Below are 110,954 nucleotides of genomic sequence, written 5' to 3'. Positions count from 1 at the left end.
CCCGCTTTGAACTCCCAAAGTGACTCAAATGATTCGCGATCCCCAAACTGACTCAAATGATTCGCGATCCCGCTACGAACTCCCGAACTGATTCCAATGATTCGCGATCCCCAAAGTAGCTACTGACTCAAATGATTCGCGATCCCGCTACGAACTCCCGAACTGATTCCAATGATTTGCGATCCCCAAAGTAGCTACTGACTCAATTGATTCGCGATCCCGCTACGAACTCCCGAACTGATTCCAATGATTCGCGATCCCCGAACTGATTCAATGATTCGCGATCCCCAAAGTAGCTACTGACTCAAATGATTCGCGATCCCGCTACGAACTCCCAAACTGATTCCAATGATTCGCGATCCCCTAAGTAGCTACTGATTCAAATGATTCCCGATCCCACTACGAACTCCCGAACTGATTCCAATGATTCGGATCCCCAAAGTAGCTACTGACTCAAATGATTCGCGATCCCGCTAAGAACTCCCGAACTGATTCCAATGATTCGCGATCCCCAAAGTAGCTACTGACTCAATTGATTCGCGATCCCGCTACGAACTCCCGAACTGATTCCAATGATTCGCGATCCCCGAACTGATTCAATGATTCGCGATCCCCGAACTGACTCAAATGATTCGCGAACCCCCTACGAACTCCCGAACTTATTAAAATCAGAGCCGTTTTAAAGTGTAGAATATAGTGAAGAATTTCAGCTGCATAACTCATGTTCATGGCTCTTAAAATTTTTAATCAAAGAAGCACATGTAAACTGCTGCTCTGGAAAATGTATCTCTCACAGGATGTAATGTTTAATTAAATGTTTTGTTGAATGTAACTGGTTGCCTTGATTTTCACTGTTGACATTTTTTCTTGACTTAAACTGAGCAGCTTCTGGCATTCATTGATATTCACTTGTTGCGCATGTGTATATATTTATGTGAACGTGTCTTAAAAAAAACTTTAGGATGTTAGTAATTATGACCATAGAAGCACAAGAAAAATATATACAGCACATACTATTAGACCTTATCGGAGCAGTCCCCTTTTCCCTCCAAAATTAAACACACACAAAAATTAATTCAATTCAAGGGGTTTTATTGGCATAAACGTTAAAAGAACATTTCCAAAGCATCAAAATAAAATTTTAAATACACAGAATATATACAGTAATATTAACATTAACAGAACTGGGTGAGGATCAGCCAAACAAAAAGCCAAAAAAAAACATACCACGGCAAGACGCAGCAACAAGACACAAGAGGGACACGCTGCTTCACATGTGCTGCCCAAGCTCTGTTGAAGAAGCACAAAGAAATAGAGGACTGGTCAGCAATGTCATCCAAAGAAACTTACTGCAGCAGATGAAAGGCACATACTTGCCTTGCCATTAGAAGATGTCCTGCAGTACCATCAGCTCCGAGATGCAGAAAACTGGGACCCTAATACATCCATCTATCGTCTGGAGAAGTCTGGTCCGAAGTGGCTGGCCAATTCCTAAGAAGCAGGTTTTAAAACAACTTTTATTCACTTTTTTGATCCATTTCTAATTTTGACTACTCTATATTATATATACATTTATTTAATTATATATATATATATATATATATATATATATATATATATATATATATATATATATGTGTGTGTGTATGTGTGTGTGTATAATAAACACATTACATATAGTGTTGTGTGTGTGTGTGTGTGTGTGTTTAATAAACACATTACATATAGTGTTTATCTGTGTACCTGTGAGTGTGTGTGTGTGTGTGTGTTTGTGTGTATATATATATATATATGTGTGTATATATATTATTAGTATACATACTGTAGGTTAATATTAACAGTACACTTATGTTTAGGGAAGGTTTAGCCTATGTTTAGGGAAGGATGAAGGGGTTAACCATACTGAAATGAATCCCGTTAACGGTAATGTTATGGATCGTATTTAGGAAAAGAGAACACACTTTAAGTGTAGTAAACATAGTAATCAGTTCATACACGTTAATATTTGCCAGGAAAATGCTGTAATATAGTTGTTGCTGTAAATGTATTTTACGTTATAGGAGCCGACCGATCTTCCCTCTAAAATTAAACACAAAAACTGATTAATGCAGTGTTTCCGCCACTCCACAGAAAAAAATGCTATTATATGTATCTAATCCAAGTGTCAACGTAATAATCAATACATATTATGGGTCAATATTTACCTATAGTTGCTGCAAATGTAGTTGAAGCATGTCTGTCCCGCTTAAAACCATTCAAACTGGTTGACAGCGCGGAGTTGTTTGGAACTATTGAGAGCTACATGAACCACGTGACAGAGAGATCAAAGAGTGTTGCAACTCTTATATTTAACGGCTCTGATTAAAATGATTCGCGATCCCGCTCTGAACTCCCGAACTGATTCAAATGATCCGCGAAGCCGCTCCGAACTCCCAAACTGACTCAAATGATTTGCAATCCCCAACTGACTCAAATTATTCGCGAACCCGCTTTGAACTCCCGAACCGACTCAAATGATTCGCGAACCCCAAACTTACTCAAATGATTCGCGAACCCGCTACGAACTCCCGAACTGATTCAAATGATTCGCGATCCCGCTCCGAACTCCCGAAATGACTCAAATGATTCGCGATCCCGCTTTGAACTCCCAAACTGACTCAAATGATTCATGACTCAAATGTCATTTTCTATAATAATAAATAAATAAATTAATAAATATACTTTTTAACCACAAATGCTTGTCTGAATGAGCACTGCAGAATAAGAGTCCCGGTGTATTTTGGGCTTCTTTAATGGACCTTTTTCACATTTCCAGGTTTCTCAGCAGTAGAAGTCGTCATAGTTGGGTAAACCTCTATAGCCGTCAATTGGAGACTACCACAAATACATTTTGGCAATTCCATTTGCTCAAATACCAAAAGGAGAAACTTAACTGATATCATTAATCCGATATTATCATTAATCTGATATCAAAAAAAAAAAAAAAAGAGTGAGACTGGTAAAGGCAGACAGTAGAGATCGATGTCTAATTTACTGTCACTCCCACAAACGCTGTTAAAAAACACCCTTGCATTAGTGTTTAGTTTTTGTAATTTGCAAAGGTAAAATAATATAAAGTACAGTGTTATGAATTACACGCACTCTTAAAGTTCTTAATGCACACCTACATTTTTCAAATTAAAAGCACATGCTCCTCAGTGAGGAAAAAAATTATGTTATGAAGATACTTATCTGAAGCTTCATCTCAGGTTTTCTGCAGCACGTCCTACATTACACACCTTCACTTCATCCCCATATAAAACAATCTTCTGCCTGTTTGATCGCTTTCCTCTTATTTGTGGGCTGTTGTTTTTGAAACCTTGTTTCAGTCTCTCAGTGTTGCAGATGAAGCTGGTTTGGTGTTTTGGACTCTTTCCACGCTTCATTAAACTGCACAACCATTTCAACCATAATAATAATGTACCAAACCAGCACTTTAAAAGCATTATATAAAATTTTTACAGTCACGACCGCTTAAAATGCAGCATCGCCATCAAACAATTTTCGAACACTAAAAATAGTTTTGATTGAATTTTGATGCATTCCTTGATGCACCTTTCAAAAGTGAGAATGTTTTTTTATAATTCAGATCCTGTATTAGTTTATTGACTATAATCTCATTTGTTTAAACAGGAAGTTGTGCTTGCGAACGGTACACAACATTGGATTCGGATGATCGGCAACCTGTGTTAGAAAGGTTTAAAGTACTTCTGTTCACATAGAAAGCAAGCACTCACTACTGAAATGATCTAATAAAGTTTATTTTAAAAATGTAACACGTTCCTCTTTGACTAGGAAATTAAACTTTTGATTAATTGCTAACAGCTACATAATGGTTATTGAGTACTTCACAATATATTAAGTCTAGATGTCATGGAACATGCATACAACAATTCAGGCTGTATGAGAACCCACGGTCACCAAATACAGATGGATGGGGGGGGGGGGCACACAAAAAAAAGCTGTACAGATATTCATCAGAGCTTCAGATCAGCACGAAGCCTCTTAAAAATCTCCAGCAATGTCTCTCGAGATCACGTCACCTCGCTCGCGGCATTCGGAGCGAAGCTGCGCGAGAACACGGTGCTTTCGCAAGTCTGGCGTCTTACGGAATGGTCCTCATCCAATCAGGATAAAGGGGCGGGGTTAATCATTTAAATCACTTCCGATGCATGAGCCGAATTGTTACGGCCAGTCTCGGATCACGTTCACACTCAAAACATTGCTGGAGAATACTTAGTGTTTCTCTCTCTCTTCTCTTTTTTCCTCAAATCTCTTTCACAGAAAGAACATACATCCTGCGGCATGAAAACAAACACAGCGATCAAAGGTATAAACAACCCTGAAATTAATACACTTATAATAAAATAAAAAGACATTCAAGTACATTTAAGATTTTTGCTTGAAAATACAAAACTACATGAGAAAGCATTAAAATCAAACCTCTTTAAAAAAAACTAAATGAAAGCAGAACTGAAGTGCTGGGTCATTTTTTTTCTGTACATATACAAGAGCGCGGTGACAGCTGCATGGAAAGCATCGAGTCTATCCGCTCTGGGTCCGTTCCTCTCGTGTGGCTCAGATCGTCCTCATTCCCCAGAAATCCTGAGTCCGAGAGCGGCAGGGAGAAACCACAGCTCCACGTCTGTTTAAATAGAAATGTTTCCTCTCTTTCTTTCCTCAAAGAGTTTCTCTGAATCAAATTGAATTATTTCTAGCGTGTAATCTCTCTGGTCTGGGTTCAGTTGTGCTGAAGTGTGTTGGACTCTATAGGAGGTGCTGAATCGTACAGTGTGTCTGTGTCGTGCGTCGGCTCTCCAGCTAGTGTGCAAGGGTTCGACAGAGTCCCTGCGCCGCAGTCACAGAAAAACCTGCAGAGCCAAGCACATGAACATTAGAAGAAAAAATAACATACAAATACAGTTTTACATTTTAAAAAGTGAAGCCTAGTTTTAAATATTTTCATGAAATATAAGAATACTTTTTTTAAATGTTTATTGTTTTCATGACAATTAAATCACATTTCCCCCTTAATTCTTTATATCTATAATACAGTGTCCAGGCAAGATCATTTTTTAAATATGAAAATAAATGATATATTAAATAAATGCATATATGATGCACTATCATGATGCATGCAAAATGTCATACCAATTACTCATTCTGTACTACTTTTATTTGGAAGTAAGACACAGTCAAGATAATTAGCCAAAATCAAGGTCAGTTAGCAACTAAATTTCATAAAAAAAATATAAATACCACACCTAAAAAAAAAAAAAAAAATACAGCTAAAATATTTAAAGTAGTATCTAGTATACCTTGGAGTTCAAATAATTAAAATCAGTTTGCTTGTAAATCTCTCCTCACTTTAATAATGAAAAATTAGTTTAGTACGTGCTCCTAAATGTATGTATAAATAACATTGTGACATTTAAATGATACTTTTCTTTCTAAATTGTAATTATAATGCATAAAAATCTATAAATGCAGTAGTAACTTTTGGACGTAGATACATACAAATATACATATGCATATAAATAAATGCACATGTTTAATCAACACAAATGAATGGAAGTACAGCAAATAATATGTTAGATGTACATTTCCAAACATACTTTATAAGTCATTTTGTACTCATTGTACTTAGAAATATATATATTTATTAAGGAGAAAACAAGCTTAATTGTTGTTTTAAAGTTTTATTGGTCTTAATAATTCTTGTTTTAGTCGTAAATGCAAAGGAAAAATCACAGTAGCATTTGGAGGGAATGACTGACCTGTCGTGTCTGATGAACTCCACGTCGTGCCCCTGATGGCACTTCTTGATGCAGTTCACACAGATGGCGTTGCGGTCTGTGGTGTTACAGGTGTGACACCTGCACAGAGAAACAGAGGCGTGAGGAAACACCCGTCGAGGACACACTGAGCTCAGATGCTTCTCAGGAGGAGCGTTACCTGTAAAAATCGTGCATTGGATAGCTGGTGTAACTGGAAATCTTGTACAGGCACTGACCTCTGCTCACTGCTTTCTCTATGGCATCCTGATTGTTCATGATTTTGTTGTCTGCGGAGAAGATTAAATGAGAGTAATGTTCATCTCCAGTCCACTGGATCATGAAGTGAGGGAAATGAAGAGGTTTCCACTTCACCTTTCATCGTGACGTTGACGCCAGACGCGAGAAACAATCCACCGAAGCGGTTGTTGAAGATCTGATTGCCTTCTAATGTCGCCGTCGCATGATTCGTGATCTCGATACCTGCGACAGATGGCGCTTCATTAGTGCTCTACAATCAATATTTAATATGCATCTTATATCTGTGATTACATAAAAAAAAAATGCATTTTCAGAAATGAGTTTCGTACATTTGCCTAGTAAAGTACATTTCTAGAGGAATTATTTTTTATATATATATATATATATATATAGAAATGTACTTAACTATACAAATATAACATTACTTTTTTGTTTAAGGTAATAAATAAAATTAATTTAGAAAAAATAGTATCTTAATTCGGTTTTGTTCCCAAAACATTTTTCTTTTACTAATTTTACTAAAACTGAAAAAAGATAGATAATTTTTGTCTATATATATATATATATATATCTAAAACTATAATAGCATGTCATAGATACTAACATTATAGAAAGAGAGATAAAATGTAGATTTTTTAAGGCATCTCTTTAAGTGTTAAACTGCACTGTGCCATGCGTAATCAGTAAATAACCATATATTCCAACACAACTCTGCAGAAAAATACACAGAAAATATTTACTATATAAAGCCATAAAGAAAGGGTTGACATTCCCTTCTGTTCACTCCTGAAAGGATGATGTCAGCATGATGTACAGAATATAAAAGCGTTCTAAGGGGTGTTTATTACGGTAACAGCACTGACACACAGTCGGAGGACGAGAAGTGAAATATACAAACTTAAAAGCGTCAATTTTTCCTTAAAAGAAAATGTGCAAGATGCCTAAAATATCTAGTAAAAGCTGATCAAGTAGCGGTGCATTACTGAAATGAAAACGCATACCAGCAGCAAAGCCGTCGAATATCCTGTTCTTGCGCAGCACAGGGTGACTGTTAGTACTGATGAGGACTCCAGCCTGAGCGTTCCTGAAGATATCGTTCTCCTCCAACAGTCCTGCAACACATCAAACCACCGTCATGAAGCTGACGCACACAGAACAGCCTGCGATCAGAAGAGGAGCGTCACCTCGTCCTCCGTTGAAGATGCAGATCCCTCCGTCCCTCCCGTCGTGGATCTTGTTTCTGCGGAGCGTGGGGTTACTGTCGGTCTTGATCCAAACCCCGGCCATGGCGTTGTCAAAGATCTCGTTGTCTTCGATAAAGCCTAAACCTGAGAAGAGATCGAGAGGATGCTTATCTGTCTGACTGAAGCACAGAAACATGAGCCTTTAAATCAAGCAAGACAACGACCGAAATATTACCTGAGTTGTAAACAAGAATTCCTCCGTTCTGTCCACCCCAGATCTTATTGCGCCTAATTTTGGGATTGCTGCCAGTTCTACAAGAAGAAATCCAAAAAATATCTATTGCATGTCATTTCTTTTTTTTAAATGTCATGCAATTTCCTCCTACAAGTCTGAGGCTGCTCGATTACAGCGAAACTTGTTTTCGACTTCGGAAATACCATGCATTTACTGACCTTTTAAAATAAATAAATCATATGTTGTGGATTAATAATAATTATATAAAAATACTAAATAAAGAGAAATAATTATAATAAAAAATATATAATTAAAAATAATAATTCACAAGTTAAATACATTATAATAATCTAAAACAAAACAAAAAACTATTTAAAAGACAGACAACGTTGTATTAAATGATAAAAATACTTGTCTTTTTAAAAGTGGATTTCCTTGAACTTTGAAAATAAATGTAATATATGATGTAATAATAATAAAATTAAATATAAAATAATAAAACATTCATTCAATATAGAATAATAAATATATATATATATATATATATATATATATATATATATATATATATATATATATTATAAAATAATAAATAAAATTAATTAGTTTAAAATTAAAGACTACGTTGTATTGCTCTTCCACAACCACAGAATATTTAATGTACACACAAATAAATAAATAGACTGATTAAAAGGGTCAAAAGTGAGAGCATCATTGTGAAACTGAATGTGGCACAAGATTTGTATCTTGACCATCTTATTTCATTATCATTGACAAAATTATAATAATAAATTCAATATCCCCAGCCCTACATAATAATGCTTCAGTCTCCTAAACATGAAAATCCCGAAACACAACCCTGTATGCACACTTTGGCAACAGAATCACCGTTGACTAATACATTTTGTAGTTTAATCATCAGACTTATATACTATTATACATATCTTGATATTAAAAAAGCTTCTGTTTGTAAAATGGCACAGCTTTTTAAATATCTGAATGTACTCTCTTAACATCAGTCAAGCATTATAATATGTTATTATGATAATCAAGCATAATTTAATGATAAAACTAGGTAACCATGCATGCATGGTGCTGCTTAAGATATTGTTGGTCATTCAGTGTGTCTGTAAAAAAGGGGGAAAGACTATCAATACTGATGAGATTATAAAACTACTAATTTTACTAATGTTCGACATCATTTACTCGCCCAGAGTGAAGATTTAGTCGCACTGTAGAGGGTTGATACAGCAATGCCACTGACCTGATCTGAACTCCAGAGTACATGTGGTTATAGATGTCATTGTCTTCCAGCACACCGTGACCGTTATCATAAAAATAAACGCCCACCTGTGGACAGAAACACAGTGGATGTATCACTGCAGAGACTTTATCTGAAGAACCGCTCTGTCTCGAAGCAATCGTGGTGTTTCGTCTCATAAAATGTCTCTGCATGAGGCCATAAGTCATTATAAAGCGTGCATGTGGAATCCGGTCACACAGAGCGAGGGGAAGTGAAGCGCACGCACCTGTTTCCCGCTGTGTATCCTGTTTCTGCGCAGTACAGGTGTGCTTCCCGTGGTCACCCACACACCGGCTAACGTGTTACTGTACACCTCGTTCTCCTCGATCACTCCCTGACCCTTCTCATGCTGAAAGAGACGGGACAACCAGCTTTAGTGAACAACATCACTGACTGCAACACGGTTAGATATTAACGGGGCCTTGGGGCAGAAACGCCATCGAAATGAACAAAAATGACCCCCAAATTCAAAATATGCCTCGCACTATTAAACTACTATCAGTTAGGACTGTCACGGTTAAAATTGCACAAAAAAATAAAAACATGAATAATAATGATAATATAAAAATAAATAAATATAAAAATGTATAATAACAATAAATGCATGTATAATAATAATAATGCATGTATAATAATTATAAATGCAATAATAAATGCATGAATAAAATGTTTATAAACTAATAAATATAAGAAGAATTAAAAAAATTACATTATTTTATTGTATTGAAAAAAATATTAAAAATTAAATACAAAAATAAAAAGATCTGATCTATGTTTTAGCACACAGAAGGTTCTTAGCATGCTTTCAGTACATTATTTATTCCCAATTTGAAAAATACTTTTAGTTTTTCATTCTACTAAGATGAGCAAAGTGAAGTCTTGTTTTCTAATGCATAAAAAAAGTGCATGGTTCTAATTAATTCAACAAGCATGGCATAAGAACAAAACAGAGATATATTATGAAATATACAATATTGCATTCCCTTAACGGAAAAAAATCTTCTGCTGAACACAAAAGAAGATGTTGGGAGACCAAACAGTGGATGGTACACATTGACTTCCATACTATGAAAAAAATTAAAATAAATACTATATAAGTCAATGGCTACCGGCAGCTGTCTGGTTACCAGCATTCTTCAAAATATCTTCTTTTATGCTCAACAGATGAAAGAACCCCATACAACTTTAACGTTTGGATTTCTGACCCAGTGCTGTTCGCTCACCACATAAATGCCTCCGTGCTGTCCATCGTGGATCTTGTTGTGCCGGACGATCGGGCAGCTGTTGGTCCGGATCTGGATTCCAGCTAAAGCGTTACCGTAGATGTCGTTCCCTTCAATGAGTCCTCGGCCGTCGCCGAATATGTAAACACCGCCCTGGTTGCCATTGAATATGGCGTTACCCCTGCCATTGATCAGAAGAAGGGTTATAACAGAGCATTAACAGTGTAACTGTACAGATATGATTAGATGTGTTAGAGTTTCTCACCTGATCGTGGGGTCGCTGTTTGAGGTAATCCATACGCCCGCAAAGTTGTTTGCATAGATCTTGTTCTCGATGAACTGGCCTCGGCCCTTCTCGTGCACGTAGATGCCACCCGTCTGTCCGTGATGGATCTCGCAGCGCACCACCGTAGGGTTAGCATACGCCTTCACCTCGAAACCTGCTATCCTGTTCCTGTGGATGCTGCAGCTCTCGAAGTAACCCTGCAGGGGGAGCCAGAGAGTCACCAAACACACGCTTCGACTGCGTTCTGATCAAAGTTCACAATATAGTTCACTAAAACATTATTAGGTTTAAATAAAAACAAATCTATATATTTTTTTAATTCAGACTTCTTTTATTTCAGCTAGCTGCCAAGTTAACATTTCTAATTTTCATTATATGTAGATGTACAAAATGTAACTATAGCTAAAACTGAAATGACCATTTTTACATTAAAATACACATGATAATCACAAAAAAATTATATGCAACAATTACTTAAAACTAAAATCTAAATCTAAAAATAAAAACGAATTCAAAATATTAATTAAAACGGTTTAAAAATGTGTTATAAAAGCAAAATGAAGAGCGCAAATAAAAATAAAAAATATTCAAATTGTAAATTAAAAATGTCTTTATTACAGCTAGCTGCCAAGGCAATGTTTTCTCATTTTTAGTTTTAAAATCAATACTATATAACTAATAAAATTATAAAAAAAACACAACAAATTAATTACACAAGTAAACAAACATAAAGCTTAAAAAAAAAATTGTTAACTGAACAAAGGTGAAAAAATTTAATATTAATATCAGATGAAAAATTTAATTAACTTTAATTCAATTTTTAATAGTTTTAATGGTTATTTGCATACCATTATAGTATTTATTCATATTTTTAAACGTCTTTTATATTTTCATTTAAATTAGTAATTAATGTTATATGCTTTGTCATTTCTATTAGTTTTTTATATTTCAATTTACCTTTCATTTATTTTTATTTAAAGTAATACTTCAACTTCTTTTATTTCAGTTAGTTGTAATGGCAAAAAAAATGGCAAATGCACAACATAAGTTAAACTTAAATTAAAATGAAAACGTAATATTTAATATTTCATTTGAGCTTAATATTAAATTCTGAATATGCCCCATGTCTCAATGTTTAAAGATTAAAGGTAATAAAAACACAATTGCTGACATTATAGCGTATATCTGACGTGTCGTTGAGGTGTATAGAGACAGAGAGTGTTGTTACCATGCCGTGGTCAAACGTGAACACCCCGACGTCTCTGCCGTGATGGATGTGGTTTCGTCGGATGATGGGATTGCCGTGGTTTTTCACCCAGATCCCTGCGAGTGCATTATTGGAGATCTCGTTGTCTTCGTAAATGCCCTGCAGAGCAAGCAGAGAGAGCGACGGCTGAACACTGGGACTCCTCTGCCACAGAAACCAGACAGAGCTTCACATTACCTGTGCGTGGTCTGTGATATAGAGCCCCACGTTCTCACAGTCACTGATGTTACAGTGTTTGATGGTGGGGGACGCTCCCTGGCCGCTCACACACACTGCAGAGCCCACTGCAGGAGGATAACATTCAGCTCAACAGAACGGTTTCACACAATCAAATGCTAGTCAAAATCTCGAAGTATACATGATTTCAGCTCATGTGCACGATTAATAAGCAGCGCAGTGAAACGCAAAAACATGCTTTTTTTTTTTCCTCAAAGTCTGTTTTCATTTTTATGGATTGCATTTTATTGGATAAATTCAATTTGGTAATCAAAAAGCAGGTCTAATTAATTGAAATCATGAAACATGCAATTATTATTATTATTATTACATTTATTATTATTATTACTACATTTCAAATGGATACATTACATTTTTGTTATCAAAATGCATGTTAAAATAAATAGAAATCATTAAACAATTTAATAACAATTTAATTAAAGCTTAAAACAAACAAAAAAAATGCATCATTAGGGCCATATGAAGTTGGTTTTATTATTATTTATTATTTTACAAATGTTTTTTTTTTTGCATTTTTATTATTCTGGATAAAAAAAAAATCTGTATTACATTTTAATGATTACATTGTCAGTTTGATAATCAAAAAGCATGTCTAATTAATTGAAATCATGAAAATTATATGATTAAATTTAAAAGTTTAACAAAAATTACATTTTTGGGGCCCTATATGAAATATATTATTTTACAATATTTTTCAAAAATAATGTTTTTTGTTTGAATTAACAGATCTCATTAACTGAATTCATAAAAATAAATTTTTTTAATATGTATTTTTTTAACAACAAGGCTCCAAGAAGAAAATAATAATAATAATTATTATTAATATAGAATACTTCATTGCTTTTTATTTTTATTATTTTAGAATATCTATAATTTCTAAAACATTATCAATTTAATGAATCTTCTAAAATAAAATCAGATGAAAATTTACTTTTTTGGTCAAACAAATAGTTGCACATTAGGTTTACTGTTAAAAATTTAATGTGGACAACATTTTTTATATTTCTTAAAAAATTAAGTTTTAATCATTTTATTACTTCGCTTACTTACAATACTAATATATTTCATAGACACTAGTCCTTAACACAATCTAAATTATTGTGCAGTGCTACTTTTGATACTTCTATCCAAAATTTGCAGAATTCCATGACAATTCCGCATTATACTCTAAATTCCATTTTTATGAATGGACTGGGTTTTCTGCATCACAGAAATCACAAGAGCCTTAGGGTTAAAGGTTGGTGTAGATGCCTAACCACAAGTATGAGCAGCAGTTATGGTGACCTTTGACTTCTGGACACTCATTCTGAAGACACACATGCACAACACACTGTGGTCACCTGTGCAGGTGCTGCGGATGATGCAGTGGTCAATGATGGGGCTGCAGTTGACGGTGATCTCCAGGCAGTGATGAGCGTTGTGATGTTGAGCTGATTTGTCATCAGGATTGAACTGTAACAGAGAACATTATATGCAATTATCTGCCTAAAAAAAGAACTGTGCCTTGATTTTCCTGTGCATGAAAGAATGTATACCAGACAAGGTAAAATGAGGACAGGATTTTAGGTGAACTTTCTTTTAATGAAAAATGCATATGAAGAAACTCACCTTTATTGTCATATATCCTACAAACGCGTCCTCGGACCCCTCCATGAACACAAACGTTGAATCTCTAGTGTTCTCGATGATGACTTTATCTGCTACTTTCCCCGGCGCTGCAAAAGCATATGCACAATTAACATTTAACGTGCTCTACACTAATATGCAAAAGTTTCAGGTCTGTGAGACTTTTGGTTTTAATTAATACTTGTATTCAGCATGGATGCATTAAATTAACTACAAGTGGGCGTAAAGACATTTATAATATTCAGTATATTAGAATGATTTCTGAAGGATCATGTGACACTGAAGACTGGAGGAATGATGCTGAAAATTAAGTTTGATCACAGAAATAAATTACATTTTAAAATATATTCAAGTAGTAGACGGTTATTTTAAACTGTAAAAATATTTCACTATTTTTACTGTATTTTTGTTCAAATAAATGCAGCCTGGATGAGCATAAAATGTCCAAATAATGTCCAAATAGTGTTCAATAGTGATTCAATTAATTCAGTATAGATTCTTTAGCGATTCAATAGCGATGTAAAGAACTGTATGCTTAATACGTTCCAACAGCTTCCTATGTTCCTTTTGTTTTAGACTTTATCTTCAAACGTTCTCACCGACTAGCAAACTAAAAGTCCCTACCAAATAAAGGACCCTATCTAACAAAACATACCCATGCTCCAATAGCACAACAAATTAGATTAACCTAAACTCAAAAATGGCTCCTACAACTTTTTTCAAAAACATTTTTTAAAAATGACACCAACACCAAACCTTTGAAAGGTACTGTAGTTAAACAATGACATGGTTCAAGACTCATACTCATACCAGCTCCTATCATAGTGATGGGCGACTCGATGTAGATCCATTCGTCCGTGTAGATCCCAGAATGGACAAATATCAAACCGTCAAAGTGTGCTTCCTGAACTCCTCCCAGAGCGTCTTCAATGGTGTCATAATACTGAGGAAAGAGTGAAAAGCAGGATTCTCTAAATAAAGTCTGAGCCACATTTGAACAGCATTACATATTAAACTCGTCCTGCACAGAAATGAATGGGCTGTTACAAAAAAAAAGTGCATTAAAGCCATTAAACTGCCAAAAAAACACTTCAGACACCAAAGTTTAAACATCAAAACATCACAGAGAGTAGAAAAAGAGTTTTACGGGCAAGTTATAAGCCACTTGAAGCTGTGCAGGGATATCTGACTGAAGTTCAGAGGTGTTTGCAAGACATTTATCAAACCATAAAGTCCATCTATAGATTGCCTAGAACTTACCAGCATGTTTTCTCGTCCCTTGTATCTGGCCGGGTTGCTGTAGAAGTGTTCAGCGAAGCCGGGCTTGACGTGAGCGCCTTTATACTGGAAAACACAAAGGTCAGGGATCCGTCAGAAAGCTCACTGATGATTACTGACACATCGTGAGCTCCCCAATTATCACATTACCACACCATCTCCTTGCTTTCGGACTCACAACAGAAAACAACAGAAAAAATCCATTTGATCTGGTCTGTAAATACAAAATTCTCACTGTTTTTAGCCCAAAAAAACATTCACAAACAGTACCAGTTGCTGAAAGCTCTCCTTCCAGGGATTGGGCTGTTCATACTCTTCAGGGTTGATCTGGTAGAACTTCCCGGACTCGGGGTGCATCATGGGACGCGTGTATTCGAACACCTCCATGTAGAGTCTCTTCCTGCAGACCGGACGAGAAGAATAAAGATCAGTGACCCTTACCGAAACACTACTGTAAAGATGGCAGCAGACTGTATTACACGGAGACAATGTATTGAAACAGCTTTGTGATTTTATTTTTATTTTTTTCAATCCATCCTTTGTCAGATGTACAGATGCATTTATCAACGGTGATTGATTTGAACTTCAGAAGCAAAAAGGCTTTAGAGCTGCAAAGTCTGATTCATTTCTATGAATCCGTTCAAGCGGTCTGATTCAAAACGGTGATTCATCACTCAAATCAGTTTGAAGATGTGTGCCATTTTTATTTATTAAAATGCTGAAGCTGATACATTGTTGCAATCCATCCTTTTCAATCCTATATAGAAATGTTAAGACACATATACAGTGCTTAACATATGTGTATTAGACCCCCAGCACCCAATCTAAGGTTTGTGCCACAGTTTTTGTTTCATCAATGGTTAATCCAGCGGTATATGTAAGCTCTGTAGTCGCAGTAGTGTTTCTAGCGTCATTGTTGTAACCCATGAATTCTCCAATTTACAGTTTTACAAGAAAGGCAGAAAAATTGTGAAGCGCTTTTTATTTATCAAGTTTATTTATTTACTGTATGACTGTAGGAAGATTACATTAAAACAATGCCAGCAAGACTGCAAGCTGTTTTCAAGGCAATATAAAAAATATTATTTTTTTTGGTTATGTGTGGTGAGTTTGTTATTTGCCTAATAAATGACACAAATTGCTTTAGTTTTAAACAGGTTTTGACAGATTCCTAAAGTATGGGTTTTCTCTTTATTATGACAGGTGTTCTAATAAATTTGTTAAGCACACATGATGCTTAAAATGTATTCGACTGTAATCGGGCATCTGAAAAAAACATGCAAACCAATAACCCAGCAGTGCAAGTGAACCGCATTTAAAAGACTTTATTAATAAATCGGATTATTTCCTGGTAGTGATTTCAAAATGTAATAATTTGCGGATCTAACTTTCAGTATTTCATTTGTCATGTCGGTTGTTGTGTTAAATAAATGATTAAAAACCGAAGAAGAGCAGCATTGCAACATGTCAGGGGAAACTTTATATTATCCTCTCAAGGCGCAACATTTTGATTGTACCACTTCTACTTCACTGAACACATTTTTATAACTCTTTGGGTCAAAAAAGTGTGTTAGATTGCAGTATATTACCTCCTCCTTTACAGCAAAACATTTGCTCGACAGAAAGCAGGTTAATGCGTTTACATGCTGGGATAAATCGGCATAAGGGCTTTTTTTCATACAAAACATTGTTGAAGTAGATAACTAGATAAATACTGCTTTTATTTGCAAAACATTCTTTATAATCCTGCATTTATTTATGAAGTCTGATTTGAACTTCAGGAGCTAAAAGGCTTTTGAGCTGCTAAATTTAACTAATTTCCTCAAAGCCGATTCATTGAATTGGATATAAACTGTGATTTATCTGTATAAAGTTTTTTTTTTTACGTTCTATTAGAAATTTGTGTTTGATGCTGTAGAACACCTACTTGAAATACTGAAAAATATAAAATACTGAAATGTATTTAATTACTCTGGATAAAAGTGTCTGCTAAATGCATAATAAATGTGGTCATCTTCAAGCATGGAAAACATGCTAGATGATATTTTACGATTTAATTTTTTAGCATTTGTGGCTAAAATGGCTATTTGGTTGATTAAGAAAACAAAAAAAGCATGTATTTTAGTCTAAATAGGCCACCTAGCTTACCAGAGGATGGGGTCATTGGCCAGTTCAGTAAAGCGTTTACACACACAGGCCGCTCGACACAGGTCCTGCTCCAACAGATAGGAGAAGATCTTCAGAACCACTTCATCCGGAAGCTTCACCTGCAGGTACTGCTCCGCTGGGGTGACTGGAGCGCAAGAGAAACAGTGTTAATGAAAACCATCTGAAGCTGATAACACTACATTTCTGTTGTAACTGTATGCAGAATCAATCTGATGTCCCTTACCAGGCAGATCTTGTGATTTTCCTGACACTCTGGCACGTTTTGCCCGATGCCCAAAGTTTTCTGTTGTTGATGTGGAAGCACCCTTTGAACAAAAAGAGTTTTAATCTCGCATTAAAAACCCATTCATTTTATTTCATGCATGTAGGGCTCTATGATTTCCAATATGCAAAAAGTGTGGACAGAATCAGGAAATCCAATCAAAAAAATTAAGTTGACCCTAAAAAATAAAATAAAAAAAGTTACTTGAGGCAAACTTTAACTTAAATAATAGTTGAAAACATATTTATTTAGGTTTATTTAATTTTATAACATTTTATTTAATTTTACTTTTTTATTTGCCAAGCCAACATCACTTATTTTCTTTTTGTTTGACATGGTTTATTGTTGTTATTATTATTATATATAGTATTATAACTAAAACAAAAAAACATTAAAAGAAAAAGTTACTTAAAGTTAAAGTTACAAAATAATGCAAAATGTCACCGAATTTGGCTATTTGTTTTCTATGAATAAATCAAAAACAGGGCTGTGCAATTATTCAAATCGCAATATGGATTAACGTCTGAGAATATTAAACTGCAAAAGGACTGCGACTGAAATAAAAAATGGATGTGTCTGTGTAAAGGAGTAACAGAATAGAATCCATTAAAACAAACAAAATGAATTAAGGAAAAAATGCCCTCTGCATTTAAGCTGCTGTTTTTCTTGAAGTCTAAATGAATATTTCAGACCATTTTTACGCATACTACATATCTAAAATCTGCCTAAAGTGTTCGTCTGATGTTGAGTGGCACTGACGCACCTCCATGTTGGTCTTGGTTGGACAAGCTGTTCTCTTCGGTAACAGAGATTTTCTTCGTAGTTGGTACGGACTATTTTGAGCACCTTGACCAGATTCTTCTGCAACCATCTCGGCAGGCACTTCCTCATCTGTAGAAGAAAAGTTAAACATAGAGTTTGTGAAGAAGAAAATAAGTCTTTTAATAATTCAGCACAACTTTACATTTAACACCAACACCAAAGATCACACTGGATAAGTGATAATTCGTACATAAAAGCACATCTCAAAGAACTCGTCAGTCTGTGTGTTTTAGAGAAGAACAGCTCATGGACAGAATAATATCTGTAGACATTTTTGGGCAGAAGCCTGAACGTATGTTCTATACAGAATGCAAAATTAGGATAAGAGCCTCCCACATAAAGCATCCAAAACTCAACTGTATTAATGCGTTTTTTAATTTTTACAAATTTATTTATAAATTACTTGTATTAGTTCTTTTTAAAAACAATTAAAAAATATCTAAATAATAAATTTGTTTACCAATTGAGAACATAACATTAATTTGTGTATTCTTATTAAATTACTTTGATTATTACAAATTATTAATAAATCAAAACAATTAATGAGTAAACCAACTTAGAATATAAATGTTTTAATTTTTTTTTTAATAATTACAAATTAATAATAAATCAAAATCATTGTAAATAAAGACACATACACACACATACATATATATATATATATATATATATATATATATATATATATATATATATATATATATATATATATATATATATATAAAAGGTATAGCAAAGAAACAAACTACAAGCAATAAGCCAAAAGCTAAGTAATTTTCCAGATAAGCAAAGTGATTGATTTTTGTCTTTTGTCTACATATATTTATCTTAATTGTTATTATAACGGATGGTTTACATTCATTTTGCAAGCTTTTCAGAATTTTTAAAGAGAATACATTTTCCATTTTCTCAACCAAGCAATAAATAGCCTTGGCAACATACTTTTTGCACTTAAAAGTGTGCACACTGATGTTTGACTAACTTTCACACAATGCCAAGCATGATGATCACATACAGCCAGGGAAACAAATGGCAGAATCCCAAAGGCTCTTCCAAACGTCAAGAACAGCCTCAGCCGGTTGAGTTCAGACACCAGTAGAAGACTTAGTCATTAGAAATAATGAAACACAGCATGTTCCCTGCTAAATCAATTCCCAGGCCTCCATGCTCCAGAGCGTATTTCAACTCGTCTAAATCACCATATGGTGGATGGATGCATAATGAACATTTGCATTATTGCTCTAGCTCTCATGTTTTCCCTGTAATCAGACATCTGCAGTGTCAGTGAAAGTCAGCTCAAACAAGCGACTTCAATAATTCAGGCCAAATGAAAGATTAGGAACACTGCAGTCCTCATCCTGACACACTTCCCAGGGATAAACGCTGGGATCAGCCAAAAGGTGGAACAACTTGGACTTCCGAGTTTAACGGCATATTGAAATCTCATCAAGCACCGTATGACACACTTGTAAGGCAGTAACGAATCAGCTTGGAAGAAAAGCAACGGAGACCTGTGACCTCCTCCAAAAACACACGGCTAATCTCCTCGGCAGCTGTGGAAAACGGAGCAGGTGACGGCGAGAATCAGGGTCAAAGGAGGCAGAGGTTGAATGGGGCGGTCATGACACCCGTGCATTCCTTTAATGGCAGGCCTGAAACCCGAGAAGAAGCCAACCCAAACACAGACAGTATTTCCTCTCCAGACTCCTGGAGGTCCAGCGAAACCTCTTCAAATAGAAACGCTAGATTCATTTCAGAGGATGCTGATCGAACATAAAAGCCAAGTTCATTCAGAAACTGGTAACAGTAGACATCACACAGCGGTATTAGCCTAGTTACTAAAATAAATATGGTGAGCTAAATGTTTTTTTGGTCTGACTGGCTCAAATCAGGTACAAAAAGCATTTTAAAAAATCATTACTTGAAAAAAACTGAAATAATATATTTATTATTTCATTATATACTCAAACTTTGAGTTTATTTTAAAATATTTTATATTTTATTTCAGGTAGCTGCCAAGCAAACATCTCTTATTTTCTTTTTGTTAACATGGGTTATTAAAGTTAACTTTAAAATAATAATAATAATAATAAAAAGTTACTTTAACAAACTTTAACTTAAATAATAATTGAAATTATATATATATATATATATATATATATATATATATATATATATATATATATATATATATATATTTCTTTTTTTTATGACTATTTTTTATTTGATTTAAATTTAACTTCAGGTATTAAAAAAAAAAAGTACAAATTTAACAATAATTGAAATTATATTTATTTAGGTTTATTATTATTATTATTATACAATATTTTATTTGATTTTACTTCAGGTATTTGCCAAGCAAACATCTCCTATTTTCTTTTTGTTTATCATGGTTTATTATAGTTATTATATATAGTATTATAACTAACAAAAAACATTAAAAGAAAAAGTTACCTGAAATAAACTTTAACTGAAATAATAATTGAAATATTTATTATAGTTTATTTTATATTTTATTTCATTTCAGGTAGTTGTCAAAATAACAAACTGAAATAAAATTAATAAAAACTATATAGACATTAAATTCAAAAAAATTAAAAATGAGAAAGAAAAACTATACTATTTTGATTTAATATAGTTATCATTATAGGAAACTTTAAACATTCAAAACACTTACACTCATGAGTTTTAGCAAACAGTTATTTCTATTTATTATTAATTTTATTACAAAAACAAGACCAACAAACCAAAAATTTCAGCTTCTGAAAATGTAATAAATTGCACAAGTCATGTGGACACGATTTAATTTTTATGGTATATATACTCTTTCAGAGTCTGACATGGTCACCATTCTCATTCACTGTATGAAGAAAAACACAACATGAACATTCTGCTAAACATCTTCTTCTGTGTTCCACAGTTTTTCTGCAAGATGAGGGTGAGAAAAAGCAGATTTTTGGCTGAACTACTCCTTTAATTGCAAAAGCTTCAGTAACTGATGGGATCTCTAAAGGGCACATCTGACAATACACTTACTTGCAGCAGTACAATATATCTCCTTTTCTAGCACTGATTGTACGGCAGACAAAAACAAGGACCTCCTCAGAGATTAAAGTCAAATGAAATTGCACTAAACTGAGATTGCAATGGATGTGAAATACAGATTTCAGATGAAAATATTTGAATAGAGAACATGAAATAACACAAACAGTCATTTATAATGCTAAAACAACAATAGCAGAGCAATCAAAGAGAGTAAATGGGTCATTTTGATGCCATGTTGTCCTTTAACCAACAAAATAGTTTCAAGAAGACAGGCAGCATCACTATATGGCTCACATCCAGATGCTGAAGCCTTTTGGCCACTTCTTGTTTCCTTCACATCTCAAACTCCTCAGATGAGGTTTCCCCGAACTGAAAGTGAAACTAACTGCTCGTATGAAGATATTGAAAGCAAAGCATCTGACAGTAATCAAATCAAACGGATGATTAACATTAACGGGTGATTTCAAAGCCATACAGCAGCAAGACCACATCGTTTCCTAAAACTATGAGACAACAGAAGGAAGAACAATCCAGCGTCTAAACCTCAACAACTCTGAAAAGTCAAAAATGAGCTGCCATTGCAAAAGGCTTGTGATTAAATCTTTAAAATAAATGTTTGACTTTTTCTCCAAGTAGTGATCTGTTAAATGTCACCAGTCAAGAAAAAAAAAAGGTACTGGATTTGCTAAAAATGACGAGGCTCATAAAATCTAATATTTTTACTGGAAATCCAAATCTTGCATAGCCTGCTTTATATCAATGGGGGAAAGTCAATGTATTAGTTTTTCACTGTAAATTACATGACGCCTAGTTTTTTTACTTCCAAAAACTGTATATTTAATAGTGCAAATTGCATAAAAAATCTCATTAGTTTTTAACTAATTAACAGGCTTTTACCATTAAAATTTCAACCATTATTGCATCAGAGCATCCTAATCACATACATTTCCAGACTGGTCATCTTGTGATTTTGTCTACACTTTGATCATAACTTTTCCAATAAAGAACCAAAACTGACATCTCGACACATGACCTCTATGTATTTATTTGACATCAAAGTACCTCATGCATGCAAAACATTATACCAATATTCAAACTCCAGCTGCATTTGAGAGACGCTTTAAACTGTTGGTGAAAACTAACTTAAAACTTCAGGAACCTGATAACAGGCTAATGCAGATTTACATCACGTCACCGCAATAATGCATTTCTAATCTTGCACTGGTCGGTTCTCAGCTCTGAGTGCATTTACACAGGAAACATGCTATTAAACAATCAGCTTTCAAAACTGTTAACAGACTACGAATCGACAGTGATGTTTGTAACTCAATACAGTGAGATGAGCGTCAGGGACAAAGGTTAGTACAGAGATACAAAGCGATTTGCTCAAATGTAGCATCATTCTCATCGATAACACCAAGATAATCTAACATATCAAATCTCTAGCTTATATACACATGCAATGCATGCATATTACAGAGAGAGATTACATGCACATAACAAAGAGAGACAATTACAAGGCAGCATCCGTATGTTTTAAGACCAAATCATGTGTGAAGTCACACAACCAATCATCTGCATTGAAAGCCCTGGTTCTGGTAGAGTATAAGTGGATGCATGAGGCTATTTTCTAAATTAAAATCCACCACTGGTGACGCCGCTGATTTAAATACATGGGATTCAAGATCCCTCATAGGCATCAAATGGTGAAAGTCAAAGTCAAATCCAAATGGCCCATTTCAAATCAGCATCAATATTACCAGCAGACTGCCTCCAAACACATGCTCAGCTGTAACACGACACACTCTTTATCACACGAAGCACACCGTGGGAAGATGTGCTGCTGATTAAAAAAGAATTCTAATCTGTAGTGCGTGTAGTTTACCCATTCTGTTCGAGGATCGTCGGCGAATGAGACACATCCTGTTGCTCTGGTTGCACCGGGGGCTCTCCAGGGCTACTAGTCGAGTAACCACTACAAACACCTAGTGCAACACAACAGACAGCACGCCGTCTCCAAACAGAGATCATCCACACTCCAGATCCAGCCCCCCAAAAAAACTTTTTCATTCTGCGTAAACGTTATTGATTCAAAATTATTATATGGCAAGTGAGTTGCATATCAAGCACTGGATATACACCATCTAAAAAGATTGCTTTCATTTGTTTATCATTACTATGTAATTAAATTAATCAAATTAAGAGAATATGTGGGACATTTGAACAAAAGGTTTCTATTTTTAGTTGCAAAAACGTGTGTTATATACACACATATACACATGCACAAAACATTATTATAAAAAAAATGTCAAAATGTTAAAAGATTACATGTACGTGTATTTATGTACACACACACACACACAAATTAGATGATTTATTTGATTGAGATTAATTGGAATGCACACTGACCAAAAACATGATTTTGTAAAATGGTCAAAAACTTGCAACGCAAAGGTTATGGGTTCAGTTCTCTCAGGGAATGCATGAATTGATACAAGAAAAACCTTCAATGCATTGTAAGTCACTTCGGATTAGAGTTAGTTGTTCTTGCAAATGAACTCTTCATATATGCACACACACACAAACATTTACAAAAATACACATACAAGTAAATATTTGAATATGGAATGTTTAAAACAAAATTTGAAATGTAAATAAACTGGCAAAAAAACTAAATAATCAGTATAGATACATAAATTACAGAAAAAAAATATTAATGTGTAGAAATACAATACAAAAATACAAATTATTTAATAAAATTATATATAAATTTGACTATGTGTGTATAAATGTATTAAATATAATGTAATATATTAACATATTGTTACATATATTTATGTTAAATAATAAATATTAAAAATATACAGCATATTATCTAAAAAAAAATAAAAGCCTTGAGCTCCTAAAAAAAGTGCAGAACCCTCAGAAATTATCATATTTACATCAATTCAGAAAATTAATCAGTGCAGAAAAGGTGCAAAAAATCTGGTGCACTGGTCATGAAACTAGACATAATAAAATTCTCAGACAAAGTGAGTCAGAATTTGCTAATTAGGAATTAATCAAATTTGACTAGAATAAAATATTGTGTTGCTTTTAGCTATTTAAACCACATTTTTCCGTTTAAATCCATTCTTGCACAAGCAGGAAGGGGGAAAAAGTAACCAAGTAAATCCCACTTAACTTCTCACTTAAAAGAGCTTCTATCAAAGTGCATTTTCTTGAGAAAGTCTCACGCTGGGAATCTGCCTAACAGCATGTTAAGCTTCAGAGAAAACAATCCGTAACGTCTAAATAACAATACTTGATCGCCCCACCTTTCATTAATATTCTTTTCAGACTTCAGCCGCTAAGCTTCAAAGACATACACGACTCCCTGCAGGACACACATGAATAGATGCTGAATGGGGTTTAGATCTTATCAGCAGAACATATTTGACTTATCCTAACCCTAACTCATTGATACAAGTTTGTGTGGAAATTAAGGTTATTGATAAACGCTTTTAAATTTATGCACTTGACAGAGGCTTTTATCCAAAGTTACTTAAATTGCATTGAAGGTTTAAATTTTATATAATTTATGCATTTTTATTTGAAGCATTTTACAAATTTGTGCGTTTATCGAAAGCAACTTTCATTTAATGTGCACATTTTATCAGATAATGCATTCCCTTGGGATTTGAACCCATGACCTTGGTGTTTTACATTTACATTCCACTGAAGGATTACATTTTATCCATTCATTCATTCATTCACTGTGGGAATCGAACCAATAACCTTGGAGTTGCAAGCACCATGCACTACTGTTTAAACTACATTTACATTTATGCATTTGGCAGATACTTTAATCCAAAGTGACTTACAATGCATTGATATTATCAGTTCATGCATTCCCTGAGAGAACTGAACCCATAACCTTAGCATTGCATGCACCACGTCCTAGTGTTAGAGCTACATTAAAACTTATGCATTTGAAAAAAGCTTTTATTTAAAGTGACTAAGATTTACATTTTATCACATCATAGATTCCCAGGGAATCGAACCCATGACCTTGCTTTCTATAGAAGAAACACAAAAGCCAACCACTGGGAAACAGCAGACGCGAGAGTGCCCTCTGGCCTTTGGATATTTACTGCTGATCACCGAACCTTGCTTCACTGAAAGATATGCATGTCAATCGCAGCTTCTGTGAATCGAGATTTTGATTTATAGTGCAGCTCTAGCCCCTAGTGTGAACTTTACACCCCAATTTAAGCAAGAGCTCGTTTGCAAACCTAGCTGTCACTAAACACCACACACACCCTCTCAGTTATTGCTATCTCTCAGTCCAATTCTTGCCCATTCTTGTTTGAAAGCGTTGCCATTTTGACCCAGTTCTTTTATAAGAAAGATACATTCCAACTTATTTCCAAGCATTCCCTTGCAGTGCCCCAGCGGAGCCGTCCAAATACAGATATGTGCCAGACTCACCTTAATACACCTTGTGAGAGTCACTGTAGCATCATTGCCATTACTCACAAAACCCAAAGATGTGACACCGATGCAATAAATATCTCCATCCTGTAGTATTATCACAACAGTAAATTCAGCATTTAAATGTATCCAGGAAGTTTTCTGTGAGGCGACGCACCTGCTATGAAAAGATCTTTTGAACATTACTTCAATGTTTTGGATTATAAACTAAGGGAATTATGGAACATACTACCAGTTGTGCTGAAGATTCTGCCAATGCAGAGGAAACACTTGACGAAATGAGAAAATGTTGGATAACCTTGAGCTCCACAATGGATTTAAATAAATAAAAAAATGTTGTGATATGGATTGGTGCAATTTTAATTTTACAGCTTATAGCATTTAAGAAACACAACTGCAAATAACTCCCACATTTTTTAGAAGACACTGCCAATGCAGAATAAACACTTGATAAAATGGTAAAACTTATGTACAGTACAGAACAATACGTCCTATGAAAGGACATCCGCATCTTAACTAAAAATATAGCTTGTCCGCAACTCAACACCTGCATGAAGACTGGCGTTTAAAGCATGTTTTCAATTAAACACCTGTCTCTCACAGCCTTAATTACAGAACATTCCCATTAGGTGACAGCAGCCCTTCATTTACATACCCATAGCTGCTCTATGTGCTGAAACCGTCCTTCAATTTCAATCTCGCTCTCGTCCCATGACTACACTCTAATTAGAAGTTAAGATGTGGTTAGGACAACCAGCTCTTGAGTTTGATTGCCTGAATCTCAAACAAGCTGTCCCGCTGTTAGATTTGCATAGCAAATGACCAAACTCTTATAGCTGTTGGACTGGATGACCAAAAGGACTAGAGGTGCATTTGAAAACACTTGGCAACTGACTGGGTGGTCAATCAACCAACCTGGAAATATAGTACTGCACTTAATCCGTAACAATCATACAACCCTTCAATAACTACATCAGAGGACTTCATAACCCAACTATCAGCACCAAAGCCTTGCTGGTTAACTGAGAGGGTTAACTAGTCCTTACAACTCATCAACAAGCAAATCAACCCCCACCAACAATAAACAAGTCAATGAGGGTGTCAGGTTTACAGCATCCAACACAGCTGACTAATTAAACCAAGGAAACATAAACAGTGCTATGGTAAAACCATGTTTTTGGACATTTACTCTGGTGTCCTTAGAAGTATACTTGGGAGTATCATGTGTATACTATTTTTTTTTTTTTTTTTTTGTATGTGCAAAAGAATACCATGGTAAAACTTTGACACTTGTCCAAAAAAATCAAATTACCATGGTAAATATCCAATACAAAACCTGACAGTACTGTTGTACTTTGACATAACCCTTACAAAATTAAATATTGCAATGCTGTGATGGTATCTTATGGTAATACTAAGGTATATTTAGTAAATATCACAATATTTACAAGAAAACCATACTGCTTCCATGGGAAATGTGCAAAAATATAGCCATGGTAGATGTCTCGCTTACAAAAAGCACCATTATACTAATATGTTTTTTAGACTTGCTGTGGTAGAATGAAGGTTTCTTAGAAATGTCATAATATTGTACCATGTTACTACTGTGGTAAGTCTATCAAAGGAAAATTATTACTATGGTACAAGTCCAAAATCACGGTTGTTTGGGTGTATAATAAGGTAACGTACAGAAAAATATCATATTCACGTACCACAGTGTGTGTGTGTGTGTGTGTATATATATATATATAGAGAGAGAGAGAGAGAGAGCACTCCAGTGTACATAAAAAAAAATAACATGGTACGAACATGGTATAACCATGATTTTGTTTTATGTGTATTCACTGCAAATGGCCTAAATAAAGAGTTTATTACATAATCTAATGAATAATGGTTGTGACTTGTGCGGATTGTGCTATATTTGGTAGGCTTAGTTAGCTGTTGTGTTGCTAACAGCCGATGCTAACCAAACAACTGACCGCTGCCGTTTGTCACAAATATATCATCGTCGGTGCCACCGATTAGACTCATGACGCATTTAAAATCAAGACTAGTTAATTCTGGAATGTTCCATACTCCAAAATATCACGTCAAATGGGATTTATAGTAGACAGTAGAGCAAAGCAAACCCAGTTAAACAAAGCGCGGCCTGCGGGGAGATCAGAAGCCTCGGTGTTTCCTAGGGAATTGATATTAACACAAATAACCTCAAAATACAACATCACTACACGAATTCTGCTGGAATCTGAACATGACGTCTAAAAAAGACGGACTAATGTGAATCAAGCCCAGGTTAGTGTTTGTTAGGGGTATATTCACCTCCTTCTGCGTTGTTTCTGTCCGGCGGCACCGGGCGCGGCCTCGACACTCGCCGGGGTCTGCGGCTCGTCGCTCTGACGGAGTTCATTTGACGGGTTTCTGGTGTAAACACACACCGCTGCAGCCCCTTCCTCTGGATCCCTACACTGTGCTGAGCTCGGAGAATGTAAATAAAAGCCTCAAGTGCATTGCACTGAGAATCTGCTAGGGCTGGGCTCCGGGAAAAGGGTTTTTACTGTCCAGGCGCTCCGGACCGAGAGCTCCGATCTCGATTTACTGTTTTAGGAGGAGCCATTTACACACACACAAACACACACACACACACACACACACACACACACACACACACACATATATATATACACAACTACACATTTACACACACACACACTCCTATACATAAATACACATTTACACACACACACACACCTATACACAACTACACATTTACACACACACACTCCTATACACAAATACACATTTACACACACACACACACACACACACACTCCTATACACAACCACACACTTACACACACACACTCCTATACACAACTACAAATTTAAACACACACACACGCACAAACACACACTCCTATACACAACCACACACTTACACACACACACTCACACACACTCCTATACACAACTACACATTTACACACACACACTCACACACACTCCTTTACACAACCACTCACTTACACACTCACACACACACACTCCTATACACAACTACACAATGTAATTTGTAATTTGCAATTGGAAATTCTAGCAAACAAAGTTGTATGCATGCATATGGTGCATCTTCATACATGCATTTCTATTTTTCTAGAAATTTTAAGAAGATGAATAGGTTTTGAAGATTTGGTGCATGAAATGTAATAATTTATGATGTAATTATCTGTACACTCTATATCAGAATCACCTTTAAATGATAAGCATAAGATCCACAGGACTCAACTCTTAGATTTTACTGGAGGTTTTGAACAATATAGTGTTCTGAGTCAGAAGACAAGCGTGTTTTTGTTGGATTTTAATAAGTTGCAGCTGTTTAGAACGTCATTATTCTGACAAGACAAAGAAAACTGATGTGGCTCTTAAGCTGGGTGGTGTGTCCCAAAAGCATTTTAAGTCTAAGCAGAGGCTATTGGTGACAGTGTTTTCTACAATCTACTTATGCTTTATATAAGGAAAAAAAAAAACGGAATAAAAAAAATCAGGGTTTAAGTTGACTAAAAAAACAAAACTATGAAATAAAAATATTGTAACAATACTTGAAATAAAATAAATGTTAGGCTTACTAAAATTATTATAATCATTTCCAAGGCAAGATTTTAAACCCTAATTAATTTAACCTAATAAATAAATAAATAAATATATATATATATATATATATATATATATTTATTTATTTATATATATATATATATATATATATATATATATATATATATATATATAAATAAATATATATATATATATATATATATATATATATATATATATATATATATATATATATATATATTTATTTATATATATATAAAATTAAATGACAAAAACAACACATTTACTAAAACAATCTAAAATGTTAGCCACAGGCAGAATATTAAGGCTCATTTGCATAATATGAGTATGGTTAAGTTTCACATTGCCTTAGTTTCAGCAAAATCACGACTGAGAAACAGGACTTAAATTGGTATAAATTGGAATGAGCAAGAAGCTGCACGACTCTTCTTTGATGTCGTGAGACACATATAACACACTTATTATATAACCAGGAATCAAACAGAGGTTTAACTTAATTTACCTATGACTAATAAAAGACAGAAATGGAACTGCAACTGTGTATCTCTCTTGCTGTTTTTAAAACGTATTGTTGTTTTGATACAGTATGTCCTTATCCTTTGATAAAACCTCTTAGCATTTGATTGCAGTTGGTTAGAGGTTTATTTTGGGGCGTAAAGCCAAAAAGTGCTATTATACGATGCTGTATATAACATTTACAATGTTGTTTAGTAAGTATATGATGTAATATTATTTGCATAAGATCATACTGATCTGAAGCACGTGTTTTAAGTGCACACATTGATGATACTGCATCATTCAGAACTGAATAGACAATGCATTTACAATTCTGAATTTGAATTTCATTTGAATTGAGGTAGCAAGCAGAATAGCAATTAAAATTTCCATTTAGAATGCACATTCAACACACAAAAATAATAAAATAATGTAATGTAATAAAAAAGGTATCTTATGTGGATCAAATTGATTGTTTGATACTGAGGCAAATAATAAAATAACATAATAAACAAGATAAGTACAATTATTACTTTGGCATTTTGTATTGTTTCAACACCCCTTAGGTACTGGAGGTTTTTAAATTTTTTATGTTTCAATATATTAAAACAAAAAATTGGTATGTTGCTCTAGCGTCTGACCACTAGAGGTCAGGACAGACCAATATAATACAAAATAGCGGATAGTGACATCAAATAGTGACGCTTAGCAATTAGAAAGTAGTGTCAAAATGCGTTTCTTGAATATGGGACAGAAAATCCAACCAGTACGGAAAAATAAAAAATAAAAAAATAAAATATTAGATAAAAATAAAATAAAATTTTAAATATATTTCAAAATTATTATTTTATTTATAAAATATAACAAATATATATATATATATATATATATATATATATATATATATATATATATATATATATATATATATATATATATATATATATATATATATATATATATATATATACACATACATTTATTTTCCACCAATATATTTCTGGACATTTTTTTTATATATATAACTATGTATATGTCATATTTTATATGTATTTAAATCCAAGAAAATATGCTTACATGTGTCAAATCTGAATAAAAACTAATGGAAATGTACGCCACTGAAATGCACTTTGAAATGTATTTTAGTTTTTAGTACATCAAGGTTGAAACTAAATACATTTTCAATTTCAAAATAATGCACATGTGATCAGCTGAAACCTTCAATCAAATACAGAAAATGTGTAAAATACGAACACAACAGACAATTTTTATGTTCTTTTTTCAATTAAACGATGTGCAATGCCACTTTTTTTTAATTTAACCCTATATCTGCCATTCCTTGTACATCTTCTATTTTATATATAGAAATAAAGCTCTTTAAGATTCAGATTCTAATGTGTACCTGAGAACTGATGTGTTAGTACTGAGCTGTACACACACACACACACACACACAGGGTGCGGCAGCTATCAGTGAACTCCAGCTTGTGCGGCCAGTGACAGGAAGCCGCTTGTGTTTGTGTGTGTGAAGCAGGATGTGGCTCGTCGCTCATATCAACTGCTGAACAAATGCACAGTTCCCTATGGGTGCCGCTAAAGGAACCGAAACTGCTTGTTGTCAAGGCCAGGACTCACTGTGCATTTTTCACGACTATATAATACACCTGCTGATCTTCTGAGATTTGATTGACTGAGGTTGGTGCCAGTCCATCATTTCAACAATAGAACGTTACATTTACACTTTTTCAGACTCTTTTAAAGCGCATTTGAGAATACACTTTTATTTCGGCACGCATCAGACTCTTGAGGTTACTTATCACAGTTTTAGTGACAATAAACCAAGAATGAAACATGTCCAGAGTTGTTAGAGTTTTAACAGAAATAAAATTAGTACCTAGTGGGTTTGTACATTTACAGATACATTGCTACAGAAACATTGTTATTAACAGTGTTAACATTTCTATTTTATTTTATTCATTTACTATTAATAGTATTAATAGAATACAATGTATTCATATTTAGAATTAGATTTTATTAGAAATTTTAAGTTTTAGTAATTGCATATTTTTTTTAATCATTTTTTATATTTCTATTTAGACTGAATTATTGTTCATAATTATAAATATTAGTAGTAGTGTATTTAAGTATTTTAATTTGGTTTTAGATCTAGCCATTTATTTTGTTAATTTATATGTTTTATTCATTTATTTTATTAGTTGCCTGTTTATTAACTTACTCGTTTTTTAAGCTTTGATTTTATTTCATTCAGTAATTAACTGACATTATTCCTAATATTACACTACTAATGCTCATTTTAATATGTACACATCATCACTTTTGTTTCGCTTTCTTTTTAGTGTTTGTTTTTTCACTATTATTTTTATTCATATTAGATTCAGTGATTTGAACAAACCTCTAATGCTGAGCGTGAAACTCACGTACTGTTTGTGCTTCAGACATGAACGAGTTAAATTCATTCTGCTTACTACATTGACATTCATGCATTTAGCAGATGTTTTTATATTTATTATACAGGCCACTTAAGAAATTGGAACAAAAGCAATTCGTAAAATACAATGGTAGTATTATTAGACAACTAGGAAGCAAGCTAGAAAAGAGGAAAAATGCTGAAATTATATACATTTATAATTTATTCCCAAGATTTAAGTTGAAAATAATATGCAAATAATAAATTAATTAAATAATTAAAAAATGTTTTGTATAATTTTTCCTTCATATAATATGCAAATAACAAAATAATCAAATAATAAATTAATAAGCAGCTTTTCTACAGACAAATGTATCTCTTTTTTCAGACAATACAAAATATACAAAAATGTATAAGTTATTATAATTAAATCACAATAATTGTATATTTTTGGCATTGTAACAGCAACATTTGTGCAGGCAAATGCACCTTACGTTTTATTCAGACAACTTTTATCTGTAAAATATGAATGTAATAAAACAGATAATAAAATAATAAATTATTATAAAAAAATAATATTTATTATCATGTTTTCCCTTGATAATCTGAGACTTTCTTTATTAGTCAGTTAATCAGTACTGTAAATAATTTTGCATATTGTTGGTGCTTTTCATTTTGGCACAGTAAGCCACAACCTAGCAACCACACAGAACACCCTAGCAACAGAATAGCAACATGCTAACAACCTCTCCGAATGCTTAGCAACCTAATAACACTGCCCTAGTTTTGCAACAGTAGCGTTTGTTCAGGCTAATTCTGCTCACATTTTATTCAGACGATGTTTTATTGGAAAATGTTTTAAATGTGTAATCCGCTGTCATTGGTCAAAAGTTATTTATTCTTGGCCTTAATCATCTTTTTTCTCTGGCATGATCTAGGCCACTGCCATGGCAACAGTATCATGTTAAAAATCCCATGCCCTCGTGATGCTCTCAGTCCGGCCGTCCAGATACAGTTATGGGCTTCTGTGTGTTTCTACTCAGCTTAATCTAATGTGTTTAGCCCAAACCTGACTCTCTGGAACCCTAAATACTTGCTCTCTGTCCTTGAAGGGCCTCCACCTTCACTGTCTTACTCTGTGGACGTCTGAGACTTGATCTGAAACACCGTCTGACGCGGTTATTGACCTGTCTGCTCCGAAGGCCATCCCCTTCTTAAAACTACACATATAGAGGGATGCAAAAAATATATATATATTTATTTTAGGGCCGGGACTTTAACGCGTTAACTAAGATTAATTAGTTACAGAAAAAAAATTCCCGCATTTTTAATAACGTATTTTTGCACCGCGGAACGTTTCTCACTGGATTTGTTTCGGCGGATCGATTATACTGAAGCACCAACTAGCGTTCACATTTCTTTTACTGTCTATGGTTCACACATCACCGCACAGCACATCGAGCCTCAAGTATCACCTCAACGCAAAACATATAGCAGCTAGCGTGGACTTTACACTTTATGTTGAACTATGTATTATTTTGTTGGTGCAACAGTTTATGTTGAAGTCTTTATTGTTTTGGCCAAGGTTATTGAGAGTTGGACTTAGTATGTTATGGCCTCTGAAGCAACAGAGAGATGTTTTCTAATAGTCAGTGTTTCCAATGTTCTGAATGTAATTGACAGTATTGTGTTTTACTTAAAAAACTCTTTACAGAAGGTTCCAGCACCTATAAGCTTCCTGAATTTCTGAAATGTACTATTTCTAAATTGTTTCTAAATATGCTATTGCTACACTTCATGGCAAAAATTGCACTGGTCTGCTAGACTTGGTTGAACAAAAATAAACAATATTTTGTTGCTTATGTATTCAGTCATTATTCAATGGTATACTATAAATCCATGTGAAAAAAAATTACTTCTCACTGTTCTCAGGTCAAATATTTATATGCGATTAAAATGGGATTAATTTCGATTAATTAATTACAAAGCCTCTAATTAATTAGATTTTTTTTTTTTATCGAGTCCCGGCCCTAATTTATTTATATATATATATATATATATATATATATATATATATATATATATATATATATATATATATATATATATATATATATATGTATATATATGTATATATATGTATATATATATATATATATATATATATATATATATGTATATATATATATATATATATAACAAAATGTCATGCCAGTGGATTTTATCTTTTTTTTTTTCAGAAAAATAAGTTTCTCAAAATTGTATGTAAAAAAAATAAAATAACATAGTCGATTTAAAGATAAAAAAAGCATTTTCTGCTCACAGAGGCTGCAAATCTTTTAATCAAAAATAAAGTAAAAACAGCAATATTGTGAAATATTATTGCCATTTAGAATTACTGCTTTCTATTTGAATGTTGTAAAATGTAAAATTTATTTCTGTGATGCACAGCTGTATTTCCAGCATATTTACTGCAGTCTTCAGTGTCACATGATTCTTCAGAAATCATTCTAATATGATGATTTACTGCTCAGGAAACATTTCTGATTATTATAAATGTCGAAAACAGTTGTGCTGCTTCATATTTTCGTGGAAAATGTTTTATTTAGGACTCACTGATAAGTAGAAGTTTCAGAAGAGTAGCATTTATTCGAAATAGAAATCGTCACTTGTGTGTCATTGAATGTGATGAAGACTGATGCAAACCTGTGTGACATGCTGCACCCAAACACATTTCTGAACTTCAGTACTGACTGTCTGTTCTGTTATTTTGCTAGAGATGAAATCTGATCCGTTTTGATCAGTATAGCCCTCTTCCCATGTATCTACATCAGTTCCCATAGCAATGAGATCAGCGTCAGCACGACGCAGAGAGACTTTCTTACACCGTCTGAGATGAGCTGTTAGTGAGGAAAAACAGGACATTTTACATCTGCTCACATCTGAATTCATCACACATTATTTTTATATACATATACATAGATATATGGACACACACACACACACACACACACACGTGACCCTGGAGCACAAAAACAGTCTGAAGTCTCTGGGGTATATTTGTAGCATTAGCCAAAAAAACAGTGTATGGGTCAAAATTATAATTATTTTTCTTTTATGCCATTTTATTTATTTTATTTTTTTTACATTTTATTAGTAATATGCATTGCTAAGAATTCATTTGGACAACTTTAAAGATGATTTGTGTCAATATTTACATTCTTTTGCACCCTCAGATTCCAGATTTTCAAATAGTTGTATCTTGGCCAAATATTGTCTGATCCTAATAAACCATAAATCAGTGGAAAGATGATTTATTCAGCTTTTAGATGATCTTAAACTTAAAAATTGAAAAATTGACACTTAATACTGGTTTTGTGATCCAGGTTCACATACACACACACACACACACACATGTTTGTTTTTGTATAAAGTGTGTTCATCCCATAGGTGTAATGGTTTTTATACTGTAGAAACTGTATATTTTATCGCCCTTCACCAACCCTACACCTAACCCTCACAGGAAACTTTGTGCTTTTTTACTTTCTCAAAAAAAAAAAAATCTCATTGTGTATTATTTATAAGTGTTTTGAAAAATGGGGACATGGGTTATGTCCTCATAAGTCACCCTCTCCTTGTAATACCTGTGTCATACCCATGTCATTATACAGAGTTGTGTCCTGATATGTCACAAAAACACACCCACATATATATAAATAAATTATACTATTTTCCCTTCATAATCTGAGACTTTGTTATTTGTCATTTGGCCAATAAAGGTAATGGTAATTTGATAAATATATTTTTATCAATAAATATATAGCTTTATCTTTGGTTTAATTTTACGGGCATTATTGTTGCTTTTGCGCAGCTCTGGTTCTGTGCTGATCATCAGATCTAGCGCTTCACTTAAAATGGGCTTTATTGATACACACTCATTCAGCACAAATAACCAGCGCATTATACACACAAGTACGTACTGTACAACATTTCACAGTTTACCTTCACACCTCTCCGTCACACACTGCGAGTGTGTCATACTGCGGCCCACACACATGCAAACACTCAGGCCAGGTGCATGCTGGGAGTCAGAGCCGGTTACTGGAGGACTAAAGTTCTGCTTCTGTTTTTGAGGGAAAGGACAAATAAGGAAGTCTCAGATTATGAAAAGGACAAAATTACTGTATTTTCAAGATATTGTATGTGAGAGTAAATTAAATAAACAAAAGAGCATCACATAACTGATAAAATAATAAACATGGGTAACACTTTACAATTAGGTTTAATGTGTTTGAGTAATCAGTGTTAAGTTCAATATTTACTAATACATTATTAAAATCAAAAGTTATATCTGTTAATATTAGTTAAAGCATTGTGAACTAACATGTACATTACTATTTGTATTAACTTACATTAACAAGGATTAATAAATGCAAAAGAGATATTGTTCATTGTTAGTTCATGTTAATTAATGCATCAACTAATGTTTACAAATGAGACCTTACAATTTTATATCTAAAAATATTTTTTCTAAATATGTTAAAAAAAAAAAAAAAAAAAAAAAAAAATATATATATATATATATATATATATATATATATATATATATATATATATATATATATAATTTTTTTAATTAGTTACCTTTTAAATATATATATTTTAGAGAAATAATGTTTATAAAAATGTATGCATTTATTTATTTTTACCATCATTTGTATTTAAAGGTCGAAATATCACACACACACACACACACACATAGATAATATATTATAGTAATAGCAATATTTATAATGGTAACAAAATATATGTACACCTTTTAGTACGTCATAATTTTTATGAGACTATATTTTTGGCCTTTATAATTATTATTCTTCATGAGGGAATATATACAAGCATAATTATTTCAACACATCAATAAAATTATTCAATAAATTACTAATCAATAAATGAATTAAAATGATTATAATAATGAAAAATAATATATATATTTTAGACTTTGTTATTTTTAATTTACCCAGACCTGTTGACCAACTCATGAAAGAAATTGAATTTTTAAAGACATTGTAGATCTCCATAAAATATTTCTGTACCCACACACACACACACACACACATACACACACAAAATAATAATAATTAATTATTAAACCATCATGGAAATTTGGAGTGTCAATTTCCTGATAAAAGAGGTGTATTTAAGTCATTGTCTGCATGAATTGCATTTTTAATGTTTTCTTCTACATAAATGAATACGTCTGAACACAACGAGCATCACATAATGCCTCGTTTACCTCCAGTTCCAGCGAATCAACAAGCACGTCTGTTAGGTGCTTAAAGACAGAAAAGAGGACTAATGCACCAAACATCCCGCCACCCGGGCCTGTCCCGTCACAGACACCACCCAGGAGAAAGGGCAGATGGCTCATTACCATAAATATGACAGTGAAAGCGAGTGCGGCCCGCCACAAGGACACTACACCCCCTAAAACACATGTAGAAGGAGCGGTTGCTAGGAGCACGAGCCCCCTCCGTCCAGCAGGAGTGTTAGCGGGCCCTCGCTGCTCTTCTCGGGGACAGATGGCCGATGGGCCCCAAGGCTGGGTGTGGTCAGACACACTTTCACCGGAGTAAGATGTTACTGCTCACAGATCACACTTTCAGAACTTCTGAAGAGAAGTGTCTCGGAGTATTTATCTGCTTTGTCTCAGAAATAAAAATGCTGGCATTACAGTAAGAACCAAGAACACTATATACCCAAATAATATATATATATTGTTTGCAATATAATTATTGCTACTATTCTTGAGACTTGTAACGAGTTACAACTTAAAATTTTAAAATTTACATTTAAATTAAAAATGTTAATTAAAATGTTCCTAGAGAAGTAATAATGTGTATATACATAATACATAATATTCATTTATTTTGCATATTACATAATTTACATATTATTATTTTTTTATTTAAAAAAATGTATGTGTGTGTGTGTGTGTGTGAATAAAAATGGTGGCATACAGAACATATAGAATACAGAACCCTGATACATAATTTTATACTATTTCCAGACTTTTAATGAGTTACAACTTCAAATCAAATTAGATTTGTTTAGAGGAATAATATTTATAATGATAAAAATTTGTCAAATATACTTGTATATTTTTATGTAACTATGTTATATACGTTGGCATATAAAATACAGAACACTATAAACCCTAATAAACTGGCTTAAATTAAAAAGTTAGATATTTTTTTAATTAACAAACTCAAATATTAGTAAATTTTACATTTTCATTCTGTTTGCACACAAACATATTAATTGAAATATTACATACTGAAATTTAAATTTTAATTAAAATATTGACCAACTAAATGTATTAATTTAATCACTATTAAAATAATCTGCTTGGAAACGTTTTTTATTATATTATAAATGTCTTGTTCAGATAATCTGATTACAGTTAAAAATTTAAAGAAGCAACTAAAAAGTCTGAGATGTTTTTTTAACAGTATAGTAAACAGGATTTAGATTTGCTTTTCATATTCTTAGAATGAATTTGAATTTAAATTCAGAGTTTTTAGCTCTTAAATGTATCAACACAGAATTTTATTTATGGCTTGAGAAAGGCTTGTTTCAAAGTTTTGAAAATAGTTTAATAGTTTAATAACCCTGACAGGTAGATTTTACATAACTGTATATATTTTGACTTATATTATAGTTTATATATTCCATCATATAATAAATTCACTTTTGTGGCCCAGGGTGGAATAACACAATTTCTCAGAATGTTGTGCCTGTTAATCAATTAATCTAATTGCGATTTTACTGTAAAGAGACCTCATTTGTGATTCATATTTCTTATATAAGCTTATAGAAAGCACAAATATGAAATCTTTTAATAGTTTCATAATAAAGGCATTTTTTTTTTGCCCTATCAAATGGGAAAATAGTTCAAATGTGCGTGCATTCAGATTTTACTATGTTGGTAGAAAATATTTGAATGATATTGGCAGGATGTGAGTTTTCCAGAGCAGAGGGATCATGATAACAGACTGGCCATTACTGGGTCACTTCTTGACCTCCTCAGACTGTCCCAGAGCATTTAGGAGAGACACATATGCTGATCAAAACCCTCGAGACGGTGAATGACTCGAGTGTGAATCAGACATATGGGAGTCTGTCATGTGGGCTGAAGCCTCTGATACTGTAAGAACCACCAGATGACTGAATGCTAATGCTTTACATTTGTCCTGCATCATAACTACATTCTCAACTAGGCTACTTAAACTAGCAAAATTCAGAAATAAAGAACTAGCTCCCTTTCAATTCGTTAGTGGGAATTTGAATCGGCTACAACATAAAGAATAAAGACTTCAAACCATTGCAATAATTCTTATTTGTAAATGTTGGAATATTACCATACAAAAATTATATTGTTCTGAATATGGTTAAACTTTGCAACATGCATCTGAAGACACTGAAGTTTTCAGTTTTATTGGATGCTGTTAAATTCACTATACTTATTTGAAAAATACTATAACAAGCTGGTATTTTGAGGCTTAGATATGCAATAATGCATTCTGGGAAATGTAGTATTCTTCCATCAGTGTTATTTCAGTCATTTTAATGTAATATTTATACTATTTAGCATTTTATATTTTTGAATTAGCTTTAATTTTCAAATTTTCAGTTTTCATTTTATTTTTTTATTTATTTTCTTATTCATCTTTCAGTTAGTTGCCAAGGCAAAATTTCACATTTCCAAAAAAAAAGAATAACGTTAGTAAAGTTTTCATCTTAAATATGGTTTTTTTTATATATTTATTTTATTCATTTGATTAAATAATTGAGTTCAGAGCGTAAATCATTATAATCATTTCGGGAGCTCGGAGCGGGTTCGCGAATAATTTTAATCAGTTTGGGGATCGCGAATCATTTGAGTCAGTTCGGGAGTTCGGAGTGTGAATCATTTTAATCAGTTCGGGAGTTCGGAGCAGGATCGCGAATCATTTGAGTCCGTTTGGGGATCGCGAATCATTTGAATCAGTTCGGGACTTCGGAGCTTGAATCATTTTAATCAGTTCGGGAGTTGGGAGCGGGATCGCGAATCATTTGAGCCCGTTTGGGGATCGCGAATCATTTGAATCAGTTCGGGAGTTCGGAGCATGAATCATTAGAGTCAGTTAGGGAGTTCGGAGCGTGAATCATTTTAATCAGTTCGGGAGTTCGGAGCGGGACCGCGAATCATTTGAGTCCGTTTGGGGATCGCAAATCATTTGAATCAGTTCGGGAGTTCGGAGCATGAATCATTAGAGTCAGTTAGGGAGTTGGAGCGTGAATCATTTTAATCAGTTCGGGAGTTCGGAGCGGGACCGTGAATCATTTGAGTCCGTTTGGGGATCGCAAATCATTTGAATCAGTTCGGGAGTTCGGAGCATGAATCATTTGAGTCAGTTCGGGAGTTCGGAGCGTGAATCATTATAATCAGTTCGGGAGCTCGGAGCGGGTTCGCGAATCATTTGAGTCAGTTTGGGGATCACGAATCATATGAGTCAGTTCGTGAGTTCGGAGCGTGAATCAGTTGAGTCAGTTCGGGAGTTCGGAGCGGCTTCGCGGATCATTGAATCAGTTCGAGAGTTCGGAGAATCATTTGAGTCAGTTCGGCAGTTCGGAGCGGGATCGCGAATCATTTGAATTTGAATCAGTTCGGGAGTTCAAAGCGGCTGTATGAGAAAAACATATACATATTAAAAATTTGTTGTGTTATGTTGTCCATTGTTGATAGTTTTCATACTTAATCTGTGAATGATACATTTTTAAGAGCTCAACACAACAGCTTTTATGATGCAGAAGCCACTTTAGTTTTTGATTCTGAATATATTATTATATTTATTTCAGAAATCCTTGTGATATACAATATTCAGTTTGTGCTCTGTCTGACTTAATCAATATAGTGTTAATTATTTTCTGTTTTACTTTGTGTTTGTATAGACCATAACATAAAAGTGCATTAATCGGAATATTAAAGAAAGTTCTTTAAAAAAGTAACTAAAAAGATACTTTTAACAGTAATGCATTACTTTTTGGTGTAAGTAATCAACAACGTAACTGAGTTACTTTTTGAATTAAGTAAAGAGTAACTGTAACTAGTACTATTTCTTAACTAACACAACACTGATGTTATCACATATGAATGTTTGAGTGTGAGTATGTGAGGTTTACCTTGCACAACAAAATTTCAAAGTATAGTTATGTTTATCACAGACCAGAATATGAGATGGTCCCCTCAAAAAACTAATAATCATTATAACAACATCACAATGAGTTTATCATGATATTGCAGCTGGACTCACTATGAGTTCCTGTGTTTTTCATTTCTAGGCTCTTTACATCATGTAGTTTTTGTGTAAAGACACACACAGTACATTATCAGCATTAAACAGCCTGTGCAAAGCTTTTTAAATGCAGTCTATAGTATTAGAATAATGGTTGGAAATAGCTAAAAGGGAAAAAAAATATAATGCATATTTTTTCTGTACAAATTCTTCGTTGAAACTTTTGAAAACAATAAATAAAGAGAAGAAAAATTAGGGAATAATCCATAAGTTCTTAACTGTTTTGTACTTAATTGAATGTGTTTAAATACTTTATTTTTGTTTATTATTTTAAATTTTTTTAACAGAAAAAGGAAATATTCAAAGTATAATTGAAATATGTATTTGATATAAATAAAAAAGTAAAATTGTATTTCAAAACCAAATGACCTGAGCTGTGCTACGATATATATATATATATATAATGATATATCCATTTTGTAACCACATTCTTTTAACATTTGTCAACAACCATTTTTAAGTCTTCTTTTACTTTTCCAACAAAATTTAAACATTAGTTTAAGTTTTAGTATTTTGTCATGCTTTTGACATTATTATTATTATTATTATTATTATTATTATTATTATTATTATTATTATTATTATTATTATTATTTAATAATAATAATAATCTATTTGGCTTTAATTTATTTATATTTCAGTTTTAGTTTTAGTACTTTTATTTTAACCTAAACTTATTTTATTTCATTTCTTTGCCAATGCATTTTTTTTTTATTTTAAGAGTTTAATGAAATAGTTCTTTGTTTGTTTGTTTTGTTAAATATAATAGTTATAGTTAATAATAAAAGCACTGCACCCTGGTCTATCAAAGATTTTTTTGTTTTGTTTTATTATGATTGTTGTTGTTTCTTTTGTACAATATTTTTTAGATTTCAGAAAATGGGGTTCATCAATATAAAGCTTGCCACCACGATGCCAGGATGTTGATAGTGGCATGCTAACCAGTTGCTAAGGTGTTCTGAGTGGTTGCCATGCAGTTGCTGGAGTGTTCATTATAGTTGCTAGGGTCTTGCATGCATGCAATACTTAGAGTTAGACGTTTGTTTAAATTAAGCATCTTCGAGACATTCAAATGAAAAAGAGAAAAGCTGAATAGAAAAGCAGGAGAATTATGGAAAGACAATGACATTGGGTTAGTTAAGGCAGCAGCAGAAGTGTGTGTTGTTATGGAGAAGCAGCAGTCGTAGCCCTGTTTCGCTGTATCACCACCTCCCTGTGACTCCTGGTTGCATAGAAACACGAAGCCCGTCTGCCCTACGGACACACTCCTCGCTTCATTAGGCACTGCTCAGCGAGGCGGCATGTGTTCCTCACACACACACACACACACAGACATGCGTGTTCCCCTGCAAGCGAGGGGGTCACACACAAACACACACACACACAGACATACGTGTTCCCCTGCAAGCGAGGGGGTCTCACACACACACACACACACACACACACACACACACAGACAGACCTGTTCCCCTGCAAGCGAGGGGGTCTCACACACACACACACAGACATACGTGTTCCCCTGCAAGCGAGGGGGTCTCACACACACACACACACACACACACAGACAGACCTGTTCCCCTGCAAGCGAGGGGGTCTCACACACACACACACAGACATACGTGTTCCCCTGCAAGCGAGGGGGTCTCACACACACACACACACACACACACACACAGACATACGTGTTCCCCTGCAAGCAAGGGGGTCTTACACACACACACACACACACAGACATACGTGTTCCCCTGCAAGCGAGGGGGTCTCACACACACACACACACACACACAGACAGACCTGTTCCCCTGCAAGCGAGGGGGTCACACACAAACACACACACACACACACACACGCACACAAACACACACACACACACACATTTGTTTTTGTGAAAAGTGGGGACATCCCATAGGTGTAATGGTTTTTTATACTGTAGAAACTGTATATTCTATCACCCTTCACCAACCCTACCCCTAAACCTAACCCTCACAACTCACAAACTTTGTGCAGTTTTACTTTCTCAAAAATCTAATTCTGTATGATTTATAAGCGTTTTGAAAAATGGGGACATGGCTTATGTCATACCCATGTCATTATACAGAGTTATGTCCTGATATGTCACAAAAACATGCCCACACACACACACACACACAGCCACGAGGAAAACACACATCTATGCCTCATTCAGGATCTGTGTTTTTACTAATGTATTTTTCACACTTACATTTGCACTTCACCTTAAAGCACACACATAATGCATAGAAATGATAGGCATGATTTGTATTTTCTCATCATTGATTTTACTCTAAGTAAACTTCAATTTTATTTAATTTAGGTATCATTCGTTTTTCCTTGTAGTTTCTGTTGTTTTTGTTGACAAACTCACTCTGTATATTTAATGATATCATTTTTAATAAAAGGTTTCATCTAAAATTTTGTTGGAAAAGTAAAAGAAGATTTTAAAATGGTCAGTTGTTGACAAATGTTAAAAGAATGTGGCTACAAAATGGATATATAATTTTTATATATATATATATATATATATATATATATATATATTGTTTATATATTTTGCATAGCACAGCTCAGGTCATTTGGTTTTGAAATAAATTTTCTACTGTTTATTTATTGTTTAGACAAAGAATTTGTACAGAAGAAAAATGTACTTTATATTTTGAACTCCAAAACTGACTCAAATGATTCGCGAACCCGCTCCGAACTCCCGAACTGATTCAAATGATTCGCGATACCCAAACTGACTAAAATGATTCGCCAACCTGCTCTAAACTCCCAAACTGACTCAAATGATTCGAGACCCGCTTTGAACTCCCAAACTGACTCAAATGATTCGCGAACCCGTTCCTAACTCCCGAACTGATTCAAATGATTCGCGATCCCCTAACTGACTCAAATGATTCGCTAACCCCCGAACTCCCGAATTGACTCAAATGATTCGCGATACCCAAACTGACTCAAATGATTCGAGATCCAGCTCCGAGTTCCCGAACTGATTCAAATGATTCGCGATCCCCTAACTGACTCAAATGATTCGCGATCCCGCTCCGAACTCCCAAATTGACTCAAATGATTCGCGATACCCAAACTGACTCAAATGATTCGAGATCCAGCTCCGAGTTCCCGAACTGATTAAAATGATTCGCGATCCCGCTCCGAACTCCCAAACTGACTCAAATGATTCGCGATCACGAAACTGACTCAAATGATTCGCGAACCCGCTCCGATCTCCCGAACTGACTCAAATGATTCGCGCTCCGAACTCCTGAACTGACTCAAATGATTCACAATTCCGATATTATATATACTATTGGCTTAGTTCTCTAATTTTATAACATTTAAGAGATTGTGATTGTGGTAAATCTTGCAGATCATGACTTATATCTACTCTTCCTCTCGCTGCAGTTTGGTAACATAAAGATTCCTCCTTTGAACTCCCACCTCTTCTGTAGGTTTTATTGTTCTGGGTCTGAATTTGGGCTCCTGGGGTCTCAAAAAGAAACATTTTCAATCTCCAAGGTGAACGTCATGACAACACCAGGGTTGTGCTAGTTACTAAGAAATATGCATTACTGTTAAAAGTAACTTTTAAGTAATTTTTTTAAAGAACTTTCTTTAAAGTCTTTAATGTCTTTTAAAACCAAGAGTAATTTTTAACACTATTTTGTAAAAGCTGTTGTGTTGAGCCCTATACCACTTATTTTCATTTTACTAGAAAGGGAAATACTGACTCACAATTATTAATTGACAAATTGAAAATTAATTGAAACATTACATTTATTTTGAATCATTCAAATTTCCCTCTCAGATAATTTCATATGATCATTATTTCTAGTATTCTCTTTGGGGCCTAATTATTTTAGGAATGAATAAGCCTTAAACTTTGAAAGTTTAAGTAAACTTATTCTACCTTTATTACCCATCTGAATATATGCTATTCAGACCTTTACTTATTTGATTGCATTTTACCCCTTTTCCTGTTTTGGTTATACACCTAACCACTATTGTTTTACTTATTGATTTCCTCTATTTAATTTCATTTTTGCATATTTTTCCCATTAATTATTATTTTCTTTTTTCATTTTACTTGTTCTTACCATTTCTTTACTCTGTGTATCCTAGCTTGGGAACGACACACCTGAGCCCTAAAAGCAGACATTGTTATCCCTCACTACGAGTTCAAATAAATTAGAAAGACAACTCTCTTTCACTTAAAGTTTATTTTGTTTGATTAGTTGTGCAGTAGTTGTTAAATGTTAAACGGCTCGTTCAGTGGATCGCAGGGCGTCTCAGTGATCAGCCGTGAAACAGTGATTCTGTTCAAATTCCCTTTAAAATCTTAAATGATTCCCTTTGAGCTAAATTGACCTGTTTCCCTCACAGTTGCTAAAGGTTTCTGATTGGTTTTAGTATGTTGCAATTTGGTTTCTAGGGTGTTGCTGTTCAGTTGCTATGGCTTTGTTAAGGGCCTCTGAATAGTTTTTAACTGGCTCCCACAAGGGAAGTTCACAATATTTGAATGTAGGTTTTTGTCTTCTTTGTGACCCATTATTTTACTTTAAATGAACAGAAACTCTTGTTTCTTCTCTGATATGAGATTAAAAATTACTCAAATGAAAAGAAAGGTTTCATTTAATCACAGTCTGTGATGTCAAAGTCATTTATGAATCTGTGTTTAAATGTCTGGGTTGATCTTTTGTTTCGGTGTCTCACTTGAAAAGCAGCCAGTTGATCTGACAAAAGCCGTTCTCAACCGGCCTGAAACACAATACACTGTTTGGAGGAGCAAATCAGATCAGCCCATCGATCCTGTGTTGTTTTATTACCTCCTTAAATTCTGTTTTTCTTCAGTAATGGTTGTTTTATACAGGCCAGTGAACACCTTTGGAAGCTAATTAAGTGAAAAGTCCAGGATGTATTTGTCACATTATGCTTTTCATTTTTCACTGTAGCACTGTTGTTATTTTTCAGTGCAGATTTATTACAAACTGTAGTCTTTTACTGTTAAAAATGGTAGTTATTAACATAATCCATTACATGCACATGGTTTTGTTTTCATCTTGATTTCATTCTCCATGCATTTAAACCCTGTCTTCAGTCCAAAAATGTAATTTTAATAAATCCACAGACAGAACAGAACAACCACACAGGCACAAAACAACAGCAAACACTGAACTGAGGAAGACATAGGGTTTAAATACACAGGGAACGAAATCAAGATGAAAACAAAACAGGTGTGGAGCCAATTAACATCTAAAGGAACAAAACAGGGAACCGAAATACAGAGAAGACTAAACCAAAATGGAACCGAACTGAACAGAAATGTGACAAAGAAGTTCTGCTGTCAGAAAGTTTGAGAATACATTACATGTAAATAAGAAATAACGTGAATGTGTGCATTTTAGTGTGTTTGAAAGTCAAAAGCCTTCCATAGGCTCTCAATTGTCCGTGTAATCATAGACTTTCTGAATATATAAGTGGAAAGGAACATTTAAAAGAAGAATTAGTGAGAATCAATAAATGCTGAATTATCGTGTTGTTGTGTGAATATTATATAATCATGTAATAAATAAAAAAGTAACAGTAGTCTGATTACAAGTATTTTAAAACGTAATAAAATCTACAAGTACTTTATGTTGTGAATCTGATTATGTAATCCAGATTATAAGTAATCAATTACTACCCACCACTGTTTATTTCATAAACTATAACAGGTTGAACTGAACTTCATATATATATTTAATCTGCATGTTTACACTTTCTTTATATTATACTGCTTTATAACCTTTAAAGGGGGGGTGAAATGCTATTTCATGCATACTGAGTTTTTTACACTGTTAAAGAGTTGGATTCCCATGCTAAACATGGACAAAGTTTCAAAAATTAAGTTGTACGTTTGAAGGAGTATTTCTGTTCCCAAAATACTCCTTCCGGTTTGTCACAAGTTTCGGAAAGTTTTTTTCGAGTATGGCTCTGTGTGACGTTAGATGGAGCAGAATTTCCTTATATGGGTCCTGACGCACTTCTGCCGGAAGAGCGTGCGCTCCCGTAGAGCAGAGCAGAGAGAGCACAACAGACTTCACTGATCAGAGCGAGAGCGTCGCCAAATGTCACAAAAGGAGTGTGTTTTTGGTTGCCAGGGCAAGACAACCCTGCACAGATTACCAAAAGAGAAACAGCATTAAGGGACCAGTGGATGGAGTTTATTTTTACAGAGCATAAAAGGAGTTGTGCAAGTGTTTGTGTTTGTTCCCTGCATTTCGAAGATGCTTGTTTTACAAACAAGGCCCAGGTTGACGACGGATTTGCGTATCGTTTATTTCTTAAGGATGATGCAGTCCCAACGAAAAAGGGTCACGATCGTGTGTTGGAACCGCAGGCGGTGAGTAAAACTGCTTCAAATATCTCTGCCTCCTTGTTAGTGTGTCAGCCTCCCATGCCGGAGACCCGGGTTCGAGCCCCGCTCGGAGCGAGTCGTTGCTGCTGCTGCTCTCATTCAGTTTCAGCCTCGGGATCTGATTCTGGATCATAAATAAACGGCTGAATCTGACTGTTAGCCATGGTTTGTTTTGGATGATGGGTTTTCCCTCACGGTAATGTCACAACTTCCAAACGCTCTCAACACAAAAGCCTTCTCACGCTCGTGATTCTTTAGCTCCGCCCACACGTCACGCCTCCAGCCGGTCGTGTTTTTCCGGGAAAAATCGATACAGACTATCTTTCTCTTATGAATATAATAAAACTAAAGACTTTTTGGATTTATGAAGGATGCAGTACTACTCTATATGTACTCAAGATTAACAGGATATAGAGTGAAAACGAGCATTTCACCCCCCCTTTAAGAGCAAGTCTATACATCAATATGACAACAAATAGTTTATTTATCCTGTATATCTAGGCCAAATCAAACCCAGACTGTGGGTTAATTGCATCGCGGCTTCCACGTCTTTTGCGCCACATGTCGAGTGTTTTATTACCGTCATGTGTCTATCACCACAGATAAGAGTCAAGCAGGAGCTGTTGACACTTTTCATAAAGGCCCGACACGCACAAAGGGCTGTCAAACACGGGGCTTCTGTAAGCAAACACACTCCACTGTCACAGTGTTTAATAAGGCTCTCTGTGTCAGGCAAACACCCTCCGTGGAGATCCATCCACACGTCACATCTGGAGAAACAGAGAGCCTGTCAATGCCATGAACCGTCCAAACGCAGAATGCTTGAGTCTAGATTCAATAGTCTGTCTGTATCACTCATGTGCATCTCTGTTTCATGTGTGTGTGTGTTTGTGCATTTCTTTTTCTATGAATTATATTACTTCCGAAGGTCATGTAACCAGAATCAATATTTTAAGTGCAATATTACACACGGTTTCAAGCTCCAATCTACGGGACAATAATATGAAAACCGACATTATATGGTGTTTATTTTTAGAAAGAAGAGAAAAGAAAAGCAGATGGCCAATGGAGTGCCACAGTTTGTCAGCACTTGCCCTCAGGTGAATGCAAATAGTTCTTGTTTACCCAGTTTGGCTGCCCTCACACCTCTATCTATGTAAATGCTCCTAAACTGGCAGACGGTGAAGACGGCGGGCTTTCGTGTTTTTGCCGGATTCTCATTTTAGTGAGACATACATTGTATTTTCACTTTTATTATTTTACAAGTCATTTGTATCCTAAATATAGAATCGAGATGCACCTTAACCTCAGCAACTTATTGTAACTCATAGTAGTAGCCTACTTTAGCAACCACCCAAAACACCCTAGCAACTAGTAACACTCTTGGAGCCACCCAAAAAAATCCGAGCAACTGCATAGCAACATCCTGGCAACTAGACGACCTAGCAATACCCAGAACACATAGTACCATGTCAGTGACTTCTGCACAAGCATGCATAACTAAGTCTAGCATTTTATAATACATTACATTTTGATCAGAGAGAGATGCAGGTGCTTTTATACAGCAGTGTGGAAGCAGAAAGAGGAAATGCATAACTGTTAGTAGATTTATTCCGGATGTGTGTAGGTCAAGCAAGTTTGCATGTGAGATGATGAAATTACAGAAAGGCGTCTCGCTTTAATGCGATATTGAAGACTGCAGAGATGGGTTTGCAGACTAGAGTACATTAAAGAGCTGCTTTAATTCAATAACCCTCCACTGCCAGATACAGTGTCACAGCTCGTTTTGATTAAGTACAGCAACAAGCGCGATCCATTCGTGCACAAGAGCAAGAACGTCTATCATGGGAAGCGAGATGGAAGTATCTTGCGAACAAACCGTGCTGGTCATTAATGGAGTGTTTTATTAGCTTAAAGCCGCCTGGAATGGAGTGGAGTGCCTGTGTATTGGTCAGGCAGACATGCAGTGTGTGAGTGAAGTGAGGCGTTCGTGCTTGCTTTCAAACCGTCTGATTCATTTTCTGCATGAAAGGCTCTCAGTGAGCTGACTACAGCAGCCGCTGGCCTGCTCAGATTTATGGGCTATAAAAGCAGCAGGGTATCTGACTACTACACCAGCACACACACACACACACACACACGCATGCAGACCGCCCACTCACAGACTGCATGGACACACCCTTACACACCATCCATCCATTGATCAAGCCGGCTCACTTCATCTATGGTGCATCTCTATGTCCTTTCCTTTCACTTTCAGTTTCGAGATTAAAGATTTTTACACAACCTGCTCTAAAATGTAAACTTGGTCAGCTATTTAAATTGATACATTTGTTTTTTATAAATACATAGTGCAAGAAATAATAATGAAAAAATAAGGAATAATGATATTAAATATGAAATAAACTTTTTTTAATTTGGTGATATGGAGAATGTAATGAAAACATGAACAGTGAACTTATTTAATTTGAGTCACTAAAAATATATATTTCCTAAAATCCAATTAAAATCTGATATCTGAAATATATTATGTTTCTGAAGCCTAACTGTAATGATTGACTTTTTAAAATTGTATTTACTTATTTACTATCATTTTGATTCAACATGCTACAACTATTTTAGTAAAGTACTTTGGTGTGTTTCTGAATGGAGTTGGATATTCAGTTAAGGTACTTCGTTTTTCACTAATTGGTTTGGTCATAAAAATTAGAAAAATGGCAGACCAGAACGAAGCTAGGTGGAAAGTTATTTGAGACATTCAGTTTTGATCCTGGATGCATGTTAGTCTTGGAACAACATTTTTATCAAACAATCATGTCCTTCTGATTCTGTGTCAAGTGAAAACATTGAGAATGTTTGCTAGAAATATAATAAGCAAAGAATGTTGATCTAGGATGGCAAATAAGTCACCAAGCCCTATGGCAAACAGGTGCCTCTTTAACACCTCCTTAACAGGTCTCATCCACATTTATTCTTACTCTCAAATAAAAATAAATTTTATTTTATGTATATGATTGCTCAAAAGCTTCCTCAGGAGAATCAGACCAAAAAATTTCATAACTCAGTTGCTCAGTACCAGACCAGCACAGAGGAAAAGTCTTTTTAAAGGCTGATCACCAACCATTGGCGAGTTGATATCCATATCTTGTCTCCTGAACGCTGGTACTGCAACTTCATTATCTCTGGGCATTATGGGAGGGATTATGGGAGGATGGGGATCTCACAAAGTGCCTCTTAGCTCTATGAATATCTCTGATCAGGAACATGATGCTACAGTAAACTTAAAGGACATGACGTACAGTATGTGGACGGATGTAGTGTTAACAATATTCCTTCTCAGTGACCTTGATTGTAACCTTTCTTTTCATCTTCATGTGGTTTCAAACCCATGCTGTTCTGAGGAGTTTTTTTGAAGATTGTTTTCTGCAGTCTGTGCTTATGTTGAATATCAAAGACACCAAATCTTAAAAAATGAAAATATATATATATATATATAAAAAACTATTTAAAAATATTCTTAAAGGCTACTAAAAGTATATATTGTTAAATAACACTGCTGTGAAGATTTTTTAAATTATAATTTGTGTGTGTGTGTGTGTGTGTGTGTGTGTTTACATGAAGAAGAAAAACAGCACACAGGTTTGGAATTATATGATTAATAAAGTAAATAATAAAAGTAAAGTAAATAATAAAAACATTTTCACAGCTTGAAAAAAAAAAAAAAAAAAAAAATTTAAAAATATTTTTGTTTAACTTAAATACTAAAATACTGAAGTACTTATACTACTTATTACTAAAATAATAATAATAAAGGCTAAAAACTAGCCTATGCAGACCCCCAAAATTAACAAAAATTATAAAAACACATATGAAACTAGAAAATAGAAAAATAAAACCTAATTAAAAAAATATAAATAAAAACTATAATAGCATCTAGTTATAAATAATATTTTGTAGATTTAAAAAAAAACTGCATGTTTGGAACAACATGATGATGAGAAAATAATGGCAGATTTTTCAAATACCCCTAAAAAACAGAGTTAAGTTCACTGTTAAAGCCCAAACCTGAACCCTAAGCTTGAACCAAACACAACAATCTGATTGGCTGATGCTAATGTTGTGCTGGGGCCAAATGTGGATGTCCAGGAACACGTCCTAAAAAATCATGATCACTCAAAGTTTTATGAGGGGGAAAAAAGCTGCTATGAAATACAATACCTCATCAAAGAATGCATGCACTCTTTCAAAAAACCCACAAACAGAGCATTTCATTTACAAGTGACAACATGTTGTTGACATTGTCTGGACACACAAAGCACACATGCAGTCCTCTCACGCAAGACTGGGAGATAAAACAGCCCTGTGTAATCGATTAACTGTGATGCAATTAATAAGTCAATCTTAAGAGCCAAAACAATTCTTCATATCGTTAATGGCAAAAACAGAAATGGTTTGCTTGAATGTATCCCATTGCAAAAGACTTGAGAAATCCTGTTCATCCAGTTAAACGGGCAGATTAGTGTCGAATTTCATAAGAACAGACTGTTACAAAGACCTGTATTCCTCTTGGTATAAATCCCCTGGTATTATCACTAAACTATGGGTTTCATCGCATGTAAGTACTAGGCTAGTGGTGCTTGAGACCTCCTTATCATCAATCAGCCAGTCAACAATACAGTGGTTTCTTTGCCTGTAGCACAAATAGAGGAACATTGCACAAGCATCCTGGTCATGCTATATATTACAGTTGTTACCATGTTTCATTCGAAGCTTGGTCACAGGTTAGAATATGTGAGAATCAGTCTCTATAATAACTAGCCCAATTTCCCCTATGGCCTGTTTCATAAAGTCATTTACTGTTGATTAAACAAGCACTTTAGGCATTAACAGCACGTTTAACCTCACTGACCCTTTTCACACTAGGGTTTTTTACTATATGCTTCAGCCTGGGTTATTGTCTTGTTAAAACTGTTGGTAAAGCCATTTCTAAGCTTGAGTAAAGCAACGTTTCACATTTGTAATTTTGAATATTAATGCTAAAGGTATTTGAAACAATGCAGTTTAAAAAAGTTATTTAGCTGTTTAGGAACAGACAACCAATGATACGCCGATTTATGGCATACATAAATAAATAAATGAAATAATAAAAAAAATTATATGTTTTAAACAGCAAAGCTCAACGAAACATATTTCTGAAATAGAAAATACATTTAGTTTCAACATTCATACACCCAAATATATTTCAGAATATCTTATGGGCAGGAAAACACATTTTCTGAATATACAGTAGGCTAAATGCAGATGTGGATAACAAAACATTAATACTGATCTAATAATTTGTCATTACTGAATTTGTTTATTATTTAATACTTTATTATGTTTTAATCATCTATTGTAATATATTGGAACATTATAAAGTATGTTCCTTGCAGATTTTTATTTAAATTAGTTATATGTTCACATAAAATGTATTTATTTATTTATTTATTTTCAAATGTGACATGGCCCATGTAAATGTATTTTCTAAGACTGAAATAAACAGAGGACAATATATATATATATATATATATATATATATATATATATATATATATATATATATATATATATATATATATATATATATATATATATATATATATATATATATATATATATATATATATATATATATATATATATAAACATAATAATACATTCTGTTATTAAAAAAAAAATATATATATATATAATATATACATATCTATATATCTATAATAAATTGTGTGTGTGTATACATATATTTATTTTATAACATACAAAAGAAAAACATTTGGGTTAATAGTTTTAGATAAATTTTTGGCCATTTGTTGAAAAAAAAAAATATTTGTATTTAATTTATTTTTTTGAGAGAAAATGTTAAAAAGTTGGATTAAGGTTACCTATGACCCAGTTTGTAACATAACAAAATGCTGTCTTACTTTTACATCTAACCGATACACAATTTTAGATGTGAACAGTCCAAATGAAACTGTTAATCAGTACTAAGTTTGGGAAATATTTAGTAGAGATTCCACTGAGAATTTGAAGAGAATTCATAATAAGGAAAAGGGAAAAAAGTGAAAGCATATTAGAGAGGAATGGCGCGCGCGCGCACTGCAGCAGCTGCCAGTGGATGTCGAAGGGGCGGGGCTATGATGGGCTGAAGTGGGTCTGTTGCCCTGGCAACGCAAAGGGGTTTGGTAGCGTTGCAGCGCGGATGGAGGAAACGGTTTGAGCAGCAGAACGCGCCTCAGCGGAGAAACGGCTCGAATGTGAGGAACCAAACCCAGCTCAGGGCTTTCTGTGTTGTCGGTGGAGTTTACATTTGTGTGAGGAGCGCAGAAAGTTAACATCCTACAGGCAAGTTGACGGTTATTAGGCAGCGCTTCGGTTCCTGTATTGTTTCATGTCTAATTTAACGGCGTTCCTGATCGGAATCATTGAGACGCGAGCGTTTAGTCGCTTCTGCCATGTGCTCGAATCCAGCAAACAACTTCTTTTGTGATCGAGGACACTTGCTCAAGTGTTCAGCCTCACTTCTGAACGGAATACAGATATTTGAAACGATTTCGCGTGTGACTCTTTTGTCCTTGTTCAGATTGAAAGCGAATTCGCGCGGAATTCTAAATGAACAGATCGATATCTGAACGTTCTATTCGTGTGTGACGCGTTCTATTGTCTGTTCACGCGAGTAGATGACTAGTAACCAGGATATGAACTTTTTTAATATTTTTTTTTTCTTACAATAAGTGTGTCATACTAAAAAATCGTACATGCTGATAATAAAAGTATATACTTTTAAAATGTAAACGTAACATTTTGGTGTTGAACTACAAATATGTAGGCTATTTGAGTTTAGAAGAGTCATTATTTGTTTTATTTTATTTCTCTTAAATAATGCTGTGGTGAGATCTATATTTTTTGGGTACACGTCATGTCTCTGTCAAATAATACAGGTCATAAAATGCACTGGGTTTAAAAATAGTTTTTCATGGATCATGTGGCATTGATTATAATATCAACTACCTATATTTTTGACTGAATTATTAATTATTGATATTCCCCAGCATATTTTGCCTTAGTAAAGCTTATTGTTTGTGGACAAAAATTGATAACAGCAGGACTTTTGAGGTGTTTTATTAGTTAAAAAAACGCATTAAGGCTTATATTTGTCCATGTTGAGTTGATAATTTGTGTCTAATCGATAAACAGTGGTTCACCAAGTGTCAGTTCCAAAATCGTAAGTATTGTCAATGAATTGCACATTTTCTGATATCAAATACATTTTTGCAAATTTGTTGAGTAACTTGTTGTGTAAAATAAGTCCATTTGAAAGGATTTAATTGCATTGTGTGTGTTCGTATACATATAATTGCACTTACTTTCTTGACATTTCTGTTGGCATTACTTATTAAAAAGCATATTGTTTGATCAATAGTGTTTTATTCTAAACGAAAGTAGAATGTGTTACAAGTCACTATCATGGTTAATGTGAGTCATAACATCTACACCTACAGAAATCTGTTGACATGCATGCTTGCCATACTGCCAGGGACAATTTTGACAAGTAACTTTGAGTTAACTTTACTCCGTGAATTACTTGGCTCCTTTCGGTTCTTGCTAAAAACATCGAGCTATTGGAGCGTTTTGAAAGGTGTCCTGTCCGTTGCTTGCTGCGGGGTCCATATGAGCTCCATTCAAAGGAAGCTTGACCTCATTGACACGATGCAATCTGTTCACAGCATAATCACTTTCAGAGCTAGTCAACTCATTGATTGAATATCCTTTGCTATTATTCCCCAAGGCTGAAGTCATACCAACTTATGCAAACGGTCATGTCTTCTATTGATAGCTGCATGGTTGTTGAGTGATTTTGTCTTGGTCTTGGCATGGCGTCACTTTAAAAGAAAGTTAACAGCTGTGGGAATTCTCTTCTAATCTTATCAAGATGTTTTTATGACGCTGAGGTCACATGCATTGTGTTACTATTAATTACAAAAGAAACCCTGACTGGAATGGATTGGAATTCCCCTCATTAGAATTTGGTAGATAGTATTAGTTGTGTTTATGTATGATTGGAAGCCACAGTAATGCTCAGGTCCTAATAAATAGGTGGTACCTCATTGATGTGAAATAGTTTTTTAATTGAGTTAAAGTCAGCCTGTTTAATTGTGCAGTTGAAAGGGTGGTGGGTTGGTCAGTTCTCCACATTCAACAGATGTTGTTTGCTGACAACAAGACCCAAGATAAACAGCACACAAAGACCTCAACAAGATAAAAGAAACAACTGATCAACTTGCTGTTTAACTATTGAACTGAGTTGCACTGCGTTTTTGATGCACTTTTGAAAGTTAAAATATTTTGATTAGAAGTTTTTCCAGTCTTGTACCACAGGAGAAGTGGTGTAAGTTCGTAAAATAACTTTTTATTTGTGAAGTTCTTTAGGAGACGTTTATTATTGGTGCTTTGAAGAACCCATAAACCAATGCGATGATCTGAAGAACATAAAATGTAAGAAGAATTTGTTTCGCTCTCCAAAAGCTTATCGAAAACTGTGTGAAAAAGTGCTGCAAAAAACTATTAAAGAAAATGTATTTTAGGAGCGTAAGTGTTTTTGGATGCATTAGCCTTCAGATCAACATGAATATCAAAATGCACTCTTTTACTTTCTTAATGCACTTTTTTGGTATGTTTATAAAAGATTCATAAATGCACTTTTTTGTCTTCATGATCTTTTGATCTTTAATAATTTGCTCGACTTATGAAACGGCTTTTCTTTTCCGCTGACATCATTGAGCCCTCTAATTTGTCCCCAATGACAGCCTCTTATTGAAGTGAATGGTGAATAAACCCCCCCCCTCCTCACTGGTGTGTTTTAATGGACTACTTGAGCTAGTACTCCTTCCACTTGCATATACATTGCTGAAGCAAAACACTTTTGAAATGCATTGGAAGTTTTCTGGAAGGCCTGTAGAGAACGGAAGTGTTCACTGATGAGGATTGTGGACTGGCTGAATGGATGTTTTCCCCGGAAGGGTGTTGCAGACATTGTGGGATGTCCTGTCTTAGACGTGGAAATATACACACATGGGAAACTCTGGGTCTGTCATGTTGCACCACAGGCAAATGATGTCATGCATGCTGAAAACTAACACTGAATACAATGGAGAATAAGTGAAGAAGGCTGAAAACCAGACGTTGGTTGCATGTTTAGTCAGTGACACAGGAAAGCTTGTGGGTGACTCAACATTAGAAATTCTTGACCTGGGTTTATCGAGCTTATTTTAATCTTCCCACTTTAATTTACATGTTGTTCACCTTGATAGGGAAAGTTTTAATTTTTCTGGACTCCTTTTAATTGAACAAAAATCATGTGTAATCAATTAAAATCATGAAACCTATACAATGTAACATCAGTATATTTAAAGTTTAACAGAAAAAATAAAAATTTTTAGTGGCCTATGAAATCATTTTCATTTTTTTCTCATGTTCTGTTTTATTGTGCATAAAAACAACTTTATCTATTACATTTTGTTTTTACAGTTGCCCTAAAAAACTTTTTTTTTTTTAACCAATTCTTCTGGTTATCAAATGAAGACATAACACCGTAATTTAATTGATCTTTTAATCAAATGAAAACAAACTTTATTTTTGGCCAAAGAAGGAGAGGGTTTATATTGTGTGATTATTCCTTAAAAATAAGTTTTAATTATTTACTTTTAGTAGTAGTAGTAGTACGTAAATTCTTCTGCACAGTAATATATTTCTAACATAATTTATTCCAGCTAAACCAAATTTTTATTTTGACGGGTTGCTGTGAATACCTTTACGCTTCTGTCTGTATTTGATATGACCATAGTTTAGCTCTAATGAAATGTTAAAATGCTCAAGAAGTGACTCTCAGAGCAGTTCTGGAGATGTTGTTCATGTGTTTGTGTTTTAATTTAGTTAGACGGCAGATGCAAAAATCACAGCGAAAGTCACAAACGCTTCAGTCCGTGTAGTAAACAAAATCACGCTTGTGCTCCGTCTATTCACACAGAGATGAACAGAACATTTAGGATTCATATTTAAAGTCTCTTTGCAGCTTAATAGTTACAGATACTAGTCATACTGCGTGTACTGACCTACTTTTGATTAATTAAAAAATGTTTGTAATTTGCAATATCAATAAAGAAGTATCATTTATAATACTATTGAACTGTACATTTAATTGAAATAATAATAATAAAACTAAGTTTAAAAAAAAAATACTTTTCTTTTGTTGACAAAAGATAAACTATTCTCATTGTAAAATTGGGAAGATGTTTGGTGAATTTTCAAATGCACCTTATAAACGATGCAAAATCACAGTCTCTTGCAGAAATGGAGTTTGTGTGGAGCAAAATTTAGGCTCACGTGAAAAGTGCATATATAATTATAATGCATTCTTTCTGACTTAATAATCGGCATTTGTTAGAATTTAATATAATTTATATTGATAATATTTTTTTACTGGCTAACTGGTGAGTAACAGTGTTTCAGATACTCACCAACACTCGTTTTTATTTGCAGTTATTTAATTATTATCATTATTATAGATGTGTATGTGTGCATAACAAACTGTAACTAGGGCAGCACCGAAACTTTGGCTGATTCTGATTTCTGATTTTATTACTTTCGGATTTTATTAATTTCAGTGTAAACGGTGACTAATAACGGATGATGTCAAAAGAAATCAACACTATCAGTGCAACAACACACACAGAGAAACAAACATGAACAAACATACTGCGGTAGAAAAAAAGATAAGTATTCTATATAACATAAGCAACATCACATGACCAGGAGTGATGTTTTCCAAACTTTCCGCTCAAATGTAAATATGATATTGATTTTATATAACTTTAGTTAAATAAACAAGTAATATTAACTGACTTACATTTTAGACACATTATGGATAGATTTTTGAACGAGTCAATGATTCAGTGAACCATTTATAAAAACGGTTACTTGCTTCATTTATTGAATGAATCAGCCGTTTGAACGAATCGGTTGAATCAATGATTCACTCATTAAAACAGTGACCCACTGGTGGTTTAATATCATATTTAATATAACATTTCATATTTATGTTTCATATGTACAAAAAAGTAAAACATTAATCTATTAATTGGACAGATGAAGTTTGTTGATACTGATTTAATTTGAATAGTAGCAACCATGTGTCTTAATCTAACTTAATGTATTGATCACATGTAAGAATTCAACGTAAATGGAGACATGTACCTTTAATCAGTTTAGGAAAATATTGTAAATTAAAAATAAATAGATTTATGCATTCAGCAGAAGCTTTTATACAAAGCGATTTACAGTGGATTCAGGCTAACATTTTTACCTTAACTACAAATAAATGATTTACTCGAAGGACAAGCTAATGTGAAAGCTTAATGTCGAACCCTAGCATGTGTGTATGTATGTACCAAGAGCACCTTTTAAAAACCACACTGAATTCCTTGTGTTTGGGAACACCTGTCAAATAAAGTTGATTCTGATTCATTTGGTGCTTGGTGAGTGTTAATTTTAGCCCCTGCTGCCATGTAATAACCTGTGAATCTGATATTGCAATAAGTATAAATGCAACAACAACTTCCTCGAAAGTTTAAGGAGTACCTAAAGAAATGGCAGTCAGAGCCATTATTCCTTGTAACTCCCATCATTAGTTAGAACTCATCCGTCTGGTTTCTGGAGTCGTTTACTGGCTTGTGTTGACGCGCATGTCTGTTGATGCTATCTGATCTTTGTTCGCAGTTGTCTGTTTGTAACGAGCGCAGCTGCATGTCACTCATCGGCTAGACCTCACCTCCCTCCTCTCCCCCCGCCACCCTATTATTTATTATTTTCTTTCCACCCCTCCAGGAGGAGGGATGAACCCCAAGAGCTCGCTAGTCCAATATAGGTGGATGCTCCAAATTTGGGTAGCAAAAATAGCATTTTCTTTTTGTGCTGAAGTACATTCTACAGCCTTCCTGGAAGTTCCTTACTTAGAAATTTGGAATCATAATTGCAATATGATTTTGGTTGGAATTGGCTTTGCCCAGTTCTATATTTCTTTGTTTAAATGTATTGCAGCAAAGTGAACAGCAAATGATGTGTGTTGACATTTTATGTATTCAATTACGCTCTTAGTTATAAAGAATACTCAATGAATGTCATAATATCCCAATGAATTTTTCAGATTAATTGCATACACGTTTTTCAGCATGTACCCACAAATTCATAATCTGTGTGCACGCTTTTGCACTCCGCTTCAACAGTAGGCTATTCACGGATTTGTGGCCCCGCCCCCGAGTCTTCTTTTTAGCATTCATTTTACATTAATCACCAATAGGATCATGTTTCTTTTAAAAAAAAATTCAAAATATAGAATTTCCTGAATTTTCTGAAAAACGAAAGAGTTTCGAGAGATATACAAATAATGTACAGGTTATGTTGTCATTTCTTTGCTCTCTGGCTGAATGCAATTTTATAACAGGCCTTATTATTTAATAATAACAGCCAGTGAAGCCTGTTAGACTACATGCATCTAAATCTGGTGGAAAAAGCACAGTATAATAAAATCATCTGAAATAAGCCTAAAAGAGATTTTGACGGCATCATTTTTAATAAATCATTGTATTCCACTCTGTACCCTAATTGATAGAGAATCACGGTAAGCATGCAGTTATAAGTCAAATTGATGAAAGTACAAAATGAGATGAAAAGTGACCAGTAATCAATATATGTTATTTTATTTACATATTATTGGACATAATGCAATACAATCCATTTTGAGAAGTATTTTCTGAGAAGTATTTTATGGCAAGAAAATTTATACAGTAAATTACTAATTATTGTCATTAATAAATTATTAATTGACATACTCCTTGCTGAAAGTCTGGACTTTACAGAAAATCCTGAGTTGTTCCACTGATAATTACGAGCACTCATTTCATAAATACACAATAATTCTGACATGACTTGAAGGAATCATAAGTGCACTTGATGGATTAACTAGCGGGTTAAGAACGAGTCATCTGTGGCTCATTAAACTCCTAAGGTCGTTTATCTGGGATGAGAGATGCTCTTATAGTCCTGCATCCGTCAGTTGGTCGCAAAACCCAGTTGTTTGTGTAGAATCCCATGTGGCGGTCTCTCGTCGCGTGTTTCCCTCCCACTTCGTTCTCCGCGTCTGGAGATTTTATTACAATCATGCCATTAGCGGCCGGTCTCCCATTGAAAGCGATGCTAATGTGACCGTTGGCCTGATTCTGAGGGAGAAAGTGAGGATCTAGATGTGCCATATGTCACTGGTTACAAGACTAGATTACACACAACAGTGCAAAGACTTGGGTACAAGAAAACATTGGCGTTTGAGCCTGGAAATCATAAGGTGTTGTACTCTATAAATGGGAAATTAAATCATGTTATGACCAATCAGTGATTTAAAGCTGAATGCTGATTTAAGTCTTAAGTATAAACTGGTTTGAAACCAACTGATTCATGAATCTTCTTGACCAAGGAGCTGACTCACAATGATTCGTTCGTTTGAACCAAACTTCACTAGTCATGTTGTAGACTTGCAAGTCAAGCGATAACAAAATATGTTTTGTTTTTTTGTTGTTGTTTTATTATTTTGCATTTGGTTTTTGTATTTATTTTTAAAATGACACTTGTTTTGATTTCAAACCCTGTTGCATTTATTGGTGAAAAAATATTCAGAGATGAATCGTTGCATACTTAGCAATGGATATGAGTGGAGGTGTGCGAGATATATCATCTGTGGAAGGTGTAGGACTATAATATGTTTTTCAGTCCAAGGGCTACAATAGGGTTTATTCTAACTTCTACCTTCTCATTATTTCTCGCCTTTGCGATTTAATTTTGATTAATCGTTCAGCCCTATCGTTTTTTACTCTAATAAATGTGACGAATAAATAAATTCGGATCAGAACATATCTGCGTCTCAGAGCAACACTGGTGTTTCGTTCCTGGATGAATCTGTTTTGAGGAAATCATTTGAGTCAATGATTCAGTGATCCATTCATAAAGACTTGTTTCTTGCTTCCTTTCCAAATGAATCGGCTGTTTTGAACGAATCATTTAAATGAATGATTCAATGCATCACTCATTAAGACACTCATTAGTGACATAATTTACCAGCACAAAAACATACTCAGCAAAATATTGTTTAAATATCATCATTTAAGTAAGCATTGAGGTTATTTTAAGGTCATCTGGTCTAATTGAGTAGGTAAGTGGCATGGTAAGTATATTATGATTTAAGATTTTTAGGCATAGTTCTCACTTCTCTATCGAAGCAGAATGATTTCTTTGAAATGGTTCACAGATAGTCACTTCCTCTTTTAGATCTACTGAAGCTTGTCTGGACAGCAGAGTCACATGTAGATTCCTGTTTCCAAAACAATAAAGTCGACTGATGGCACACAAAACACAGGAAGTAACACAAGCTTTTTACGTGTCTTTTTAAAGCTGCTTTACAGCAGAATTGAATACTGTTTGCAACACTGAATCAGTATTTTCTTGTTTATCGCTGTAAAGCTGCTTTGAAACCGTCTGTATTGTATAAATCACTATATAAATAAAAGTGACTTGCCTCTGTATTGACCGTGATTGAGCTGAAACTCAGCTCAAGTGGGTTCAATAGGTTCACAAATGAGATCATATGATATTTCCTCTTGATTCATCTCTCTACTTGACACATTGAGATTGAGAAACAATCTGTTGTTTCTGAAATAGGTCATTTCTAGTATCAGGCTTCTTCCACTTAATGTACTCAATGACTCTTAGGGTTTCGTTTCAGTGGTGCCAATTCTTACATCTGCATTTTATGCACTTTCAGATGCTTCCGTTCAAAGCAACTTGCATTGCATTTTATATATATATATATATATATATATATATATATATATATATATATATATATATATATATATATATATATATATATATATATATATAATATATATATATATATATATATATATATATATATATATATATATATATATAAATAAAATGATATGATTTCATGAATGGAAATTCCCTGTTGAACGAGGTACAGTTTCTGAATCATCACAGATCAAATGATTCATTGTTGACATCAGGTGACATCATTTGCATGTTCAAAAAATTCTGATCATGCCATCAAAAATCTGCAAGAGCAATATGTTTGTTGTCAACTAGCGATTCACATCACATCTTTAGCACCCTGCTTCTTAAGTAATTGAACTGTAGGACATTATATGCATGCACAAATAAATAAAATATATTGATTGAAGGATCTGAAATATTGGTAGTGTTTTTAAAAAATACATAGATTTATATTTGCATACAATCTCACTACCTTTAATATAAATATTGTTTCATTAGACAACATTGGGCGGGATGAAAAAACAGCACCATATGTGTCCCTGCAGCACAAAAGGATTAAGTCTCTGGGGTATATTTGTAGCAATAGCCAAAAAAAATCATTTGGACAAGTTTAAAGGGGATTTTATCAATATTTAGATTGTTTTTGCACCCTTATATTCCAGATTTTTAACTAGTTGTATCTCGGCCAAATATTGTCCTATCCTAACAAACCATACATCAATGGAAAGCTTATTTATGTATCATATTATCATATTAGTAATCATATATATATATATATATATATATATATATAAAAGTGTAACGATTCAAAAAATTCACATTTTGTTTCGATACGACATACAGGTGTCACGGTTCGGTATGTTTTCGATACAAAGTAACAAAGAAATTCCTGACAAATTGTCTTTATTTTCTTTCTTTCTTATATGAATATATTAGAAAACACAGAAAATACAGAGATACATACTGCATATCAGCCGAAAAATTTCAGAGATATAGATTTTAAGTATGTACTTTGTAATGTATCACCCCACTTTTTAATTGTTTTTTTTTTTTAAAAGGGTTTTGCTACAAAATATCTTTACTAAAGCACTCTATAAAAAAAGTTGACAGAATTCTTACAATTCCATAAGAAATCATGGTAACGGAAAAAAAAGTAGCTTTTACAGTGATGACCTTTCTCTGATAAAAGAACATCTTTTCGGTATATTCTGCACAATTGGTGCTGGATCAAAAAAAGATCAGTCATTGATTTCCTTCATTTTATCCCTAAATCATTTAGACAGCCGGTTTGTCCAACTCTTCTTGTTCTAGACCTGATATTCCCGGAAATCGTCACCCTGATATCAACGCAGGCTGATGGTGTGGCGTTATATTAAGACTGTGGCATCATGGGGGAAGGGACCTTTTCCTTTCAAATCCGTGATGGAGATTTAACATAATAAGGGAAAACACATCAGCTGTCATGCAGTTGTTTCACGGTAGATTTAAATGAGTGTCAAACTATTTTCCGTGCAAGGCTGTATTTTTAGTCTCAGCTCTGTAGCCCTTTTTCTCTCTCTGAACTTATTAGCCTACTTCTGTGAAAGACTTTTGCTTCCCAGCGGAAACGCTAATGCTTGTCATAATACCTGGAGTATCAGACCATGTTCTCAATGAAACCACTTTGTGACCTGCTAGAATAAATGGCTCATTTCTGGAGTGACTTTGAACGTTCAGGCTTCTTCTGCTTGATGCAGTATTCAATGCATCTGTGCCTTCAGTAGGGTTTAGTTTCAATGGTGAACACTTATGTTTTATGCATTTAGCAGACACTTTTGTTTTTTTTAGTAAACGCCTTACATTGCATACAATGTATTGTTTTTATAAGTCCATGCATTACCTGGAAATCCTCTGTTGAACTTGGTACAATTTTTTGCACTAGACCTTTATTTATTTACTGATGGACTGGAGTGGTGTGGATTACTTGTGGATTTGTTTTTATCAGCTGTGTGGACTCTCATTCTGACGGCACCCATTCACTGCAGAGCATCCATTTCTGAGAAAGTGATGCAATGCTACATTTCTCCAATTCGGATGAACAAACAAACTTGGATAGCCTGAGGGTGAGCACATTTTCAGCAAATGTTCACTTTGGGTGAACTATTCCTTTAAATGCATTCACATGTTCAACAATATTCTTGTTGACAACTAACTCCGTCACATCTTCGACAGCCTTTGTCTTTGTGACCGTCAGCTTATTGAAAGCCACGTAGTGTTTACACAGTGCTTTAAGACACACCTATGTGTATTTGACATAGAGGTGCGATGTCTTTTCTTCGTCAGGTCAACTGGCAACAGTGAATGAGTCGAGAGGTTTGGGCATGATCAAGACACGGTTTAACACGTCGAAACGCCTGATAAAGGGTGGGGTGACACCCTCCAGGGCACAACGGTGCTTTTACAGCGCTGCTTTCTGCATGTCAGTGTGTTTACACAGCCTTTCTCCTTCGCTTTTTCCATGCAATATGTTGATATCAGCTCTTTCTTTGCCCTTTCAGTTTATTTCAGGGCTCAGTACTGAAACACAGTGATATCTGGTAATGCTGGGCTCAATATTTCGAGGACGTATTGATCGCTGTCCATCCTACAGTGCGAAATCTGATGTCGAGGGATAAAAGGCCCTCTTCTGGTGGCTTTTTAGGTCACTGGCTTCCTTTTGCCGCGGTCGCAGGTGGACAACGTGCTTTTGTTTGATTGTGGGAAATGTCAACTGGATTTATGTGTGTCAGACTGAAACCCGTCAGAGGTTTTCATGGTTCACAAATGGTTTTCGGTGGAAGAAAAACACACAGGGGTATCTACACCCGCAACCTTTTTGATTACGCAATTGCAAGTTATCAATAATTAACAATTACATAATGCAGTCTACCCAGGATATATGAGTTATTGTGAGGGTAGAGAGGACTTTAAAGGCTGAACGTCCATGAATTATGAAGCAGGATATCAGTTTTGTAAAATCTGTTCTCATGCTTCGGGATTTTATTTTATTTTTTGCCTTTAAATATTGCAAGAGATGCCTTTAATCTTCAAGATGAAAGGAAATTTCTGTTAAGGACTAGGAAGCTTTTTTATTAGATTCACAATCAGAATATTTTAACGTAGTCACATGCATAGAAAAAAAAGGAAAAAAAGCCATGAATGTTGGAAACGTACAAAGAGAACAAAGTAATGCGTTTTTTTTTTTAGCACAATATAGTTTCTGATAAAAACTTTTGGCTATAGCAGCTCTTCATCATTTTGTTTTAATAAAACTATCGCAGAATCGCTCAGAAACTCAAAGGTCTTTACTGCAACCCGCCAATATAAAAGTTATAGTTTCTCTTGAAAAAATTATGATAGAAATATATTACTATCATACAGTAGAATGTACTTAAAGTAATAATAATAGTAATTAATATTATTCATATTATTAAAACAATTACTGTTGTTAAAATAATAAAAAATAATGTATTAAATATATATATTTTTTTTACATAAATTGAATAATTTGTTAATTTCTTAGAAATTATAATTATATTTTTGGTAATGTCACAATTTTTCTTCCATGCATTAATTTTAACAGTAAACGTGCAGCGATTTGTTTACCAAAATACAATTTCAAAAAAAAAAATTGAATGCCTTGATTTTTTTAACAACATTTTTGTTTTTGAATAAATTGATATTAAATCATAATTTCAACAATTCAAAAACATTTCATATAGTCCTATTATTGTAAAAAAGGTTATATTTAAAATTTTATAATTATACTTTTTTATTAAAAAAAGGTTGTACATTATTAAAGTGATGAATTCAGTTGATTAGACATGCTTTTTGATTATTACAATTTAATTCATCCACTAAAGCAAAAACTAGAAAAACAAAAATACAAAAATGGAATCTGGGAAAAATAAAGTGGATTTCTTTGAGCCCTAATCTCTTTCACACACACACACACACACACACACACACAGATAGATAGATATATAGATGCATATAATATGAAAAAAGGCAACAAAAAAAAAGTACATTTTGCTTTGAAAGTTTAGAAAATGCAGAAACAAGTCTGTCACTTTAAGGATGAAAGAGATGGAAAGGAAAGCGACACTGGCACCTGTCCGCCGCTCTCATGAATGAAAGGCTTGGCATTGACTGGGAGTTTTAACTTGCAGATGAGCTTGTGTGATCTCTGTGATCAGACCCCGGTGTCACAACCATCCCTCATTAGCGCTCGCTCTCATGCCCTCGACTATGAGCTAATCACATAAAAACCACTTCCCCTCGTTGCTCGACAGCGGCGCTCAAATGTAGGGGCCGTCTCAGATTGAAGAGGAATTGTGCTGTGCTTTTATGGGACTTCCCAGCAGCACCTGGGAATTATTAGGGCTGCTCCACTCGGTTTTAGGACCGAGTTTGTGTTGGTAATAGGGGTTAATAAAGTACCCAGAGGCTATAAAGAGGTTAATGGGTTAACAGGAGCAGCCTTGTGTTTATGGTAATGATACTGGCCAGTAAAGGGTACTTAAACTATTATGACACAGTAAAGACAACATGTTCAGTAAACCACACAGTTAAGCTGAACTTTCTGCATGTATGTCTTGAAACTAATCTGCATTATTTTTAAACATTTTTTTTATTATTTTGATAAAAAATATTCGAGGTTCATTTTCTATTTTGTTATAGTATTTATATTATTTTTTTAAACAAATATTTAAGTAATTGTATTTATCATAAATGATAAATTAATGATGATTTCATATTTGATTTATTTTATTTTACTTTTGTATTTTTTATTTATTTTCTATGTGTGTGTGTGTGTGTGTGTGTGTGTGTGTGTGTGTACATATACATATATGCGCATGCTAATATTTTGTTTGGTCATTTCATTTTTTTATTATATATAAATATTAAATTTTTATTATTTATTTGCTTTAGTAATTTTATTCTATTTATTTATTTTATTATTTGTATAGTATTTTATTTTTATATTTTGTTTATTTTATTGTTTTCTATTTCACTTTTTTTGTTTTTATGAATATATTTAAAAAAAAATTTTTTTAATGCTGTTACTTTTGTTTTGGTTATTTCATTTTGTGTGTATATTTCTTTTTAGTATTTTATTTATTTATAATATTTTAATATTTATATTAATTAAAAAAATAATAATTATTGATTTTTATTTTGTGGTTTTCATTTAATTTTTATTTTTATCATTTTTTTTAAACACCATTATTATTATAATCGTTTTGTGTAGTGAGCATGTAGTAGCACTAGCTCATGTGCCGTGGCTCTTTCTTTCTGAAACCTTTTAAAAGAGGATTTCTGTGTTTGTGTTTTGGGCTTTGGGTAGAAGCTTTGCTTTAATGCATTTGGGCAGCTCTGTTGCTGCCTGACTTGTCTGATAACTACACTTTCCGGAGAGTTGTGATTCATCATTCACTGCTTATGACTTATTTATTAATTTTACTGTTTCCATGGCACTTCTCTCAGTCTTTCATTTGCTCACTCATTCTCCGTTAGCTCTTTTGCAGTTTCCTTTCTGTGTTTTTCTTCTTGGTACCATGTCCTCTTATTGATCCAGGGTTGATCTGAGTGCTGTTAGTTCCTTGTGATGTTTGTCTTTTCTGGACCTGATGTTCCTCATCCCAAGTTCTTGTTTTGGTCTGAGTTAGTGGTTAAAAAAAAAAAAGGAGATACCATAATTTTTTTTTTTTTTTTTTTTTTTTTTTTTTTTTCCTCAAGGGTAGTTTTCCCACAATGCCCTCTGCCCTCACATATATTTTCAGAAGTTAATTTGGCGAACGCTCTGACAAATTTAGTTCAGAGTTCATTTAGTTCAGAATTTGACAGACTAATTCAAACCTTTTTTAAATTTTTAAATTTTAAATAAATTTTTTTTTTAAATGATTCGTTTGTTGATGAATTGGAATATTCAAGTTGTGACTCATGTTTTTGATTCACTAAAAAAGAACCAGCTCAAGAGTCATTTATTTGTGAATCTTATTGTTCTTGTTGTTCTGTATGGTTTTGATTCACACTAAAAAAAATATCAGCTCATAAGAGTCATTTGTTAATGATTTGGACTGTGCTGGTCCTGCCGTATGGATTTGATTCACTAGAAAGAACCTGTTCATATGAGTCATTTGTTTGTGAATTAGATTATACTCCTTGTACTGTTTTTGAATCATTTGCAAAAACCATTTCAGAGTCATTCGTTCATGATTTAGATTTATTTTTTGTATGTTTGGATTTCCTAAAAAGAACCAGTTCATAGGAGTCATTTGTAAGTGAATCGAATTACTCTGGTTGCGATGTATATATATTTTTGTCTGTAGCTTGCAATGACAAATGCATCTGAAATGTGTGTGTTTTTTTTTTTTTGACAATTAATAAGTCATAAAGATGTTTAATATCAAGGTTTATATTTTCCACACTGTAAATAAAAGTTCATACGGGGTTCATGCGTAGCATTGTGGGATACAGTACACAAATTGCACATACAGGCAAATAGGAAGGTAGGTCAACCGGGTATTTCATGCATACAGAAAATCTAAAGCATATAGTAAGATACTGCAAAGATAGTACTAGTTGCATGACAGTTCTGCATTGCAAATGAATGAAATGCACTGTAACTGCTTTTTATTGAAGTGCAAAATCTTTTCCAAGCAACCGAAACGAACCTAACTTCTGAAGATGCAGTTTAGTTCATGACCCACACCACAGCAGTCTGGAGCTGTCTGACCGAGTTCAGCGTTAAAAACACTGGTCAGACCTCCCTCACTGGATCTGTGTGTGATGAGTGCGAGCGTGATGCCAGATGATGGCTTCACTGGATGGACTTTCCCTGCTCGTGTTCAATCCTCTGTCTAATCCAACGCTCCTAATTGAACTGACAACGCTGTTGTCATGGTGACATTAGGGCGGCTAGACGGCTGGGATTTGCCCATCGCTAGACGCCATTGACCTGCTTTCTGCTGTAATGCCACGGCTGGGCTTCATCTGTCTGTTTTACATTTATTCGTGCCGTTTGGCTTAACAGTGTGCCAGCTGTCGGTGCACAATTATGGATGATGTTTGAAACAATATCATGAAACGTGAATCCATATGATGCCATTACAGCAAAAACATCCACACAAATGCAATCCAACCCAGGTTTTTTTCCATTATTAATATACTTTATTGTTACTATTGCTAATTATTGCTATAAATTGTACTTTTATATATATATATATATGTGTGTATGTGTGTATATATGTATGCTTTTTTATTTATTTTTTTGTGCACACTTGAGGATGATACTCTAAAACAATAGCATGAAACATAAATCCATGTCATCCTGTTACATTTTTTCTTTATATTTATTTATAATTATTTTGTTTGTTTCCATGTTTTTTTAGTTTTTTTACATATATTGTTTTTTGTATTAATTTGTTGGTGCATAATTATGGATGATTAAAAAATATATTTATTTGTATTTGTTCAATATTTTAAGAAACATTTTTTTATGTAATTTTCGGTTTTATTTTAAATATGCTTTATAATATATATATATATATATATATATATATATATATATATATATATATATATATATATATATATATATATATATATATATATATATATGTATATATATATATATATATATATATATATATATATATATATATATATATATATATATATATGTATGTATATATATATATGTATGTGTATATATATATGTATGTGTATATCTTTTTAAATTTTATTCTTTTAATTTTATTATTATTTATTTATTTTTATTTAATTGTTTGTGCACAGTTATACTAAAATATACTATGAAACATAAATCCATATAATGCCATTACAGAATATATATATATATATATATATATATATATATATATATATATATATATAATTTATTTATTTATTTATATATTTTTTTTACGTTTTAATTAAAAAACTACTTTTTTTTTTCAGTTTATTTAGTTTTGTTGGTGCACAATAATGGCTGATACTCTTATGATACCATGAAACATGAATCCATATATTGACTAAATCAGATTCAAATTGATTTCACCATGCTTTCAATAAAATTCCCACTGAACGGTTCAACACAAATGCTAATAACCGTTAGCGATGTTCTTCTGCTCGGTTGCCCAAGCAGCACGGTCTCCTCTCGTTCTGTAGTAAAGGATGAGCGGAGAACGGTTTTTCCTTCTCCTTTGGCTTTAAGCAGTCCGTAGCTCCTCAGCCGGTGGCCCTCGATGGCTAACTATCAGCTGCGTGAGGAGGTGGGCGGTGATGAGGACGAGGCCGGGTCATTTCAGACGCTCTCGAGAAACCTGAACAACCCTCAGACACAAGAGCTGAGTGACTGCGAGAAACACCGGCTGATTGAGAGAGAGAGAGAGAGAGAGAGATCATCGGATGGGAATGAGGGAGATTAGAGAGGAATATGTAGGGAAAACTTTAAAACAAAACTTGTGCTCTTGAAGAATGGTTGTAAAAAGGGAAAAATTGACCAATTAATAAAGTCTGGCATGAGTTTAATGAGAATTAAAGACAAAAGAGGTTTTGTCCTGTTCACCAGTTTTCACAGTTATGTTATTAGTTTTGGAAAATTTTAAGATGATTGTCTACAGATTCTTCTTTGTGGTTTTTGATTGTAAATGATTTATCACTGAGTTAGATCTGCACTGATCTTAAAATTCTGCTGATACTGAGAGGCAGATCATTATTTTCATCACATGGACAATATTTAAATTCTATTTATTGTATATATATTTTTTTACAAATGTAAATATCATTATTCGTTTAATTATAATTAATATATAATATAGGATAAATAAAAATATTACATTGTAGCATATTATTAAAATTAGTTATTATTATTATTATTAGGCAAAATGCTTTTAAAAAATGTAAGTGAATTTAGACATAACGATACAGTAGAAAATTTGTAGGATGGATATTTATTTTTGAGATCTGCAAAAAATTGCATTTAATTGTGTTAATTTCTTCATTTAAGTAGGCATTTAACAGTTAATAAATTACCAGTAAAATTGTGCTTGTTGGCAAATAATATAAAATAAACAGAAATGAGCATGCAGAATTAAAAATCCAGTATCAACTAATAAATCACACTGAAATAAAATAAAAACATTAAGATTAAAAATGGGTCTATATAATGTTTGTTTATATATATATATATATATATATATATATATATATATATATATATATATATATATATATATATATATATATATATATATATATATATACTTTTTTTTTCATTTATTTCCTTTTTTTTATTGTCAACAGTTATGGTTAGATACTTTGAAACGGTAGCATGACACATTTTATTTTGTGGTTTATTTTATTTATTTATATTTTTTTAAAATATTTTTTTTAATTTTAATTAATTTAATTTATAAATATAATCTATGGTTATTATTGTAATAGTTGCATGCATGCAATAATATTTGTTTTGGATTCCACTCAGAATTATTATCAACAGATTAATCTTCATAATCATCATTTATGTTTGCATTTCAAGTAATCTGCCAAAGAGTTTGAGTCTTTAGCTTTTCCTTTTCTCAGAGTTACGTTGCATTCTCTATTAGGTCCAAATGATTGCTACCAGATTATGTTTTTTGTACAACATTTTAATTATTTTTTTCTGTTTCGCTCTCCAACAGACTTCCTTGATTGAATGGGTCCAGTCATCGGGATGTCGCCGGATAAGAAAGCAGAATCCCCGGGCGTTCTGGGGGATGGGACGGGTCTGCGCGGGGTTAGTGGGACGCTGCCCGAGGACGAGTGCGCCGCCAGCCCCCTGGCCACCAGCCTGGACCACAGCTCCAGCTCCGGAGACGAAGAGCTCACCAACCTCAACTGGCTCCACGAGAACCTGCTCCAGAACTTCACCCTGGGCGGCGTCCCCGAGGCCCAGTCCTGCCCCAGCACGCTCTTCGACATCGAGGGCAACCACAGCTCCTCCGTCATCTCCTCGGCCGCGCCGCACGCCGGAGAGTCCGTCAAGTCCAAGCCGCCCTTCTCCTTCTCCCTGCTCATATACATGGCCATCGAACAGTCGCCCAGCAAGTCTCTGCCGGTGAAGGACATCTATGGATGGATCCTGGAGCACTTCCCGTACTTCTCTAGCGCCCCCACTGGCTGGAAGAACTCAGTGCGCCACAATCTGTCCCTCAACAAGTGTTTCCGCAAAGTGGAGAGGGGCCTTGGGAAGGTGAGCAATGCAAAGTTAGTCATTTAACTGATACTTTCAAGGTGTAGCTCCCTCAAACCAATATGGCTTTGTTTCTTTCTCAGCAGGGATATTATCTTTAGCTAAAGCTTTAAACCATTACTTGCAATGCAGTAAGCTTTAAATTAAATGATAATTTAAAATGCATAACTTCAACGTTTTTGTTTGGGTCATGTTGAAGTACTTAAACTGAAATACAAATAATATAGGGATTAAAAACAACAAATATTAATAAGAATGAACACAGCAAAATGAAATGGAAAAATATACAGATAAAAACTTTTTTCAGTTAGTTGCTGAAGTAGTAAAGATGAGATGAAAAATATATATATACGTTTAAAAAAGACGATAAAAATGACACAAACTTAAATGGAAAATATAAAAATATAAACTTGTCATCTAACAGAAATAAGTTTAAGGTGTAGTATTTAAATTACTACAAAGAAAACTGAAATTAAATTAACATACATTATAAAAACAAAAACTAATGTATATGACAAAAAAAAAAACTCAAATTAAATTTAAAATATAAAAATAAAAACTAATTTTCGACTCATACCAATGCAAAAAAGTTTAAAAGAATTTACCAAAATTATAATAAAAAAATTAATCACATTTAATTCAATGCCATGACATCATTTCTAATTTCCATTTAGTTTAAGCTGAAGTATTAAAATTACTCAAACGGAAATAAAATTAATTAAAATTATAAGAACATAAAAAAAATTGTGATGGTTCACCCAAAAATGAAAGTTCTGTCATCATTTACTCGCCCTCAGGTCGTTCCAAACCTGTATGAGTTGCTTTCTTTTGTTGAACAATAAATAAGATATTTTGAAGATTGCTGGTAATCAAATAGTTAATGTGTGTGTGTGTGTGTGTGTGTGTGTGTGTGTGTGTGTGTGTGTATCATGCTCTATATATTCATTCTTTTCACACCTTTCTATTTCTAATCTTTTCTGTTAGCATATTTTACCGTGTACAGTGTTAACATGGGCTCGGAAAAAATACACATCACAGTGTGAACCTGGAGTTAGTCTTGTGCCCAGTCTGCTCTGTCCTCGCGCTGTTTACTTGATGTAAACACTGTTTACTTGATGTGAAGTTTCAACATTTTCAGTGTCAAGGACCCCAAAATATGATGGTTCCATTGCTTAAAAAAAAAAAAATCTTTACTAAAATAAAGATGTTAAGACACATTTATACTGTGAGGGGAAAAATACTGTGATAAAAAATTTTTTTTTATTAAAAGTGGCATTTATTTGCCTGTGTGCCAAATTTTTATCATAACTAAAATACATGATTAAAATCTACAACATTTTATTAATTCATACAATTATTTTATTCTTTGTAGTACTTTTTCATCCTCATTGCTGCAAAACATCAATACACAAAACAACTTTTAACTTTAATGAACCTTAATTAATTCAGATTGTAAAAGAAACATTGTTGCATTGTTTTGTTTTACAGAAACTTTAATAATTACAGTGATGAGAAAAAATATATAGACATTTTTGCAAATTAGATTAATATTTTGTCTTTGTGCTAAAGCTAAAAAAAGAGATAAAACTCTAATTTAAAATATTAAAATAAAAAAAATGTTTGACTCATGCCAATACAATGTTTTGGTTTATTTTATGTTGTAGTTAAAATGACTAAAACTAAAAGATGAACATTAAATGGACATAAAAAGCAAAAACTAAAGTGTTTACAAAAATTAACCAAAATGAAAAAAAGAAAAAGTGAAAAAAAAATGACTGTGTGCTAAATGTAAAACTAAAATCCATGAATAAAATATTATCTAGAACGTTTTATGAATTCCTATAATTATTCAATTCTCTGTAGTGCTTTTTCATCCTCATTACTGCAAATCAACAAATAAACTTTTACCTTTGTTTAACCTTAATTTATTCAGATTGTAAGTGAAACATTGTTATAGTGTTTTGTTTTACAGAAATGTAAAAAATAATTACAGTAATGAGAAAATGATATAGACTTTTTTGCTAATGAGATTAATATTTTGTCTTTGTGCTGAAGCTAAAAAAAAAAGATAAAACTCAAATTAAATTTAAAATATAAAAATAAAACTAATTTTCGGTTCATGCCAACGCAATGTTTTGGTTTATTTTATGTTGTAGTTAAAATGACTAAAACTAAAAGAAGTACATTTAAATAGACAGAAAAAGCAAAAACTTAAAAAAAAAAAAAAAGTTAAAAATTAAAATGAAAAAATAATAATAATAATAGGGAGAAAAATGACAGTGTGCTAAATTTAAAACTTAATCCGTGATTAAATTTTTTTAAACATTTTATCAATTCATACAAATGTAATTCTCTGTAGTGCTTTGTCATCCTCATTAATGCAAATCAACAATAAATAAATAAACTTAACTTTAATGAACTTTAATTTATTCAGATTGTCATTTTTTTTTTTACAGAAACTTAAAAAATAATTACAGTATTGAGAAAATACTATAATAATAATAATAATATAGACATTTCTGCTATTGAGATTAATATTTTGTCTTTGTGCTAAAGCAAAAGAAAAGTTAAAATGTTTTCTAGAACATTTCATTTTGGACTTTTCTTATTAATGCAAAAAAGTAAAATAAATGTACCCTGTGTCCATGAGCATGTGCACTAACCATTAGGCCACGGATGATTATTTTCCTGTGTCTGACTGAACGGTTAGAGTCTCGTTTCCTGTTCGGAGCCGCAGCCGTGACGTTGTGTTTACTCGTGGCAGTGAAATGATCTTCTGTGGAGCTGTGAGGTCAGCGAGAGCCCATCCGTCAGACACAGACACAGACACACAGAGCTGCTTTCACATGACATTGCCTGGTTTCAGTTGCCAACGCAACATTTCCTCCTTCCTGTTTATGAGCAGGCTGGTAATCTGAGTCAAGGTTATAGGCCTCCTCCTCCTCCTACCTATTCCTCTGTTTCTGTATCTCTCTCTCTCTATATATATATATTTATATGCATTATATTCTGCATAGAAAATTTTATGTTTTTCGTGAGCATTAAAGTTGCAGTAGGTAACTTTTGTAAAAATATATTTGTTAAAGCTGTCATTATGTCCTGACAGTAGAATATGAGACAGTTAATCTGTGTAATAAATCAAGCTCCTCTGGCTCCTCCCAGTGTCCTATTGCCATTTGCAGAAACTCCATCGCTCCCGGTAAGAAACAACCAATCAGAGCTGCGGTCCGTAACTTTGTTTGTGTTCAAAATGTAGAAAAATGTATATAATAAGCGAGTACACCATGAATCCATTTTCCAAACCGTGTTTTTAGCTTGTCCTGAATCACTAGGGTGCACCTATAATAAGTGTTTATATTCAGACTATTTTAGATTGCTTCGGGGGTACCGCGGCGGAGTAACCCAGTACCTTTGTGATTCTTCATAGACATAAACAGAGAGAAGTAGTTCCGGCTACGATGTTCTTCCGCAAGACGCAAGCAGTTCTGTTTATTAACCGCTAGAGCGTCAAAAGTTACCTACCGCAGCTTTAAGATATTTTGCATAGCCTTTATGATTTTTGTGGCAATTAAACCACCTCACTCCCAAATTCTCATTAGTGAGAATGTTTTTTTCATTACTGTAATAGTTTAGAAATTTTCTGTAAAAAAACACCTTGCAATGCAATGATTTGAGTTAAAATGTGAATTAATTAATGTTATGCAAATACCAATGCATTTTTTATACCTTTTTGTTTATTATTAGATAATATTGTTAGTATGTAATATTATAAATTTTATATATAAAATGTATTATTATTATACATAGTTTATTTTTATGTAAATATTTGTGGTAATATGATTAAAGAACAAATATGATCACAATTTATTTTTATTATTATTATTATTTTAATAAAATAAAAAAATTAAATTTATGTAAAAAAATGTTCTGGTTTAGTTAGTTTTCTGTTAAACAAATACAGTAAAAAAAAATTCCCAGTTATTTTTTCCCAGTTAAAATCTGAATAAATTAATGTAATTTAATTTGATGTAATTTTATTATTATTATTATATTTTTATTCTATAATATTTTATTATTATGTTACCTCATTATATTATTATTTATTATAATAATTAAATATTATAAAAACATGTATATTGTTTTTTTTTTGTGGTAATGAGATTTTTAGATTTTAGAATAGTTCAAATTCTAGAAGAGTGAATTAAATTGTTGTCATTACCTGCAAATAGTTTTACAATGCAAAAAGTGCTAGTCCAAAAAGTAAGCTTTTTTTATGTTAATTTGAAATATAGTTTATATTATGTTTGATTTTAAGGTATAAATCTGATCTAAACCTGGTCTGTCTTTGTATTGTTTTGCTGTTTGGCAAATGGAAGATCTTTCCCAGCATCTTTTCTCAGAGATGTTGAAGCTTCTGGGTTATTCTGCCTTTAACTCTCTTGATTCGCAGCTAAATCCATCCATTGAGTGCAATAATAATTAACTAATACAGTATGAGAAACATGGATCAGATCTGGTCATAAACACTCTTTATGTCGTTTACAGCAGCATGTTTTGAAGTTTATCTGCTGCTTTTAACCATTGCTCGTAAACTCCCAGCAGGACCTGTATGGCCAATCACATGCTTAGATGATCTCATTAAGACACTTTGAGCAGCGAGATGCTCTCACCAGGCCGCTGGTAAATGTCCAACGGGTTTCTCATTTTCTTTCTGTCTTTGAAATCAGCCACTGCATAAAAATTGAGCTTTTTGCACACCTTTCATTTTCTGAACATCTGACCGACGTAAATTAACCAGATTATCCTTACTGACATTTTCAATAAATTAATAAATACTGCAATGCAATGATTTTTCAGTTTTAATCTGAATAAATGCACCTAATACTACCAACTACTAGTTGGATTTTATTTTATTTTGTATGCATATTATTTAATATTAACATAATTTTTTATGGTTTATTAATTTATTAATGTATTTATTATAATAATAATAATAATAATGTATTTATTAATGTATTTATAATAATAATAATAATAATAATAAATATATTTTACACACTTTTTTTGCTTTAATGATGTTAGTTTTAATCTGAATAAATGCAACTAATACTACCTCGGTTGCATTTTATTTTATTTTAATGTATATTGTTTATTATTATTATTATTATTAATATAATTTCTGTATTATAAAGTAATACAATTTATATTATGCATTATATTTATTTATTTATTTTTGCTGGTTTTGGATATGAATATGCACCATAATGTGGTTTTAGGCCAAAAACAGTCAAAACAAATTAAGCCCTCAAACCTTCTCATTATTATATTATTATTTATTATTATATTATTACTTGCTCATCTGACTGTACATGTTCATGTGTTTCTCCTAGGTTAATGGAAAAGGCTCTCTGTGGTGTGTGGACCCCGAATACAGACCCAATCTGATCCAAGCCCTGAAGAAACAGCACTTTCCCACAGCCCACTCCTTCTGTACGCCCCCTGCATCCCCTCCCAGGTAACACGCACACATTTACTATAATACAAACTAATAGAGATGCATTAGCTAATGTTTGATGCATGCAAACCAGCCCAGTTCCACACATCTCCGTCGTTTGTCTCTAAAGTCATTCTGAGTGTCCTGCTTTCTGTTTTACTGTGTGACAGTGCCTTCTCACCCGCACGTCACCTCTTCCTCCACGGCTGCGCTCTAAAAGGTGAGCCATCTCTGTTTCTCTCAGTTAAATATGTCTCTGTCGAAACAAGTGGTGATTTGAAAACTTGTGAGTTAAAGAACAAATAAAAGCATGCATTAAAAAGTGATTTATGCTGCATGATCCCTTAAACGATGCTCTCTTTTGGTGAAGAAAGAGTACACACTTTTGAGTGTGTTGTAGAAGAGTAGGCGACATATGCATACGATTGCATTTTTACCGGACTGCTCTGTTGCATAGTCTTACACACACCGTGACTGTAAACTGGCTTGTCAATCATCTTATCACATCCCCTGAAATGAAATATAACACAGATAATATTAAATCGATATTTTTACTATGTTAAATGTTGATTATTAGTAACTCAAACCCCTTTAACGGCGGTCGCACACATCTGCCATTTTTGTAGTTTTTTAACGCTTTTTATTCATATTTTTGTAGTTCTGAAATTCGTGATTCGTCAAAGCGCAATGGATTGTGGGCAATATTAGCAATTAGAGAGTACACGGATCCACGCTTCAGACATCTATCTGAAGTAGTAGGGCATACTCTTTTCAACATACTCTTCTTAGGGACACTTATTTTAAACTCTCATACTGAAAGATGTTTGAATATTGAGGCACAGGATTTATTTTTATATATTTGTGTTTTTATTTTATTTTTTGTTTAGTTTGATTAAATTTTTCTATATTTTTTTATATTAATTTTTAAAATTTTAAATGTATTTTATTATTTTTTTATTGTATTTTATTTATTTATTTTGATTTATTAGAAGTTAGATCCCATCTATCATCTTTCAAAATAAAGGCAATTCATTGCTCACACAATATGAGAACCCTGTGATTTTTAGCTTGTAGTCTGGACTGTTATCAAGCATTTTCTTTCTCTTTCTCCGTCATCTTGAGTATAGCAGCAGTTGTGTTCACTCTCTCTGTCTGGTTGGTAGTGAATAATTCAAACATTCTGAAGAGTTGCATGGAAACAGAGGATCTCCAGTCCCTTGATTTCCCCCCACAGACACACACACACACACACACACACACAGCAATGCTCTAACCACTGTGTGTCTCTGTGTCCTTTACAGAGTCTGACATTGATGCCGCCACTGCAATGATGCTCTTAAACTCAGCCCCTGGACACCACAGTGACCCATGTAAGAGAACACCCATCATTCTACCATCTAACGTTCTCTTATTAAGCTCATGTGCCCCTATAATGTTTATAATAGAAAGTTCATGCAGAAAGGCTAGTTTGCGTCTTATTTATGGAGATGGATTTGCAAATATGTCTGCATAACTAAAAGCTTTCGCTGGTAATTAGTGCAGCATTGTCTTTATCCTCGTTAAGTGTGTTACTGTAGTGTTCTCTACCGCTAATGAGCCTTAATGACCCGTGGGAGAATAAACCATCATAAGAGTGCTTCATTAAGACGGGTGCATGAAAGGACTTGATGATGCGTCTCTTGAACTTGAAACCTGTCGAGAAGATGCACCCGAAACCTTTAAAGCCAGAGAATAAAAATACACTGCATGCAAAAATATCGTTTTTCATGCACCGGTCAATTTTGAGATTTTGGACCGTTTGACTTTTCATTATGTGTTGTTTCAGACTAGTGGGAAGACAACATGCAAGTGTTTATATCTATATCACTTTCAGAAATCTTCAATTCAGCAGCGCTTACATATACAGTTTTTATTCCTTCCTTATTTATTTAGAGTCTTAAGATTTTTACTGAAAGGATTCTTCATATGACATTTGTCTGAATTTCTACGTTTTATTGCTAAAAACATGGTGAAAATGAATATTTCTGGCTCTTTGTGATTTAAAATACATATCCAAGAAAAAAAATGTCAAGACACCCTGGTAAATAGAGTAAAGGAATAATTTAATTATATACCACCATTCTTAATTTTTCACTTTATTTAAATACTTTATTTACATTTGTAATTTATTTAAAAAAATGTACTAGAAATATAACTTTGATACTGCTATATTATATTTTTAATATTCCTCACACACATATGCCGTGCACACACACACAAACACGTGTGTGTGTGTGTGTGTGTGAAATATTAAATATATAATGTTAATAAAAATATTGATATGTTGGTTGTTTGAATAATTGCTGAATATTTTATGCGAAAAAACAATGCAAAATTAGTTACAAAAAATAAAGTACCAGTTTTCTGAAATGTTATGTATAAATATGCAACTGATGCATGATGTAATTAAATATGCATTATTTATTAATGAGCATATGGTTAAAAAATCCTGTTTTATTTGGTTAACATTAGACTTGATGGTTTTTGGATTTCTCTTACACTATAAATCAGAAAATACTGTTAACAGCCAGTAAGAAAATTTATTTTCACCATGTTTTTAAGAATAAAATGAGATCTATGCTCTGTATAAAAACAATATAGATGCATAGGAAGTTCGGTGTAATTGCAACCGTGGAGAACGCACTCATTTTGAGAAAGCCTTGAAAGATAAATGTATTATAAATGAAATCTACAGACACACATGGGGATAAAGTTTTCTTTCCATGAGTCTGAAGAAGCACATAATGAAAAGCCAAATAGCCCAAAACTGACCGGTGCATGAAAAAGCAACATTCTTGCCTGTATTTCAGAAACTTTTGGGCTGCATTGTGATTGTGTTGTGGTTCGTTCCTCAGGTGACCCGGACAGCCCCATTGACCTCTCTCGCCCGGATTCGGTCCTGGTGAGCAGCGACCCGAAGCAGGATCACAACTACAGCAGCTCGTCCTTCCAGCGCTGCTCGTCTCGCTCTTCCTCATCCTCCTCATCCTCGCTGTCCTCCCTGGACGAGGCCGGCTGTGACTCGGGCCAGGACCGGCGCGCCGGCAGCGAGGGCTTCCACAGCGACGAGGATTCGGAGGAAGAGAGGAACCCACGTCTGCCCTCGCTCCCCATCCGTCGCCCGCTCACCGTCAAGTGCCCTCTTCCGGTTAAACGAGCCCGGCACGAGTCCAAACCGGAGCTGGACGAGGAGCTGAAGGAGGCGGCCGGGTCTCTCTTGCACCTGGCCGGGATCCGGTCCGGCTTGGATCTCTCGAAGCGAACGGCCAAGAGCAAAAAGCCGGAGAAGCGTCGGAAATGAATCGCTTTTAGAGAAACACATTTTAACCCCTAGACTGTGTATCAGTGAATGTGCCTCCTCATTTTTCACATCATTCAAACCTTTCTTTATTTTCGTTTTTTTTTTTTTATATACGAGAGAATTCCCATCCCGGACTCAAACTACGGCAATACGCTGAGCTGAACGAAGCCATACTGAGAAGCTTACGGAGAAACGCAGGTTGTCGTGCTTCAGGATTTCTCGGATTGGGAGAAACTGCTGTTTTTTTTTTCTCTTAAACGTTTGCATGCTTCCTCTTTCAGTGAGTGTCCTACTCTTCCAAGTGCTTCTGTGGTATTTATACAGAGAACGAGTGCATGTCAGTGTGGTTCGAAGCACTAACCTCTCGTCATCCACTTTATATTTGAGAATTACGTCAAGAATTCCCTGCCTTTTTTTTTTTTCATGTACTGAACAAAGAAATGCAATAATTGTCATCAGGCGGCAGGCGTTACATTCGTTCTCTTCATCAGAGGCGCTGGATATGTTTTGAGCAGATGCAGAAAGAATGCAAGGATTACTTTGTCATGTTTGGTGATGTTTATATGGGAAAATCTCCTGAATATAGGGCACACTTCACTCCAGAATCAAAAGAAAAATAAATATGATTTGCATTTAAATTAAACCTGGCACATTTTCTTCAGAATTCAAAATTTTCTTAATTAAAAATACTGTAATATGGTATTTTTTTGTGCTATATATTTTTTTTTTTTTTTTTTGGTAGCGCATCAGATGTCACCATGCTGTGATATTTATTAATACTGTAATATGAAAAAAATAAATAATCAAAGCTGTTTTTACTAATTGGAGTTGGAACGTACAATAACTGCAAATAAAACTTGTGAACTACAGTAACCTTTTTAGTTTTTAAAAGTCAGCAAACAATTGGCTTAAAACCAACACAAAATTTGCTACCATGATGTATTTTAACTTTTGCAAAAATGCAAATAAATAATAATAATAATTAATAACAGTACTAAAATAGGTTTATTTTTTATTTATTTTTATTTTTAAAAAATTGTCACAATTGCCATTAATGTAATTTTTTTAAATTGCAATTGCATTTTATTTTTATTTTTTTGGTACCACATCAATTCTGAATAAATGCTTGTCTTAAATTTCCATTTTTAAATAGGCAAAAAAAAAATACAATAATTTCCACCTTAATGTTATTTTTAATATAAATGCTTAGTTGTCATGAAAATGTTACAATCCAAAATTCAAAACAAAAAAAAAGTATAATAAAATGATAATATTAATAAATAATAATAATTATTATAACAGTACTAAAATATACCTTTAATTAAGAATATTAATTCTTATTTGTTTTTCTTGTTTTGGAGTGAAATATGACCTGAACATGTTCATGTCAGATTTAATGAGATTTTCAGTGAGCCTTTAACAAATTTAAAAAGTGAAAATTCACGACTGCATGACTGGAATCAAAGCCTAATCTTGAATATATCAACACAAGATCAAGATCCGTGTCCGTCAGCGTTAGGATAGGCTCTGTCCAGAGCCTATGCAAAAAACGAAAGCCGTGTAGCTCTGTGTTTCCTCTGTGTGTGTGTGTGATTATGTATGTGTGTGTTTCTGTGCACATTTTAGCGTGTTTTAACGCAGTCCGCAGACTCTGGGCGATCAACACTGGATTTAAACCATTTACACCTTGAGCTCAAGACTGTGGATGAAGATGTAGAGATACAGAAAAGGTCATATTTCACCTCAAAATCAAACAGAAAAATAGGATATTATATTTTGTATTAAGAAAATGTAGATTGATATTTTTATCTTTCATGACAACATTATTTTCTTAATAATTTAAGCTCATTTTTTTCTCCTCCAGAAGACTGATGCCAGAATTCTGAGGGGAAAATGGCACTTAACAAAATGTCTTTTAAATGTAATTTTAAATCTCATTTGTTTTCATTAATCTACTGTGAAAACAAAGATTTAAATATGTAAATTGCTAAATGTTTATGTATCATAGTAGTATTTGTATCATCTTCTAATTTGTGACCCTGGAGCACAAAAGCAGTCTTCAATCTCTGGGGTGTATTTGTAGCAATAGCCAAAAATACATTGCACGAGTCAAATTTATCGATTTTTCTTTTATGCCAAAAATTATTAGGATATTAAGTAAAGATCATGTTCCATGAAGATATTTTGTAAATTTCCTACCATAAATAATTAAAAACCAAATTTTTGATTAGTAATATGCATTGCTAAGAATTCATTTGGACAACTTTAAAGATGATTTTCTCAATATTTAGATTTTTTTTGCACCCTCAGATTCCAGATTTCTGAAAATGTACACTTATGTCTGGTTTTGTAGTCCTGGGTCACATTTGAGGATTTTAATTGTAAAAAAAAACTATTTGATATACAAACAAACTCAAATCTCAAACATCAAAATTCAGTAAAGTTATGGGATTTTTGTGTGTGTGTGTGTCTATAAATATATATATATATATATACATACATATATATATATATATATATATATATATATATATATATATATATATATATATATATATACACATATATATATATATAGACACACATATATACATGTACTATTTTGGGGTGAAAAATGATGCACACATGATTTCATGAGAAACTTCATACTGCCACATTTACAAAAAAAAAAAAAAAACAGTGTTTTAAATATATATATCCATGCTGTATTGTTAGTAGAGGATGTAAACTGTGTCATTGCTCAGAGTTGTGGAGCAGGATGAAGTATACGGCAGTCAGAATCAGAGTATGGTCAGCTTTTTGGTTGTTTTTTCGGGTTTGAGCCTCTGTCTGTAATCTGAAGCAGAAGCCTGTCGCTCTTGAACAGCAGAAGAATCACTGTCTCAAACACACCTAGAGCCGTTCATTAAGACAATGAGGAATAAAAGGGTCGCTGTTAATGAGCTGCTCATTTCTTCATTTCATTTGGACCCTCGATTGGTTCCTTCTGTAAAAAAAAAAACTTAAGTGTCTACAAAACCTGTGTTTGTTCCTCTTGTGCCAAAATAGCCAAGACTGCTTTAGTACACTTGTCTTGATTTTGTTTTCTGTGCATCAGGTTATGAAGTATTGACTATTAACTAATTAAACTGCCAAGTCTCACCAAACCTGTCAAGAAAACATGACTTTATTTCACCTCAAATACAAAATGAAGAAATAAGGAATCATATCATACTTTAAGAAAATTGGGATTGTTTTTTTTTTTTTTTTTTTTGCATTTTATTTTCATGTACATTTCACCCAGAATCATGAACTATTCATTTTAAATAAATCCTACACTTTATAAATATGCATATGCATGCACATAAAGATCTATCTGTCTTGATGGATTATTCTTTATTTACATACAAATACACATATGACGGCTTAATTTTTAACATGCATATGAATAATAAATTATATTTACATATATATGACGTCAAAGAAGGGAACAAATATATATATATAATTATATAATTTAAAACATTCATTGCATGTAAAAAAAAAAAAAAGCCCTTTGAACATGTTTTTGTGAGATTTTACCCATGAAATCTGGGAATTGTAGGGAAATATTAACCCCAAATGTAACATCTAACATCAAGTTACTCTTATCATGAGTGTACAGTATGAGTACAATATGTGAAAATGCCATTCCATTGTATTTTTGTAAACTGCCATTGTTTATCTGCACTGCCACGTAACCAGCGGCTCGCCATCCCATGATGCACTGCTTCTTCATTCTCAGTTCCCATAGTTGGATATTCCTGTGAAACTAAACTCAGAGCTGGAAACGTATCTGTGAGAGCTTACTGCCAACTGTGAAGAGTAGGAAGACGAGGAGAATGAATCTGAGAAGTGTTGGTCTCATACTCTCCTCGTGTGGTCTTCATGTGGAGACTGCACTGAATGATGTAAATAAATCTGATTTCTGTCCTGACGACTCTCTGCCAAGCCGATCTTTCACCTCGGTGTGAGTTTGTCCCCGTCTGCTACACAGACAAACCCCTCGTTTTTGTACGCTTACCTTTGTTAATAAAATGTTTATAAAATTTATTTTCGCCAAAGATATGCAATTGCATTATATATGGTATTATTGAATAAAAGATGTTGGTTTACTTAAGATGGTTTTGTCCAGATGTGTATCTGAAACTTTATATTGAGGAACATTTTAACACTTCATCGCCACCTAAAGGTATATATATATATATATATTTTTTTTTTTTGTAGGGGGCTCTATAGAGTTAAAATAGTCTTGAATTTTTTTACATTAAACATCTTTTGTAACTTGCATGCGATTTATTTTTACATATTTAATTAAAATAATTTATTTTTTATATTAAAGTTTAATCATTATCTTAATAATATTATGAATGATAATACAAAGTAATTTTTTTTCCAGATAGTAAAAGTTTATTTTGCTTTTAGTACATTGACAAATAAATCCCAGTAGTTCATCTTGTTGTCTCTATACTGTATAAAGACATTTTTCAAATAAATGTTACAGATAAATGCCTGAATCCAAAAATACATTGAGGTTTTGAGATGAATAATGTGGACGGACCGCTCCATCTGCTGGTGATGAACTCAACTCGGGTTTTATTGGAGATCCTCAGTTATATCTGCTGTTTGCTGATGTTTTTCTCTCTTATAGACTGTATTGAGTGTGTAAATCTAGTGAAGCATGTTTATCACTGCGCTTAGTAAATCTGACGAGTGTTTTGTGAGTCTCAGAATAGCCTCCATTGATAATCAGCACAAGTGTCTCATTCACTTCAACTCAACCAGAAATTACAGCCTCCCAACCTGCTTCCGTAGCAACCGCATCACGCCAACAGTTGCCTAGCAACCAGACAGCGTAACGTTGTGTGATGAGAGACAGAAGCTGCGTCCGAAATCGCATACTGCGTACTGGGTACTACATTTGAATTCGAACGTACTACTCGACCGTTAGAAAAGTATGTTCTATATAGACCAACGCTACTTTTGCGTCATCGAAGGTTGACGCCCCTTTTTGGGGAAAACAGACGGATTGCCCTGATACAGAACTCGCTCTAATTTCTTGATAGCAAAAATGGCAGAAACATACACACTCTCTTTACGGGCCGAGGACCGTGAGAGGTATTTAATGAAGCTACTGGATACGGTGTTTACAGAGGTTTCCCTTTGAAATGGTGGGGATTAATAACCCCACGCAGTGGCCAAATATGGACATCTAACGTTACGATTATCTCGTGGAATCACCAAGTAGCCTATTTTTGTCATTAACATACTCACAGTATGATAAACTAGACGATAAGGCCATGTCAAGAGGAGTCGGTGGTTTACTTGGATCATATTTCACTATTGACAGTTTTGTTGTAGTTAGAAATATGAAGCTGATAGTAGCTACGTGATTAACGTTAGCTCTCATTAGCAGTGGTGGACGAAGTACACAAATCAAGTACTTGAGTAACAGTACAGATACGTATAATAAAATATTACTCCAGTAAAAGATAAAGTACTCCTTTTTCAATTTTACTCAAGTGAAAGTACAAAAGTACTAAATTTTTTATGTACTTAAGTAAAAAAGTACTGAAAGATAGATGTTTGCAATTTTATATAGGCTAATTTAATTTTATATTAGCACATTTTTTTTTTTTTTATCTTACTGCTCAAAATACCTGGGATTTTTTCCAAAATAACCACTATATGGAGTCAAGATATATTTTTGTTGTTGATATGGACTACACTGATGAGAGTAATGTTAACTGTGAAGCTTACACTGTGATGTACCTGAGAGAAAACAGAGATGACCATCTGATTTTCACCAGTAAGAACAAAGTATTTTAAAGTTTGTTGTTTTACAGAACATCACAGTTATATATGACATGATAATAAGGCCTGAAGATTTTAAGGAAAATATAATTATATTTTCATAATGATTTTTTCCTTCTCAAACCTTGTCTGGGGTGTAAAAACACCACTGGCCAAACGGGGTGCATCTCTTCCCCTCTTTGATAATTATTGTAGTTACCATTTTTCAGTACGGTTATGAATAACGTCCTTAATAACAATGGATGAAAAGTTTAGAGCTCTACTGATGATTAAGTCTAGAGTGTGTCCACCTTTGTGTGTGGGTCCATGTACATGCTGAATCGACAAGTAAAAAAAAGCCTCAAGTCCAAATATTCATTTATCACCAATTAACTGTTTGACAAACACTTCCTGCTTCGATGTCCAGATCTGAATTTAAAAAAATCTCAAACATGCCCCAATGTCCCGATCTGAATCAACCGACTCGCGAACAGGTTCCGAAGTGCCGATCTGAATCAACCGAGTCGCGAACAGGCTCCGAAGTGCCGATCTGAATCAACCGAGTCGCGAACAGGCTCCGAAGTGCAGATCTGAATCAACCGAGTCGCGAACAGGCTCCGAAGTCCCGATCTGAACCAACCGAGTCGCGAACAGGCTCCGAAGTGCCGATCTGAACCAACCGAGTCGCGAACAGGCTCCGAAGTCCCGATCTGAACCAACCGAGTCGCGAACAGGCTGCGAAGTGCCGTTCTGAATCAACCGAGTCGCGAACAGGCTCCGAAGTGCCGATCTGAATCAACGGAGTCGCGAACAGGCTCCGAATTGCCGATCTGAAAACTTCGACCAAAGAATGTAAAAAAAAAATAACTCAATTTCTCTAACTCTATACTCTAATAACTCTACAAATCTATGAAAGACTCAGATCGCGTGTCTAAAAATAAATCGCTATAGTAAAAGAGAAATAATAAGAGGAGTGAAGTTTCCTACCGTTCTGCTGTTTGGTCCTCACGCGCGTCTGACGCTCCGCGGCGCGTCTCCGCCCCTCACACGCGCGTTTACAGCGCTAAATTAATCATCTTTGCTAATTATTATACATTTACTTCATTGTCAGCTCCAGGTACTTCATTATTGTTCATTGAACTGTTTGAAACAAAAAAAGGTTGTATTTCAGTAATAATTCTTAATTATCAAAATAAAATATATAAAATAATGGTTTCTATTTTAATATCCTTTAAAATATAATCTATTTCTGTGATGTGCAGCTGTATTTTCAGCATCATTCCTCCAGTCTTCAGTGGCACATGATCTTTAGAAATCATGAAAATATGATGATTTATTATTAGAAGTATTAATAGTTGTGCTACCAAATATTATCTCGGAATCTGTGATCTGTGAAAGTGTTTTAAAGTTTGTGGTTTTACAGAACATCACAGTTATATATGACATGATAATAAAGCCTGAAGTTAGGAAGAACATTTTAAGGAAAATATAATTATATTTTCATAATGATTTTTTCCTTCTCAAACCTTGTCTGTGGTGTAAAAACACCCCTGGCCAAACGGGGTGCATCTCTTCCCCTCTTTGATAATTACTAGTTACCATGTTCTGAACATCACATCCTTTCTTTTGTCCCTAGATGTAATCTATATAGGCTACATATATATATATATATATATATATAGGTGGTTGAATAAAAATATTTGGACATTATTTATAAAAATTACCTCAAGTTAGCACCAGCAAGCTTGTTAGCTAGACATTTAGCATCAGCTACAATATTTACTTATTTTCAGTACTGTTATGAATAAACATTCATGTCTGTCTCACGTTACTCGTCTAGTTAATCCAAACAATATACATATGTATAACGTTACTGTTAATACACAATATAAAAACAGATGTCATGGTAGCATTTTAATAAAACTGTTAATATTACGGTAACGGGGAATTTGGACATGCATGAGTTATTTTATTTAATCTGTGTTAGTTTAAGGTTATTTAATTTAATTTTTTAACCTAAAACACAGAGACGCTGATTGATGTGTCTGCGTTTGCACTGGAGCATTTCAGTGGGCTTAAACAGATCACTCTTTACAGCGGATTTACCAAACAACTGACAATTTTGACCTAAATATGATTTTCAGTTACAATAATGAATCCTAAATTTCGACATTAATAACTTACTTTTAGCAACATCAGACGCGCGCTCACAAGATCTGCCGGTTCTTACTTCTGTAGACTCGCACTTAACGGTTCATTTGAATCAGTGAGTGGTCGACTCCAGAACAGCTGCAATCGGATCATTCTAATTCGTAAACGAATCGTTTGGTGCGATTCGCGATCCGATTAAAGTTTATTTTGAAAAGACTCAGTTCGTTCATGATGAATCAGACACCGCTTCTGCGTGTCGGAGCACGTGATATATTATAGGGAGTAACGATATGTTTTATGAAATGTAGTGAAGTTAAAAGTACGATCTTATGCTTTGGAATGTAGTGAAGTAAAAGTAAAAGTTACTCAAAATAAAACTACTCCAGTAAAGTACAGATACTTGAAAAATGTACTTAAGTACAGTAACGAAGTAAAGCTACTCCGTTACTGTCCACTGCTCATTAGGCATGCTACCTTGGCTGTTAAGTGATTTTAAGTTTCAAATATTCGCAGGCTAGGACTAAACAAAATATTATACAATATCTGTTTGTAATTGTGTCTGACAGGCCTGTACACATCAGAAAAACAATGAAAAACAAAAGGTCCCTGGAGCGAGTTCTGTATCAGGAATCCGTTTGTTTTCCCCCAAAAAGGGGCGTTACCCTTCGATGACGCCAAAGTAGCGTTGGTCTATTCGCTTGTTAAGTCTGACGTCACGTAGCAGCGCTTCCGTGTCCAAACGCTCTATCAGTTACCATGAGAAAACAACAAAAGGTGCTAATAAACGGCTGCTGAGGTGGTATTCTCAAGTGAAGCGAGTTGAGGCTTGGACCCGGAAGCAGCGCTTCTTACGTCATCACTTAACAACCGAATAGTATGAACGTGGGTAGTATGAATGGAATTCGGACGTACTACATCCGCCATGTTGACATTGTCACGTGACATAAATTCCCTCAGGTGCGTGATTTAACATAGAGCAGCAGCTGTTACTACACAGAGCCATTGTTTACTGAGAAGATGTGCAAATAAACCTGAAAATGAAGTGGATTTGCGCATCTTCGTTTAAAAAAACAAAAAAATAAGTTCGCGCGAGCATTTAAATGCATTTAACCTGCAATTACAAACGCATAATGGTTTGATGTTTTATTCCCAAAATGTAGAATACTGATATTTGCAATGATAAATGAAAGTTTTGAACGAATCAAGTGAGTCAGTGATTCAATGACTTGTTCATTACGGAATCATTTCTGAGTGATTTAATTACTCACTCGCTGCCACCTACTGGCGCAGTTTCATATTTAAAGTATCATTTCAATATTATTTATCATTTGTATTATTTATGCAAAGGTTAATATAAAAATGTATTTGTAAATATTCATTCTGTAATGTCTATTGAATGCTTTTCTCATTTATCACAATAATAGTGATGTGTATTCTCAGTCCAAATTGATTGCACATCATCTAATTAATGAATTTCTGTTAATGACCCTGATCTGTGCTTCAGGTGCGTTTCGTGAAGCCGGTGTATCCGGGACAGTCTCTGCAGACGGAGATGTGGAAGGAAGAGAACAGGATTCACATCCAGTGCAAGGTGACGATGTGTTCGGTGTGTGTGTTCAGTGTGTGTTCAGCGCTGATCTGTTCTGGCTCTAGGTGAAGGAGAGCGGAGACGTGGTGCTGTCTGGAGCGTATATAGATCTGCAGACGGATGTGTGTGTCAGCGCCGGGTTTCCGCAGGTCTGCACACACACACACACACACACATATATAAACAAAAACTTTTATTTTGGAAGCGATTAATCGTTTGAAAGCATTAATATATACCAGAAAACAAGACAGAAATACTAAGGAAGAAAATCTCTGCATTAATCACTTAATCGTTTGATTCTGATTCAGTGACTACGTTTACATGCTGTTAAAATTCGGGTTATGGTCAGGTTAAGGTCACTATTTGGGTTTCTGAAACATTCGGGATAACCCGTTTACATGCGTGAGCAGAGAGAGTTACTCCTGTACAGTGGTGGACAGTAACGGAGTAGCTTTACTTCGTTACTGTACTTAAGTACATTTTTCAAGTATCTGTACTTTACTGGAGTAGTTTTATTTTGAGTAACTTTTACTTTTACTTCACTACATTCCAAAGCATAAGATCGTACTTTTAACTTCACTACATTTCATAAAACATATCGTTACTCCCTATAATATATCACGTGCTCCGACACGCAGAAGCGGTGTCTGATTCATCATGAACGAACTGAGTCTTTTCAAAATAAACTTTAATCGGATCGCGAATCGCACCAAACGATTCGTTTACGAATTAGAATGATCCGATTGCAGCTGTTCTGGAGTCGACCACTCACTGATTCAAATGAACCGTTAAGTGCGAGTCTACAGAAGTAAGAACCGGCAGATCTTGTGAGCGTGCTTGCGTCTGATGTTGCTAAAAGTAAGTTATTAATGTCGAAATTTAGGATTCATTATTGTAACTGAAAATCATATTAAGGTCAAAATTGTCAGTTGTTTGGTAAATCCGCTGTAAAGAGTAATCTGTTTAAGCCCACTGAAATGCTCCAGTGCAAACGCAGACACATCAATCAGCGTCTCTGTGTTTTAGGTTAAAAAATTAAATTAAGTAACCTTAAACTAACACAGATTAAATAAAATAACTCATGCATGTCCAAATTCCCCGCTCCCGTAATATTAACAGTTTTATTAAAATGCTACCATGACATCTGTTTTTATATTGTGTATTAACAGTAACGTTATACATATGTATATTGTTTGGATTAACTAGACGAGTAACGTTAGACAGACATGAATGTTTATTCATAACAGTACTGAAAATAAGTAAATATTGTAGCTGATGCTAAATGTCTAGCTAACAAGCTTGCTGGTGCTAACTTGAGGTAATTTTTATAAATAATGTCCAAATATTTTTATTCAACCACCTATATATATATATATATATGTAGCCTATATAGATTACATCTAGGGACAAAAGAAAGGATGTGATGTTCAGAACATGGTAACTAGTAATTATCAAAGAGGGGAAGAGATGCACCCCGTTTGGCCAGGGGTGTTTTTACACCACAGACAAGGTTTGAGAAGGAAAAAATCATTATGAAAATATAATTATATTTTCCTTAAAATGTTCTTCCTAACTTCAGGCCTTATTATCATGTCATATATAACTGTGATGTTCTGTAAAACCACAAACTTTAAAACACTTTCACAGATCACAGATTCCAAAATAATATTTGGTAGCACAACTATTAATAGTTCTAATAATAAATCATCATATTTTTTATGATTTCTAAAGATCATGTGACACTGAAGACTGGAGGAATGATGCTGAAAATACAGCTGCACATCACAGAAATAGATTATATTTTAAAGGATATTAAAATAGAAACCATTATTTTATATATTTTATTTTGATAATTTAGAATTATTACTGAAATACAACCTTTTTTTGTTTCAAACAGTTCAGTGAACAATAATAAATGAAGTACCTGGAGCTGACAATGAAGTAAATGTATAATAATTAGCAAAGATGATTAATTTAGCGCTGTAAACGCGCGTGTGAGGGGCGGAGACGCGCCGCGGAGCGTCAGACGCGCGTGAGGACCAAACACAGCAGAACGGTAGGAAACTTCACTCCTCTTATTATTTCTCTTTTACTATAGCGATTTATTTTTAGACACGCGATCTGAGTCTTTCATAGATTTGTAGAGTTATTAGAGTATAGAGTTAGAGAAATTGAGTTATTTTTTTTTTTTACATTCTTTGGTCGAAGTTTTCAGATCGGCAACTCGGAGCTTGTTCGCGACTCTATTGATTCAGATCGTCACTTCGGAGCCTGTTCGCGACTCGGTTGATTCAGATCGGCAACTCGGAGCTTGTTCGCGACTCTATTGATTCAGATCGTCACTTCGGAGCCTGTTCGCGACTCCGTTGATTCAGATCGTCACTTCGGAGCCTGTTCGCGACTCGGTTGGTTCAGATCGGGACTTCGGAGCCTGTTCGCGACTCGGTTGATTCAGATCGGCACTTCGGAGCCTGTTCGCGACTCGGTTGATTCAGATCGGGACATCGGAGCATGTTTGAGATTTTTTTAAATTCAGATCTGGACATCGAAGCAGGAAGTGTTTGTCAAACAGTTAATTGGTGATAAATGAATATTTGGACTTGAGGCTTTTTTTTACTTGTCGATTCAGCATGTACATGGACCCACACACAAAGGTGGACACACTCTAGACTTAATCATCAGTAGAGCTCTAAACTTCTCATCCATTGTTATTAAGGACGTTATTCATATCCGTACTGAAAAATGGTAACTACAATAATTATCAAAGAGGGGAAGAGATGCACCCCGTTTGGCCAGTGGTGTTTTTACACCCCAGACAAGGTTTGAGAAGGAAAAAATCAGTAGGAAAATATAATTATATTTTCCTTAAAATCTTCAGGCCTTATTATCATGTCATATATAACTGTGATGTTCTGTAAAACAACAAACTTTAAAATACTTTGTTCTTACTGGTGAAAATCAGATGGTCATCTCTGTTTTCTGTCAGGTACATCACAGTGTAAGCTTCACAGTTAACATTACTCTCATCAGTGTAGTCCATATCAACAACAAAAATATATCTTGACTCCATATAGTGGTTATTTTGGAAAAAAATCCCAGGTATTTTGAGCAGTAGGATTAAAAAAATAATAAAAAAATGTGCTAATATAAAATTAAATTAGCCTATATAAAATTGCAAACATCTATCTTTCAGTACTTTTTTACTTAAGTACATAAAAAATTTAGTACTTTTGTACTTTCACTTGAGTAAAATTGAAAAAGGAGTACTTTTACTGGAGTAATATTTTATTATACGTATCTGTACTTTTACTCAAGTACTTGATTTGTGTACTTCGTCCACCACTGCTCCTGTATACATGGAATGTGTAATCAGTCGCCAATATCCCGATGTAAACAGCGACGCACGGTTAGCGTCTGGACGTAATACGCAATATGCGTCATTTCCGATTCTTCTTCCTGTATCCAAAGACTCAAAAGACCAAGATTCCTTACGAATAGAACATTCGCAGAACACACATTTTGATGGGGATATGCCGAAACGCGTTTACAAGACCAAATATTCGGGTTAGAAAAGGGGTACCCCAGGTATAATATCCCGGTTTTTAAAAACCGGGATATGAGCATATCCGGGTTTTTGCTGGTGTTTACATGGCCGTGCGCGACGGGGTTATTGCTAATATCCCGGTTTTGAACGGGTTATTGGCTGCATGTAAACGTAGTCATTGAGACATTTCTAATAATGTTGATACAAATGCTAATACTGCACTCATGTTTATAATAAAAGATGACATAATCATTCATAAAAAAAACTTTTAAACCCAGCAAAGAAATAATGGATGTTGCATTTAAAGTAATTTAATTTCTCATTACATGCAGTGAAGTATATTACAGATCTCTTCATACTCGATATAAAATTAGATTAATTGGCGCATATATTCAGATTTGAGAGGTTAAAGGGCAGAGAGCATAATCACTATACAGCGGATTCCTCACTGCTTCCTCACATCAGCAATAGTCTGGGGAAGAACCGCTGAGCCGCTGACAGATATTTGTTCTTGTTTTAAACATGAACTCATTTATATTTCATTAAATGCTTCTCAATTTAAGGATGTTCAGATATTTGAGCTGGAAAACAAGGGGAAGAGCATCATTCTCTGCGGTGAAGAAGAACACCATGACCTTCATCAAATTAAAATCTCTTCTGTTTGTTTCCGAGTCGAACGGTGACAGGTAAAAAAAAAAAAAAAGTAAAAAAGAAACCCTGGACAATCTTCCTAAAACATACGTCTGAGGAGCCTCGATGATTATAAATATGCTTTATCTTTATCACAGTATTATTTCATCAAGCCTCATGTTTTCAACTCCATATTTATACTGAAAATAAAAGTAGCTGTGATCTTATTCTAGTTAGCGGCTCTGAAATCGAGTGACAGCTGATTAGTTGATTCACAAATGTCTTCACACACAAAGTGCTTTATATTCAAACACCGTTTAGATTTACACTCATATAATTGTATTGTCTGTGTGAGAGGAATCAAACAATCAAATCCTGCGATCGTTTACTCTTCCTCAGCCTGAACAAGTTTTTTTTTTTTCTGCTGAACACTAAAGATGTTTTTTTTTAGAGCGAACAGTTGACGGCACCCAATGACTTCTATGCTATAGGAAGAAATACTATGGAAGTGAATGGGTACCGTCAACCGTTTGGTGTTTAAAGCAACATCTTTTTAGCATTCAGTATTCAACAGAAACTTGTACAAAAAATATACAATTTTTACATTTTATTTTAAAAGATAAATATGTAAAATAAGCACACACAGTTAAACTTTTATTCCTAGTAATTCCCAAAACATTGTGTGTCATTGTTGTTGACTAAGACTGAAACTACTAATTTTTTTTAAATACTAAAAACAGTTTTCTGTAATTGAAATAAAGCTAAAGTAAAATGATATAGATAAATCGTGTAAGCTACTACTAAATATTGTAGAAACTTAATTTTCTGTAAAGTTGCTTTGCAATGATTTGTAAAGAAAAAAGCACTATAAATTAAATGAAAACAGTACTAAAATTAAAGCAGTAACTTTTTACAAAAAAGTTGAAATGCTAAAATTATTAAAACTGACAAAAAAATTAATAAAACGAATTCCTAAACCTCAAACTGCAACCATGAGGCTAAAAGCTATGCTATGTGTCACTCTGAGTAAGTGCTGTAACAGTTTATAAAGACCTTGATGTTCTTTGGACGCCTGAACCGTGTGTGTGTGTGTGTGTGTGTGTGTGTGTGTGTGTGTGTGTGTGTGTCTCCTGTCTGTCCTGCAGTGAACAGTCCACCTGGATGTTCCCGTGTTTGGCTCCTGGGATGATCTGAATCCTCTCAAAGTCCCTCCCCAGGATGATGATGTCACAGCCAGAGTAGGACGCCTGTCCCACGAGCCCAGGACAAAACAACACACACAGTCTGACACTGATAATCACAGAGAGTTCTACATATCATCTGAATCCAATGCTTTGCTACATTTTTTTTTTTTTTTTTTTAAATCGCGGAATCAGAGTTTTAAATGTTTTCATTTACGGTTAATAATCTCTGCTGCTGCTGTTACAGTCACGAACAGCTTGAATCAGCTGGACTTTTTGAGTCAAATATTTTGACAAACTTTTTTTAGCATTTTTATTTTATATTATTTCTTAAAATATCAGACAATATCTGCCTTCATTTTGCATGCATTTTGTTTATTCTCGCTTATAAACTTTTTGTTGCTCTTTTTGTTGTGTTGTTTTTTTATCCTCATTTGTAAGTCGCTTTGGATAAAAGTGTGCTAAATGAATAAATGTAAATGTAAACTTATCAAATTATGGCTTCTTTTCCTTAAATGAATATCGAAATATTCAACTCAAATAAACGCTTGTATGATGCAGGTACAACTATGCAACTATGGCAGCTGAGAAGGCCATTCTTTGTGTTCTTTGTGAAGAATTTTCGGAGCCTGATGAAGTCGGTATAAATATGTGTTTAATGCTACAAAATATGCCCGATGTTACAGTTACTGCACTAGCCTGTCCCGTACCGGGATTGCTGAAGCTGAAATAAGCACACATCTTACCTAATTCAGACTAAAACACATCTATTTAGCCTCACAAAATGACTTTATTTATAGTTCATACGGTTTTAATACCCTATATTTCTTTCTAATTTTTAGGAAAAGTACTTAATTACCATTGTTTATTTCTATACCAAATGTCATACACTTGCATTGGAGCTAAAAATATAAACAACTACATCATTATGTTGATATCCTATATTTTTACAATAAAACTTACGACAAACACGTCTTCTATCCTCAGTTTATGCGTATACCGAGCTGCAACGAACACATTTGTACATTATTTTCCTTGAAGCCATTGTGCGAGTTCACTTTAATTCCGCGTGCTTTATATACATGTTGCTGCTGATTGGACTGCAGTTCTGACACACCCACCAAACAAGAGAAAATGCATCTCAAACCCCGGTGCACACCGTTTCCAGAAAAAATGACGTTCCACCCGGAAACCGTAGCAAAACATTGCGCACTGTTGACCGGATTTGCAAAAATTTGATTCTATCATGTACTTGTCTAGATCAACTTTTAATAAAGAGAAAAGAGGTTTAGAGACAAATTTTTGTTAATAGCCTGTTAGTAATCCCACAGTCCATAGCATCAGTAACTGTATAATTTAGTAAGGGAAAATTAAAACAAAATCTATTTTTATTTTATTTTTGTATCAGTGGTCATCTTAACCTCTGTACAAATGTTTTGCAAACTCCGAAGCCCCTATCAAACGATTCGCGAAAAGCGCTTCTGTAGCGCCTGCCGCGGCGCAAGTGCAACCCTCCCTCTCAATTAGTAAATAACGGAAATGAGCGGAGAAGGAGTACACCGTTTCTAAATTTGGACCAGCGACCAGAAGATCAGATTCGCTCAAGAGACTGTGTCAGCAACAAGGGTAGAAGGAAATGACAACAACACTGGCTGCATTAGAAACAGGTAAAGTGTATTAAAGGGAATGCAATAATAAAAGGGAAAAAATATATATATAATAATAATAATAATAATAGTCAGAGTTTCAATACATCATCAAAATCAACAAACAAAATGATTAAATAAATAAAAATAACAGAATATTGTAACCCAAAAAAAGGGGTAATAGAGAATAAAATAAATTAAAAGAATGAAATAGTAAATGTATCCTTCTTATAACCCTTATATATTTAAATGTCTATTTTTCTATTTATTTATTCTTCTATTTTATTGTTTGTCTATTTATTTTTTGACTATTTAAACTAATATGGAATATAGATACATAAAATAGTATAAAAATGTATATTTCACCTATTTATTTGTGTTCTAATTGGCTTATTTAATATAGATAATAACTTTGAATTTGACTGTAAATACAATTCTTCCAAATTACCCTTTTCACTCTTGTTCTTCAGAAAAACAAAACAACAAAATTAAAAAAAAAAACAAAAAAACAAATCATTTCACAGTGGAATGAGTAAAAATAGAGAGAAGGAAAAAAACAATGGATCAACCTTGCTTACAATAACAGTCCCAATGTGGATTAGGGTTTTCACCAAACTTTAGCTCTAGTTCAGTGCTGCTTACACGAGATCCGTCTTCCGCAATTGAGTTCTGAGCAACACAGTTCAGTCAGAAAAAAAACGAAGGAAAGCGTGTGCACAATCCTACCAATCTCTCAATTCACGTAGTTCGATCCTTATTTGGGCATGGCTCGCCAGTTCCTGCTCACAGGCTCTTTTTAGTGCAATGCAGGAACAGTTCAAGTTCAAAGTCTTCATCAATGATCGTCTGGTTCCAGAAAATGTGCTGCACCCGACTCAAAAGATGATTGAAGATAGAAGATAGCAGGAAGACAGATAGAAGGACAGAAAAAAAAAAAACCCAACCTTGCAAAAGACAAGGCCAAAAATACAATTAGACACTGGGTTCAAGATATACATCACCACAGCAGTTAATCTGCGAATAAACAACATTTGAACACATTTAACTCCATGCTCGTTTAACATTAACACATTTAAATTTGCATAGACATGCTAAGAGCATGTTTCAAATGGCGCGCTTAGGCCTCATCTGCCCGTATCACATGTGCGTCACAATCAGCCATTTTTCATAGCCGAATACACAACAAAAACCCATCAAAATTACACTTGTAAACTGCTTGAAGCAACTTTTAAACCTGAACATTAGTTATTTAATGCATTTACCCGATATTCCTCCCGTTTTAACAGAGGATTAGCTTACATACATGTTATGTAAAATAATGCACATAATACAACAGCATTTGATGGTTAAAAACAATTTACAGAAAATTTATACAAAGCAACCTCTATAATTGAGGATTTAATAATTTTACTCACCAAGAGAAATCTTATTTTCTAAATATGAAGGTTTCAGATAGGCGACACTCCAACCTCTGCGAGTTTCTCTCTCCTGGTAACAGTTTGCACCAGCATCAATAGTGATAAACGGCTGATGGTGTTCAATTCACATCTCTTCCCTCAAAATCTGTTATTTTTCTTAACACGAATGCACAATTATATATTCTAATTTTTGTTTTCTTCTTTTTTTCAGGACCGTGTCGCAGCTGCTGTTTCTCACTCTCGCATCGCGCGTTCTCTCTCGCACTCCCGCGCACAGCTCCTATCATAGGGCGGGGCTCACTCTTCGCTCTCCTCATTGGACCAATTTTAACTTCATTTTATTTGAATAATAATAAAAAATGTTTCTAAAATGGTTTTCTCTTTTTTTTTTTTATGCATTTCCTATTTCAAAATGTTATGAAAATAAAGTGCTGATTTACATATTTATGAGAGTTATGGTATTTTTTTTTCTTTAATATTTTACATTAACAGGGCTCTTAGTAACCTGGGTTACAGCCTCCCCTCCTGAATTCATGCACGTCCCGCTGCATCCGCAAATTTTTGGGGTTGAGTTAAAACTACAGGCGCAGTATCAGCAGAAGCCACATTCGCCTCTAAAGAAGTGCTGAATGCGGCACTTAGACCTTGCAACAGAGATTGAATCACCACGGTAAGTGGATTTCCCAATTGGGGATACTCAAGTCTTTTTGCAGGCTGTCTTTCTCTTTGTGAACGCCTGGGAATCACTCCGTGCTCAAACTCCGTGTCATTCACTTGTTCACTCTGGTCACCTTCAGCATCCATAATTTCACTCGGAACTGGACTCTCTCTACTCCTGTTCTCACCTTCACAATCTGCTTCCATTACTGTCTCCTGGGCAGGCAACTCATCCACCGACTTGGAACAGAGATCCAACCCTGTATCGATGGGACCTAACTCTAGCTCATCAGAAGACATTCCTACTTTTCCTGATTCAGGTAAACTTTCCTCTACAGGTTCCTCTAAGATCTCCCCTGATAACCTACAGTTAGGTACATTCTCTCCAACAGGTTCACCAACAGGTAAGTCAATTTGGACGTTCTGGGGTCTTGGGCAAGGTAATGACTCAGGATTCACTAAAACTCGAGTTTCAAAATTCAGCCTATCACTAAACAGAGGACTAAGAAACTGATCATCCTCCGACCCAGAGTTCTCACACACAGACTCTGACTCTGGTAACTCATTATTTGCACAAGCTCTAGTCCTAGGCCTGCAAACTCTTTGCTTAGGCTGCCGCTCATGTTGATCAGGCTGCAAAAATCCACAGGGCAATAACAAATCACGATGTAACGTCCTGAGAGGACCACTCTGCCCCACCGGCCGGACAGTGTACACCGGTAATTCTCCTGCTCTTTTGACTACTACTTGGACACCTTGCTCCCACTTGTCAGCGAGCTTATGCTTCCCTCGCAACCTAACGTTGCGCACAAGAACTCTGTCACCCTCCTCTAAAGTAGAAGCAACTACGCGTTCATCAAACCTTCTTTTGTTACGCTCTGCTAATTTAGCAGCATTTTTTCTAGCTATCTCGTAGCTCTCTCGTAACCGGTCTTTCAGGTCTTTCACGTACTGAGAGTGGGACTTCGCAGGAGATTCTATTGGCAAGCCGAAAGCCAAATCCACTGGCAAGCGAGGCAGCCGCCCAAACATGAGCTCATAAGGAGCATACCCAGTTGTATCATTGCGTGTACAATTGTATGCATGCACTAAGGGCTTTACAAACTCCTTCCACTTATACTTTTTCTCGTTCTCCAAAGTTCCCAGCATTTGGAGAAGCGTCCGGTTAAAACGTTCTACCGGGTTACCTCTAGGATGATAGGGCGTGGTACGAATCTTATGTATACCCGCAACATGACACAATTCCTTAATTGTGTGGGATTCGAAATCGGGACCTTGGTCACTATGTAGCTTCTCAGGAAACCCATAGTGTACCAAGAAATTTTCCCACAGACACTTTGCGACCGTGCGAGCTGTTTGGTTCTGAGTCGGTATCGCCACAGCGTACTTCGTGAAATGGTCAGTGATAACCAATATGTTTTTGGTATTGCTATGGTCTGGCTCTAATGACAAAAAGTCCATACAGACCAACTCCAAAGGCCTACTGGTTTGAATATTGACCAGTGGAGCAGCTCTGTCTGGAGGCGTTTTTCTGCGCACGCAGCGTTCACAGGTTTTGATCTTTTTTTCAACCGCTTGGGACATTTTGGGCCAGAAGAACCTGGACCTCACTAAGTCCAGGGTCCTCTCAATACCCAAGTGCCCCATGTCATCGTGGAGGCTGCGCAACACTATCTCCCTAAGCCTGGCTGGTAGCACTAACTGATAACGAAGAGCCCCTTGTTCTTGCTTCCTCCTATACAGCACCCCATTCCTAAGTTCAAGACGACTCCACTCCCTCAACCACAATACCATATCAGGTGGTTGATCCCTCAGGGTACCTGGCCTAGACCCATTCTTCATCCATTCCATTACAACCTCAAGCTCTGGATCTTTCCCTTGCCATTCTGCTAACGTGGCCTCTGAGATGTTAGAGAGATCAGGAAGACCATGCTCAACCTCGTGTTGAAATTCATTCGGCAAAGCATCAACGCTATGAGTGAGGGACTCGACCAACGTAACTGGAGAGTGTGCCAAGTCAGGGCTTTCGGGCAAACCAATCACCTGATGCCTCTCACAAATGGCATTCACCACATCCGCCATGAGAACCTCAGACCCAGTTTCAGGCTCCGCCAGGTGGTGGAGTGTAAACTGCTTGATCCTCTCTCTTTCCTTCTGAGAGACGAGATCATCCAAAGGCTCACCATGTGGACGCCGGGAAAGCCCGTCCGCGTCTTGGTTTTGACTCCCTGCCCTGTATTGGAGCTTAAAAGTGTACGTTGACAAACTAGACAACCAGCGGTAACTGGTAGCATCAAGCTTTGCAGAAGTCAAAACATACGTCAGAGGGTTACTGTCGGTTACAACAGTGAAATCTACACCATACAAATAGTCGCTGAATTTGGCTGTGACTGCCCACTTTAATGCCAAAAATTCAAGCTTATGTGCGGGGTATCTCGCTTCACTCTTTGTCAGTCCCCTACTGGCGAATGCTATTACCCGCATCTGCCCGTCCTGCTCCTGGTACAATGCTGCACCGAGCCCCGTAGTACTGGCATCGGTGTGAAGCATATACGGAAGCTTGGGGTCAGCAAAACCAAGGACAGGAGCGGATGTCAACTTAGAAATGATGTCATCAAAAGCATTCTGACATGCAATGGTCCACCTGTCACCGAACTGCTCTTTGGTATTGAAGTACTCACCCCCTTCTCGTTTCCCACTGCGGCCCCTACGAAGTGGAGGGTACCCCTCAGTGAGTCCCGTGAGAGGTTTGACTATCTTCGAGTAGTCACACACAAACCTTCTGTAGTACCCTGCAAATCCTAAGAACGCTCTCAGTTCTTTCAAATTTGTGGGCCTCGGCCAAGTCTTAAGAGCTTCAATCTTAGCCGGGTCAGTCTTTACCCCATCTCTCGAGACAACATGCCCTAAATACTTGACTGATGTCTGAAAGAAACGACATTTTTCAGGCGACAACTTCAACCCGAATTCTTTAAGCCGATTTAGGACTTGTACTAACCGCGACTCGTGTTCTTCCAAGGTCTCTGAAAACACTATCAGGTCGTCAATAAAGACCAGTACCTGTTTCCGGTGAAGATCACCCATGCACCGCTCCATTAATCTTTGGAACGTACTTGGCGCATTCGTGATTCCTTGGGGCATTCTATTGAATTCCCAGAATCCAAGAGGGCATACGAAAGCAGTCTTGCACTTATCAGCCTCATCCATCTCAATCTGGTAAAATCCAGACTTTAAATCAAGCACAGAGAACCACTTTGAGCCTGTAAGTACAGAAAAGACTTCTTCCAGATTGGGCAGAGCGTATGCGTCTTTGATCGTCTGGGAATTCAACTTCCGAAAGTCGATACAGAGCCGTACCGAGCCATCTTTCTTTCGGACTACCACTATGGGCGAAGAAAAGGGGGACTCAGACTCACGAATAACTCCAGCAGTCATTAGTTCCTGAAGATGCTTTCGAACAGCATCAATGTCCTGTGGGTGAATCGGACGTGCCCTATGCTTGAAGGGTGTCTCATCAGTTAGTCTGATTTGATGTTTCACTTGACTTGTACGGCCATAATCAAGATCATGTAAAGAAAAGACTGCAGGCATGGAATTTAACAGGTTTGTTATCCGTTCCCTCCAGTTTGAAGACAAGGGAGAGTCTCCAAAATCAAAGGTAAGGTTGGCATGGGTAGGTGCTGGTGACTCAATCTTGCTTGAATTCTGAGCTGGTTTCTCTACGACCCTCTGTATAGCATGGATCTCAGCCAAGACGGCTTTAGGGGGGATAGTTAAGTCTGTCTGAGTACTATTCTTAAGCAGAACTGACAGCTGAGAGGAGCGTTTAGAAGGCAATGTGTGCACACAGCTCGCGACCATGAGGCCGCTTGGAAATGGAGCTGATGGTGGCTCAAGAATTACCCACTTCTCCATACAGGGTTCCCGAAGCTGGACATATCCATTCAGAACTATTGTGCTCCCGGCAGGCACAACTTCATGGAGATTGCCTACCAGCTTCACTTGTCCTAATGCTCCACTGCTAGTTTGCTTCCACCTTGCCTCAAGGACTTTAAGCACGGCCTGATATCCGTGGAGACTCGAACAAGGGTTACTCTCACTTCCCTTAATGCAATGGCTGTAAAGCACATCCAGGGAGTTGGTCCCAACAAGAACTTGCGACAGACTCTTTAGATCTGGAACTATTAAAGCTAACGTGGGGACCTCGACTTCAACACCAATGAACTCTCTAGGAAACTTTAAAGTCAGTTCAGTGTACCCCAAGTATGGGACAACTTGCCCATTGGCTCCCTCCACTTCCAACAAATTTTCTAATGACTTCAGCGGGTAATCAGACAAATGTGCCTCATAGAATGACTGGGGAACTGTAGTGACCTGAGACCCTGTGTCTAGGAGACAATCTACTTCCTTTCCATCAATAATGATCTGCGCAGTGCACTTAACCCCTACTAACCCCTTCGGCAGGCTTTTTGGCGGTGGCTTATGATGACTGTTCATAACAGGCTCTTGCCTGTAACATTTAGGGCGGATACTTTTACAACTCGCCTCTGTATGCCCTGCTACAGAGACTTCTCTTAGTTTAAAGGCGAAGGGGAATGATCATGCAGCGAGTCCCAATGAGCCTGCTGCTCCCTCAACTTACGCCTCTTTTCCTCAACCCTTGCAGGGTTCGCAGCTTTATCACAAGCAACGGCTAAATGCCCATCTTCGCCGCATCTGAAACAATATCCAGGGCGAGGCCGATTGGTCATTGGTTGGAACCTTCTGGCACTTCTACCAATGTCTGTCTCAAACGAATTATGAGTCGGGAAAGCTCGAGGACTAGCATTCTCACGGGAGTAGTCTCTATAACTCTTTTGAGTAATATTCTGAGCCTGCAGTTCAGCAACTTGTTGTCGCAGCTTAACGATTTCAGAGTCATCTGAATTTTCGCGCCTTACTTCTTGGGCCATGGATGCTTTAATAGTGGTTACCTGACTGCGCAAATCTTCCACTACCCTCCTCAAAGTGCTCAGCTCCATCTTCTCAGAAGACCCACTCGGCTGCTTATGGCCGGTTGTTTGACCTAAATAAGCAAGTTGAGCCTGGACCTCTGCAAGTTGTTTCTTTATGAGGTCCGTTTCAGAAGCACCAGAATTTGGTGTTTCATGGGAATAAGCTGATACTTGCTGAGTGGCAGCTCGTGGTCTCGGGTAGGTATTAGGAGCTTTTGACAGCCCAAGATAATTTCTCATCCGCTCTTCTTTGGAGGCATGCTTACCCTCCTCTGTTCGGATTAATACAACCAACTCAGCAAAGGTGGGTGGGTGAACTTCCCTCCTTCCTAACTGAAGGCTGGCTATGAGACCATTGTCCCAGCACCCTCTCATGAACTGTTTCAAGAGGCAACGATCGTGATCTCTCTCCGCAATGCCTCCCCTCCTAATCGTTGTACTCAAAATAACTTGTAACCGATGCAAAAAATCTGATGACTTTTCTCCCTGATTCTGTAAGGTGCCCATGAACTTGGCTAACAGTTCATCACCATCCTCCACAGAACCATAGACTGACTCCAGCAGCTCAAGATATACTGCTGGCAAAGCTGGAGGTCGCACGTGCTTCACCACGTCTGCGGCTGGAGGCAACAAGCTATCTAAGATCCTCCGCGCTCTATGTAAGTCTGAAACCGACGGGTCACTTAACAGGAGATCTACACTTGCTCGCCAAGTATCAAAATCGGGCTCGTTCGGAGGGCGCGGGCTCCTCCCTGAGAAAACCCTAAGTCGAACTGAGGCCTGTTGTGCCATTGTGGCATCAGCAGTCTTCACTATGTGCTCTACTACCATTCTTTGAATACCCGGTGGGTCAGCAATGCTCGCAGGAAAAGTAGGGTTAGTAGTCACGGTAACACAATCAACATTTTCTGGATTTGGGAAGGCCATAGGGGTCTCCCGTCTCTTGGTTGGGTCTTTTGATTCTGGGGTTCGCATTTCTAATGTTTCAGCAGAGGTAGACAAGGGCATCGGAGAACAACACACAGGTTCTGGAACGATTGCTTCCACACTCTGAGAATCAAAGCTTGCATTCTGTGCGCTTACTGGAGTACGGTTAGCGGAGTGGGCTTCCTGAAGCTTTTCCAACTCCCCCTGAAGCACATCTAAGAAAGGTTTCCCACTTCCCCTAGCAAGGGCCTTCAACGTTTCAAGATACTCTTCAGTGACTGTACCACTAGCTGTCTGCTTACAGACGCTAGCCAGAGCTCGTACTTGAAATGTAACACTCGGGTTCGAGAGACTTCCCAGGGTTAAGGGTAACAATGGTGTTAAGTTCAACATGGAAGTGCTGTGAGCATATTCCACAATACCATGGTGATGGAACTCAGAAGTTTGGTCATCGATTATCAAATTACGTCTAATTGACCCATACTTTTGCAAGAACGTCTCTAGCTCGCTATCTGTCTCAGTTAACGTGAGGCCTTTGACTATGACTGCACTTTCCACGTTCACGTTTTCTCTCTCTATGATTTCCATTATAAAGTCAGCACTTTTTTTCGTAATAAATGTTCTCGTTTTCTGCCTTTCCTACTATTGTCCTTGTTGCTAAGCAACAGTCTCCTGGCTGGCTCGCCAACTTTCTGTAGCGCCTGCCGCGGCGCAAGTGCAACCCTCCCTCTCAATTAGTAAATAACGGAAATGAGCGGAGAAGGAGTACACCGTTTCTAAATTTGGACCAGCGACCAGAAGATCAGATTCGCTCAAGAGACTGTGTCAGCAACAAGGGTAGAAGGAAATGACAACAACACTGGCTGCATTAGAAACAGGTAAAGTGTATTAAAGGGAATGCAATAATAAAAGGGAAAAAATATATATATAATAATAATAATAATAATAGTCAGAGTTTCAATACATCATCAAAATCAACAAACAAAATGATTAAATAAATAAAAATAACAGAATATTGTAACCCAAAAAAAGGGGTAATAGAGAATAAAATAAATTAAAAGAATGAAATAGTAAATGTATCCTTCTTATAACCCTTATATATTTAAATGTCTATTTTTCTATTTATTTATTCTTCTATTTTATTGTTTGTCTATTTATTTTTTGACTATTTAAACTAATATGGAATATAGATACATAAAATAGTATAAAAATGTATATTTCACCTATTTATTTGTGTTCTAATTGGCTTATTTAATATAGATAATAACTTTGAATTTGACTGTAAATACAATTCTTCCAAATTACCCTTTTCACTCTTGTTCTTCAGAAAAACAAAACAACAAAATTAAAAAAAAAAACAAAAAAACAAATCATTTCACAGTGGAATGAGTAAAAATAGAGAGAAGGAAAAAAACAATGGATCAACCTTGCTTACAATAACAGTCCCAATGTGGATTAGGGTTTTCACCAAACTTTAGCTCTAGTTCAGTGCTGCTTACACGAGATCCGTCTTCCGCAATTGAGTTCTGAGCAACACAGTTCAGTCAGAAAAAAAACGAAGGAAAGCGTGTGCACAATCCTACCAATCTCTCAATTCACGTAGTTCGATCCTTATTTGGGCATGGCTCGCCAGTTCCTGCTCACAGGCTCTTTTTAGTGCAATGCAGGAACAGTTCAAGTTCAAAGTCTTCATCAACGATCGTCTGGTTCCAGAAAATGTGCTGCACCCGACTCAAAAGATGATTGAAGATAGAAGATAGCAGGAAGACAGATAGAAGGACAGAAAAAAAAAAAACCCAACCTTGCAAAAGACAAGGCCAAAAATACAATTAGACACTGGGTTCAAGATATACATCACCACAGCAGTTAATCTGCGAATAAACAACATTTGAACACATTTAACTCCATGCTCGTTTAACATTAACACATTTAAATTTGCATAGACATGCTAAGAGCATGTTTCAAATGGCGCGCTTAGGCCTCATCTGCCCGTATCACATGTGCGTCACAATCAGCCATTTTTCATAGCCGAATACACAACAAAAACCCATCAAAATTACACTTGTAAACTGCTTGAAGCAACTTTTAAACCTGAACATTAGTTATTTAATGCATTTACCCGATATTCCTCCCGTTTTAACAGAGGATTAGCTTACATACATGTTATGTAAAATAATGCACATAATACAACAGCATTTGATGGTTAAAAACAATTTACAGAAAATTTATACAAAGCAACCTCTATAATTGAGGATTTAATAATTTTACTCACCAAGAGAAATCTTATTTTCTAAATATGAAGGTTTCAGATAGGCGACACTCCAACCTCTGCGAGTTTCTCTCTCCTGGTAACAGTTTGCACCAGCATCAATAGTGATAAACGGCTGATGGTGTTCAATTCACATCTCTTCCCTCAAAATCTGTTATTTTTCTTAACACGAATGCACAATTATATATTCTAATTTTTGTTTTCTTCTTTTTTTCAGGACCGTGTCGCAGCTGCTGTTTCTCACTCTCGCATCGCGCGTTCTCTCTCGCACTCCCGCGCACAGCTCCTATCATAGGGCGGGGCTCACTCTTCGCTCTCCTCATTGGACCAATTTTAACTTCATTTTATTTGAATAATAATAAAAAATGTTTCTAAAATGGTTTTCTCTTTTTTTTTTTTATGCATTTCCTATTTCAAAATGTTATGAAAATAAAGTGCTGATTTACATATTTATGAGAGTTATGGTATTTTTTTTTCTTTAATATTTTACATTAACAGGGCTCTTAGTAACCTGGGTTACACTTCGGAGACCCGATCTGAATCAAATGTTTGGCGAACTCCGAAGCCCCTATCAAACGATTCGCGAAAAGCGCTTCGGAGACCCGATCTGAATCAAATGTTTGGCGAACTCCGAAGCCCCTATCAAACGATTCGCGAAAAGCGCTTCGGAGACCCGATCTGAATCAAATGTTTGGCGAACTCCGAAGCCCCGATCAAATGATTCACGAAACGCGCTTCGGAGACCCGATCTGAATCAAATGTTTGGCGAACTCCGAAGCCCCGATCAAATGATTCGGGAAACGCGCTTCGGAGACCCGATCTGAATCAAATGTTTGGCGAACTCCGAAGCCCCTATCAAACGATTCGCGAAAAGCGCTTCGGAGTGCCGATCTGAATCAAATGTTTGGCGAACTCCGAAGCCCCGATCAAATGATTCGGGAAACGCGCTTCGATTCCCGATCTGAATCAAAATGTTTGGCGAACTCGCTCCGAATCCCAGATCTCAAGTTATTTTCCAGTGGAAGCATTCATTCGCTTGCCGAAAAATGGCGGATACCAAAAGTATTTAGATGTGTATAGTGTGCCTTTGTGGTTCATAGTTTTCCCACCGACGAAAATAAAAAAAGCGTTGAAATTGGGCTACGGCGAGGAGGAGGCGACAAATACTGTGAGGAGAGGAAAGGTACTTTATGTGTTCTAAGCACTTCACGGAGGATGAGTTCCGTGTCCAACCGGAGTACGGTCGATCTCGCACCGTGGGCTGTGCCTTCCAGGTTTGCGTGGAAAAGTTGCGGAGACGTTAAATCACGCGTCAAAACGGGATGTTTGTGGTGCACAGCAGTAAATGTCGAGACGGTGCAGGAGCACGATTACAACAGCCGTCCAGTCCCAGGTGAGTGTAATGTGTTAACTAAAACAATAACTTATATTAAAAGCTTATCGGCAACTATAGACATTAATCAAATATAGTATAATTATTTGTATTGTTAGATGTAACGTTATACATTTAATGTAGCACATGGTAGCAGTTATGCTAACAGTCGAGCAGGTTAGTGAAGCGGTGTTTTTATACTTTTGCCATCACCCTTTTATACTGATCTCTTTCTGGCTTAAGTCACACAGAATTAAAAAGACATTTAAAGTTATCAATAAAATCCACAACAATGTAGGAAATACGAGCAGTTGAACAAACATAAACAGAATTTAAATTATTTTATAATGGTTTGTAGGTTATTTAACTTTGAATTGATGTTCTGAGTAACTGGTATATTGTATATATATATTTATATATATATAAAAAATTTTTTTCAGTTTTTTCTTTTTACTACATTCAGCTGCAGAAGGAGAGAGAAGGAAAATATCAGTAAAATTCACAGTCCTTGTATAATAGACCAACTTTCAGAGAGAAATCCTTTGAGATGAACCGAGGAAAAGTGATAACACTGTGAACAGACAGACTTTCTCAGAAGCTTTTCATCATATTCTCAATCATTCGACTTGTCCTCGGCTGCTTCAGTGGCACATCTGCTTCAGTTCTTCATCTGTACATCTGTGTCCTTCATCATCATCATCATCATCATCATCTCTGTTCTTCACTCACAGCTTTATCTGCATCATAGCATCAGTTTCTTCTTCTCTGTTCTTCTCCTGTTCCTCAGCAGAGCCACTAGATGGAGCTGTTTGCTTGATTCTTCCATAATATTTTCATTGATTTCAGGTTTTCCTGTTTGAAATTAGACACAACAATGGAAGTCTTACTTTTCTTGGCAAACAA

General features: G+C 34.9%; 3 protein-coding genes across 6 annotated transcripts; 1 reads left to right on the top strand and 2 right to left on the bottom strand.

The window, feature by feature from the left end:
* Nucleotides 1-3,783: 3,783 nt before the first annotated feature.
* Nucleotides 3,784-28,118, bottom strand: fbxo11a (F-box protein 11a). 2 transcript variants are annotated; one of them, XR_003293421.1, is made up of 22 exons: nucleotides 27,804-28,118; nucleotides 17,908-18,035; nucleotides 17,106-17,187; nucleotides 16,862-17,006; nucleotides 14,984-15,113; nucleotides 14,696-14,779; nucleotides 14,246-14,378; nucleotides 13,418-13,524; nucleotides 13,150-13,261; nucleotides 11,750-11,856; nucleotides 11,534-11,671; nucleotides 10,285-10,502; nucleotides 10,020-10,200; nucleotides 9,023-9,145; nucleotides 8,758-8,843; nucleotides 7,494-7,570; nucleotides 7,259-7,402; nucleotides 7,076-7,186; nucleotides 6,189-6,296; nucleotides 6,053-6,103; nucleotides 5,817-5,915; nucleotides 3,784-4,910 (listed from the first exon to the last, which is right to left on the bottom strand). XR_003293421.1 is itself a non-coding variant. In XM_026277834.1 (22 exons), exons 1-22 carry the CDS (start codon nucleotides 27,889-27,891, stop codon nucleotides 4,781-4,783), a joined length of 2,640 nt encoding a protein of 879 aa, XP_026133619.1. In that variant the 5' UTR covers nucleotides 27,892-28,118; the 3' UTR covers nucleotides 3,784-4,780. The 2 variants fall into 2 exon arrangements, 1 of the variants encoding a protein (XP_026133619.1); XM_026277834.1 differs by having other exon boundaries at nucleotides 5,995-6,103.
* Nucleotides 28,119-31,180: 3,062 nt separating this feature from the next.
* On the top strand, nucleotides 31,181-83,691 carry LOC113112359 (forkhead box protein N2-like). 2 transcript variants are annotated; one of them, XM_026277833.1, is made up of 7 exons: nucleotides 31,181-31,303; nucleotides 37,336-37,714; nucleotides 72,479-73,029; nucleotides 78,420-78,544; nucleotides 78,694-78,743; nucleotides 79,825-79,893; nucleotides 81,418-83,691. In XM_026277833.1, exons 3-7 carry the CDS (start codon nucleotides 72,493-72,495, stop codon nucleotides 81,861-81,863), a joined length of 1,227 nt encoding a protein of 408 aa, XP_026133618.1. In that variant the 5' UTR covers nucleotides 31,181-31,303; nucleotides 37,336-37,714; nucleotides 72,479-72,492; the 3' UTR covers nucleotides 81,864-83,691. The 2 variants fall into 2 exon arrangements, with proteins under 2 accessions (XP_026133618.1, XP_026133617.1); XM_026277832.1 differs by lacking the exons at nucleotides 31,181-31,303; nucleotides 37,336-37,714 and adding an exon at nucleotides 54,028-54,221.
* A 21,335-nt stretch (nucleotides 83,692-105,026) lies between these two features.
* On the bottom strand, nucleotides 105,027-109,194 carry LOC113112357 (uncharacterized). Of its 2 annotated transcripts, none has more exons than XM_026277830.1 (2): nucleotides 108,683-109,194; nucleotides 105,027-108,211 (listed from the first exon to the last, which is right to left on the bottom strand). In XM_026277830.1, the coding sequence occupies exon 2, from the start codon at nucleotides 106,996-106,998 to the stop codon at nucleotides 105,064-105,066; it is 1,935 nt and encodes a 644-aa protein (XP_026133615.1). In that variant the 5' UTR covers nucleotides 106,999-108,211; nucleotides 108,683-109,194; the 3' UTR covers nucleotides 105,027-105,063. The 2 variants fall into 2 exon arrangements, with proteins under 2 accessions (XP_026133615.1, XP_026133616.1); XM_026277831.1 differs by having other exon boundaries at nucleotides 105,027-108,131.
* Between the last annotated feature and the right edge of the window lie 1,760 nt (nucleotides 109,195-110,954).

The sequence above is a fragment of the Carassius auratus genome, chromosome 13 (assembly GCF_003368295.1).
Source record: "Carassius auratus strain Wakin chromosome 13, ASM336829v1, whole genome shotgun sequence".
Taxonomy (NCBI): Eukaryota; Metazoa; Chordata; class Actinopteri; order Cypriniformes; family Cyprinidae; genus Carassius; species Carassius auratus.
Note: the sequence above shows the minus strand (reverse complement) of the source record. Positions and strands in the feature narration are given on the sequence as shown.

What these genes read in the sequence shown, in the direction of transcription:
- fbxo11a (XM_026277834.1), bottom strand. Translation starts at nt 27,891, where the DNA reads ATGAACTCCGTCAGAGCGACGAGCCGCAGACCCCGGCGAGTGTCGAGG. An exon ending in GCCAATGACCCCATCCTCTG is followed by an intron (nt 15,114 to 16,861) that starts GTAAGCTAGGTG and finishes TCCGGTCTGCAG; the next exon opens with GAAGAGACTCTACATGGAGG. An exon ending in TAGGATATATGACAATAAAG is followed by an intron (nt 13,262 to 13,417) that starts GTGAGTTTCTTC and finishes TCTCTGTTACAG; the next exon opens with TTCAATCCTGATGACAAATC.
- LOC113112359 (XM_026277833.1), top strand. Translation starts at nt 72,493, where the DNA reads ATGGGTCCAGTCATCGGGATGTCGCCGGATAAGAAAGCAGAATCCCCG. An exon ending in CCCCCTGCATCCCCTCCCAG is followed by an intron (nt 78,545 to 78,693) that starts GTAACACGCACA and finishes ACTGTGTGACAG; the next exon opens with TGCCTTCTCACCCGCACGTC. An exon ending in TGGACACCACAGTGACCCAT is followed by an intron (nt 79,894 to 81,417) that starts GTAAGAGAACAC and finishes TTCGTTCCTCAG; the next exon opens with GTGACCCGGACAGCCCCATT.
- LOC113112357 (XM_026277830.1), bottom strand. Translation starts at nt 106,998, where the DNA reads ATGGAAATCATAGAGAGAGAAAACGTGAACGTGGAAAGTGCAGTCATA.